General features: G+C 37.3%; 1 pseudogene; it reads left to right on the forward strand.

Moving 5' to 3' along the window:
* The first annotated feature begins 84654 nt into the window (after positions 1-84654).
* LOC114026739 lies at positions 84655-85275 on the forward strand (annotated as a pseudogene).
* Positions 85276-144179: the final 58904 nt, after the last annotated feature.

Below are 144179 nucleotides of genomic sequence, written 5' to 3' on the forward strand. Positions count from 1 at the left end.
TTTGACCAATTCTGGTACCACCTTTTAAAAGAGACATCAAGAAATTGGACTATTTCAAGGATGATTAAGCTGGAAGGTTAATGGTCAGAAGCCTGGACATGCACTGTTACCCTATCTAACCTGCTTTCTATATGCACAAAACCAGGTCATGGTAAGAATAATTAATGGAACTCTGGATCATTAACCTAGAAAAGAGAAGATTTAGGCAACATATAATAGTGATATTCAAATAGCTAAAGGACTGGCAGGTGAAATCAGGATGAACAATATTCTAGATGACTTCAGAACACAAAATCAAGACCAATGAATAAAAGTTACAAGGGAACTTTTGAAATGATTTTTAGTTTTTAGAATGAACTTTGTAGGAATGAGTTATCCTTCATTGGAAGTATTCATGCAGAGTTTGGAAGACCACATATCATATGTATTATACAAAGGGCTGGGTATGTAGAATGGATTGTTTGACTAGATGATAATGATAACTCACATTTTACAATTTCTAAAATACTTTTTGACTGAATTGCATTGAACATAATCAAACGGTCCTGTAAAACAGATACAGTAAGTATATATAAAAGGAGCTAAGTTTTGAGTCTACTAGCCCAGATACCAAGTCAGTATAGGAGGAAGTATGCCCTCAAGGTACTGGGGAAAATGCTTGTATATTTATATGTTTGTATGAAAATGTGGTATGTCCTATTTGTGAAGCAAATATTTCTTTGTAGAAATTCTTGATGTTAAGTGGTTACATGGAACTGGAGATGCTAGTCTCCCTGTCCCCTGTGCCCCTAACAAATAGGAGGAACATAGTCAGTGAACACAAGCCAATGAGAGTAGAGAAAGAGATACTCCACAAGCAGGTCAGGGTACTCTGAGGGATTGTGGGGTGTTGTAGCAGGTCTGGCCCTGAGAGAGTGGGACCAGAGCTCATCTGTTGCTGCTGCTGCTGTTGTTGTCATTCAGTCATTATTCAGTCACGTCCAACTCTTCCTGACCCCATTTGGGATTTCCGTGACAGAGATAATAGAGTGGTTGCCATTTCCTTCTCCAGCTCATTTTACAGATGAGGAAACTGAGGCAAACAGGGTGAAGTGACTTGCCCAGGGTCACATAGCTAGTAAGTGTCTGAGGCCAAATCTGAACTCAGAGAAAGAAGTCTTCCTGACTCTAGGCCTTGCATTTTATCCACTGAGCCACCTAGCTGCCCAAGCATATCTGTTACATAGTGCATTTTTATCTGCATTTTGCCTCTTCCATTAGAATGTGAGCTCTTTGAGGGCAGGGACTAAGTTTTTGCCTTTCTTTGTATCCCTAGTGTGTAATAGTGCCTGACACATAGAGAATATTTAACAAAAGGTTTTTGATTGACTTACTATGCTATTTTACAGATAACTTCTGGTTTCCCTTACAACTTTAATAAATATAGCTCTCATATTTTACATTTTCCAATTAAGGTCTCTACTTCATTCCTCACCTTTATGTGTTCATTTGCTTATTTTAAATTCAGTCCATGTTCTGGATATCAGGCATCTCTATTCACCTTAAAATTAAAGTTCACTGGTCCATATTGTGCACATTCAAAGGAAGGAAATGCTTTAGGTAATGAGTTATTTTTGTCTTCCACAGAGCTGCCGGAAGATGGAACCTTGGAAAAATGCCGATCATCAACTATAGGAATTACAACTCTGAATATCTGGATATATCATAAATTCACAATACTTAGAGTGTCTGAAAGACAGGTTTTAATTTCTTTCCCCTGGAACCATTTCACCAATGTCTGCCCTGGGCAAAAATAACTCTACCTGTTGTTTATGTAACATTGGCAGGTGGTATTACACAGGGGCAGCTATGTGGTGCAGTGAATAGAGTATGGGACCCGGAGTCAGAAAGACATGGGTTTAAATCTGGCCTGAGACACTTCCTAGCTATGTGACCCTAGGCAAGTCACTTTATCTTATTTGCCTCAGTCTCCCCATCTGTAAAATTAGCTGGAAAAGGAAATGGCAAACCACTTCAGTATCTTTGCCAAGAAAAACCCTAAAGGGGTCATGAAAAGTTGGGCACAGCTGAAAAATAACCAAACTGGAAATTATACAACCTTCTTGTTCCATTCTGATCCCTTCTCCCTTCTGAAACGGGCAGAGGTGAATCTCATTTAAACCTCAATTAATTTAACCTCCTTTCTCAAACTAGAAACCAGAAATTTAATCAGTCACACCACGTTACAAGTACCAGCTTCCTTCCAAGGGTAGTATAATGAATGTTCCTCAGGTCCAGGTGCCCCTTTCTTTTCTGTTTCATGGAGACAAAAATTATTAGTTTGAGCACAATAGCTCAGAGCCCCCAGTTAAGAAAATTCTTAATATTCAGATATGAATTTGATTCACTATAGTTATTTAAAGTTTTGTGTATTTCTAGCTAATTGCTGTACTCTTTTTATTTGTGGAAAACTCAGGATACAAGAAATATTTAGATTTTAAAAAGTGAATTGAATATATTATAGTGTCCAATATTATACATTGGAGAGGCATAGAAAGGAAAATTGAGAAAAGAGTTGACCTTTTGGGGGCAATTTCCCCCACTCTTTGTGTGTGTGTGTGTGTGTGTGTGTGTGTGTGTGTGGCAATTGGGGTTAAATGACTTGCCCAGAGTCACACAGCTAGTAAGTGTTATGTGTCTGAGGCCAGATTTGAACTCAGGTCCTCCTGACTCCAGGGTGGGTGCTCTAACTACTGTGCGACCTAGCTGCCCCAACTTCCCCCACTCTGGAAGGGGCCAGCAAAAGCTATAGCTTCAGTCCAAGTCTGAGTCCTCTGTTCCAGAGGTATTTACGTGGCCTAATGGCCCACTTTGATCTCACCCTTCTCTGTCACATTCAGTTCTCCGTTCAGTTTCTCCTTTTGGTTGTTGCCACTTCTTTCCAGCTCAGCTTGTTAAATCTCAGGTGGTCTGGGGTTGCTGGCTCCCTGCTGCTGTTGCTCTGTTCTTATAGTCCTTCCTCTTAGTCTGTTTTTCACAGACTGTGAATGCCCCTTTTAGAACATTCATGCCTGACTTAGGTCCACCTTCCAGCTATCATGATAGTCTCAATTTACTCTTGGGGATGAGAAGGAAGGCTTGTCCCTTTGACCTATAAATTTCAGGATGCCAGTCAGTTCTCAAATACTAATTAAACTTGACAGTAAGTTGTTTTTTTTTTTTTTAACTCAAAGAAGAATTAAGCCAAACTAAGAAAATTACTGCATTTCTTCTATCTACAAACTCAAAGACAATGATCAAAGAGATGATCAAAGGAGCTTCAGGTTAGCCTGCAATTCCAGGGATAATAACTCAAATAAAAGCAATAGCTTCCTTTTTTATTCATTTTGACTGTATATTTGAGGACAGGAAGCCACTAAAAGGGACTAGAATCTACTGAATATATCTGAATGATGATAGAGTACCCTACATAGCCATAAAAGCAGATTTATATGTATATATATATATGTGTGTGTATGTATATATATATATATGTGTGTATATATATATATATATATATATATATAAATCTTTCCTTTCTCCCCACAACTGATTTTTTTAAAGTAATTTTTGCCCTATCCGGTGTCTGCCTGTACTACCCCATTTGTCAAAGAAATCCTCAAATTCTAGAGTTCAGCCTCTGAATAAGTCAGCATCTCAGATGTATCATTCTACTTGCCATCTGCTTCTGAAGCATCTCCCGTTGTTCTGTCTTAGCTTTACTGCAAGGCTCACTCAGTTGGTGGCCTTTTCTTGGACTGACTGGAGAAAGAAGTGTCAGCAATTTCTGCGTCACACACTAAAAAAAAATGGAATATTTAATGCTTCATCTTGGATGAGAACACTCAGCACTTAGAAAGAAATGTTACTGTTGGCTCCATATCTAAAGTCCTCAGGGGAAAAAAATTTTTTTTTTTCCTTGATCACTGGTCAATTTGCTCCCACTTCCATTTTACTAAGATATTCACATATTCAAACAGTTTCTAACTTTGCCTTTTTATCCATGTCCACAATGCCAGAATTCGGCCCGAATGACCAAGGCTTCTGCCCACCATATGTGCGGCTTGGACTAGGGTCAGCTGAGTCCTGAATCTAGAATCAATATGGTTGATTTTTAATTCAGGCTCTGCTCTTTTCTGTATAATATTTGGGAAGGTTGTTTCACTTTTATGCACCTCATTTTCATGGCTATACAATAGGAGGTCAGACTGTCTGATATCTAATGTCCCTTCCTACCTGATTCTAGAGCAAGATGGGCTGTTAAAGACTGATAGGGCCTACAGTGTGAAGCAAGGAACCTTAGGACACCAGAAAGCAGCAAAAGACATTTGGGAGGGGAGGGTCTTCAGAATACATTAGGGGAAGAGTGGCATGGCTGGTTATAGGATTAGGGCTAGAGGGCTTGAATAGTGAATCTGCATGTTCTTTACATATTTAAAGCTTCTGAGCCTCTACAATTGACTATCCCTGAAAACAGCTCTTTCACTCTATCTGCAAAGCACATGTGAAAAGGTAAAAATGCATCCTTATAGGTCTCTGTGTCTAAGCAGTTGGGCTTGGCTATTTGTTTGAATGACGGACCCTCTGTGGGAATGAATAGATGATATAAAATACCTCCCATTAGTAGCATGCAAATTACTCACTTTGAATCTCTGTTCATATTCATGTTTAACTCATGTAATAATAATAATAATAATAACAATAACAATGACAATAACAACAACTAGCCTTCACATAATACCTACTATGTGCCAGGCACTATGATGAGTTTTTCAACAATTATTATTTCATTTGGTCCTCACAACACTCCTGGGAAGTAGGTGCTATTATTATCCCCATTTTTACAGGTGAAGAAATTGAGGCAAACACATATTAAGTACTTGCCCAGGGTCACACAGCTAGTAAGTATTGAGGCTAGATTTGAATTCAGGTCTTCCTGACTCTAGATTCAACACTATGTACTATACTACCTAGATGCCCCCAAATTTACCCCTTCATTTTTTAGGATAAATTTAAGGTAGAGGGTATAGTGGACAGAGTGCTGTATTTGGTATCAGGAAGATCTGAGTTCAATCCTACCTTTGCCATTTATTAGCTCTATAATCAAGGGTATATGTCTTAATTCCCTGTGTACTTCCCACAATTTTCTAGGAAGTTATCTAATAAGCAATAGAAGAGTTGCCGTCTTCTTGAGGCAAGGGAGTTCCCACACCAGAAATTCCCCACATGGATGAAATTGTAAAGTCTTATAGCAATATTTCCTCCTATTTGGTAGCTATCCTAAAGTTGCTAATGGATCCTATCATAATAATCACCCAATCATTCTTCTCATAAGAAATATTTTTCTTCTTTTTGTTTTTCATTTTCTAAATTATTTCTCCTACTCTTCCCCTCCAACCTTTCCCTACTAGATGGGATTTTCCTGTTCATTATACATTCTAGCCCCCAACCTCCTCATTTTCACAGCACCCCAAGGGGCTCACACTTTCCCTTTACCATCTGTGCCATTAAATCCAAATAAAAATATGCCCTAAGAAGCAAGTGATTCTGAGAAAGGAAGGAAAAAATATTGTCTAAATATAGAGGTGTTCTTTATAAGAAAATGCAAAACCACATTTCTTCTTTCCCTTTTATTTCCCTTTAATCAGTTCTATAGCAATATATATTTCAAATAATACTTTCATTTGATTTGTATGATGCTATTCTTTTTTAGACACCTAGGGTCACAAGGCAGGAATTTGGAAATCTCATGGGATTCCAGTCTAATGCCCAAACTTGATATAAGCTTCCCATCTTAGATTTAGACCTGGAAGGGACTCCCCTAGTCATCTAATTCAAATCTCATGCACATTTTATGAATGACAAAATTAATGCCCCCAGAAGAGAAATGACTTTCCCAAGACCACATAGATTGCCAGGATTTGAAATCAACTCCTCTATCTCTAGATTCAGAGTTCTACTGGACTACACTATGATTCCCAAGTGCTGTCAAGCTAAAAAATTGCTAGCTCACCCACTGTCAAATAATAACAGCACATATTGATGTAGTATTTCACATACATTATCTCCTTTATTCTTACAACAATCCTAAAAGATAGGTACTATTATAATCTCCATTTTACGAAGGAGGAAACAAAGAAATTAAGTGACTTACTCAGTGTCTAATAAGTATCTGAGGCAGGATGTGTGTTCAAGTCTCCCTGAATCCACGACCAACATTTTATCCCCTATACCACCTAGATTCCTACTACTCTGTTTAGCTGGGTTTGGAATCCTTTTTTGCAGAGGCAAGCAACAAGACACAGAAAAACTAAGGGTTTTTCCCTCCCTGGAAGCATGCTAATCAATAAATAACCACAATTATGCCAGGAGTAAATTAAGGCCAAAATGATAGCATAACTTACTTGTCCTCAATATTTCTAGTCTACTTTTTCTACATACTCTTTTCCCCCCAATCTCCTTCAGGGTTTGAGTGCCCTAATGCTTTCTTCTCTTATATCACTATCAATTGTCCTCAGAAAAGGATCTGAGATAACATTCATCTCTCATTATGAATTTACCAAATAAGATGAAACCTCAGATGAAATCATTCAAAACTTTCTACACTTTGATTTCAAAATGTTTTCTGTCTTTACCAACCAAAACACCCATTCCCAGGTACCGTGATATAGTGGAAAGAGGATGGAGAACTGGGGTCCTGAAGGGATTGGGCCAGTTAGACACTAAGACATCATTTAGCTCTGCCGCAAAGATGCTAGGATCTTTCTGTACCTCACTTTTCTCATCTGTAAAATGAGAAAGGGTGACAATTGGTTTCTCTTTCTCACATAATTGTGTGGGAATATAATTCTGCAAACTTAAAACCATTACAAATGTAAACTTTGTTTTGTAAAAATGATAATAATCCCTTGAAGATAGAGTATATCATCTCTTTTGGAAGATTTATTGTGTATTCTACTAAAGCTATTAATAGTTGTTTGAATTTCTTTCTTTGTTAATGCTTTGAGATTTTCTAAGTAAGACATCACGTCATCAGCAAATAGGGATGAGTAAACATCTCTTTTACTACATTTATGGTTTTTATTACATTTCTTTCCCTCGGTACCATTGCTAGCATTTCTACAACCGTTAAATAATACAGATAAAGGGGACAACTTTGTTTTACTCATGTGTTTATTGGGAATTTCCTAGTGTTTTCTCATTAAAATAATTCTAGCTTTTGGTTTTAGATGTAAACTTTAACCAAATTAGAAAATTATCATTCTTTGCCTATGCTTTGTAGGATATTCAGAATAAAAATGTATTCTATCTTATCAATAGTTTTGGTTTTTTTTCTGTATCTATTAACATAAATGTGAGTCTTTGGCCTTTTGCTTTTAATATGATTATGCTAGTTGCTTTAATAATTTTAAGCAATATTTTAATCTTTGATAGAAGTATCACTTGGTCATAATGAATAAAATTTTTAGATAAACTGTTGTAGTCATTTATAATACATAATTATATGCCAAAAACCTGAGAATCAGAAAAATAAGGATTTAGAAAAATTTCAAATACTCAAACTTACAGACTAGATCTTAAATAACACAATCTCCTAAAAAGCAATTGAACCAACTATAAATACACTACCCAGGAAAAAGTCTTGGTCCAGACAGATCTACAGGTGAATTGTATTAAACATCTTAAAGGCAATTAGTACCTTTTCTGTGCAACTTATTCTCAAAAACTGAGAAGAAAAAACCTCAACCTGCATTAATTCATATTCCCTGCATTAATTCATATTCTCATTGTATTGTGCTCTGTAAAGGATATATAATATACATGCTTTTTTATATTTATTTAAGCATTGTCTTCTAGATCAGTTATCTCCAAAGAGGAGCCTAAAAACCACCATTGGGTTGTGGAATGTTTGCTGAAGAACCATAAGATGATTCCAAAGGGAGTAACCAATTGTCAGGTGGGAAGATAAGTCACTTCCCAAACTGTCCCAGACAGCCATTTGTAGGACTTGTCTCCAAAACAATGACAATACTCACTTCATCCATTATCATGCAACATTTTCTTCACTTTGTCTCTTTTTGAAGCTAGCCTCCTGTAGCTGTCTAAGCTCCAAAATTCTCTCCTTCTCAGCTTTATATCAGCCTTTAAAAGCTACCTGCAACCCAGATACACAGGGCAGCCATTTAGGTAGGTACTTTACCCTCAGATCATCTCACGGCTGAGACAGGTCTCCCTCATTGGGGTGGACTTTGCACTCTACATCATCAGCTGGTGAGTGAGAACCAGGCTCCCTGCTTTTCATTTTCAGTAGGACAAACTGAGCTACACAAGACGACCAGACATGGATCAGTTGCAATCTGTAGCGCCAATTTCATTATATTATCTTGTTTTTCTCTTACCAGTTAATAAAGTTCTGGACTTAAAGTCAGGAAGATCTAGATTTGAATCCTATCTCAGACAATTATTTTGGCCAGGTGACGCATGTCAAGCCTCGATCTCAGTTTCTCGTTTCTAAAATGAGGGGTTGACTTAACTACCACAAAGATTCCTTCCCAGTCTAAATCTATGATTCTTTTTAATGTCTCTATTTTTGTGTAGGGCACCACTATCCTCCTAGTCTTTCAGGTTTTCAACCCCCTCATCCTTGACTCCTCAGTCAACCCAAACTGCTCTGTTTAAAGATACCAATGATGTGTTAATTTCTAAATTGAATGACCTTTTCTGGATCCTTATTCTTCTTGACTTTTGCAGCATTTGACACTGTTACCCACATTCTCCTCTTAAATACTTACTTTTGCTTCTCTGGTTTGCTAAAAAATAATATATCACCTATAAAAACCTCACATCTACACACTTTAAAAAATGGAAATGAATTTACTACCCTGTTTAAAAGTCTTCCAAACAAAGAATTTTAGTAGGTTTGGAGCTTACTTGTTTAAAAAAATGAAATGCAGCCCCTCATTAGTTTGCAAGAACAACTGATTGGCATGAGGAAAGATAGAAATTTATTTGCTGAATTTCAACAAAAATATTTGCATAATCGGTGGATGGAATTGAAAAATGTGAACCATGCTTTAGTAAATGTACCCAATGATGCACAGTCTTCCAATGATATATCATTGTGATGTCTCTTTTCAGCTATAATAACCATTAAAACCAAGTAATGAAATAAATTGAATTCAAAACCAGAACTTTGAATTACTGTATTATAAAATGTTAAGCAAGACTTTCAAAGTGTATGAACTATATTCAATCACATTGGTCTTGCTAACATATTTTAGTGAGAACAAAACTAATTTTATATTATTAATAAAAATATTTCATTTTATTTCATTTTAAAGTCCATTTTGTTTTAAAATGTATATAATTATTAGTACAATGATATGTATATAATTTATAATTAAATATGCAAAAATTAGGAGTACATGGTATTTTTTAAGCAATGTGGGCATTTGATCAAAAAGAATTTCACAGCTTTGTATGTAGTGTCCTTTGGTAAAAATAGTCAAGCCAAGAAGCATTAATAAGCACCTATTACATTCTAAGCACTGTGTTAAGCAGCAGTCCCTGTGCTTAATGATTTCCAGTCTAAAGAGAGAGACAACATGAAAACATATATGTATGGACAAAGTGCATATGGGGTAAGTTGAATATAATCTCAGAATAGTGTTGAGAATGTGAGAATAGAAAATGGAAAATTTTAGTTTTGCTTTGATACTATGATTAGAATTCTTGCATTTTAGATTCATCTGATGCATAGTAAATTGTGTTCCTGCCTCTAATTTTCATTCCATATGTATCTTTATTTTAGATATGTTCCTTTTATACAATAGACTTATGTGTCTTATTTTCTTATCCATTCTGCCACTTTCTTTCATTTTATTGGATTCCTTAATCCATTCACATTTAAAGTTATGATTGCTAAGTTTATATTTTCCTTAATTTATTTCTTGTATTGATTTTATTCTCTTTTCCACTTGCCAGTACCCTATACCTGTAATTAGTTTTGCTCAGACTACTTTGATGTTCATGTATTACTAGAGGTCATCCCCAACTCTGCCCCTCCTTTTCATTTTCTTGCCTTATCCCAAATTATTTTTATTTATTAAAATATTTATTTTCTCTTTCTTTTAACATATTGATCAATTCCTTCTGTTCTTTTCCTTCTTTTCTTTCCATGCCCAGTCAAATGTGTGGTTCAAAATCTTCACTAGATTCCTGTTCTCCAAACTCATTTTTAAAGTAACTTTCTTTCTAACACCTCTTCCCAAGAAGTTTTCTTTTGCTTTGTCTTCCTTATTATTTCTCTTTCTTTCCAATCAACACTGAGCTTTATTTCCTGATTCATGGACTGTGTTCCCTTTCAAGCTCCTTATTTAGTGTTTCTGCATCTCTCATATGGATAAAGCATACCATATTCGAGCACCTTCTCCTTTCCAGTTTCTATGTTAATGCCTTTGAATACATTACCCTCTCTTTATTTTTTTTTCTGTTTTACATTGCTCATAACAATATCAATTGTTGAGAAAAGCAATGCCAGATGAAAGGAGTATGGTATGGTTGGACTTAAGGTATGTAGTTGAAGTTATTCTGTGTCTAAAATTATAAGATCTACTTCTTCCTCCTACTATTATCATGATGAGTTTCTATTCCTAAATCCATATCATCCTATCTCTGGTTCCATCCCAGGCCCCTCCACCATTTTGGATAATGTATGTATTTGAGGACTCACACATCACCTCTTCTAGGGTAGAATACTAAGCTACAACCCTATCTTCCAAAAGGCGGGCTCCTAAAGTGCAGAACCCCTCCATTCCAAACAAAAGCCCATTTTAAGGTCACTTTCTTTTAATTCTGTCATATAATTCCTCTCCCAAGAGAATGCTCTTTAGTGGCACCTTTTATTTTATCTTTCTCAATTAAAACCTCCCTTTTTAATCCCCTCCATTATGTGATTTTATTCTCCCACTGTCTATAGGCCCTTGTTGAGAGACCAAATGGCATTTTCATCTCTTTATTTTTCACATATGGACTTGGCAGCAATGTATCCAAGGGTGTGCTGATAAGCATTTAACAACCAGCTTTAATGTAGAGACAACACACTTGTAAATTTACTATGTTATTAACATTTTATCTATCACTTTTTGTAAGTATAGAGCAGACAATCAACAAAACAATAAAGCGCCATGCCCTGATTTTTAGTGTTTGCTGATTTCTGAGGTGTGATTGTTCACATTAACGTAACAACTAAGAGGCAAAGTCAAGATGCTGGGGTAGAGAAGCATTCAACTGAGTTCTCCCAACATTCCCCTTCAAACAACTTTAAAATAATGTCTCAAATTGGATTCTGGAGTGGCAGAGACAGCAAAAGGTCACAGTGAGACATTTTTCCATTCTAACATATAGGAGGATGGAAAGAGAGATCTATGACATGGGGAGCTGGACAGGAGGCTGTCCTAGAGGCCATATGAATGAAACACCATTGGTTTGACTAGATGGTGATGAAAGAATTACCAGCAGCTTCAGGAGCTCTCAAGCCAGAGACAGTAAAGGGAACTAGCAACTGATCAGAAAGAGATTGCAGGATACCACCATGCTAGCACTGGATGAATGACTAAACTTTATTTGTCAACTCCTTTACCTATACCCACTTCTAGGTCATAGTTCAAGGATATAAAGGAACACTTTTAGTCAAGAGGGTATGGAAGCCCTGAGGGACAATATCACTTCTGGCCCCAAGGTATCCCTGAAGAACAACATTGATTACAATCCCAAGGAATCAAAGGCCCATCCTGGGTAAGAACAAGAGTGCATTCCAGAAATTAGTAGTCACACTTCTTCCCAGATCACACCACTTGGGAAGCACCAAAAAATCCTAACCCACCTCCCACCGCTGCCAGAGCTAGCTCTGAAAATAGCAGTAAGAAAAAGTCTGACACTTGAGACAGAGCTTCTCCACCCCACCCCTCTGCCAAGAACAGAGCCCAACATTAACATAAAGTTTCAAACCAAGAAATAGTGTGAAAAAAAGAGCAAACAACAAAAACAGAACTGACCATAAAAAGCTACTATGGTGATAGAGAAGATCAAGACACAAACTCAGAAGACAATGAATCAGAACAGCTACACGCAAGGCCTAAAAGAAAAATGTGTATTGGACAGAAACCCAACAGGAATTTCTGGAAGATTAAAAAAAATTTCAAAATCAAAGAACAGTGGTAGAAGAAAAATTAGGTAAGAATTGAGAGCAAAGAAAGAAGATAATGAAAAGAAAATCAACAACTTAGTAAAAGAGGAACAAAAAAATTGAAGAAAATAACACCTTAAAACACAGAATTGGCCAAATGGGAAAAGACGTACAAAAATTCACTGATGAAAAAAACTTCTTAAAAAATGAATTGGCCAAATGGAAAAAGACACACAAAAGCTCACTGAGGAAAATAATTCCTCAAAAATTAAATTGGGAGGGACGGCTAGGTGGCATAGTATATAGAGCACTGGCCCTGAAGTCAGGAGGGCCTGAGTTCAAATCCAGCCTCAGACACATAACACTTACTAGCTGTGTGACTCTGGGCAAGTCACTTAACCCCAATTGCCTCACCAAAAAAAAAAAAATTAAATTGGGCAAGGTGAAGCAAATGACTCCAGGATACATAAAAAAAAAAAATTAAAAAAAGCAAAAAAAACCCAGAATAAAACAAAGTCAAAAGAATGAAAAATAGAAGGACATGTGAAATATCTTATTGGAAAGACAACTGACCTGGAAAATAGATTGAGGACAGATAATTAAAGAATTATCAAATTACCTGAAAGTTATAAAAGAAAGAAAGAGCCTGGACATAGACATATACACTAAATGGCATAGCATCCAAATTCTGAAAGGAAAAGTTAAATGAATTACAGGAGAAAATAGACATCAAAACTATACTACTGAGGTACCTAAACTTTCTGATCTCAGAGCTGGATAGGTCTCACCATAAAATTAATAAGAAAGAAGTCAATGAGATTAATAGAATCTTAAGAAAGTTAGATATGATAGACAGCTAAAGAATAATGGGAATAGAAATGTTGTTGTCTTTTCTTTTTTTTCTGCCAAATTTTCTTCCACTTCAGTATTTTTGTGTTCTAAATTTGTTATTCTCTCTTTCACAGCATCTATTTCTTTAGGGAGATTTTCCATCCATTTTTTTTTCTGTATAATCTCCTATAGAATAGGGCTCATTTGGGTTTCTGATTCCATTTCCTTCATGCATGACACTCATTAGCCTCTAATTTGGGGCTTTCAGCACTTCTTATCTTCCACCTTGTCCCTTCCTCTAGTTTTTTCTCTCTGAGACTGGGCAGAATCAGTGCTACCTTTTGGAGAGTCGAAAGAGATTTGAACAGAGTCTCTGCTAGATGGTATCCCTACAGTTGGACCCTGAGTCAAAGCCTCTGAGATGATTATGATTATTGGGAGTGGAATAGTGTGTGAAGAGATACCTTAGAGGGAGAAAATTCTGTGTATTAAAATTCTCCATTATATTAGTTGAGATTTTTAATGGGGAATTGGAGAAGTAGTTGTCTTCTTATCTTCTGATTTCAGCTGTAATTACTCTGTATGTGGCACATACATCCTTTCTTTTGAGGCTTTAAGGTAGAATAAGTTTGAAATAAACAGCTATTTAACCATCTTGTTGGTCACATGATTTCCATATTCAGATGAACTCTTCATGTCCCTTCTAAGAATAATTTCTCTGATTCTGTGGTACATTTCTTGCAAAATAAATTATCTTAAACCAATGTAAGTTAACAGCATTCAATTACCAGTAGGGACATGAGAGAGGAGTGGTTCTTGTAACTCTACTAAAGACTAGAAGGGACCCTATGGCCAAAATAATGGCTCTGAGCCTCTTAATTACATCCCACCTTGCCCTCAAGTAGGAAAAGAGACACTGGTAAATGCTTACCAACTTGGTCTCTGAAAAAAAAGTATACCCAACACACTTTTAAGTTTAATCTACATAATTAACATCTTTTTTTTTTTACCATTTTCTTAAGTCTAGACATCAACAAAACAACAAATCAAACCCTGATTTGAAGTATTTGCCAATTTCTAAGGTATAAATGCTCATACTGAAATTTTGACAATTGGTTCAAACCATTCTGAGCTGTCTCCAGCACACTAATAACCAAAACCAAAACCAAAAAAAAACCCAAAAAACAAAACCAAAACAAACAAACAAAAAAACTAACTAAAGCAGATCCTCAATAACCCAAACAAGGAACAAGTAATTTTGACTTAATAATGGTGGAGTTCTTTTTAACTGATATAATGGAATATTATAATAAAGACTGATAAATATAAGGAGCACATAGAAATATGAAAAAATTATTATTTGTAATACAAAGTGAGGGGAAAAACAAAAACATGGCATACACATTAACTTTAATTATATCAGAAAAAATGAAAGAGAATGAATGGACACAGAATCCTTTTTTTATTTAATTTTTTCCATCAACAAAAATCTATTTTTTTTATCTTCTCTTCACTGAAAAACAAAAGAAACAATGAAATCCTTGTAACAGATATGTAGTAAAGCAAAACAATTCTTGCATTGTCCATGTCCAAAAATATAAACAGTTGATCCTCATTATTCACAAATTCCATGTTTGTGAATTCACCCAATTAACTAAAATGTATTTGTAATCCCAAAATCAATTCTTCAATGCTTTTGTGTCTTTTGGACATGAGCAAGGGGAGGGAGGGAATTTGTGTCTACTGACACATACATTCCCAGCCAAGTCTGAGAAAGGTGATGCTCTGCCTTCTTTCAACTCTCACAATGTAAACAAGCATCCTTTTCACAGTCTATTTAGTGCCACATTTTTCACATTTTTGTGCTTTCTGTTCTCATGCTAAAGTGCTGTGTACTATTTCTAAGGCTGTAATGTGCCTTAAAGAGAAAATACATGTGTTAGATAAGCTTTGTTCAGGCATGAGTTATACTGCTACTGGCCACAAGTTCAATGTTAATGAATTAACAATATGGTACATGCAGAAAAAGGAAGAGGAAATTAGTTGATCTATACATGAGACTACTCTGGAAAGTGTTAAACCAATGTTGTGACCAGAGACTCATATGAACTTAACCCTGTACTTCCTCTAGGAGTAATGGTTTGGGATTCACTAACTCAGTGTTTCATAGTTATGTATAGAACAGAACTACTGCAAATGATGAAAATTGGCCATACTGTATATCTCATTTTGCATCTTAAGTTCATCATCTCTCTCTAGGTGAGCATACTGTGTCATCAGTACTCTGGAATTGTGGTTGGTCATTGAATTGATTAGATTTCTTATATCTTTCAATGTTCTTTGTCTTTACAACAATGTTGTATGTAAATTGTTCTCCTGGTTCTACTCACTTCAGTCTATATCAAATTCATACAAGTTTTACTAGGTTTCTCTGAAACCATCTCTTTCATCATTTCTTATGGCATCATCCTAATAGAGACTTAGAGAGTGATTGAAAAGTTATGCTATTTATGCAGTAGGGTTTATATTGAAATATAAAGAGTTACTAGACAAGTTTAGTTATTATATTGATGTTCAATATTATAATTCCAATAATATTTAATTTTTTAAACACTAAATAACCTAACCATCCAGCAGCCATGGAATTTTCACAGTTGTAAAATACAGCTTTCCCTAAGTCTATTCTAGTACTTCAAGTGGGTGTAAAGATAGCTTTGGGTTCTGGAAGATTATGCCAACCACATAATTATTATACTAATTCTTAATACAGCCCTGGTCACAAATTATGTCTGTCATCAGATGTCCAAGTGGGCAGAATTTGGAGAAGGCCATCACCAAAATGTTAGCAATCAAAAGATTTTTTCCCCACCAAAGCAACTCATGAAACAATCCACTCAAGCATGGAAGACTGGCAACCTGTGTCACTAAATGCCCTACCTACAAGACTAGATATTCTTGTGAAGTTACAAATCCTTTGAAGATTTGAAGACATGTTGAAGAAGATGAACTGATAAGACTTAGAGACAGGTGACACAAATGGTGTTGTTTCCAGTTGAAGAATAGAGCAGATTTCTTAGTCTGAAAACAATAACAGATAATAGCCATTAGTTTGATGTACTGGGGGCAGCTAGATGACTTGGTGGATAGAACAGTGAACTTGGAGTCTGGAAAATCTAAAGTCAAATCTAGCCTTAGACATGAACTAGCTGTGTGACCCTGAGTAAGTCATTTAACCCCTTTTTTTCCTTAATCAGAAATTGCCAACTATTTCAGTATCTTTGCCATGAAAACCCCATGGACAGTATTGATGTGCAATGGTCCATGGGGTCACAAAGAGTCAGCCACAACTAAATGACTGAACAACAGCTGATTTGCTGGGCCATGCATCTAAGTAATAGAGAAACTCTTGAGAATTGTCTAGCCAGAAGACTACAACGATTTTTGGTGATTCACCTGAGCAGAAATGATATTACCAGAAGGAATCTAGGAAGTCCACTAAAGATTATAAAGTCTTTAACTAAAGACTATTGGAGCACAGGTAATATTTTCACTAATTTTACCCATCAAAGACTTGAAATTCAGAGAGGAAAGGCAATTTTAATGTGTCAACAGCTAATTGAGAAGATGGTGTTTGAACATGACATTTAGATTTCTGGACTACAGCTTAAAATGTGAAAGTAACAGGCTCCTAGCAAGAAATTGAATACCCTGAGAAAGGGCTAATAAGAATTTATTTGCCTAAAGTCTTGTAAATATAATTAATAGAGCTTTAAAAAGAAAAGAAAAAGGGAAGACGAAAATTGCCTGTGTATACCTTCCAAATGGAATACGATAGAGGCTACATTTTAGAAAGAAGAATAGCAGTGGACAGACGCGGAAAGTAACAAAAATTCAAGAAAGGAGCAGGTGCTTCAAAAAATGGTGAAGTATCAAAATACAAATTTATGAAGTGGGTCTAACAAACAAAATGAACAAAATGAATGATCCTACTTGAAAATTTGACTCCATATGTTTCTCTGAGATTTAGTGAGATGAGAATAATCATTAGAATTTGGCTCTAGAATGGCATAATTTTATTCCAAATAAGCAGGATAATTAAAAGGGGAGGTAGAATAGCATTGTATAATAAAAAGAAATACTCAGGTGAGGAATCCTAGACATCGGAGAAGGAAGCATGGTGGAGAGCTTGGGATCAGAGCAAAATAAGCAGTAACAGAGGCGATATTATTATTGGAGTATATTAGACCATATGAAGAGAAAGAAGAAATAGATGAGCAATTTGGGAAATATATCACAGAGTCATATTATTACTATACTAATTAATATAATACTATTAATTACTATAATACTATATTAATGATAGCGGTTTCAATTATCCATAATAAAAATGATAATAGCTAGCATTTATATAGCACCTACTATGTGCTAGGCACTGTGCTAAATACTTTATAAATATCTCATTTTATCTTCATTACAATCCTGAGTGGTAGATGCTATTATTATGCCCATTTTTGTAGTTGAAGAAACTGAGGCAAATAGAACTCAAGTGACTGGCCCAAGATGACACAGCTAATAAGTGTCTGAGATCGTATTTGAACTCAAGTCTTCCTGACTCCTGGCCCAACACTCTATCCACTGTACCACCCACCTGCCTCAGTATATGCTAGTCCATTATTTTCCCTGGCAAAAGAAGAAAAACTAATAATTTCTTGACTTATATTAATGATAATTGTATTACTCTTCAGAACCAATAAGGAAAATTTCTATTGGATCAGATTCTCACAAACAATTAGGAGCTAGTTACAGGGAGGTTTGAGGAGAGATAGATTTTTGGAGAAATACATATACTAAATTTAAGTTTTGAACATGTTGAGTTTATGGTGTTGATGAGATATCCAAGTGGAGATGTACAACAGGCAATTGTCAATGTAGGAATAGAGTTCCATAGAGATGTTGCAGAGGATGTGCAGATATCAATTTGAGAGTCATGAACAAATGAATGAATATGAAAAGCATTTATTAAGCATTTACTAGCAGGGCATATTTTATGCTACATCAAAGTGTTCAGTTATATCCAGAATGATATCCAGAAATATATCCAGTGATATCCAGAAATAGGATGGAAATAGTCTTCTTCAGCTTTGCCCTGATGAGAGCATATCTGAAGTATTTTGTTCACTTTGATGGGGGCCATGATTAGGCGAAAAATATCTACAGAAGGGCAACTAAAAGGATGTAAAGGGCCTTGAGTTCTCACATATGGAGATCAGTTGAAGGAAATGAGGATGTTTAATCCAGAGAAGAGACTTGGGTGTGTATGAAAGCTGTCTTCAAATATTTGGAAACTTATAATATGGAAAAGAGCTTAGTTTTATTCGGCTTGTCCTCAGAGGGTATAAGTCAGATCAACAGGTGGACATCACAGAGAGATAAATTTAGGTTTAAGATTAGGAAAACTCCTAAAAATTAGAGCCAGCTAACAATAAAATGGACTGTTTCCAGAACTAGTGGGTTTCCCCCAGTGGAGGCTCCAAGTAAAGGTTAGATAACTATGACTCAGCTACTTTTATTGTAGGAAGGATTCTTGTCCAAGTATGTTTTGGACTTGACAGTCTCTGAAATTCTGTGATTCTGAAAATATTTCTGAGGCAAAGATACCCAGGAATAAAACATACAAAAACAGCCTCTAAACCTGAATGCATAGCAAAAACAAGGGAGCACTTGCAGGTAACACTTCTCAGATTTTTTCTTTTCCTTCCCTTTTTTTCACTCAGGCCATTCTGATAAGGTATGTTGGCTCTTCTAGGTCACATTCGTGATGGAAGAGCCAGTCACAGACATTACCCCCTGCACACCTTTTAAAAACTCGTTAGTGGAGCTTTTGTAATTTCTCCCAGAGCCCTGTTTGTTTATTCTCTGACTGCTTAGGAGACCCAAGCATGTTGCTGTCTTTTTTCTTCTTTCTCTTTTTTGCTGATTTCTGTGACCTTTGAAGGTTCATGGGGTGGTTCTAAAAACCACAATTTTTCAAAATTATATGCTTCACCTTCAAGAGATACTGAAAGAAATCAGCATTTTTAATTAATAAATGTCTTCAAAAGTATTATTTTCTTTTGAGGACCCAGAAGTCTGCTCTGCAGAGTCTCCTCCTACCTCTCTCTGACCGTTCTTTCTCATTTGCTGTATCATTATACATGTCCTCATCTATTAGTGAGAATGGAAACTCCTCAAAGCCAGGGACAATTTTCACTTTTTATTTGCATATTTAGCATTTAGCATGGTGACCGGCACATACTAGGCACTTCAGAAATATTTGTTGATTAATTGGCTCATTCCTCTCTGGGCTACACTATAGACTTTCTCTACCATGTCCCAGAAATCCCTTCATCCTGGAGGTTCCCTGTAGCCCTGGAGTTTACACATTGGAAGTACCCTCCTCCCTTCTGGAGGCTCCCTCCCTCCCCCTCCCTCCCTCTTCCTCTGTTTGGATGACTTCTATCAGAACGTCAATTTAAAGAGGTTCCTCAGGCCAGCTGTGTCTCACTCTTCTCCAGGCTGCAATCTGGACTTTCTTTACTATAACTCCCTTTCATTTCCACCCCTTTTTCAGCCTCCTTTATATATTGTCTTCCCCTATTAGAATGTAAGCTCTTTGAGGGCAGGAACAAATAGTCTTTCCACTTGCATTTGTATTCTCATTGCTCACCAGAGTGCCAGGTACATATTAAGTGCTTAATAAATGTTTGTTGACTGATTGGCTGATAGAACCTAGAGCCCTATTTCATGCCCTCACCTTTTCTTTCTCTATGCTCCCTTGTTCATCTCAGCTTCTAAAATTTCAACTATTTCTACATATAACCCTCAAATATACATGCCCAGTCCTCATCTCTCTCATGAGGTATAATTCAGCAACACCAACTTCCTAATGGTCATCTCCACTGATCAGTCCCATAGCCATCTAGAACTCTACTTGCCCAAAAGAGCCCTCATTATTTTTCCCAACCCCCAAAACCCACCCTGTTTCCAAATATTCTGTCTATAAATATAATGTATAATAATATGAATAAATAATACATAATAATAGAAATAAATTGTCATCCAAGTATGGGTTGGACCATCCTTCTAGTGAGCAGGTTTCCCAAACTCAGAATCATTCTTAACTCTTTAATTTCCTTTGCCCTACCTTATCCAATCATTTCCCAATTACTGTTGAATCTACTCCACTATATCTCATATGCTTTTCACCCACAAAGCCACCATACTAGCCCAGGCCCTCATCACATTTTCTCTGGACTTTTACAATAGCCTCCTGATTGGTCTCCGACCTCCAGACTTTTTCCTCTTCAATTCATCTTCTGGTCTACACAGTTACCAAACTGATATTGCTAACACAAATCGGACCATGTCATTTTTTTCTCAAGAATCTTCAGTTGCGGGGTGGGGGCGGGGTACAGTTAGGTGGCGCAGTGGATAGATGGCTGACCCTGAAAGTCAGGAGGACCTGAGTTCAAATCCAGCCTCAGACCAAACACTTGACACTTACTCATTGTGTGACCCTGGGCAAGTCACTTAACCCCATTGCCTAAAAAGAAAAAGAAGAAGAAGAATCTTCAGTTTCTCCTATTGCCTTTAGGATAAGACATAAATTCCTCTGCCTGGCATATAAAGCCCTTCATCATATCACTTGATTCCATATTAATCCCATTCCTGAACTCTCTGTTCCAGCCAAACTGGACCACTTGTTCTCTCTCCATGAAATTCCTTCTCCCATCTCTATGACTTTGTACAGGCTGTTCCCCATGCCTGTAATTCTTTTGCCTCTCTCTGCAACATCACGTAAACTATAGCTTCTTTCAAAGGAAAACTCAGGTGCCAAACCCAACTTGGAACCCAATTGGTCCTGATTTCCTTCCCTCAATTGTTAGTACATGCTGCCATCCCCTCCTCCAGCCCTGTATTTACTTTATATGTCTTTAATGTACTTATCTGTGTATTTATTGTTTCCCTCCATTAGAATGTAAGCTACTTGAGAGCAGGACTTGTTTATGCCTGACACACAGAAGGAGACTAGGAAATCCTTTTTGACATGAGTTACATCTGAAAAGGGTCTTCCATTTAAAGCCTAATCCTTGAAAACCTTTGGAAAATTCCTGGAAAATACAAGAAGAATGTATAATAATAATTTCAGAAGTCTATACTTAGAAGATCATAGATTTTTTCTCTAAGCAAGGATTTTAGATGTCAGCTAATCCAACCATTTCATTGTAAAGAGAAATAAATGGAGGCCCAGAATGGGCAACTAATTTGCCTAAGGGCACACAGGTAGTAAGTAGCAGTCAGGATTTGAACTCAAGTCATCTGAGTTAAATCTTATGGTCTTTTCACTGCTTTCAAAGGAGGAAGTTTCTAACAATAAACAATCAAGGTTATATGCACAAATAATGGGTCCTCTGTGGTTATAACTAGATATGAATAGATTTATCTGTGCCATAAACTAAATTATGAATAGCAATGCCAATAATGATGCTATAACAAGACCTTGACTTTATGCAGCATTTTCCCTCAAACAGCTCAAAATATTTTCCCTATAACTTCCTTTGCAGCATCCTTGTTACAAAAAAAGTAGCATAAGAAATACTTTTCAACACACCCCTCCATGCCAAATTCTTCCCTAGTTGTTTAGCAGATCATTTCTGGGTACACTGCCATTGAATCTTCTCTGGGGTCAGGTCCATTAAGAAGCCTATGGATCCCCTTCTTCCTGGTCCCTAATCAGAAATTTTTTTATCCTATCACTATGCCACTCTCTGTACCTGACTAAACATTAAGAGATATCCTACACTTTCAATATCTACATATTAATTTCCTATGAGCACCTGGCTGAAATAGAAAACTTTCCCTGCTCAGTCACTCCCCTGTCAAGACTGTAATCAATTTTATGACAGTACCTACTTTGCTGAGTTGATTTGTCCTCTGTGTTCCCAATCCAGTCATTGACTCAACAGTTGTTTTTTTGTTTTTTTTTAGGAAGAAGAAAAGAAATGGTATTTAGGGAAAGATTTCCTATTTAGCTTGAATTTTCTGCTTTCAGGAAGTGAGTCTTTCTGCAGAAGGCTCACTCCCAGGCAGCAGAGACCATGCCCTAGGGCAGAGGTGGGGAAGCTGAGGCTTCAGGCCACACATGGCCCTCTAGGTCCTCAAGTATGGCCCTTTGACTGAATCCAAACTTCACAGAACAATCTTGTAGGAGACTTCATCCCCTCATCTTTAGAACTCCCTCCCTGGGGAAGAATGTTCCTGATGGATGAAAGTCGAAGAGCCCAATGTAACTAGCCTGCCACAAACCAACATGATCATGCTTTCTGAGGTCCACCCTACCATCTTCTTGCTATTTGCCCTGCTGCTACTCATGTAACCTTCTTCCCTCTCCCCTTCTTATTCCAAAGCACAGGTTTGCATTAACTATTACAAATCTCTCTCTGTCTCTGTCTCTCTGTCTCTATCTCTCTGTCTCTCTGTCTCTTTCTCTGTCTCTGTCTCTTTCTGTTTCTGTCTCTCTCTCTCTCTCTCTCTCTCTCTCTCCCTCTCCCTCCACCCCCCTTCAAAAAGAGTTCCTCAACAGATAGTCATTTTCCCTTCACTGGGGAATTCAAGCAAACGTTTCATTACCCACATGTCAGGTATTTGTATAGAGGAGGTTCTTGTTTGGATTAAGGCTGAACTAGATGTCTTCTGAGGTCCTTTATAGCTCAGTTATTCTATGCTCAAGTGATTCTGATTCTATGATTTTTCAATCTAGTCTGGGGTCAACTCTTAACAGTAAGGGGACAGTATAAGCCTACCAGGTACCTGAAAGCATTGAGTGGAAAGGGGTACCGCTGAGGCATTTGGAAGCAAAAATCATCTTGTTCACTTCACATTTTGCATCAAGAAGACAGTCATTCTCCTCAAGGAGCTTACAATCCCATAGTACATAGCCTTAAACAGAATAGACACAGTAATTATTTGGTAAATGAACGAGTTGGTTTTCACGCAGTGCTCTCAAGCCCTGCAAAAATTTTATGATTATGTCTTCTTGTCTCCATTCTGAAGTTTATATAGTACCAAGCACAGTGTCTTGCTCAGTATCCACATTTAATGAATGGTTGGTGAATGAATGTGTAATTTCTTGCACCCAAATGATTTTTTAGAAATTGCCATGCTGGATTTGTAAGAACAATACATACATTGTGTCAAGTTATATTTGCAGACACAAGGAATAGTTGATATGAGACTTTGAAAATATCTTTGTCAAGAAAATGGATCAAGGAAGGGGGGGAAATAGTAAAGACCCCACCAATACTGACAAATTCTTGTTAGCACTTACCTTCCAGGGTTGTTGTGAGGATCAAAGGAGATATTTATAAAATACTTAGCATAGTCCCTGGCACATAATAGGCATTATATAAATGCTAGCTATTGTTATCATCATTGCCAAAGCAACATTTCTTGACAAGGTTATGCTTTTCTCTTTTAGATGAGATTTTTACTCGCTATTGTCGGATTGATAGATGGTTTTTTTCTTCTTTTTCACCTTCCTCCTCTCTTTTCCCGCACTGAACTTTCTAATCTATGTAGACTGACCATTGCTAAATTTTAAAAATAGGTTTCCTGGCAAAGGCCTTTCTCCCTTGTTAACTTCCTCAACCCAATTGCCTTGGGTCTAAAACTCATTATTAGTTCTCTGATACTCTTTACCTCACTTAGAAAGCAGACTGTCATAAGCAGCCAGACGTTACTATGCATTCTTCCTGTATACCCTGAATGGTATCATTTCAAAGACTTATGAGGCATATGCTGCAATTATGGAACAAAAAAAAATGAGTGAATTACCACGGCCATTTTAACAAAAATACCTACTGCTTGTGTGCTCCCAGCTGGCTCATGTTGCACGGCAGAGCCTCTGTATCCTCATTTTCAGTACTTTGAACTGAAAAGGCTATTGATTGGCTCACCCCCATGAGGAGATGAATGTCACATTTGGATAATTCTGAAACCCCTGAAGCCAATATCAATCTGTTCTCTCTTCTTTCCAGAAAGTTTAAGGAGGTCAGCTAGAGGACCTTCTCTTTTAACCCCCCTCCTTCTATGATAAGCTTTTTAAAAATAGTTCTCTATGCAAATTCTCCTAAACAATGAATAAAACCCAAGTAAAGGTGATGTGTCAGCAGCAGTTCAGTGAATCTTTATTATCTGCAATTTTGCAGACTGGTGTAGGATATGATAAGTGCCATACAGTGCTAGGGAGCAGTCTGACAGCTATATGTTTTTTTCTCTCTCAATTTTCTATACAATTGGTTTTTACATTAATCTATGAATACTTAAGCTCTACACTCCTCCTGGTCCTTCCTAAGATATTTTACAAGAACTGATTGGTTTTGAGCTGTCCTATGATAGTGAATTTCCCTTTATTCAGCATGGCCAGATAGTTTGGACATGTATGTGTGTTAATACACACACACACACATATACACATACACATATATATACATATATATGTATGTATGTATGTATGTATATCTCTGCCAGTGTTTCCCAACTTAACCTATATTGCATACTGAAAAAAAATTGCTATGCTCTCTATTGAAGGCCTTGCTTCCCTGCAAAACCTCAGTGAGACAGCTTTCATTTGCTGAGAGGGTAGAGACTAGAAGCTGGGGATGGAATGGCACACAATGCTGACAGAGAAGCAGAAGAAGGGATAGGTTGTTTTAGTTTATAGACTTTAAAAAGTAAAGCTCTGTAGAAGTAAAAGTTTCACAGACAGATTTTTTTTCATTGACTGACAGAATAGACTATATCTATCTTAACAGTTTTCTTTTTAATTTTAATTTTTTTTAATTTTGTACTTAGGAAATAAAACAAGCAAGAAAGTTACATGGTACTTATCAATTTTCAAGGAATTTGAATCCTCCCTCCAGTTTCTCATTATAATGTAGAAGGGACTGTGGATTATAAAGACAGATAGATAGACAGATAGACAGTGGAGTATAAGCTTTGGGATATCTTCTGCAGCTGGAAAATCTTTGAATTGAGAGAAGTGATTATTAATAACCAATATCTTAAGGAGAGTCAGAAGCTCTCCCCTTCTTCTGAATTCCTCATTTTGAAAAGTTCAGTTTCTCATAGGACATTACTGATGATGAGATTACATTAACTCTCCTCTATCTTGGTTAAACCCTGCCCAACCTTACCAGGAATTTAATCCAAGGTGGGGAAGCCCATTGTGTTCTACTCAAGCTTGGATGCAGAGGATCCTCAAGGCTGCTGGTGGTCTAAGTAGAGATACTTCCTTCTGGGACAGCTAGGTGACACAGTGGGTAGAGCACCAGCATTGACCTCCTGGCAGTTCCATGAAGAGGATAATTCATTTCTCAGCTCCAAGTATTTTCTCTGGCTGTCTGCCTTGCCTGGAATGCTTTTTCCTCTTCAACTCTGCCTACTGACATCCCTGGCCTTTTTGGCTGTTGTCCTTCATCCTCCAAGAGGACCAAAATGACATCACTATGTTAGAGTCAAGTTACAGCGCATCCTACTATGACTGATAAGACCACTGTGAGCTCGGAAGGCTCTACCACAGCTCAGGCACAGATAGTCCATGTGAACATTTGGGATGGATTCTGTAAATCTGTATATCTTGCATTTCCTTTGAGCTGTTTCAATTCTGCTTTGCTCATAAAACACAGCACCCTCTCTGATATGTGCACACCATGCTGAGTGGTCCTGCGCCAGTGTATCCCATGTCACACAATCAATTCCAAAGTGTCCTTGTATCACTTCTTCTGACCACCATGTGAACGCTTGTCTGGTGTGAGTTCTCCATTAAAGTCCAAATAAAATCCCATTTTTTACAGGAAGCTTTTCCCAACTTCATTCTTGTGCCTTCCATCTGTTAATTCCTATTTATGTTTTATTTAGCTTGTTTGTATATATTTGTTTGTAGTCTCTTCTATTAGATTGTGAGCTCCATGGAGTTCCTGACATATTTTGTTATTGTTGTTGTTCATTCATTTCAGTCCTGCCCAACTCCTCATGACCCCATTTGGGGTTTTCTTGGCAAAGATATTGGAGTGGTTTGCCATTTCCTTCTCCAGTTTGTTTTACAGATGAGAAAACCCAGGCAAACAGGGTTAAGTGACTTGCCCAGGATCACATAGCTAGTAGTGTCTGAGGCCAGTCTGAACTCAGGTCTTAATGACTCCAGGTCTGGCACTCTATCCACTGTGCCATCTAGCTGCCTATGTGCTTAATAAATGTTTATTGATTTATTGAGGCAAATATATGTGTGTATATCTTAACTTCCCTCCTGTAGGATAAGAACATGTAAGAAATTGTATCTCATTAATTTTTGCTTTTCCCTCAGTGCCTAGTTCAATGCCTTTTACTTAAGAAATATTTGTTGGATTTTAAATAAAATTCTTTCACTATGCATAAGATTCACATATCTATATATCCAGCCCCAGCTTCTTCCCTGAGCTTTAATCCCCAGTTACCAATTGCCTATTGGTTATTTCAAGCTGGATGTCTGGGAGATATCTCAAACTTAACATATTCAAAATTAAATTCATTATCTTTTCCCCAGAACTTTTCCCTCCTCTATAATTCCCTAATTCAGCCAAAGGCACCACCATCCTTCTTGTATTCTCTCAGATTCATAACTTCTGCATTATCCTTGACTCCCCACCTTCCCTCATCCCACGTAACCAATCAATTGTCAAAGCTTGCCATTTCTACTTCTGCATCTCTCTCATATGACTCCTTTCCACTAACATAGCTACTGCCTTGATTCAGATTCTCATCACCTCTTGTCTAAGTCATTGCAACAATTTCCTAATTGTTTTTTTTCTATGCCAAATCTCTTCTTGCTCTAATCTATTCCCCATCCAAGGTAATTTTCCTCAATTGTAGAACCTACCATGTAACTTTCCTATTCAGTCAACTCCAATAGTTTTGTAATCTCTTTAGGATCAAATCTCAAGTCATCTTTTTTAGCTTTGAAAGTCCTGTCCAACATGGCCCCCAACATACCTTTCAGACTCATTGGACAGTACCTGACCCCAGTCTGTGGTCCAGTCAAACCTGACCATGACTTCTCTCTGCTCCTCTCACAGGGCACTGCATCTCTCCTCAAAAGCCCTGAAAGGTAGATAGCAATTATACCCCCATTTTACAAATGAAGAACTGAGGCTTTGAGACATGGTGATTTTCAGATAGTCTCATGGCTACAAAGTGTAAAAGGCAGAATTTGAACCCAGGTCTCCTGACTTTACAATCCAGGCTGCTATACATTATGCTACACTGCCTCTCAAGCTATCAGAAGCCTTAAACACAGCTACACTATCTATCTTTAGTTTCTCACTCTTCCTCCCCTGTTTGCCATTTGAATTACCCCCTACTTTTTCCTGAAGGATAACATCCAGCCCTCTATTCAAACAGACTGTTTGGGAAAATAAACTAGAGAATTTCATTCGTTCATTTAACCAACAAACATACATTGAACACCTATTATGAACAAGGTACTCTGCTAAATATTGGTAAGTACTTCTAACTTGTCTACTCTCTATAAGATATCCTAATAAATCAGGCGTTTGTGTTCTCTTCCATTTCAAATGTTCCTTAAGCTTTTTGTCTGACCCATTCTCTCCCCACACTGGATTCTCCAAGAAGGGAAGCTTCGTGAGTATAGGACTGCTTATTTTCTACCTTTAAATTTTTAGCATTTACCATAGCTGCATGCATGCACTAGGTAATTAGTGCATATTTGTTTAATTGAACTATTACAATTCATTCAATCAATAACTAGATAAAATATGTACCCCTCTCCCTGAGTATTTCTATATCCAGAAGCCATTAACAAAGAAAGTGGCTGATTTCATGGGGAGATTTTAAGATATATCAAGAAGGACCCCTATGTCACCCCTGCAACTTCCCTGTACTGTTCCCTAATGCCTGCAATCCCTTAAACAAGGGACAAAATTTTTCATTTATATAATAAGATTTAACATACAGATAACAACAGGAAAGGTAAAGATGATTTGAATTAGCACTAAAGTTACAAAGCGTTTTTCAAACTCTCAGGTGGAGGGAAGGGGAGGGGAATGAAAGGGCATTGGTTGCCTGAAGGGGAGTAAAGGATGACAAAGAAGGACAGTCATTGGAGTCCATGGTGTTGAAAGCAGATTTATATGCTTCCCAATTTTCCCTATAGACAAACTAGTCTATCACTAATTTGAGAAGAAGGTAAGGAGGGAAGGGAAAGAAAGGGAATATGTATTTATAGAGCCCCTACTGTGTGCCAGGCAATGTGGTGAGTGCTTTACAAAAGTCTAATTTGCTCTTCATAATAACTCTGAAAGGTAAGTGCCATTATTATCCCTATTTTACAGTTGAGGAAACCAAGGCAAACAGAGATTAGGTTCCTTATCAAGGGTCACACAGCTAGTAAATATCTGAGGTCAAATTTGAATTCAGGTTTTCAGACACTAGGCCCAGAGCTCTCTCTACTGTGACATCTAGCTGCCCAAACAAAGGTTTCTGTAAAATGTTCTTTGGGTTCCTTTGACCTTTGGCAAAAGTATATCTAAGAGAATAGAGAAGGGTTTAGAATTTGTTTTCAAGGGCACACCTTTCACTGACTTTGTAATCTGGGTTTTCTGTGTTCAAAACCCCAGACATCTTGTAGCACAGCCCAAGGCACTAACTCCCAAGACTCACCCAGGGACACACACACAACACAGCAAAAGACAAATAGAGTCGCAAACCACCCATAAACACAGCATATCCTCTTCCTATATATAAGAGCCATCTTCTGTGCCAAAAAAAAAAAAAAAAAAGAGCAGGTACCCTTTCTCCCAGTTAAGAAAAGTATCTGCAACCACATTTAAGGAGCAGTTTTTGAACCCTGTCCCAGAGGTTATGGATCATACTGCTTTTATCTACTATCTAAAGGCTACCTTAAGAGCGCAAGAAGCTGATGTCTTTCTTCTAGCTTTTGGCAGCAGCTACAACCTCCCTGTGCCAAGAGCTCAATTACCCTGCATTCCAGATTTTGCCAATAAATTGATTTTGTATATATTTGTGCCTATATGCTGTTTTCTGGAGAAGGAAATGACAAACCACTCCAATATTTTTGCCAAGAAAACCCCAAATGGGGTCCCAAAGAGTTAGATATGATTGAAACAAGTGAACAACAAAAACAAAAATATTTTCCATGAAAAAATGTAAGTTGCTCCAGAGCAGGACTGGTTTTTATCTTTATTTTCTGTACTCCCAGCTCCTAGTGATAAGCCTAGTACACAGTAGGCACTTAATAACTGCTGACTCAGATGTTAAGATCTTTGTTTTTCAGCTCTTTACTTCTATATTCACTAAATTCACCATTCTGTAGCTCCTGTCTACATCTAAGACTTGATTTGCAAATAGAGGAACCATATCTGTAATTTTCCAGATATGTAAAAACTTTCCATTTTGTAATGCAAGTTTATAAAAATATGCCATCACTTTTGAATCTGAAATGATTGGGGTGAAAACCTTCCATTCATTTTGGGAAGGCAGATATAGTCTATGACTTGAATTTCTAATTTTGTTTTTATCTTTGAGTACAGTTAATTCTCATTTAGCATTTCTGTTTTTGTACTTTACAAAAGGTACAAATCATATCACTACCTCTTTGGCAAATACATCAATCTGCTACACTTCCTGTACCCTTGTATTCTAACTGTCAGACACCAATATTCTACAGACTGACTTCATTTGGCTGTTACTTTATATGCCATCCCAACATGAAAGATGGATCATCTCACTCTGTGACAAGTTGTTAGGTATCAGATGTACATCTGATACCAACTACTCTTTCCCTGTGGGATTCACATTTTAGAAATATGTTTCATCTTATAGAAATGAATAAAAGCTTCAGCTTATATCCCAATGTTACCTATAGAACTATTTCCTTCAATGTTTAGGGGTGGTGGAAGTGAATCCCAAATAGAAACATAACCATACTGAGAAACTTACTCTTAGTTCTTTATTGCCACACTTACAAATCCACAAAATAAATGCATTTAGTATTTAAAGTTCAAAGAGAGTTGCTGCTGTATTTAACACTATTAAAAATCCCTGAGATGCTTTACATTTTCCTACATGCTACATTCAAAGGCTAGTTGATACCACATTAGCTATTCACTACCTTATCTGCCGTTTCTAGGGGACTGGATAGATTAGATGATAGGATCATTGGATTTAGAGATGGAAGGGATCAGAAAAATGGTCTAGTAAAATTTCCTCATTGTACAGGTGAAGAAACTAAGGGCCAAAGATATTAATGACCTACCATGAGTAGTAAGCAACATGATCTGAATAAAAAATAAAACAAGAATTTAAATGGGGCACCTGACATTTTATAAGAGTGTGGTTCACAGAAGTTAATAGTTTATCATCCAGGGGATGTTGGTTGAATATACAGGTCTAATCATGTCTAACTTGTGGAGAACAGAATTATATTTGATGGAAATATAAAATAAAATGAGAAGAGAAGAAATAGAGAAAGGAAACAATGGAAAATGAAAACTCCATTTCCATGTAAGAGTTGAAGAACAAAGATTAACATTTTTTAAGAAATAAACAAATTAAAAATAAATTAACTTTCCATTTCATCTTTTTTTTTTTAATTTGAGGATTGTTGATGTTCAGTCATTTCTCGGTTGTGTCCAATTCTTTATGACCTCATTTGGTGTTTTCTTTGCAAAGGTACTGAAGTGGTTTGCTATTTCCTTCTCCAGTTCATTTTATAGATGAGGAAATTGAAGCAAACATAGTTAAGTGACCTGCACAAGTCACACAGCTAGTAAGTGTCTGAGGCCAGATTTGAACTCTGGAAAATGAATCTTTCTGATTCTAGTCCTGAAATACGAGATGACCAAATGTTTGATGGAATTAACAGCTTGCATTTATGTAATGCTTTAGGTCTACAAAGCACCTTGCAAATATCCTCTCGTATCCTCATAACAACCCTAGGACTTATGCTATTATTAACCCCATTTTACAGATGAAGAAACTGAGACTGAAGTTAAATGACTTGCCCAGGGTCACATAGCTAGTAATTATCTGAGGACAAATTTGAACTCAAGTCCTGACTCCAAATCCAGCACTTAATCCCCTGTGAAATCAAGATGCCTTTTTATTTATTGAAATTGTGGAATTGTGCTCATTATTGCCTTTGAATGAAAAATTAAACTCACCCCTTAATTGTCTAAGGATGACCTGTGAGATATTCTTCCATTTCTCTTCATTTTTTCCTCTCATTTAAGGGGAAAAAATGCCAAGTACGATATTACTCAGTTCCAATAATAGTAACTCCTTCACTGGAAAAGGAAATCATATATAGCATTCTAAAAAGGTTAATTTACAGGAGTTTGGAGCATTGATCAGTTGCTCTCACCAAATAAATCCCCACCATTTAGCCACAAATGCTCTCTAAGTCAATACTTACATAGTAAGAGTTGGTTTTTATGGATATGTTAAAAATTGTGATTCTTTGTTTCCTTTATCCTTTCTGTTTCCAACCAATATAGAAAGGCAGAGATTTAGTAGATGGCTGGTCTTGGAGTCAGGAAGACCTGGGTTCCAGTTCTGCCTCAACATATATAATGGGTCTCAAGACCTGCCCCATCCACTTTGTTTCCCTATTGGGATCTCACATATCCTCTAAATACAATCCCACCTCTTTCAGAAAGTTTTCCTTTATCTCCATAGCTAGAAATAATCCATCCCTCCTTTACCTCTAATGGTGATTTGTTCGTATGTTTCATAGGCACCTTTCACATTCTATTGCATGCTATATTTGTGACCATGTCTTCACTTCCCCTACCAGTTCATGAGGACTTTGGAGGCAGGATTTGTGTTTGATTTTTAGTTGTATAGCCTTTAAGCTAATGTCTGTTGAACTGAAATTGAATACGTACAGATTGGTTCCAAGTAACTTTCAAGAACTGTGAAAGGAGGTTGCTCCAGTACCTTAACAAAGAATGGCTATATAAGATGTGAATATCAAAGGGTTTTGCTGCTCCTCACTAATAAATCAACCAACCTGGAGGGTTCCAAAGTAAATTTCTAAAAACCTAAGGTCATAACCTTATGTATATCCGAAACAGGTAGAGTTCCTTGGGAAGATAAGCATTTATTTCAAAAGTAAACATGTAAATTTTAAAATAAAAGTAAAAAAAGCTGCTTCCCAGAAGAGAAAGGGAATTCAGAGCTCTAATTAACATTTTAAGGGGAAGTGATAACAGATAATAATGTGTCTAATGTGCATAGCCCAAGTAAAATACAGAACAAGACCAGAGCAGTTTATCACCAAGGAATACTGTTCTTTCAGAAATTAATGAGCCTCACAACCTCTTTGGACCTCTCCCTCTCACTCTTTGTATTTTTTTCTGGGAGTTTTTCTCACTTCGATTCTCTTCGTCCCTCTTTTTCCCCTTTCGTTTCCCTCTATGCCTCATCCCTTAATTGATTATAAAATAGAACTCAAATGGCCTTGTTTTAATTTTATTTTTTTATTTATTGAATAATATCTTGTATTCCATGTTCTTCACTTAAGAAAAATTGTGATTAAAATATATTCTTTTTTCTCTGCCTTTGTATATCTATCTCTCTCTGTCTATCTCCCTCTGTGTGCCTCCATCACTGTTTCTCTGTCTCTTTCTGTCTCTTTCTGTGTCTGTTTGTCTTTTTCTCTTTTCCCTCACTAAAATAAGTAGCTATTTTAGCTGACATGATGTTAGATTGATTTTTCCCCCAGTAAAGGTCAATTATCAATAGAGGAAAAAAAACACAACTGTTCTCTAGTCAGGCTTTAAATGGTTAATTAACCTATGTACATTTGTAAATATGAAAGTTAACACTTCTGCACATTATTCCAAATAAAATCTAGTGTTAAAATCCAGTGCCAAATTCTACAGCGAAGACTGTATGACTTTCAGTCGACATCACCTCATTTGTCTCTCTTCTACCTCTTTGTAAAGTAGGAAACAATATTCATCTGCTATCTTTATGAAGAGAGATATGATTTCTTGAGGGGGTGGGCTAAGTAACATCCCCAAAGTTACAAAACAAATCTGTGGGGCACATTGAGGAATTTATAATGTTCTGCAAAAAGGCATTAAATCGCATTCTTCTTAACAAAGGTAATTTCTGGTTTCTCAAATGAGGAAATAAAAAAGCATTCATTAACCACTTACTGTGTGCAAAGCACTATGCTAAAAACTGGATATATAGAAAAGTTAGGACAGTTCCTGTACCCATAATTGCACATATTAATGGGGAAAGGCAAGCCACATAGGAGTATTCAACTGCAGAACAGAGAGAAAGACCCAATAGTCCTTAGGGAATATCAGTTAAGACAGATAATAACATGTCTTCTTTAGTTTTACATTTTTTGATAAAACCAAAACCATTTCTGATGTTGATACATTTTGCAATGAGAATTTTCCTTTATGTCTCTACACTATTTTGTTTGGTGATCTCATCAGCGCGCATGGTTTCAATTATAATCTCTATGAAGATGATTTTCAGATTTATTTCTCTGGCCCTAACCTCTCTCCCGACCTCCAGTCTCAAACCTCCAACTGCCTATTGAACATTTTGACCTGGATGTCTCATAGACATCCTTAAACTCAACATGTTCAAAACAGAACTTATTCCTTCCCCCCAGGGCCCCTTTCCAACTTCCTTATAACTGTGAAGGGTACCATCATCTTCCAAGGCACCTGAACTCACAACCTAGGTTTCATCCTCAACTCTTCACTCTCTCTCACTCCCCATTTACAACCAGTTGACAAGACATGTTGTTTCTACCTTTACAACATCTTTTGAATATACCACTTCTCTTTTCTGACACTACAACCTCTCTGGTCCAGGCCTTCATCACCTTATAAAGCCTGGCTGGGCTCCTTGCCTGAAGTATCTCTCCACTCTAGTCCATCCTTCATTCAGCTGTCAGACTGATCTTCCTTAAAGCACAAGTTGGATCAAGTCACCGCCCCCCACACACACACCCCTTCTATTTGATCAACTTCAGTGGCTTTATGTTCAGGATCAAAACCAAAATCCTCTATTCGTCTTTTAAGCTCTTTATAACCTGGCCCCTTCCTGCCTTTCTAGTCTTCTTACATCCTTCCTCCTTTCAAATGTACCATCTGGTCCAGGGACACTGGCTCCTTGCTGTTCCTCACACTGGACACTCTATCTCCCAACTCCCAGTATTTTTACTTGTGTCCATCATGCCTGGAACTCTCTCTCTCCCTCTCATCTCTGCCTTATGACTCTCTTCAGTAAGGAATAACATTTCAGCTAAAATCTCACCTTCTGCAAGAAGGCAATTATTGACAATTTGTTGCTTATTTACAATTTATCATATATATATATAAATATATACACATAATACACATATGTATATATACACACACATATATATATAGATACATACATAGATATATATTTTATATATCATACTTGTTTTCATGTTGTCTCCACCATTAGAGAGTGAACTCCTTGAGAGCAAGATTGTCTTATCTCTCTTTGTATTCCCAGCACTTAGCATAGTAACCAGCACATAGTAGGTGCTTAATAAATGTTTTTTGGCTGACTCTTCTGAGGAGTAGAAGCTACAACACTAGCAGACAGTGATGCCAAGTCAGGTGTCTACAAAGGCAGTTGGTCAGTGATTGGTGTTGGTGGTAGCAGTGATGGCAGGCCCCATATCCACACGGGTCTCTTCCCTCCAAATGGCTGCAGGCGGTGGGCTGGAAGCAGGGCCAGTGGCCTAGGGGGACCTACCAATTTCAGGACTCTTGGGCTCAGGGTTCTGGATTCTTTCACTGAAGTTTCAGGGGAGGTGATGGTTAAGGCGATAGCAGTGGATTGACCAGCCTGGCACATGCCACTCGGGGTCATTTCTAATTAAACTACCCTAACTTGCCTCCTCATCAGTGGGAGTTAGCTGGTAATTAGTCCTGATAGAGGTGCAGATGGCAGTTTGTCTCCACACCAGTGCTCTTCCTTTCATTTTCAAAGTAACGTTTGGCACATAGTAAGCACTTAATAAAAAAATTTTTTTGACAACTTTAATTTTATTTTTAAAAATGAAATGTTATTGAATCTATTACTGAAAGAAAAATTAGAAATTATCTTGTCCAACCTATTTCATTTGTAGATAATAATAACACCAACCAGAAGAACTGGAATTTGTACAGAGCTTTATTTACATTGAGCCTCACATCCACTTGTAGGCACTACAGATATTTTTATGCCTATTTTACACATAGGTAAACTGAGGCTTAGAGAAGTTAAGTGACTTGCCCAGGGTCACACAGATAGTAAGTAAAGATCTATAATTCAAACCCTTGTCCTTTTTACTCTATTATACTGCATTGCTTTGGCCTTAAAGAATAATTGATTTGTTTTAATTGCATACTGTAGGCCAGGTCTATCTGTCTGGCATAGCTCCAAAGTTCCTACTAACCAGCTAAAGCTCCAGGGAGTATGTGCAAAAGTAAGGCTGTGTGCATAGAATAATGCAAAGCTGAACCCAATCAATGTGAGCCATGAAATATAAACTCAGCAGCTATAGGACTGAGAGATGAGAAGAATGACTACATACCATCCTATTTCATCCCCTCTTTTTATAGATGTGGAAAGTGAGGCTTGAACCAAATTGCACAGGCAATAAGTAGCAGAGACATGATTTGAAACCAGGCCTCCTAACTCAGAATCTATTGCTCTTTTCACTATGCTTTATTATATGCACTTGTTTCAAAAGCCCTACTGTGCCTGTCTATGTAGCCAACCCTCCACAGACTTAGAAAACTGGGATAGATTGACTTAGGAACAGAGGGTTTACGATTTGTAGTGAGGCTACTCACACCGATGAAATCACAAATCTTTGAATTACAATATTTGGTTCTGTTGGTTTCTGCCTCTTTTTCCTTAGAGTTGGCATGATCCAAGCAGCACATAGATCACCCTATTTTCCTCCACTTTTCATGGGGAGAAGATTGCTTTGAGGATTTAGGATACAGCTGATAAACCTAACATTTTTAAGTGCTTTGGGGTTTGCCAATGAGAAAGGAAAAAATACTCATGTTCTTCAATTAGTTAAAAAAAAAGAAAAATTTAATAAAACCATAATAAGCTTGGCTAACAGTACTGATACTGGTGAATATTTCAATCTTAGTTGTCATGTCTCTCAAAAGATTGTCTGTCAATACAAAATGGCACCATAATTCACAATAATTCCATAGTTATTAAGAGCTACTGTCATTTCAGTACAATCATACAGAAAATGGCTCCTTCTTGACTATTATATGAAGGTCAAAGGGCAAAGATCACTAGCATGGGTATTAGAAGATTTGCACTTTAGTCTTGCCTTTGTAATCTCTATCTTTTCTACCTTATCTGTCACAATGACCAAATTCATATCTTAAAACCCAGACCTTATGAAAAGACCTAAACATGAGGCAGATAAGTGGTAGGCACAGTGGGTAAGAGTTCTGGACGTCAGGAAGACCATGTTTAAATTCTGCCCCAGACACATACTAATTGGACAAGTCACTTAATTTCTCTCTTGGTTTCCCCAACTGTAAAATGGGAATAATAATAATAGTACTTATCTCACAGGGTTGTAATGAAAATCAAACAAGATAACATGTAAAGTGCTATGCAAGTATTCAAGTGCTATATAAATGTTAGTATTTATTATTATCATTATTAGCTTAATCACCCATGAGCACCTCTACCTCAAAATTTTTCAATAGCTTTCTGGTGCCTTTAGGATAAAATACAAGAATCCTCAACCTGGCATTTGAGACTCTACATCACTTGCCTTTCACTTACCTTCACATTATTCTCTTTCTTGCATTCTCTGTTCCAGGCACACTAGTTTACAAGATTTTTCCCGTTAATGACATTCCAACTCCCTCTACCTTTGCACAGATGGTCCCCCATGTCTGGCATCCACTCCCTCCTCACCTTTGCAGAGTAGAATTCCTACCTTCCTTTAACACACAGCTGAGGTATCACCTCCTACATGAGGCCTTTCTTGATTCCCCCAGATATTAGAATTGTCTGTCTCCTAAAATGACGTTATATTATTTTATGAATACTTCTTATTTGCTGACCTGAACATGTTATATTTTGCAAGTAGAATATAATCACCTTGAAAGCAGGAAGGATTTATTTAATTTTTTTATTTACATTTAAACCAAGTAGCACAGTGGTTTGAACATAGTAGTCCCTTAAGAAATGTTTAATCAATTCAGCAACCCACTCAACCTCTTGGAAACATTCAGGAAATATGAAGGAGACATGAGGTTGGTATTGTTGTTGCTATTATTATTGTTGTTGTCATTCAGTCATTTCAGTTATATCTGACCCTTCATGGTCCCATTTGGGGTTTTCTTGACAGAGATTCTGGAGTAGTTTGCCATTTCCTTCTCCATCTCATTTTATAGATGAGAAAACTGAGGCAAAGAGGGTTAAGTGACTTTCCCAGGGTCACACGGCTAATAAATGTCTATGGTAGGATTTGAACTCAGGTCTTCCTGACTCCAAGCCTGGTGTTCTATCCACTGAGCCACCTAGCCACCTGGACCTGAGGATAACCCACTGGAAAAAAAAAAGAAGAAAGAAAGCTATTAAGGGTCAATGAGATGGATGAATGGAATGACTGATCAAGTCAGTGAAGGGTTAATTCAATTTTTTAAAAACACTTTCTCCAGCAATATCTTGGATCAGCCATGCAGTGGTCTGATCCAGTTTTTATGATGGCCCCAAATTCTAGACCAAACATGCCATGGACTGCTATCTCTTCTGTCTAGACATGGGGTATTCACTACACTCCAGGAAAAAACAAAGACCTCCAACAGCAGCACTTCTCCAAATAAAGTCTTCAAATCACAATGCCTCTTCATCTCTCCCACATGCACAGAGTTAGCTGGTTGGCAGCTATAGAGAACTTCAGTGGAACATTTTTTCAACTTGGTACCAGAAGTCACAAGCACATTTTGCCATCTGGATTTAAGCTGAATATAATTTATCCATGTCTGGGTTAATCAGAGTTTAAAAATCTTGCAGTTGATGGACTAGATATAAAGATTCACCCTTTCAGAAATACAGGCCAGGCTAGCTCAAGAACAATTGGAAAACACATTTCCATGTACTTATTCCTATGCTGGCTTTGTTGATATCTGAGAGATGGCCTTCTAAACTATTCACATGACTCATGACACAGACTATCCTTGGGAATATACAGAATTATTATTTTGTCAGGTGTTCAGTTATCATTTATACATTTAATGAGAATAGTATGTCTCTCAGAATACTATTATTCATGGAAGAAGTGAATGTGAAATCTTGTTCTACAATGGGGGTAAAAAAAGGAAGAGGTAGGGGGAGTTTGGACATAGTATTATAAAAAGAAGACAGATGTTTGATTCAAAGGATGTAGGCTTTAGTATCATTTTTGTCATTTATAACCAATGGGACCTTGGATTGTTGTTATTGTTCACTTGTGTATGATTCTTCATGACCCCATTTGTTATTTTCTTGGCAAAGATACTGGAGTGGTTTGCCATTTCCCTCTCCAGCTCATTTTGCAGGTGAAGCAACTGAGGCAAAACACGGTTAAGTGATCTGCCCAGGATCACACGGCTAGTAATAGTCTGAGTCCAGATTTGAACTCAGAAAGATGAGTCTTCCTGACTAGGCCTGGCGCTCTATCCACTGTGTTACCTAGATGCCCCTGGGACCTTGCGTACAAATAATTTAATCCTTCTGAACTTCAGTTTTCTCATCTTTAAAATGAAGGTGAAACATATGGTGAAGTGAATAGAAAGTTGGCCAAGATTTCTCACTTTGAGCTCCTTGTATACCTGAAAACTTAGATCTAGCTCCCTAAACTAGTATACTATCAGTTGCCAAATCATTAGGTTACTGTGAAGATCTAATGAGATAACACATGGAAAACACCTTTGCAATTATAAATCACTATATAAATATTAGCTACTATTGCTATTTGATATCAGTAGATAAGAATTTGACTTTACTTAATCAAGAAGCTTTTATTAAACACATGTATTTCAGAAGTATCCCATACCATGAAGCTTTCTTCATTCTCTAAAATAAAGCCATGTCCTCAATAATTTGTCATTGGACTATGTAACAGGGTACTAATATATACTTGTTGATTGGTTGACCATTTGATTGCCCCTTTTCCCCTTTTTCTTTTCTTCCCTAGAACATAAAATGTGGGCTCTCTGATGCTGTTTTGGGGTTCTTGTAGACTCACTGCAACAAAGATGAGCCAAAACAAATGATCCCCTGGCAATCAGACAGCAGAAGGAAGAGACAGAACAGAGGAAATTTTGAAAAAAGCATGATGTCATTTGTTTTTCTTTAAATGAAGTAATTTATTTGCAACAATTACAGCTGTACAAATATATCAGTAATGTGCATTTTCAGAGGCCTCATACAACCTTTTTTGTGTGTGTCTCCAGCTTAAACAGGGAACATTTGAATGCTGTGTGGTTTGCTTCACATCAGGAAAGTGAATAAACAAAGAAATTCAAGGCTAAACTCAGCTCACACTGCAACATTTTGCCTGATTTAGAGTCAGATTTCCACTATAAAATAAATCAAGACAATTTTAACTTACAACTCTTACTTGTAATACCTTGTAAAAACACTGGCAATTTGGATCCATGTTTCAGATTACTGAGTAAACCAAAGCTGGGAAATTTGAACTCATCTAACATCATCTAACATTTTACTCAGTTCACATGGCATGTACAAAGGGTTGTACCAGAAATGACTGAATCCACTAGAAGAAATTTATAAATTATCTTTGAATCAATAACTAGCTATTTAGGTTTAACAAGTTACAGCCACTCTTAATTATCCAGTGGTAGGCCATCTAATTCAATGTCTTCCAATACTTTTCTTCCTCTCTCCTTAACCCTCCCAGGTGTCAGTCTCCTCACTCTTTTTCAGTCCCAATAGCCATACAACTGTCAATGCCTGTCTATCCTGCCTTCATGATGTCTCTCTTGGATGCCTTCTTTTCTTCTCTGCAATTGCCACCACCCTTTGGTAAGCCTTTATGTCCTCAAACCTGGACTATCGCAGTAACCTGCTGATTGTCCCTGCTTCGAGTCTATCCCAACTCAATTGAGCTGTTAAATTGATCTTTCTAATGTACAGGTCTGACCGTGTCACTCTCTATTCAATAAAATCCATTGGCTCCTTCTTTTGTCCAAGATCAAATATGTAACATAGTGTTCAAAGCCGTATTATAAATTAGGCCCTTCCTACCTTTCCAGCCTCCTTACACCTACTCTACTCAAGTGCTCTATGATTCTAGCCTCTTTTGTTGTTCCCAAATCACTAACTATCCCACATACCTAGAATGCTTTCCTTCACCTTTGCCTCCTGGTTCTCTGGCCTCCTACAAGTCTCAGGTAAAATCATAGCTTTTACATTTTTTTTTTTTTAGGCAATTGGGGTTAAGTGACTTGCCCAGGGTCACATAGCTAGTAAGTGCCAAGTGTTTGGTCTGAGACCGGATTTGAACTCAGGTCCTCCTGACTTCAGGGCCAGTGCTCTATCCACTGTGCCACCTAACTGCCCTGAAATCATAGCTTTTACAAGATTTTTCTATCCCTCTTAATACTAGTGCTTTCCCTCTATTGGCTATCTCCAATTTATCCTGTATGTATGTTGTCTGTATAGAATTGTTTTGCATGTTATTTCTCCCATGAGACTGTGAACTCCTTGAGGGCAGGAACTATTTTTACCTTTCTTTCTGTCTCTAGTGCTTAACATAGTGCCTGGAATTTTAGGAAGTGCTTCATAAATACTTGTTGACTTGTCTTGATTTTTACTGGAGCCACCCATTTACAACTTTCATTTCAGTGTCTAATAGTCCACATCAAAGAACCAGGTTTTGAGTTGTGGGAAGGGAAGGGAATAAAAGTCAAGTCAACCAAGTTTATTTCAGTAGAAGAAATAAAATCTAATAGAGGGATATGCCATATGTATGAATAACTATAAAAACAAACTGATAGAGGCATAGAATCTTTGAGTTGGAAGGGATCTCTGAGCCAGACTTGTATTAAAATTCTCTTTACTCAACATGTAGTCATTTATACTTTGTATTAATACCTCTTGTGGGGAACAAGTCCTTAATTCCCATGGCAGACCGTTCCACTTTTGGAGAGCTCTAATTATTGTTTTGTTTTGTTTTGTTTTCTTACATTGAGCCAAAAATCTGTTTTGCTGAAATGTGGACCTACTGCTCCTAATTCTCTCTTTTCAGGTCAAGCAGAGCAAACCCAGCAAAAAACTTCAACAACTAAAAAGAGCTAATTTGATCCTCCTAAGTCTTCTTTTCTTCAAGTTGTCCATCCCTAGTTACTTAAACTGATTTTTCTATGCCATGATCTATGATCCTTCACAACCCTGGGTATCTTCCTTTGGTGTATCTCTAGTAGAGTTTCTAAAATAAGGTACCTAAATCGGAACACAATACTCCAGATGCACTTTGACCAGAGCACAGTTCAGTAGGACAATTATTTCCCTACTTCAGGATGATGCGTCTTCCTTAACACAGCCTATGGTCTCATTTACTATTGAAATGCATGATAAAAGGAGCCAAGATGACGGATAGAAGCCAAAAAGTTGCCTGAGCTCTCCCCAATTTCCCTTGGAAACTATGTTAATCAAGCCTCTACCTGGATTCTGGAGTGCAGGACCCACAAAAAGATGAAAAGAAACATTTTTTCAGCTTGAGATAACTTAGAATGACTTGAGGAAAAGTCTCTTTCATTTGAACGAAAGGGGAGCACAGCTCAGCACAGATGGTGTCTAAGCAAGCTAGTGGGAGGCTCTTAGCCACAGCACAGATCAGCAACCAAGGCCCCTCGGTCCTGGCTCAGGAGGCCAGAAGTGAGGCTTCCAGCCTCAACACAGAAGGCAAATTGCCAGGCCTGGAGCCCTGGCACAACAGACACAACTAGGCTGAGCTACCCCCAGAGCAGTGGGCAAGTCTCAGGCAGCTGAGGTCCCAAAATGGAAAGTCAGTGACCAGATCCCTGACCCCCAGTATAGGAAACTTAGGATAGTGCCCCCTGTACCCCAGGATAAGAGCTCACCTTTTGCTGTGGAATAGCCTGAAAAAATGAGTAAGAAACAGAAGAGAGCCCTGAGCATAGAAAGCTACTGTGGTGACAAGGAAGATTAAAACACAAACTCAGAAGAGGACAACATCAAAATACCTACATGTGAAGCCTCAAAGGTGAATGTGAAGTGGTCTCAAGCCCAAAAAGTCCTCTTGGAAGAGCTCAAAAAGGATCTTAAAAATCAAGTAAGAGGAGCAGCTAGATGGTACAGTAGATAGAGCACTGGCCCTGGATTCAGAAAGACCTGAGTCCAAATCTGGCCTCAGACACTTGACACTTACTAGCTGTATAACCCTGAGCAAGTCACTTCACCCCATTGCTTTGCAAAAAGAAAAAAAAAATCAAGTAAGAGAGATAGAAGAAAAATTGGGAAAAGAAATGAGAGTTATGAAGGAGAATTATGAAAAAAGAGTCAACAGCCTGGAAAAGGAAGCACAAAAATTGACTAAAGAAAACAACCCCTTAAAAAATAGAGTTGGGTAAATGGGGGAAAAAATCCATTGAAGCAAACAACTCCTTTAAAAGTAGAATTGACCAAGTGGAAAGCTAACTGAAGAAAACAAATCCTTAAAAATTAGAATTGGGCAAGTGGAAGCTAGTGACTCTATGAGATGTCAAGAATCAGTGAAACAAAATCAAAAGAATGAAAAAAAAAATAGAAGAAAATGTAAAATGCCTAACCTGAAAATAACAAAATACTAACCTCGAAAACAGATCCAGGAGAAATAATTTAAGAATTAATGGGCTACCTGAAAGCCATGATAAATAATAATAATAATAATAATAATAATAATAGTAATAATAATAAGAGCTAGACAACATCTTTCAAGAAATTATCGAGGAAAACTGCCCTGAGGTCCTAAAACCAGAGGATACAATAGTCATAGAAAAAATCTACCAATCACCTGAAAGAGATCCCTTAATGAAAACTCCAAGGAATATTGCAGCCAAATTCTAGAACTATCAGGTCAAGGAAAAAATACTGCAAGCAGCTAGAAAGAAACAATTCAAATATCAAGGAGCCAAGAGTCAAGGTTATACAGGACTAGTTGCTTCTACATTAAAGGATCAGAGGGCTTGGGATATGATATTCAGGAAGGCAAAGGAGTTTGGATTACAATCAAGAATCAACTACCCACCAAAACTGAACATAATCTTTCAGGGGAAAAGCTGGACATTCAAGGAAATAGGAAACTTTTAAACTTTTCTGAAGAAAAGACCAGTGCTGAGCAGAAAATTTGATCTACAAAAACAAGATTCAAGAGAATCATTTAAAGGTAAACAGGAAAGAAAAAAACAACACGTTATTCAATAAGATTTAAACTGTTTTCCCTACGTGGGAAGATGATAGTTATAATTCTTGAGAACTGTATCTATATTAGGGCAGTTAGAAGGAATATATATAGAAAGAGGGTATGAGTATAAGTTGACTTTGATATAATGATATAAAAAAATTAAAGGGGATTATACTGGGAGAAAAAGAAAGGGAGAGGTGGAACTGGGTAAATTACATCACACGAAGAGGTGCAAAAGACTTGTTACAGTAGACAGAAAGAAGGGAATGGTTAGCATTGTTTGAACCTTACTTTCATTGCATTTGGCTCAAAGAGGGAATATCATACATTCTCAGTTGGGTATAAAGATGTATTTTATCCTATAGGGAAGTAAGAGAGAAAATGAGAAAGAAAAGGAAAATGTGGTGCTGATAGGGGAAATAAAAGGGGAAAGAGGCTGATGGAAGGGAAGGCAGATTGAGGGAGGTGGTGGTCAGAAGCAAAACTCTGGTGAGGAGGGTCAGGAGAAAGAAAAGTATAAAGAGGGGAAAAACAGGATGGAGGAAAATACACAGTTAGTAATCATAACTATGAAAGTGAATAGGATGAACTCGCCCATAACATGGAAATGGATAGCAAAGTGGATTAAAAACCAGAATCCTAAAATATGTTTTTTACAGGGAAACATATTTGAAGCAGAGAGATACACACAGAGTAAAGGTAAAAGGCTGGAGAAGAATATATTTAGCTTCAGTTGAATTTTTAAAAAAAAGCAAGGGTAACAATCTTGATCTCAAAAAAAATTTAAATTTTAAATTAAATTAAAAGAGATAAGGAAAGAAACTACATACTAAGTAACAGTATCCAAAGCAACAAGTAGTATAGTATCCAAATTCTTAGAGAAGAAGTTAAATGAGTTACAGGAAGAAATAGACAGCAAAACTATACTAGTGGGGGATTTCAACCTCCACCTCTCAGCAATAGATAAATCTAACCACAAATAAACAAGAAAGAAGTTAAGTAGGTGAATAGAATTTTAGAAAAGTTATATATGATAGACATCTAGAGAAAATTGAATGGGGATAGAAAGGAATATACTTTTTTCTCAGTGCTACACACCTACACCAACAAATTCACTATGTATTAAGGCATAAAAACCTCACAATGAAATTCAGAAAGGCAGAAATATTAAATGCATCCTTTTCAGATCATGATGCAATAAAAATTATGTGTAATAAAAGGCCATAGAAAGATAGACTAAAAACTAATTGGAAACTAAATAATCTAATCCTAAAGAACGAGTGAGTCAAACAACAAATCATAAAAACAATCAATAATTTCATCCAAGAGAACGGCAATAATGAGACAACATGCCAAAACTTACTGTTTGCAGCCAAAACAATTCTTAGGGGAAACTTTATATCTTTAAATGCTTACATGAATAAAACAGAGAAAGAAGAGATCAATGAATTGAACTAAAAAAGCTAAAAAAAGAACAAATTAAATGTGTCATAAGAATCACAAAAGAGATACAAACAATGCAGGGGTGGGGCATGTGAGATGGTGGGGGGTGGAGAGACACTATCCCTTTGAACTTCACTAATGTAAGCATAAAATAGCACCCTTTAGTGATCAGACAGCAGAAGAAAATAGTAGAGTAACAAAGTAACCGTTGAGGTTATTTGGGAGAATCAGGAAATTTTTCACAGAGGGGATGGCATTTGAACTGAGCCTTAGAGGGTGGGTACAATTTCAGCTGATGGAGGTGGGGCAAGGACAAACTGGCCATAGACTCAAAATCAGGAAATTGTGTAATATGTACAGGGGTGGTAAGGAATCCAATTTCCTTGGAGTATAGAGTGAAGAGGAGATTAGCATAGGATAAGGAGCTCACATTTTTGCAGTGTCCACCACTGGCTGCCCTTCTCTAAGGATAGAAAATCAGATAAGTTTAACTAATACCAATCAGGTAGGCATCTCTTGGCTGGATCTGATCCTAGCTTCCTTGTCTCTTGCTCCTCCAATTCTGCATATGGGCTCTGGAGTAGCATAAACTGTGAACTGAAAAAGATCCTCATGTCTATCATCACAAACCACAACGACAATTCAAGGGAGGAAAGACCTAAGACCAAATGTCAATGTCTATCACAGCTGTACCACTTCTCACAAGACTGGCCTCTCTTTTGTATTCATTCTATACATATTTAGCATGTGTCTTTTTGTACCATCATATACAGACTGGTTTGATGCAGTTAACTACTGGCCTCTTTTTCATTATCTTGGTAGAAGTACTGATACAATCGGCTGCCACTCTTCTGTGTATCAGAAGCACCTTTAGAGAAGTCTTCAGTGCTTTGCACTGGGGACTCAGGGTACCACAAAGTAGTACCACATTCTCCCAATGATAATGGACTAAGGCTAAAAAGAAGCAGTGACAACAGATGTTTAAGGACCTTGCCTGCCATGCTAAGATATTTAAATTATACTTAATCATCAATACTCAATCATCAATCAATACTTAATCATCAATCATCAATAATCATCAATCCTATTGAAGGATTATGAACAGAGAAATGATAATGACCAGGTCTACAGATAAATTAGATTAACCTAGCAATGGTATGAAAGATGGATTGAAGGAACAAGCGAAGGTAAGAAGGTTGATTAAAATGCTGTTGTACCATTTTTGCGGTTGTAAATTTTATATCTACTATACTAATAATCAGTTCTTATAAACAATAGGTAGAAAAGACACTGAAAAATATATTGATATAAACTTTAGGTTATCCGTATAAATTATTATTATGCATGCCTCCATAAGTTCCTTCCCCCACTCCCTCCACATACACCCAAAGCCACTACTCAACTAGTCTGTCACTGGTGCCTGAAATTCTACCATTAATTGTATCTCTTTGAGTTAAGGAATTAACCCATATTAAAATTTAAATACATCTAGTGCATTAAGCAATTATCAATTATTACTGCTTCAGAATGAGTTTTTTTATTGATCAATAAAGAAACTTTTATTAAGTGCTTACAATGTGCCAGGCACTGTGTCAAGGGATGGGATGGAACTGGAAAGAAGTTGTTAAAAAGGGAGGTCCAAAGCATAGGATATTTGGTGCCTTGGAGGAAGGGATAATGCATAAGGAAGAGGAACCTCCCTGAAAGGAAAGTGAAGGGGATGAAACGATTTACCTGCTTCATAGTTTTCTTAGGGCAGACCCTGGAGGGATGCCTCCTACCTCTCCCTCTCATACCTCCCTTCATGTACTTTTTTCCTTGAACAAGTTTAGGCTGAAGAGAAAAACATGATTTCCACCATGAAAAACCTGAAAGGCTAGCACTGTAGAAAAATTCTCTGTGTCTGTTTAAAAATGGCACAAAAAATCCTCAGAAGACAACTCAAAGGATACTGGGAAACATTCCAAAGAGCCCAGGAGCACTGATGGAGGCCCAACTTCAGACCCCATCTGCAGGTACACCTGAACACCCCCAAGGAAACCACACATTGTAGCACTGAGTTTCTAAAGTTGACCACTCTAGGTATGAGCACAGATAGAGTAAAAATAACTAACATTTATGTATGGTAGTGCTATAAAGCTTGCAAAGTATGTCACAGACGTATTTTGTTTATGCCTCACAAGAATTCTGTGAAGTATTACAGGCATTCATGTTCCTGTTTTGCAGAACAGGAGACTAAGGCTCTGAGAGGTTAAGTGAGTTGCCTGTGAAGACTCAGCTAGTGTGGATTTGAAGCCAATTCTTCTGAGGCCAAGTCTAGAACTCTACCCACTTAGACACATTTTCTCTATTGTCCTTTCTCTGAATCAGTGGGGAAATCCCTCTGAGGCTTCTGAGTCTACTCTGTAATACATGGGTGGCTCATTGTTCCTTTTATATGTCTTCCAATATACTTTGCTTTTAAGTGACTAATGGACAAATCAGAAGCAATAATAAGATTATTTTGTCCACAACCTCCTCCATTTTGTACCCCTAGCTTAGTACTTTGCCCACAGTAGGGGCTTAATAAATGCTCACTGGGTCGAATTGGTTTTCTATGGGCCATTCTTACAGCCAGGAATAGGAGAATTAGAGTATTTCAATATTCCAATGGATCTGTGATCTCATCAATGTGGGTAGTCTCCGAAAAATCACAAGACATCTCTGCCTTGTCAACTGATATGACTCTTGTTCATCTCCTCCTGTATGTTCATCTAGGTCACGAACGCACCAAAGGAGCACGTTGATTATCCATCTGCTAGTTCTTTCTCTTGCTGCATGACAAGACCATCTCCTTTTCTGGGAATATATCTCTGTTAATATCTGTTACACCACTTTTGCATATATTTTGACTTTGTTTAAATTTATATCCACCAGTACTTCTCCATTGTCCTTTTAGTGACTTGCAGTTTTCATTCACCAGTTGTTGTGGTATTCCATAATTCAGTTGTATCCCTGGAAGAATATTGATATTTTATAAGATTCATTCCTCATTCTTTCAGGAAGAAATATAGGGTCATCCAAAGAAATGTGAAATTTCCCAAAATACAGTCCTTCCCAATCTCTTCCTCCTAGTTAATCATAATCATGATAATAACAAAATTTGATTTATATACTATGTTATGCTTACAAAGCAATCTCCCGTGGCTTATTGCATAAGATAAAAATCTCACATTTATGCCGTGCTTCTAATATATTATCTCATTTATTCCTTGTATGACACTCTAATTATTAACCTCATTTTATAAATGAGGAAACTTAGGTTGAGAAAGATTAAATGTTTTGCCCTGGGTCACACAGCTAGTAACTGAGACAGGCTTTGAACTCAGGCTTCCCTAATTCTGCCACAAGTATTCACATCCCTGTGAAATACAGTATAAGTGTAAGAAGAGGTGGGGGCCGGGGGGTGGGTTGGGTAGGAGGTAGGGATGGGACTGACCAATGAGCTTAGTCCTTATGAACATGCATAGCCTGCCCTGATGATACAATCCCCCATGGACTTCAGAGCATGTCCAGTTATTGTTTCTTGTCTGCTTACCACTGAAGAAGAAGATCTTTTTGCCTGGTTGCTTAGCTAGAAATAAAGAATGCCTTCTAAAGATTGTCTTTTCGTGACTAGGATAATCTTCTCTAGACCTCATAATGCCTTCTCTCTCCCACAGCCTGAGACAGAAGGAAGCCTTCTGTTGCAGAAAGAGGTACTACCAGGTATCAGCTTATTCTTCTCACCTGTCTTGGCTGTCACTAAAATTTGGCATGGACTACAGCTCCTGGACCTCTGATTCCTAGATCTCCTGACTTTTTGAAGCCCACAAGGTCTCGGCTTAGTCTGAAACTCTTTTACCTAAGAGCAGGAAGAAAAAAAAAAAGAGAGAGAAGAAGACAGCTATGCTGAACAGAAAGCTACTGCTAGATAGTCTGGTGGAGAGAATAGGCTATTCTCTACGCAAGAGCAGGGCCATGTGCTGGTAGTTTGGCTCAGGCTCCTTCTGAGAAGACCCAAGATCCCTCCCCCTACCCAGAGCCTCAACCTACTCACTGGACACCTGAGAAGGAATAAGAGTCAGGTTGTCCCCAGGGAGTCTTTACATGAACTCCCAATAGCTCCAGGTTCCAGCTCTCCCCATAGTCAAAAGGCTCCTTTTCTTCTATGGTGATTCCACTGAGTCTGGAGGAAAGAGAGAGGCTGGTGACTTTGTGCAGCTCTGCCTCACTCAAATCCAATTCAAGCTGGTGACATCATTGTCCTCTTCTAGAAGGAAGGAGGAACAACCATCAGACCAGAAGCAATCCATGTGGGGATTTCATCAACAGAGCGGCATGTGCTCGTTCAAGAAGCCTGGGCTCAATGGCCAGGACCCTCACCCTCTGTTTACATAAGTATTAGGAGAGGCTATAAGAATCAGACTAATAATAATAGCTAGTATTTACGTGGCACTGATCCTCAAAGCAACCTTTTATTATTATCTATTATCTCACTTTTACAGTTGAGGAAACTGAAACTGAGTGAGATTAAGAGACTTATCTAGGGTTATACTGCTAGTAGGTGTCTGAGGCTAGATTTGAACTCTGGATCTTCTTGATTTCAAGTACAGCACTTTATCCAGCAGACCACCTAGCTGCTAACAAAAATAATAGTAGCTAACATTTGTATTTGTATAACATTTGTAGTAAAGTTTGTAAAGTTTTTTACATATAATATCAAGGGAGATGATATGTGTAAAGTGCTTTGTAAACCTTACAACATTAAATAAAGGCTAGATATTATTAATCCATATAATTATGCCCAATTTACAGAAAAGGAAAGAGGATAAGAGAGATGACTTGCCATTAAGTGACCAAGCCATGACTTTCTGGTCTTATATTTTGTTTTTTGGAGGAAATCGGGGTTAAGTGACTTGCCCAGGGTTAAACAGCTAGTAAGTATTGGAGGTCACATTTGAACTAAGGTCCTCCTGACTCCAGCACCCGTGCTCTAGCCACTATGCCACCTAGCTGTTCCTCCTCTGGTCTTACAACTAACTTTTAGATCAGTGTTCTTTCCACTGCATCAAAAACGTTTTCTTTGAGAACCTCCTTTCTGAGGACCTTGAATTGTGTCTATGTCCTTGTCATCTCACAGAGCAATTTTGCTTCCCTAGATGTAAGCCTCACAGGAGCTGCTGCTCCCCTTGCCCCCTAGACAGTGGGCTATGAAAGTGTTAAGGAGTGGGTTAGCTCCCCTTTGGATCCTGAAACTGTGAAAAGAATGACAAATTCACTAAAATAACAGAGCAGCTGGTTTGATGCACTCCCTCCCACGCTGACCTCCCTGCCAACCCACTCCTCCTTACCATCCAAAACCTTTCTGCCTTACCATTGTGCAATAGTTGGGGAAGTTTAGAGGCAAAGGAGATTATTTTTTCAAAGTTTTGCACATATCTAATCCATATATACTGCCTAACAACATCTGTGTTGGGTTCGTCACCAGAGTGGGTGCCTCAGGAATGATAATGTGATGACGAATTTATAGTCATTAACAATAACAACCCCTTCAGCAAGGGAAAGATACTTAGACAGTTCCTCCCTTTTAGACTCTGAGGCCAGAAGCAGCAGGTAGCTGTGCATAGGAACAAGAAGACTTCTGAACCTAGAAAAGGTTTGTGGTAAACAGAATGAGGGGATAGGATGGGCAGTGGATTTAGAGGACCTGGGCTCAAATCCCAGCTCATGAGACCTTGGGCAAGTTATTTATTGTATGTGGATCTCAATTTTCCAATCTACAAAATCAAAAGGTTGGGCAAAATGATCTGGAATCCCTTTTTAGTTTGAAATCCTATCATCTTGTGGTGTTATTTTCTACTTAGCCCTGGTTTAAAAAAACAAAACAAAACAAAACAAAACAGAAACAGTTGGGGTTAGTGTAAGTATATTAGCAACAGTTCAGTCTTAGGCAGGAAGGTACAAACATATATATATATGAGTTAATCTTTCTTACAAAATTTCTTTTAAAATCTCTCCATATTACATCTTTTCTTAAAATATTTATGTGGCATTTGAAATTAGAAACTAACACTTAGTTACTAACTTATGCTGTTATTTTTATTTAAAGTTTGCTTTGCAAAGAAAAAAAATCATTGGTTTGATTACATGCAGATTCAGCTATTTGTACTTAGGCAAAGTTTACTTATTAGGCTTATGCCACAAAAACCAAGACACTACAATTCACCTGGGGGAATCTACAAGAATTGCAGGTCTAGATCTTTAGGAAAAGAGATGACCTTGAATTTCCAAGTCTACTGAGATTAAGAAAAAAAAAAAAAAGCTATGCTTACGCACATATGCATATGTATGTATACACAAATATACACAGACACACAGAAAGTTGATTAAACTGAAGAAGGGTGGATCAGACATATCCATTATTGCACACAGTAAGCCCTCCATACTTGTTGAAATAAACGAACAAATCATCTTCTTATGGAGTTTACTTCTCACTCATCTAATCCCTTACATAAAAAGTAACTGAATTGGTTTGCCAAGATATAGATTCATAAACTCCTAGGATATTCAAGCTGGGAAAAGGTTGTCATGACCAAAGGGAGAAGACATTTGAACTAAGGAGTGAAATCAATTCCAAACCAAAAATTCATCGGATGTACTATTTATGTAAACAATTTACCACTGTAACAAAAGTGTACAAAGAAATCTACTGGGCACTGTATGTTTAAAACTCATGTCAAACTCTGCCTTTGCCCTCTAGGTGTTCAGACCATAAAGAAAAGACACATATACAAAGTTGTATCCAGAATTATGAATGAGAAGCTTCCCCTACTCCTCCAGCAACAGTTATCAGTAATATAAAACCATTTGCATTTAGAAGATGGAGAATACTCCTGTAGGGAGCTGTTGAAGAAAAGTTGGCATTCTCCTGATTCAACTTTCTAGAGTGCTCAGTCTCTAGGAAGTCATCCTCTCTCCTTCTCCTTTCCCCTTCAATCCCCATCCTAACCGCAGGGAAAAGGATCTGAAGTGAAGAAAGGGATAAATTGATGAAGCATTGTGAGATTAGTATGGTAGCTGAGCATATCCCCATCGGATAAAAACTGTAAACTCATTGGGTGCAGGGACTGGTTTTTGCCTGTTTTTGTATCTGCAGCACTTAACACAGTGCCTGATATATGGTAGACACTTAACAAATGTGTATTCATTAATTAATTAAGAGAGCAAAAAGATTGTGCTTATATCTTAAGAAATAGGATAGGCAAAGTTGAGATAGGTACAAGGGATGTCAACTAAGAGATGACAAATAAGAGAAATGAAGATGTTGGAATTTCTTAGCTTGGTAATTAGTTATAGCAGCAATGGCTTAAAGCTGTAAAAGACATTTAGAGGTCTTCCAGTCCAGCCCCTTCCTCCCACAAGAGGAAGAGGAAATAAGGGGCCCAGAAAAGTTAAGCAACTTGACCAAGGTCACAAAGGAAGAGCTAGGATTTAACCTAGGGACTTTTGAATCCAGCTCAAGACACCACTCATTCCACTCCACTATGCTGACTGCCCTTTAAAAGAAAAAGTTGACTCTCTTAAAAAATATACCAATAACCAAAATTGATAAAAGAGGAAATTAATAATTAAAGTAGACTAATCTCAAGGGGAGAAAATAAGACAAAACATCAAAGAATGACTGTGCGTTCCCTCCTCCTAAAAACAGGACAAAACAAAACAAAATCTGCATCTGGCCCAGACATATTCATATATTTTTAAACTTTCTAAGGATGAATAACCCACTAAATTACAGAGGTAATAAACAAAGAGGAAGATGGGCCATGTATCTGGTGGTTCCCTATACCCAGAACACATTCTTTCCTAACCTCCACCTTTTACAATCTCTAGCTTTTTTCAAAGCTCATCTCAGGTTCCACTTTCTATGACACTTTCTCTGCTTCCTCCAGTTGTTAGTTTTCTCTTATTCTCAAAATTACCTTATATTTACTTACCTGTGTACAAACTATAGGGTTGAAGGGGGCAAGAGATAAGGGTGACGATGTAAGCACCCAAAACTGAGGGTTAGATAAGAATAGATGGTTAATCTTATGTTGAGATAAAGATACAAAAAAAGGCGAAGTCCTTTTAGGGTTATGGGCAAGGACTAAGGAGGGATAGGAGAAGGAATACTCCATGCTTCCTTCAAAATTCTCAAAAGACATTACGAAAGAACCCCAGTTTCCTTGGAATTAGCATGGTTTCCTAGAACATATATCCATAAGCCAGGTGGGTCGGATTCGTATTTTCTTTTCTGGTCAGTTCCTACTGTAGCTTCTGAGTGGTTCATAATGAAGAATCTACATGTTCATAGTGGTAATAGAAATACTGCTGAGATAATAGTGCTTTTGTGTAATTAAGCATCAGAGCTCTTCCATCATAAAGATACAAGTGTTATGCATCCTTTTCAAGATCCTGGCACACTGCTGATAATGGGCAATCCATCAATAATCACTTCCAGACACACTGGGGCTGCTTTATGAGGACATGGATAATTCCTTTATGAGGCAGAGAATTAATAGAGATGAGCATGGAGTTGTTGATTACCATCACCCAAAGAGTTATTACCATTTTTATGTCTTTTTCTATCATCCCTGAAACAGTAAACGTTAATCAGCTTGAATATTGATATCGTATGTGGTTATATTGACCTGTTCTTCAAATATAGGTCACCCTCCTCCATCCCCTGAAAACTACATACAACTATCATTTGAGTTAATGAGCCAGATCCTCCCAGTGTCAAATCTATTCCATCCTTACAAGCTAATGATGGCCCATGATGAAAAATGCTATCTGCCTTTAGAAAAAGAAATGATAAACTTTGAATGCAGATTGAAGTATTTTTAAACTTTTCTTTATTTTGATTGCTTATTTTGTCTGTGTTTTCTTTTGCAATGTGGTTAAAATGAAAATATGTTTTGCATGACTTCACATGTATAATAGGTATCAAATTGCTTACCTTCTCAAGGAGAGGGGAGGGACAAGGGCAAGAAAGATAATTTGGAGCTCAAAAATTTTTAAAATGATTATTTTTTACATGTAATTGGAGAGTATTTAATAAATTAAATAAAAACTTTTTAAAAAAATAAGTTAATCACCTATGAAGCCCTAATTCATTCATGTTTCCATGGTGACAAGGAGTAACACATTTGATGACACAAAGACATTTAAATAAGGTACCTCACAGGATTGTCATGAGAATCAAAAGAGACCCATAAAAATGCTTTGTTAACCTTGAAGTGCTCAATAAAGGTTAGTTTCTATCATCATCATCATCATCATCATTGTTACTATTATTATTGTTATTATTAGTGTTAAGCAGTGTGGAATAGGTAATTTCCAAAGGAACTTAAATGGAAATTGGGTATCATGTGATTCTGGCTCTTTGTGGAGTGGAGTGACATTATAGGCCAATACCTGGTTATCCTTCTCCCTTCCAAGTATAGAGCTAGACAATTCTGACATTTAGATTCAATTCAGAGTCCATTTTAAAGCAGATTGGCAAAAGGTAAAATATGACTGCACATGTTCCATTACCTTTGTGTGTTTTTGCACATCATGAAAACAATGGAATGAATGTATCTAGTCATCAAGGAGATAGGTACTGGTGTACCCTGCCCAACATAATTGGTTCTGTATAAAAAAAAGACATGTTGTACTGGGGCATTTAATTTCACAAGAATTGTGATATGCATGTGATGTCAGCCAAATAATAGTGATAGCTGACATTTACATAGAATTTTAAGGCTTGCAAACATCATCTCACTGCAGTCTCACGACAATCCTGTATGTATTATCCCCATTTTACAGATGGGAAAATAGGTCACCAGAGGGTCAAGTAGCTTCCCAGGGTTGCCCACCTAGTATGAGAAGGGGGATTCAAACTCAAGTCTTCCCCATCTTCAAATTCAAACTAACTACTACTCCACTCATTGTGACTTATGTTATAGCAAGATTTAATGACTTTACAGGGGAGTTTAATAATGTTATTATTATTACTATAAACATTACTTGGGGCACCCTTAGCTGAGTATGTGTTTATTATGGATGACTAGGGCTTTGGATAATAAGTGGAAAGAAACTGCGCCACCTTTCTCTGAAACTCCAGGAGAGCTGTAATAGCTTATTCTTGAAAGTAAACTACAGTCCTTGTGCAAGTTAGACAATCACTCTTCCAGGTAACTAAGATGCTATTTGGCAGAGCTTTATGATATATGATAACAATTCCAAGACCTGGAGCAAGCAGTAAGTAGCATCAACTGGGACAGGAAGAGTGAAATAGGACTTCAAATCAACTTTGTAATAAACAATGTGGAAAATAAAAAAAAAAAGAAGTAATTGAGATAATTTAGTTGGAAGGGGGAGGGAGAAGCATTTACTTTAGTGGACTAGGGTATAGAATCTCAGAGTTGGAAGGGACTATGGAGGTAATCTAGCCCAACCTACAGGATTTAGAATTCCATGCTCTTTTCCAAGGAGAGGCTTCCTTCTTACTCTCCCTCATCTCCCAAAAAGCACTGGAGCAAATGTAGAACTAGGATTATTATTTACCCTGCTGGGAGGAAGTGTGGCTGCTTACGGAGTGAATTAGAGAGTAAATCTAGATCTATCATCCATTTTTTACTTCCACCCTCCTCAACGTTCCCACCCTAAAGTTCTGACCAAACATCACCCTTTTCTTCTGTGCCCTCTGGAATATCTGTACCATAGACAACAAACTTTCTTTTCTTTTCCTGCTCTTTCTGTCTTCTAGACATTACTGAAACCTGCCCACCCACCCATCCCAGTGACATAGCCTCCCTGGCTACCCTTTCCAGTACTGGCTGCAACTTCATTCATTTCCCTCAGCTCACTGGTTGAGGCAGGAAAATTGAAATATATCTTGCTCCCCATGGCCACATCCAGGTTGTCTCTCTAACTCTATCACTCATTATGGATAGAGTGAATGGAATATCTCCTTTAAAGTTTATGCTATCATCTGCACTACCCAATCAAAATCCTGGTAGCTTTGTCTACAGACCTCCAGGTCACTCCCCTTCCTTCCTCAATGAGTCTAGTACAGGGCTTACAATTTTTCTCTCCTCTCCAACTCCAGTCCTCACACTTGAAGACTACAACTTCAATACTGATTCTTCTTAAAATACCCCAACCACTCAGTTCCTCAACCTATTCTCTTCCCATGGCCTTTTCCATTTTAACTCAGGCATACATAAACATGTTCATACCCTTTATCTTGCTATCACCCACAAATAAATAACCTCCATGTTGAAAAATCTCTAACTCCCCTATCTGACCAGAATCTATTTCAAACTCTTCCCCCTTCCATACCTTACCTAATTCTATTTTTCATCTACAACATGACTTCCAGTCTCTTGACCCTGTAATTCTCTCCTATGCCATCTCCCCTGCACTAGCAGCTCTAAGCTCTTTTCCCCATTTAGACCCGTTGGTGATCCAATTCAACTCTACACTGTCCTTTTCTCTTGCATTCCCCTTATCATTTTACTGATTAGGCTCTGCCAACCCTGTTATCTCCTGCCATCTTCCAGTTTCACCTTTATGCATGTGCTGTTGAACGAAGGTGGAGAAAATCATGGAACCCCTCTGACTGGATCCACTACAAACTTATGCTTCATAACCTAACTGGGCCCTTGCTGCAGTTGGGCAGACCTGGTATATCCTTATTAATGCACTGTCCCACTCTCCACAGTGACTTGAGGAAAGGGGCTATCTTTTGCTTCTTTTTATATTATCTCAACCTGTCTGATTAGGCACTTCTCTCCTCTCCTTCTACTGTGCAGATAGAGTAAATGTCTTAAATTGATCCTCCTTCTACATTTTTTTTTTGCCTGCCAAGCTAATTACAGCTCTGTTATTTGGTAAATTCTGGCCATGTCTGGTATAGTGGCTTGCCATTACTGAACATACATGGTCTGTTCTCAGAAGGTAGTGACGGGTATTATAATATTATCATCAGGCAGAGTCACTGACCAATGTGATCAATATCATTTTATAATCAATCTTTGTTTTTCTCTACATTACATGGTTTATGTGTTAGATTCTTATAGGATCAGGTTTCTTTTAAAGCTCCTATCTTATTTTTCTCCAATAAGATTTTAATTACCAATAGTATTTCTTAGTAACCTTCATCTCCTTCAGTGACATTAGAGGTGTTAATTGATGTCTTGTATCAAGGTGAAGAAAAAATCAAAGGAAATATCGGATAGAATAATATTCCCCAGTACTAAAAGAGAACAGTCTAGGGAACAATTAGTGGTACTATTATCTTATCTGCTATTTTTTTTAAGTTTCACACCTCTATTGTTTACCTTAAAATAGACACTTCTGTTGGAGCATTCACACTCCCAAGTGTTCTCCTCTCCCCCACCCTTTCCAAATCCCCATAGCTAATGTCTACCCCTTATTCATGGCTTGGAGTCAATTGTGCTCTGATATTTTGTCAATACTAATGCTTGTTTGGCCATGTATTACAGATCAGCTTCACAGGCAATGTCATTTTTTTAATGGCCCTTGTGTTGAGTTACTATTTGAGGAAGTTCCCTTCTAACTAGACATTAAAAGGGTCTGACCACAAGCCTCTTTAGAAAATGTGATATGGGGCAGCTAGGTGGCCCTGGAGTCAGGAGGACCCAAGTTCAAATGCGGCCTCAGACACATAACACTAGCTGTGTGACTTTGGGCAAGTCACTTAACCCCAATTGCCTCACACACACAAAAAAAAGCCACTATAAATAGAAAATGTGATATGCTCAAACTGTGAATTCCTGTACTAAAGGCTCATCCTCGCCACCATCATCACCACCATCAAAATCAGCAGCCGCAGCTGCAGCCGTAGCGGCAGCATCATCATAGCTAGCACTTATATGTCACTTTAAAGTTTGTAAAGTCCTTTACAAATATTTTCTTATTTTATCCTCACAACAATCCTGGGAGGTAGGGAGTTATTATTTTCATCCCCATTTTACAGATGAGGACAATGAGGCGACAGAGTGATTTACCCAGGGTTACACAGTTGGTAACAACAATAACTGACATTGCTATTGATAGCTCTTTAGAGTTTCCAAAGCATTTTATACATATGATTTCATTTGGACCACAGAATAGCTCTGTGAAGAAAATAATGGTCATTAATATCATCCCCTTCTTATAGGTGAAGAAATTGAGGTTCAGAGAATTTAACTGATTTGATTTCAGTGGACATACAACTATTAAATGTCTGAGGAGAGAGTTGAACTCTGATCTACCCAGGCTCTGTGTCTAGCACTCTTTTCCCTACACTACATTGCCTAGAATAGCCCTCTTCCCCAGTGTCACTACACTGTGACAAGCACAGACTCCAAGCAAGAAACTTCAGGACTTATGGTGCAAGAAACAGAGATAAAGAACAGGGGCAAAAGATTGATAGATGGAGGTAGGCCAATCTAAATTAAGTAGGCCAGCGTCTCATTATCTCATTAACTAGGCTTACTGATTGCCACGTTGCCTGTTTAGATGAGATTGTTCTGTTTTGGGGTAAGTTGATTGACTGTTTTGACAAACTCTTTCAAGTTGCATAAACGTCCCTGTATTTCAGCATTAAACAAAGAAGTGAGCTTGGTGATATTGTATATGTGTAGGCAGCTAGGTGCTACAGTGGATAGAGGACCAGGCTTGGAGTCAGGAAGATCTGAGTTCAAATCTGACCTCAGACACTATCTATGTGACCCTGGGCAAGTCACTTAATCCTGTTTGCCTCAGTTTTCTCATCTGTAAAACAGGGACACACTAGTGAAGTAAATGGCAAATTACCATAGTATTTAAAAAAAAAAAAAACATGGACAAAAGTCTGTGAGGTCATGTAGAGTGGGCAGGACTAAACTACAACAGTGCTGCATATTGCAGTGAAAGGGGTCAGAGTATCAAAGTTCAAGTCCTCACTGCTTTTGACCTGTGAGAACTTGGGAAAATTTTGGGAGAGATTAAATACCCATGCTAGGCCCCAGTTTCCTCACCTGTAAAATGAAGAGATTGGACCAGATAACCTTTGAGGTCCTTTCAATTTGTCTTCCCTACTATATCTGCCAACTATAATGAGAATTCTAAGCCCTTAAAGGGAAGAGGGTGGATCAGAAAGAGTGACCTTGAAGACAAATGTCTTCACAATATTGCCTAGGACCAGCCCTAGACATCTACAGTGAAGGGGAAGGATGAGACAAAGGAAAAGCCACAGGCTAGGGAGGCATAGAGCCTGGGTTCCAATACTACTTGTGCCATTTTAAGTTCTCTGTGCCTCAGTTTCCTCATCTGTAAAATAAGGGGGCAACTCTATATGGTCTCTGAAGACCCTTCCAGCTTCAGATCTATGATAATGATAAAATGACCATGCTTACACTCTCCATTTGACTAGAAGACTTCTTCCCTTCAACCTTCTCCACCATTGTGCCTGTGCTGTTTGGTAAGTTGATTTTTTGAGTAGATTTTGTTTTTTATTTTCTAAGTGAAGCTTATTAATACTGTTTATAAATCTCTGGGCTTTGGGGCTATTTTGTATTCACATTTATAACACTGGTTTTCATTTCCTTGACTAATGCTTGTCTTGGTGATTTCAAGCTGGTTTGCTAGTTTTTCTAGATCAATTAGCATCTCCTTTATCCTCTCAGGTCTTGGCAACACTTCTCACCATTCCCTTAAGAATTTAATTAATGCATTTTCAGCTTCTCCCAGGTTATTAATGGAAATGACTGCTTTAAAACAGCTCTAAGACTGAGCCCCAATGAGTCCTACTAGATTGTATCCTGACCCTGTCAAGAGCTCACTGTTGTATATAGCCTGCTGCCCATGACGACTTTTGGCTTCCTGTCAGTTTGTCTTGGAACCACTTCAGTGGGAAGAAGAGAACTGGGCAGGGCAGGAAGCTGCTTTGATGTCTACACCCCTCCCTAGGGGGAGGAGAGGAGGGCAGTAGTGGAGGGTAGTTTCTCTTTCTTTTAGGTGGCATGTCCACAGCTTGTATATTCCAAGAGATGGAGGAAGGAGGAAAAGGAACAAATTATCTTTTCTTTCCTCCCAAGCCAGACCTTACTGCACAAGGAATAAGTAGACTGAGTATTTTGATTTAAGGTCCTATCCCTAATCAAAATTTCCATCTCCCTCAGGATACATTGCAATGCAACAAACATATATTAATAAATATTTGCCTTAATGTAGTGTTGTATAACAAATAGTGTAGATGAGTGAAATTAGAGTCTTTCCTAAAGTGCAAATGGACTGATAGCTAACCTTCCCACCTTCTTTAATGGTGTTTGCTTATTAGCTTTTTTGTTATTGATCCAAAGGAATCTCTGAATGAAGTTTCCATTTGCACTGGCAGATTAAGTGTAATTTTCCAGAAGTAAATGTAAGCTTGCTTGATCGCAGGGAGAAGGGAGAAAAAATGTGTTTCCTTCCCCTCCTCCACCAAACACCACTAGGCAAAATTACAAAATTAAGTTTGTTTCTGGTACTTTCCCACCTCCCTTTCCCCATTTGATCAGGGCTTCTTGAGGGAAAGGACTGTCTTTCGCCTCTTTTTGTATCCCTAGCACTTAGCACAGGCCTGGCACATAGGAGATGCTTAATAAATGTTTATTGACTGATTGATTGATTAATTGATGATTGATTTCTGGCCTTCTATGTACTTCGACAAGTCCCTCTTTCTCACTCCTCTCCCCTACCTAGGACTTCAAGGTAATGCTGCCCCAAAGCACACAAGAGTCCCTCCCTGCTCTTTCTCTCCCCTGGTGCCTCTCCTTCAAACCCATCAAAACTTCTATCTCCTTATTGTAGAAACAATAGATTCCAGTTAGTGTAAATTAAAGCAGATGACCACTCTTCCCACGAGACAAGTTCTAGAGATTATAACTAAGAAAATTCCATTTATTATCCCATCATAAATATGGAGAAATGATTGGTCCCACATGAGCAAATCTCTTCATTTTTTTTTTCCTCTTTCCTTCTCCTCCCAACAGGAGGATAGAGCTGCACTGGGAAAGATGAAGGTTCCTTTTCCAACTAGTCCTGACATCTCAACTGAGGGGAAAAGACAGTCAATGAAGTCATGAACCTTAGCAAAATGTCAAAGTAGTAAATTTCCTCCTAGTTAGATAGTGAATACCTTGAGAGACTTTTGCCTTTGTTATTTCCCTAAAGCTTAATACCTCACCTGGCAGATAGTATGTACTTAATAAATGTTTGTTAACTCGACTTATTGACTTGACTTTTTCATCTCCAGTCTCCTCTCCTCCCGCTTTATCTATATTCCTGCCCCCTCCCTGCCCCACACACCCAGTGCTTTCAAATTGTCTTTAATATGTTGTCCAGGGTCAGTCACCCAGCCATGATCCAGCTTCAACATTACTCCTTTCTCTTCTGGGAAGGCTCCAATTGAAATATACTTATTGAGTGTTCAACCACTTTTTAGAGATTGCCTGATTAAAGTAATTCACACTAAGGTGTGAATGAGGTTTAATCAATCTACCCAGAGGGTATTTGCATTTTAAAAAGAGAGCTTGTTTCCCAAAAGATTCCTTAACCCTAATTGTGTCAGAAGCTGATTTGTGACAAAATCAAAGATGGCTCTTTGTTCAAGCTTTTCAAATCAGTGAAAACTGTAGATTCAGCTTTGGATTTGCAAGTCATACATCCTCAAGAGAGCAGTTCAAGGAACCCAATAAAAACACAATCAAATAAACATTTATTAAGCACCTACTTTGTGCCAGGTTGTGATGGGAGCTGAGGTACAAAGAGAAAAATCTGAGTCCCTTCCCTGAGAGAGCTTACAATCTATTAAAGGAGATAATAGGTATATACAAAACATACATAAAGGAAGTATAAGGTAACATTTGTTGGCAGTAGCATCTGGGTGCCAAGAAAAGATCTTGAGCAGAAGGGAACACTTCAGTTGACTCTTGAAGGACATTCTAAGGAATGGAGGTGAAGAGGTAGTGTGTTTCATGGAATAGCAGAAAACCTTTATCATAGGTTTGAGGAGGGAATGGAAAAAAGGAAAGTTACAGATAGTGGCATAAGAACCTAGAGCACCTCTAGAGAGTTGTTATGTGCAACAAGAAGAAAAGATAAACAAAGACATTGCATTACATATGTAGTCATAGGCATGCATGTTAGTGGGAATAATGCCCAGGATTAAATACAAATATTGTATTAGGCTGGGGGGGAAGGGGAGGTAGGCAGGAAGTATGGTACAAAATGTGCTTTCCACCACAGCTCAACAATCTAATTTTCAGACCAGACTCCTGGCTTTCCTACCTTCTCCATGACATTTTCATTCTTGGTTTATGCTATTACGTTGACTTACAATGTCCTCTCCTTTGTCTTCATCTAGGTATGTCATTGTTCCTTTACTTCAATCTTTTGGGGCTCAGCTCTTCTGGTTTTGTCTCCTTTTGTAATCTTTTCTGATCATTCCAACCCCATAATTAGAGCTGTCCAAAGAGGAATGAAAACCTCAAGAGGTAATGAATGTTCATTCCTGGTGGTCTGGGGAAAAAATACTAGATTTGTAGTCAGAAAGTCTGGATTTGGATCATGACTCTGATATTTCCTATCTTTATGACCTTGAGTAAGTCAACTAATGAATAAATGAAAAATAACTTACTAAACACATGCTATGTGTAAAACACTATGGGATACACATAGAGAAGTGAAAATCCTAGTTCTTAAGTGGCTCATGTTCTAATGAGGGTGGGGGGGAACAGGGAGGGGTGCCTGTTACAACAAAATCGGTTTCAGATGTGAATCTGCTCATTCTCTCTCTCTCTCTCTCTCTCTCTCTCTCTCTCTCTCTCTCTCTCTGTGTGTGTGTGTGTGTGTGTGTGTGTGTGTGTGTGTGTTTCCTCATCCATAAAATGGCAGAGTTGGACTAACTGACCACTATGTCCCTTCCAGCTATAAATTTGTTTCTTAAGGATGTTATCAAAGGTCAATTTCTCTCAGGTACTGGTTAAATCTCTGAGGTTCCTTCCAATTATGAGATCCTGTGATTCTTTAGCGTCTTTCTTCTCTGACTCCCATCATGCTCTAGACAATTCATTGCATGCTGGGTTCCCCCACTTATCGTCTGTATCGCAATTTCACATTTTGTTACACCAGCTTCACTGAACTTAATTGAGTCTACTACAAGAATACCAGGGGCAGCTAGGGGGCACAGTTGATAGAGTGCCAGGTCTGAAGTCAGAAGACTCATCTTCATGAGTTCAAATCTTACTTCAGACATTTACTAGCTGTGTGACCCTGGACAAGTCACTTAACTCTGTTTGCCTCAGCTCCTCATCTGTCAAATGAGCTGCAGAAGGAAATGATGAACCACTCCACTATCTTTGCCAAGAAAACCCCAAATAGCATCACAAAGAGTCAGACATAACAGAAATCATTGAACAACAACAAGAAGAAAACCATGATAAATGCACAAAATGGTACAAGGTGCTGCTGTCTCCTAAGGACATTCCATCTATTGGGGGCACCAGAAGATGAATTTTAAAAAGAAGAATACAAGGTAGCTTACTAATAGTTTTTCATAAACTCCCCACGATCAAAGATCAGATTGGGTCTTAAGATGCGGTCCATTGTTGTTTTTGTTGTTTGTTCACTCCACACTGGTTAGCACTGTGACTTTTTACATAATAAATTCATACCTATTGATTCATCAATGTAGAGAAAAGTGTATCTGTGTAGAGACAAAGCATAATCCCAAAATCTCAGGACTAACAATCACCTGAGGTCATTTAGGCCAACCCATATCTGAATAAAAATCCCCTATAACATAGCCAATAAGTGGCCACTCAGCCTTTCATGAAGATCTCCAAGGAAGGGGAGCCCCATACCATTAAAGATGATTTATCCCATGTTTATTTAGCTCTAATTATTAGGAAGTGTCTTTTTTTCTTACATAATACTTAAATTTGTCTCTTTATGACTCCTACAAATTGTTCCTAGCTCTGCTATCTTGGTTCAAGATGAACAAGCCCAGTCCCTCTTCCATAATGTTCACCTTACCCTCTCCTCTCCAGACTAACCATCCCTAATTCACAAGATCAAAATTTAGAGACATATCCTATTCTCTCATTTTACAGATGAGGAAACTAAGTCAAGGAAGTTAAATTACTTACCTAGGGACATATAACTAGTAAGTATCCCAGACAAGAGTTGAACTCAGGTCCTTTTTACTCCAAATCTAGTGTCTTCTCCACTAAACTATGCTACAATCTAACTGATTCTTAAAAAGGATAATTTCAAGGCCCTTTACCATCTAGACTCCATTAGATTTTTTTTTTAGCACTGTCATGCCAAAATATATTCTAAGAATTCAAGTTTATTCATTTTTATTCAACTTGCTTTTAGCCCTACAAAAGCTATCCTGCCATTCTAGCTTCTCTGAAAAGGAAAGGACACATATCCACAAATTTGGGATACTAAAGAAAGCACACTCATCATGACTTAGGAAAGAGAATTAATAAATGAAAGAAGGCACTTATTTGTAAAAGACTTTGAGCTTTCATATATGAAAGACCCTACAGCGTAAGTACAAAGTATTATTGTCTTATTTTAATTAAATTAAAATTTAAATGGCCCTTTGGCCAGTACATCAAAGCAATTTGAAACTCCAGGCTTCCATTACCACTCCAGTACAGATTGGGAAGAAGCCTTAATCATTTTTGTCCTCTCTGACCTTTGAAAATTTCAGGGCTTCTCCCTTTGATTGCTCTGTCTTTATCAGATGTTGGCATATCAGAAATAATTTCCAATAACAGTCAAGCCGACCAAATTCATTTAAACAATCCTCTAAAGAGGACATGATTTAGAAAGGATTACTTAAGGAAAGGCCATTTTTAAATGAAAAGAATAATAAAAGAGCTTTGAAATGCTGGGATCCAATCAATGGCTCTCTTCCCACAGAAATCAAGGGTTGCTTTGGTTCAAATCTAAGTTTCTGGTATACCTTTATAAGTCCTTTTACCTTTGTGTTATTCAACTCTAGAATAATACAGAGAGTTGTCTGACATACAGGATAGAGATAGAGTGAAGTTCACTGAAGAAAAGGAACCCGCTAATCTTTCCTTCATCATTCCTAAAATTATTTCCTTGATTAGAAAACCCTGAAATTTACTCCTTCCCTTTTAACAGTTAAAATGCATATACTATCTGGAAAGGGTAACCTATCAAACAATTATCAACAATTCTCATTTTAATTTGAATTTTAAAATTGTGATACAAAGGGAAAGGAAAATTGGTCTATTTAAAATTTGAGGATAGCAGATTTCACTAGGTTCAGAAAAAGAATATGTATGATCTCATGGCTTAAAATGATATGAAGGGAAAATTGGGGGGAGGGGGAGGCCAAAATAGGAAAGGCAGAGACTCACCTGAGTCCTCCCAAATTTCCCTCCAAACAACATTTAATAGCACCACAAGTCAAATTCTGAAGCAGCAGAACCAACAAAAGTATGACATGAAACAATTTTTCAGCCCCAGGCAATTTAGAAAGCTGACAGGAAAGGTCAGTCTCACTGGGGCAAGAGTTGAGGATAGTCCAGCACAGGCTCTGGGAGAATACACATCATCTGGCAAGCCAGCAGCATTCCTTAGGGGCAACTGAATTGGTGGCTTAGGCTTTTGAAATTCTCAGCCACCAGATAGTAAGGTCTTTGGAGAACTGATCAGGACATTAAAGGGTATTTTTTGCTGGCACTAGGAGCCACACTCTGTTGCATTAACCATACATGGTTCTGTGTCATAGTCCCAGAGCAAAGAGAAGCATTAGTAGGAACAGGGACCCTGAACACAGTTTCAGGGCAGAAAAGAATGTTTGTAGTCACTCACAGACCAGAGCACAGGCCAGGAGAGCAGTGACCACACCTCTCCTTAGATCATACCACCTTGGAAGAACTGAAAACTTACAGAACCCCAGAACTAGTTCTGAAAATAGCAGCATGAAAAAAACCTGAAGCTTAAGACAGTGCCCCTTACACTCCAGAAACAGAGCCCAACTTTGACATCAAATTAAATGTCAAGAAATAGGCTGGAAAAATGAGCAAACAGCAGGAAAACAAAACAAAACAAAACCTGACCAGGGAAAGTTACTATGGAGACTGGGAAAATAAAAGCACAAACTCAGAAGAAGACAACAATACCAAAACAGCCACATGCAAAGCCTCATAGGAAAATGGGAACTGGTCTCAAGTCCAAAAAGAAGTCCTGGAAGAGCTCAAAAAGGGTTTTAAAAATCAAGTAAGAGAGGTAGAGGAAAAACTAGGAGAAGAAAAGACAGTGATTCAAGAAAATCATGAAAAAAGAGTGAACAACTTGGGAAAAGAAGCATAAAAAATACAAAAGAAAATAACATGTTAAAAAAAAAACAATAGGCCAAATGGTAAAGAAGGCACAAAAATAGACTGAAGAGCAAACACATTAAAAGGCATAATTAACCAAATGGGGGAAAAGGATGTATAAAAATTCACTAAAGAAAAGAACTCATTAAAAAGCAAAACTGGGCAAATTGGAGAAAGATTTTTTACAAAATTTTACTGAACAAAAGAATTCCTTCATAAGTAGTTGACCAAATGGAAAAGGAGGTATGAAAGCCCCCTGGAGAAAAGAATTTCTCAAAAATTAGACTGGGCAAGTGGAAGCTAATAAATGACTTTATGAGACATTAAGAAGGAATAAAACAAAATCAAAAGAATGAAAAAATGGAAAGAAATGTGAAATATCTCATTGAAAAAAAAATTGACCTAGAAAATAGATCCAGGAGAGATAATTTAAGAATTATTAGACTACCTAAAAGCCATGATTAAAAAAAAGAACCCAGACATCATCTTTCAAAAAATTATCAAATTGTCCTCATATCCTAGAACCAGACGGTAAAATAGAAATTGAAAGAATCCACCGATCACTTCCTAAAAGAAATCCCAAAATGAAAACTCCCAAGTATATTATAGACACATTCCAGACCTCCCAAGTCAAAGAGAAAATACTGCAAGCAGCCAGAAAGAAATAATTCAAAAATTATGGGGTCACAGTTGGATAACCCAAGGTTTAGTACCTTCCACATTAAAGGATTAGATGGCTTGGAATATGATATTCCAGAGGACAGAGGAGCAAGGATTACAACCAAGAATCATCCACCCAGCAAAATTGAGTATAATCCTTGGGGGATAAGGGGGGGGACAGGGCATGGAATGGGCATTTAATAAAATAGAGGACTTTCAAACATTTCTCACAAAAAGACTGGAGTTGAACAGAAAATTTGATTTTCAAATACAAGACAAGAGAATCATAAAAAGGTAAACAAGAAAGAGAAATCATAAGGGATTCAATAAAGTTAAACTGTTTACATCCCTACATGGGAAGATGATACTGTGAATGTGAATGGAATGATTTCACCCATAAAAGAGAAGCAGATAACAGAGTAAATTACATGATTTAGACATAAAGAGTAATACCACAAGCAAATTAGGGGAACATGGAATGGTTTACCTGTCAGATCTATGGGTAAAGAAAGAATTTATGACTAATCAAGAGATATAGAGCATTATAAAATGTAAAATGGATAATTTTGATTACATTAAATTAAAAAGATTTTACATAAACAAAACCAATGTAGCCAAGATTAGAAGGAAAGCAGAAAACTGGGGGAAATTTTTTACAGCAAATTTCTCTGATAAAGGCCTCATTTCTCAAATATATAGAGAACTGAGTCAAATTTGTAAGAGTGAATCACTCCCAAATTCATTAATGGTCAAAAGATATAAACAGGCAGTTTTCAGATGAAGAAATCAAAACTATCTACACTCATTAAAAAAAATGCTCTAAATCACTATTGATTAGAGAAATGCAAATTAAACAGGTCTAAGGTACTGCCTTACACCTATCAGACTGGCTAACCTGACAGAAAAGGAAAATGACAAATGTTGGAGGGAATGTGGGAAAATTGGGGCACTTACACATTGTTAGTGAAGTTGTGAACTGATCCAGTCACTCTGGAAAGTGATTTGGAACTATGCCCAAAGGACTATCAAACTGTGCATACCTTTTGACCCAGCAATACCACTACTAGGTCTATATCCTAAAGAGGTTAAAAAAAAAAGGAAAGGGACCTATATGCATAAATTTATTTATAGCAGGTCTTTTTGTGGTGACAAAGACTCAAAAATTGAGGGGATGCTCATCAATTGAGGAATGGCTAAACAGCTTGGAGTATATGATTGTGATGGAATACTACTGTGCCATAAGAAATGATGAGCAAGAGGTGCTCAGAAAAACCTGGACTTACATGAATTGATGGAAAATAAAGTAAGCAGAACCAAGAGAACACTGTACACAGTAACAGTAATATTGTACAATGATCAATTCTGAATGACTTAGCCAGTCTCAGCAATACAATTATATATGACAATTCCAAAGGACTTATAAGAAAAATGCTATCCACCTTCAGGGAAAGAACTCATGGAGCCTGAATGCAAAAGGAAGCTTATTTTCTTTTACTTTATTTTTCTTGGAAATTTTGGTTTTTGTTGTCACTGTATTTGGGGTTTTTTTGTCTATTTTCTTTCACAACATGATTAATATGGAAAAACTTTTCATATGATCATCCATGTATAACCTATATCAAATTGCTTGTCTGCTCAAGGAGGGAGAGAAGAGGGAAGGGGGAATAGAATTTGAAACTCAAAATTTTAAAACAAGTTTAAAAAAATGTTTTTATGTGTAATTGGTAGAATTAAATATTATAAATATTTTTAAAATTCCAAAAAAAGAAGTAATGTAAAAAAATTATACAGAGGAAGTCATGCCTGGATAGATGGGAAGCTATCAAAAATGAAATTACAAAGACACAAATACAAACAATTTCAATGAGGACAAAAAAATCTTCTAAAGAGACTGATGTAGATCACAAGGATTTATCAATCACTAAGAGTTTTAAAAGACAGTATACAGAAGGTTTAAGGAGGGGCAGGTGATGGAAGTTTCCAGAAATTGTAGTTTATTCAATGTTCTTACCCTTATGTGTTGCTCTGGGTAAGCTAGTCTTCTTTTCTATGTCTTAGTTTGAGACTCTCTGAAATGGAAAAGATGTCCATTGCATAAGAATACCAAAGAGAAAACACTAGCCATGATTTAAGAAGGAGAATTAATAAATGACATGAGGCACTTAATTGTAAAGTACTTTGAGCTCTTTATATGGAAGACACTACATTATAATGACATGGTCATGTAAAGGCAATACCAGAAGTGAAAAACCTGAGAAAGAACTGGCCAAAGAGAATAAAAGGCAACTTAGCCCAGAAGAGAAAGACTGATACTTGGGGCAGATGGAATACGTTTAAATATTTAAGTAGAGAAGACTAAAGTACTTAACTCATTTTTTCTCTGTTTTCTCTGTCATGGAGAATAATCTCTAGACTATGGAGGAGGAGAAAACACCCAATACAGAGTTTTGTTTAAATAAGACAAGTAAAGAGATATTAAGATGCACTCTGCTGCCCTTGTTGAATTCAAGTCTCCTGACCCAGATGAATTAAATCCCAAAATTTGGAAAGAGTCTATAGACATGATCTCTGAGCCATTATCTGTGATCTTTGAAAGATCTTGGATTAGGGAAAATGCCTCAGGATACAAGAAAAGTACCAATTTCAGAAAAGGAAAGAATGTATAATCTTCAAACTATCAGCCTTTAACAAACATTTGAAAAGGTCCTATGCTATTCTTCTATGTAAAATAAAATAGAAAGATATGGAATAGACAATAATACAGTTAGGTAGATTTGGAACTGGTTGAATGACTGGATGCAAAGAATAATCACCTAATGTCAAATAGAAACCAGGTTTCCAGTGGAGTATCACAAAGATCTGTGCTTGGCCCTGTGTGTTCTGAAATACATATACACATATACATATATATATGTATATGTGTATATGTTTGTGTGCATGTGTACGTGTGTGCGTGTATTTCACCACTGACTTCAGTAAAAGCAGAGATAGCAAGCCTATCAAATATGTAGATGACACAAACCTAGAACGTGTAGCTAACACACTGGATGAGATAATCCAGATCCAAAAAGGTCCTGACAAATAGAATATCAGACTGAACTAATAAGATATAATTTATTATATTTTAATTCAAGAAGTCAATATCATAAGTATGAGATGGGAAAGTGGTTAAACAGCAATGAGTGTAAAAACCATTTTAAGGATTGATTTAACTGCAATTTTAATGTAAGTCCAGAATGCAAAGTCAAAGATTTTAATGCAATTTTAGGCTTCACTAAGAGTGGCATGATATCTGGGACTTCAGGACAGTGATAGTCTTACTGTTACCTATGCTGGTTGGATCAGATCTGGAGAATTGTTTTCAGTTTTGTGTGCCTTATTTTGGGGATGACATTTAGCCCTGATCTCCCTGCTGACCTCTAGATTCACATCTCCAACTGCCTGGATATATCAAATTGGATAGTCAAAAATTGAAATTATCTTTCCTCCCAGCCCCTCCTCCCTTCCAAACTTTCTTTTTATTCTCCAGGGCACTGCCATCCTTCCAGTCACGAACTAGATGTCTTTATCTCACTCATTCTCCCCTGCCCCCCATAAATATAGGCTTACCTCATTTTATTGCACTTTGTAGACATTGCATTTTTTACAAATTGAAGGTTTATGGCAACCCTACATCAAGTATGTCTATGGGCATTATTTTTCCAACAGCTTGTGCTCACATTGTGTCTCTGTGTCACGTTTTGGTAATTCTCTCAATATTTCAAATTTGGCATGTCATCTCCTGTCTCAATATATTCACATTAGCCACTACCCCCTGCCTCCCACATGGACAGAGAGAAGTGGATAGAGAGTAGGATGTGGAGTCAGAAGTACCTGACGTCTCATTCTTCCTCAAACACTAGTTATGTGACTAGGCAAGTCATTTAACCCCTCTCAGCCTCAGTTTCCTCAGTTGTAAAATAAAGATAATGATAGTACCTACCTCATAGGATTGGTGTGAGAATCAAATGAGTTAACATATGTAAATTGCTTTGAAAACATTAAAATAACACAAATCCAATCCATTATCTTCCTTCTAAGGCTTAGCTTTGGGGCCACTTCCTCCATAAGGCACTCTTCCCAGCTACCAATTCTATCTTAATCCTTAAATATTCCTAGAGTTCCCATTAATCTTTCCTTTATCCTCTTCACTCTTCATCTCCCTTTATTACATATACATATATGTGTGGATATATTTGTATTTATATGTATACATGTACATACACATTGTATTTCCCCATGCCCAGAATGTAAGCTCCTTAAGGACAGAGACTATTTCATTTTATTTAGTAAATTGCATATGGTAGGTCTTTAATAGAGATTTGTTGAATTGAATTGAATTCCTTTCATGTAGAACTTGTATGAGAGAAAAGAATAATTGGTGAATATGCAGCACTTGTGTAAAATACCTGACATTATACATTGGTTCCCAAAGTGGACGATACAGCTCCCTGGGAGGTATTGGAACAATACAGCACGCTGAAACATAAGGAAAGAAAAGAAGTTAAGAAAATTTTGAAAAACCATTCATTCATGTTTTATTTATTGTGTAACAGAGTTAAAGTCATAATGATTACATTATTTTTCCAAATAAACATGCAAAATGCAAGCTATAACTGTTCAGTAGTCAAGTCTGCCAAAAGGTCTTAACAAGCATGTGTTGGCAGGTGAGCTTGCCACACGTCGTTGAGAAGTCCAGCATTCGTCGGCAGGGATATGTGCATGTAATGATTTGTTTACAATATGATACTATAGGGTTACATGGTGCAATATTGCATCATCAAATTTTCAATGCAGAAAAAAACACAAATTTACAATAAATTATTAAATTTAAGATAAGTCATTTAAAAATATTTTTTGAAATGGTGCAAATTAAAAAAAAAAACATTAAAAAGTTAAAGAAAGTAGATTTCCAGGGGGGTGCTGAGTAATTGTTTTTTGAAAAAGGTGAGGTAGGTCAAATAAGTTTGAGAACTTCTGCTATAGAAGGTTCAATTAATGTTTCATTATTTGAATAAGAACCAAAACTATTGCCAAATCTGAAGATGTATAATGAGAAGAAGTATAATGGTGGGTAGAGAACTGGGCTTTGGAATATGTAAGAGCTGAATTCAAGTATGGCCTCTGATATATACTAGCTCTGTGTGTGACCCCAGGCAAATTGCTTCGCCTCTCAATGTCATATACATTCTCTAACTAGAATTTTTAGAGTAGTTATTGATCTGCATTGGAAGAGGGACTTTTCTCTCTCTATCTCTATGCCAGTGAAATCACAGATTCAGAAAAAAAAAAGACAATTATGATGTTCTCCCTATCCTTTTCTCCTTTGAGGAAAGGGGGAGGGGTAGAACAAATATGGAGAAGAATTGCACTGATTTATTTCAAGAATATGAGTATTCTTTGTTTTTATACAAGGACTCTTAAACTGATTACTAGAAGAGAGAGATGTGCTCCAAAGTTTGCATAATATTCTATCATATATCCTGTCCATACATTGAAACTTAAGATCATATTTCACTAACATTTGCTAAGTAAGACTCAGCTATCTGAAGAAAATACCATTCCACATCTTCTGACTTCCTTTTTTTTTTTAATGTGTCTAGGTCTACTACATACAGGTAATATATTACCTTGAACTAGGATCACTGAAAAATAAGGGTCTCAGTTGAGTGATCTCTCGGTATAGCAGAACTGTGTGATGAGAAACCTTTGGACTTTTTTTTCTCCTACTTCTATAACATTAGACATGACTAACAAGGATGAGTGATTTTTTTCAAAAATCCCATATTCACTTCTGCGTAGTTTTATATGTTACAGACCATGACTAAAATCTAGTTCTCTTCAGTAAAATTCAAAAAGCATTTAAGCACCTATACTAAAAGTGTATTTTAAGTGCTGGGGATTTAAAGAAAAATGTATAAAACAACCTCCATATTCAAGAAACTTATATTTACCTGAAGAGGCATAATACATAAAGAGCTATGATTTGAGGAAGTAGAGGGATCAGGTAAAGCTTCCTGCAGGAGAAGATGCATGACCTCAGCCTTGAGAAAAACTAAGGATTTGAAGATGCAGCCAGTCAGGCAACAAGCATTTATTAAGTACCTACTCTGTGCCAGGTACTATGCTAAGTGCTGGGGATATAAAAAAGGCCAAAAAAAAAAAACCCAATAATTGCTCCCAAGGTACTCATAGTCTAATGGGACAGACAACATGCAGACAACTATGTTCAAACTTGATATATAAAGGGAAAAATGGGTATAGTCTCAGAAGGAAGTCACTAAGATTAATAAGGACTGGGAAAGGCTTTATGCAGCAGGTGAAATTTTAGCTGATGAATAACTGACAAGAGATTGAGAAGTGGTCAGAAAGGGAGGAGGAGAATCAGGAGAGAGCAGTGTCATGGAAATTAAGAAAGAAGGGAATATCAAGGAGAAGAGGGTAATCCAAAGTGCTGAAGGCGGCAAAGAGGTCAGGAAGGATGAGGACTGAGAAAGGACGTTAGCATTGGCAAAAAACCACTGGTAACTTTGGAGACAGCAGTAAGGGAAGGAAGATGATGCAGAGAATGTGGGGAAAGGAAGTGGAGACATTGATGACCTTCTTAGGAGTGTAACCAGGAGAGATATGAGAAGATGACTTGGGGAGATGGATAGATCAAGTGAAGACTTTTTGAGAATGGGTAAGATGTAGGCTTGTTTGTTGGACATATGAAAACAGCCAGGAGACAGAGATTAAAGAAAAGTTAGAGTGGAGATGATATATGGGGCAATCTAGATAAAATGGAATGGAATCACTTATGCAGGTAGAGGGATTTACTTTAGGAAGGAGAAGGGGTACCTCTTCATGTGAAATAGGGGTGAAGAAGTAAATAGTAGTGAAAAGTAGCTGAGTGATATGACATGAGGAGGAGAGAAGAGGGAGCTCTTGGCAAATGGCTCCAATTTTTCAATGAATTTGAGACAAGTTCTCTGCTGAGAGGGTGGAGTTAGAAGGTAGATGAGGAAGGAGTACATTCCAGGCATAAGGAGACTACCAGTGCAAAGACAAAAGAAATAAGAGATAGTGAGCTGGCTAGTTTGACTTAAATACAGAGTACCTGAAGAAGAATAATGTACAGGGAGCCTAGAAAGTTGGCTCAAGCCAGATTGTGAAGAACTTTAACTACCAAACTGAAGAGCTGATATTTTATTCAAGAGGCAGTAGGAGAGACACTAAGAAGTCTTGAGCAGGGGAGTGACATATCCAGACCTCTGCTTAATTTTCACAGCCAAATGAGCTTTCCATAAAGATGAGGTCAATCTGTGTCAAAGAAAAACTTTCTACTATGAAAATTTTCTTTTAACCTGTAGACAGAATGCAGTAAATGCCTCTGAGTGCCAAGAACAATAATTAATACCTTTGTTATTCCATTATTGGAGGAATATGTGATTTTAACAGTGTTGGCTCTCCTTCCACCTACTTGGAAGGAGAACTCTTTGTGCCTTAGTTTCAGTCTATGAATTTTGAGGGCCAAAATGTTATCATCCTGCAGCTAACCTGGTGATAAGTTTCCCAGTAATTAGCTTGGCTGGTCTTTGGACTAGGAGTGAAGGTGGGAGGGGGGTGGAAATAAGAAGTATAAGCATTTCACAATATCCTCATGGACTGTCAATATGGAAATTCTTCAACCATTTGGTAGTCTAATATTACAAAGTCCCCAACCCTTATGCAAGGACATTGTAAAGCAGATGGCTCATCCATTGTTATAATAGGAAGTAACAAGGAGGCTTGCTGTCCTTGGATAAGAGACCCTGCAGTTTTGTCTAAAAAGACTTCTTTCACAATTGTAGAAGTATGTGGTCTCTTCCTCTTGTCTCCTGCCCTAGGACTGGGAACATTTTCTTATTCTAATAACAGGTCTTGCACTTGGATTCCAAATACTCCTCTGTTCTCCCTTGGCTGACCCCCCTCTTTCTCTTTCTCTATTCTCTTCTCCTTAAGTCTTCTAAACCCTCTAGATTCCTTCCATCAAAGTCTTGGACATGATTATCCCTAAAGTCTCTTCTAGTCTAGGCTTCTATCATTCTTATGATTTAATCCCTCTTTTGCTTTGTTTGACTTCATCCTTTAGGGAATGGGTTCTTTTACTTGTCAGTTAACTTAAAAAAAACTTGACAATCGCATTTCAATACAATTAGTTTTCTTTGTAATTCTACATATTTTATTTTATGCATTTAAAAAGGTGAGTCTGAGAAGTCCATAGACTTCACCAGACTGCCAAATGTTACCATGATCCAAAAAAAGTGTTAAGAATCTCTATCTGAGGTTATGTTCATGAAACAATGCTGTTCACTAGTAGTTGGGAGTTGGGGAGCTTGTTTCCTACCAGTCTCTTTCTCAACAGTCTTACACAAGCCACAACGTTGCTTTATCTCAAGTTGTTTCATCCTTAGAATGAGGATAATGCTACATTCTCCTGCCTCCGTCACCAGGTTGCATCAAGGATTGAAGTAGATTTGGTAAAAGGACTTTGGAAAGTATAAAGCAAGCTAGAAATGCAAAGTATTATTAATATCAGTTCCTTCATTCTTGCATTTTTCTTGGTTGAGAGGAATTAGAAACCACTGGGCCCTAATTATGATATCTCAGTATCCTGCAGGCGTTTTTCACTGCTCTTCATTTTTAGCACCATTCCCCATTGGGCCTGGCCTACTAATTTTTCTTAGTTCCCAGAATTTGCTTTCTTAAAATTGAAATTCTCAGGCAACTCTCTGTGGTATTAACCCTCAAGTCAGCAAGTCCAGGACAATTAGTTGCTGATGGTTGCATAATATTATTACTCTTTACATTTCTTAAATTGATCTTTCGATAAACAAGGTAATCATTGAAATCTCACTCTGTTGCTTCTTCCTGGATTGGACAAGACCCTGGTTTCTCAAAGGCTATGACAGTAGAATGAAAGCCCTGTGGTCCTACCAAACTAGGGAAGTTTCAAGTTTGGAATCAGAGATGGATTATGTCTATTGTTTGAGGAAAAACAATATAATTCAGAGAGGTTCATTTCCAGAAGGCTGGTCATAGAGTGGTCTGGTGGAAGGAGCACTGGCATAGATCTGAAAAAGCCTTTGGTTATATCCTAACTCTGACACTTAAAAAATGTGGGACTCTGGGCAAACCACTTGATCTCTCTGAGTCTCAGTTTCTTCCTCTGTCAAATAAAGTATGTATTACCTACTGTTGTTTTCCTTCATTTTTGAAGAGGACCAATGACATCATGGGGAAATGTCTTGACTCATTCATGAATTAGATTTAAGTGAGGCAGAGATGCACAGTCATCAGCCTCACTTTCTCTTTCATCGAAGTCCAATGGCAAAATAAAGGTCAAGATGACTGGTGATGAACCAGAATGCAATAGGTGGTTAGAGGAAAGTTCTACATAAGTTTTTGAAGCACTGTATAAATATCAATCAATCAACATGTATTTATTAAGTGCTTTCTATGTGCTAGGCACTATGCCAGGGGCTGGGTATGCAAGTACAAAGAAAAAAACAATTCTTATTCACAAGGAGCTTACAATCTAATGGGAGAAATAACAATTATATAAATATATAAACCATAAACATAAAGTTAATGAACACAAATGTGTACAAATTAGTTAAGTGCAAGATAATTTGAGGAGGATGGCACTAACATTTAGGAGGATAAGGAAAGCTTCATGCAGACAATGGTGCTTGAACTGCATCTTAAATGAATAGAGATACTCTATAAAACAAATGTAAGGAGAATGGGCATTCCAATCATGGAGAATGGCCAGTGTAACATAATCGGAACAGGAGACAGAATGTCCTGTGTGAGGAATAGTCAGCTTGGTTGGGATTGTAGAATATGGAAGGAGAATTCATGTCCAATAAAGCTGGAAATATTGAGCCAAGGTTTGTAGGGCTTCCAAAGCTAAGCAGAGGAGGTTATATTTTATCCTAGAAGCTATAGGAAGACATTGGAGTTGATTAAGTGGGAAGGGTCACCATGGTCAGATGTGTAATTAAGGAAAATTACTTTGGCAGCAGTGTGGAGGATTAACTAGAGTGAGGAGGGACTTGACACAAGTAGACCAATTAGGAGACTGTTCAATAATCTGAGAAAGAGGTTATAAGGCCCTGTACTGGTGGTAGCTGTATGAGGGAAGGGAAAGAAGGGGTCAGACGAGAAAGTCAAGAAAAGAGCAACAGCAGGATTTTGAAACTGAACAGATATGTGGGATGAAGAAGAATGAGGAGTCCAGTATAATGCTGAGGTTACAAAACCGAAAAGGCAACTCAGAAAATTATCTGCTAAGGCATGGAGGTTATGACTTTCTTGTTCATTTCCTGCCTTGTAACCTCTTCTTAGGGATTTAATTACCATCTCTATGCTTATAATTCTCAAATCTGCATGAAACTCTCTCCTGACCTCTAATGTCACATTTCCAACTGCCTCTCAGACATCTCAAACTGAATGTCCAACAGACATCTTAAACTTAACATGCCCAAAACCAAACTCATTATCTTTCCCCCTTTACCCTCCTCCCCTTCCCCCCCACCACCTTCCCTATTACTGTAGAAGGCAACACCATCTTCTCAGTCCCCCAGGGTCATGGCTTACAGGGGACTCCTCACTATCTCTCACTGCTCCCCCATATCTAATCTGTTGCCAATGCCTGTCTATTTCACCTATGCAACATTGCTTCTGCGACACTGCCATAACTCTCGTGCATGCCCTCATCCCTTCATGCTTGGACTATAGCAATCACCTGCTGGTATGTCTGCCTGCCTCAGGTCTCTCCCCACTTCAACCCATTCTTCATTCAGCCAGCAAAGTGATTTTCCTAATGCACAGGTCTGATCAAGTGACTCCAGTAGCTTGTCTCTAGGAACAAATACAAAAAGTTCTGCTTAGCATTCAAAGCCTTTCCTAACCAAGCTCCCCCTACCTTCCTAATCTTCTTACACCTTATTTCTCAACACATACTCTTTGATCCACTGGTCTCCTAGCTATTCCACAAACAAAACATTCCAACTCTCAACTCAGGGAAATTTCTCTGGCTGTCTCCTGTGCCTGAATACATTCTTTCCTCAATTTTGCCTACTATTTTCTCTGGCTTTCTTGAAATCTCAACTAAAACCCCATATTTTACAGGAAGCCTTTCCCAATCACTCTTAATTTATTTCTTATTTTTAGTGTATATAGTTTGCTTTGTGTATATTTGTTTGCATATTTTCTCTCTCATTAGATTGTTTGCTCCTTGAGGGCAGAGATTGACTTTTGCCTCTTTTTATATCCCCAGACTTAGCAGTGCCTGGTAGGAGCTTAATAAATGTGTGTGTGGTGTATTTATTTATTTATTCATTCATTCATTCATTCATGTATTTATTTATTCAATTATTTATTTGCTTATTAATTTATTAATCTATTTATTGATTTATCTGTCTATTCATTCATTCATTTATTTATTTATTTGTTTGTTTATTTATTTATTTGTGGGGTGGCTAGGTGGTGCAGTGGATAGAGTACTGGACCTGAAGTCAGGAAGACTCATCTTCCTGAATTCAAAACTGGTCTCAGTTACTTACCAGCTGTATGTCCCTGGGTAAGTCACTTAACCCTGTTTGCCTCATTTCCTCATCTGTTGTTGTTGTTCATCCTTCATTCTCGAAGAGGACAAATGACTCAGACAGACATTTTTGTGATGATAAATTAGGACATCTTTTGTCTTCATCTGTAAACTGAGCTGGAGAAGGAAATGGCAAATCAGTCCAGTATCTTTGCCAAAACAACCAAATGGGGTCATGAAGAGTTGGACAGGACTGAAATGATTGAACAACAATGAAATGTGTATATACATATGTATATGTACATATATATATGTATGTGTTTATGTATATATTAATATGTGTGCATGTATGACTACATATACATAAATACATATACATAAACACACACATATATATATATATTTCATGTACACTTGTTTGCATGTTCTCTTTCTCATTAGAATGTTAGCTCCGTGATGCCAGGAACTTCTGTTTGTATGTATCCTCAGGACTCAGTATGTGCTTGGTACAGTAAGTACTCAACAAATGCTTATTGATCACCTGTGACAAAGTTTTGGCTGCGCAGTTTTAATAGCAGGTGTCACTTTCTTTAGATCCACCTGAATGCTTTGACTATTCATGATACAACCTGCATCATCTCACCAGTAAGGCATCCTTATCAATACTCAATCCCTAACCCTTCCAAGAAGCTCTCGTAGTGCCTATATGTCCATTGCTATCTTTCCTCAATTCCACACTTATCCAGAGTTACTAGGAAGTTCACACTTCCCTGACAACTGATGACACAACATTTCACTAGGGTTCAAAGATGTCCTTAGATATTCTACAGTACTTTTCTTTCTACTAAAAGGGCAGCTAGATGGCGTGGTGAATAAAGTCCTGGACTCAAGTCCAGGAAGACCTGAATTCAAATCCCATTTCAGACATTTACTAGATGTGTGACACTGCTCAAGTTACTTAGCTACTGTCTGCCTTAGATTCCTCAATAATAATATTGGGTATAATAATAGTTACTACTTCCCAGGGTTGTGGTGAGGAAAAATGAGATTCTATTTTTAAAACACTTAGCATAGTACCTGGCACAAAGTGCTTGTCTCCTCCCTTCCTTCCTGGTAACATGACCATAACCACCTTAGGTAAGGACCTCAGTATGCATCACTTGTGTGATTGATAAATCTAGTCTCTATCACTAGTCCTACTATGTGTAAAGTGTGGTATTAGAGGGAATTTAGGATCATAGATTCAGTCCCCTAATTGGACTTGCTGCTTCCAGTCTCTTCTCCCTCCAATCTCTCCTTCACAAATATGACAAAAACAATCTTCCAAAAGCACAAATCTGACCTTATTTCTCTGCTTAAGAATCTTTACTAGGTACTTATTGTTCCTAGAATTAAAATGTACACTCCTCAGGGTGACATTTAAAGCCCTCTGCAAGCTTACCTTTCCAGCTTTATTTCATATTGGTCCCCTTCACACATTCTATTTCAGTGAAATTGGCCTAATTCCATTCCATTTACCCCTTCATGCCTTTGGATGGGAAGTCACCTGTACCTGAGGGTACTCTCCCACCCCCTCATCTCTCAGAATCAAGTATTCCTTCCAGGCTTAGCTCATTCGTCACCTCCTCTGGGATGCCTTTCCTGACTATCCTGGTTGTTAATATGCTTCCTTTCTCGAAAGTCATGGCTATATTTATCTGTTGATTTGTTGTAGGCCCTCACAACACAATATGGTAAAAGGCATGCTGGATTTTGATTTGAAGGAGCTGGCTTTGAATCCTGACTTACTTAATTGTTTTACAATAGGCAAGTCACAAATTACCTGGGTTTCAGTTCCTAATTTGTAAAATAAGGGGATTGAAACTGGATAGTCTTCAAGTCTCTTTCAGCACTAAATCTATGATCCTAAATTCCCTCTGGGCAGGGACCATTTTTTATTTTGTCTTTATATTCCCTTTGTATCTCTAATACCACACTTTGCACATAGTAGGACTAGTGATAGGGACTAGATTTATGATTTCACTGGTATAGGAAACTATACAGGTGAAATAGTTTCCAGACAAGAAAACTCTCTTTAGCAATAGATGTTGGTACCTCATCTGCAATTTATAATTTTAGAAATTGCCTAGGTCACTGAGAAGTCAAGTGATTGCCCAGGGTCATACAGTTATAATGCATCAGAGATGGGATTTGAACCCAGGATGATCTATTCCTAGCTCTGACACCAGCTCACTAGCCACTTCAACATGCTATCTCTCATATGTGCATATATTTGCATCCTGAAAGTACCTAATAAATGTATGTGATTGGACTTTCAAGATCTGACAAATCATACCATTATCATCATCAGACCTGATATTGGTATCATGCTTCACAAATTATACACATAATTCTATTTGATATTTACAACAAATTGGCCCTGCCATCTACTTGCTGTGTAACTTTGGGTAAGTCACTCAATCAGTTAATTTGGCTGAGTTGCTGGATCCATTGGATGTTGGGGTTGACTAATAGATTAATGACAATTGGGAGGGACTCTGTGATATACTTGGCCTTGTTTTCATCAATTTTTTTGTCAATAACTTGGAAGAAAGTATAGAAGTCATAGATGGGAGAGATGACTAATGCCTTGGAGAACAGAATAGAGATAAATTTGAAGTCTCTGGGTCTTAATTTCCTAATCTATAAAATAATAGCAGAACATTCATATACCATGTTGATTTGTAAAGTACTTTACCACCTTTTTTCTCATTTGATACTAATAAAAACCTGTGAGAAAGGTGTTATTAGTAATCCTATTTTATAGATGAGGAAACTCAAGAGAGGTACATTAACTGGGGTCACATAACTAAATGTCTGAGGTGTGATTTTCTAATTCCAAATCCAATATTTTATCTCTAAGTACTCTTCAGCTACTTTAAGTCCTATGTTCCCTGTGAAGATTTAATTCAATTTAATTCAATTTGATTCAGTAAACATTTATTAAGTGTTTATTATATGTCAAGTACCAAAAAGGTTCCTGTCCTCAAGGAGCTTACAATCTAATGGGGGAGACAACATGCAAACAAATATGTACAAACAAAGTATATACAAGATAATTAAGAAACAGTTAACTGAGGGAAAGCTCTGGAATTAAGAGGGGTCAGGAAGATGGTAACTCAAGTACTGTCCTCATTTAATAGATGAAAAAACTCTCAACCAAGAGAAGTGAAATGACTTACCAATTTCATAGATGGCAAAGTTGACACAAATCCATTGTTCTTTCTAACTACATCGTAGCTGTCTACCTACAAGGTGAAAGAACTTACAGATATGAATGAAAAGCCATTGTCAATAATCCTCAAGGATTCATAGAAAGAGGAACCAAAAGACTGATCAGAGGCAAAGAGTATTTTTTTTTTCAAAAGGGAATCAAAGGGTAGATTCAGGAAACTCTAAAGATGCAAGCTCCACAATCAGACCAAATAAAATTCTAAAACAAATTATTAAACAGTTCTCCTGTGTGTACTTTTAAATGGAAGTGTTAATTACTAGGAGTCAGTATAAATTTTCCACAAAGAAGTCCATGCAACATGATTTTACTGTTCCCTCCAAATCCCTGTTGACAGCTTCTACTACTCTACATGACTTTGCAAGGCTTTCTTTCACTTTCCTCTATGCTTTCAACACTTGTCTTACAGTTTTCCTTATATCTCTTCACTTGCAATCATCCTTAGATACTTCCATATTCATGCTGACAACACTTTGAACATCTTGGCTGGCCTCTTTGTTCTTTTAACTTCTCAACTCTTATGAATTCCATCTTCATTTTATTTTAGCCACTACCAGAGTGTCATAACCTTAGACTTCACAATCACTCAAAACTGCTTCAGATCCCCCCCAGCTAGAACTGATTCATTCTTCCTTGAAACTCTCGTGCCATTGTTTGATTTAAATGTCCTTAGTTATATTCTACTATAACTTGTATTACAATCATTATTAAATATTTCCTTGAGGGCAGAGATTATGCTTTTTCTTTTACTTTTATATGCCCCAGCATCTAATACAATGCCTTGCATGATTTAGTACCTTAATAAGCACACTTTGAATTGAAGTGAATTGAAATAAAATGACCAAATAGCAATGTCTCCCAGATAAAGGGTACAGCTTCCAGTGCAACTACTGCAGCCTTCATCCAGGGAGTCCATCCTTATAAAAATGCATCTTGGCAACGGCCTCTTCAGCTATTATAGCCTCTGCCTTCTCAGGAGTCATAGCTAAGAAAGTCAATTCTATCCCGCCAAATCTTGGTGATCAATATTACATCATATTCATTTGTGTTAAAAATTCAAGTTCCCACCATCAAAGTCCTTGTAACTATCAAATGATTAAGGATCAGAAATTTATATAGTTTCATAAGAGTGAGATTGATTGATTTATTCAATAAAGTCACCTGTTCCACAAGTAAATGATAAGATGCCCTGATACATTAATGAGATGGGAATAAATCTAAAGCTATCAATCATAGGCTTTATACTAAGTATGAAAAGTATTTGGATCTGCATTGAGGTTGTACAGGGTCCAAATGGGCTGAGGAAACTTGGTCATATCTTAGGGCTCCTCAATAACTTATCAAGCTAATCTAGTATCTCAGTGTTTCAAGAAATTGGATCAAGTATGACATAAATCAAAAAACCCTGAGGAGTTACTTGGGAGTGGAGAGGTGAGCATCGTCTTCTTGGCCTGATCTCCTTGCTTCCTCCCCAACTTTTTGGCCAGGGAATGTCTTTGTGATCTTCAAAAGATATGGAAGATTTAGGACTTCCCATTTTCCCAATGGTGTCCTGGGAAGGGATATGGGTTTGTCCCTTGATTGTATTGAGAATCAAAGTCAGATTGGATGTATATTCATGATTTGCCTGGGTACTTTTGTAAAGAAACCACGACATTAGAATTTAAAGAATGAATTTTCCAAGCAGAGGTTGGGATGACCACTTGTCAAGGGTGTCATAAAGGAATTCATGCTCTGTATGAGATATTAGACCTCTATACTGTTGGAATCTCTTCCAAACCTAAAATACAATGTGCCACTGACTAATAAAGACATATGCAATGTCTTTTCATTTTTACTTAGTGATCTGCTGTTACTGGATGGATAAAGGAAACAAAATACCTCTTGCTGCAACACAATGCAAATATGCATTTGAGATTTTATCTTCTCATCATCCAGATATGGTTTCCAGGAACCCTTTTTCAAAAAACAGAAACTGCCTGAAAATAAAGATATACATAAAGAATCATAGAATCCCTACATTTAGAGATAGAGGCCCTTTAAAATTATTTACCCAAATTCCTTTAGTTTTAAAAGTGAAAGAACTGAGTCCCAGTTAGGTTGAGTGGCTAGTGTGGACTAGTTAGTATCTGCTAACAGTTCAGAGGTATCTGGGTCTGCTGTCGAGGGATACGTAAGGTTTTGGCTGTTTCAATCAGTTAATCTTGCTGAGTTACTGGATCCAATGAATGCTGGGATTGATTAATAGACTAATGATTACTGGGAGGCACTCCCTGATGTCTTTGACCTTGTTTTAATCAACAATTTTGTAAATAACTTGGATGAAAGTACAGAGGTCATAGATAGGAGAGATGGCTAATGCATTGGAGAACATAAAAATCTGGATAGGCTTAAATGAAGGGTTTAAACTAAATAAATTTAATAGAGGTAAATTTAAATTCCTTGGGTTAAAAAAATAATAGTACAAGTAATGAAGCCATTAATCATTTAGCAAACAAGCATTTATTAAGCACTTATTACGTGCTAGACACTGGGCTAGGTATTGGTATTTAAAACATGTTTCAAGTCCATGTTTTCTAAGAGCTTATATTCTATTAGAAGATACAATATAGGCAGCTCGTGCCGACCATGGGGTCCTACCGGGACAACTGGCACAAGCGCCTCAAGACCGGGGACAGACACAAACTGTACCACAAGAAAGCACAAGTATTAGCTGGGCTGCCCGCCGGCCAACACCAAGTTCTGGCCCCTCCGCATCCACACCATCCAAATCTGAGGAGGCAACAAAAAGTACCGGGCGCTGAGACTGGACGTGGGCAGCTTCTCCTGGGGCTCCGAGTGCTGTACCCGAAAAACAAGGATTATTAATGTGGTCTACAATGCATCCAACAACGAGCTGGTCTGGACCAAGACACTGGTGAAGAATTGCATCGTGCTCATCGATAGCAACCCGAGCCGCCAGTGGTATGAGTCCCACTATGCCTTGCCCTCGGGCCGGAAAGCGAAGCTGACTCCTGAGGAGGAAGAAATGTTAAATAAAAAGTGGTCAAAGAAGATCCAGAAGAAATATGAGGAGCGAAAGAAGAATGTCAAGATCAGCTCACTTCTGGAGGAACAGTTCCAGCAGGGCAGCTCCTTGCCTGCATCGCATCGAGGCCAAGCCAGTGTGGCCGAGCACAGGGCTACATGCTCGAAAGCAAAGAGCTTGAGTTCTGCCTAGGAAAGATCAAAGCCCGAAAGGGCAAATAAACCCTAACTTGGACATTCTCTAATGGAATAGATTGGCAGATTGTTAAAAAAAAAGATACAATATATAAACATATAAATAAATACAAAATAAATATGAAGTAATGGGAATGGGTAGTTCTAGTAGCTAAAAGAACCATAAAGGCCGCATGTAGGAAGTTGACACTCCAGCTCAATTTTTAAGTAAACTAGGCATTCTGAGAGTCAGAGGTGAAGAAGGAAAACTTTCCAGGGATGGGGCACAATCTGTTCAAAGGTATGGAGACTGGAGATGGAATATCATGTTAGGAATAGCAAAAAAAAAAAAAAAAAAAGTTTGGTTAGACCATAGATTATGTGAAAGGGAGTAATGTGTAAAAGACCTAGAAAGTTAGTCTGGAGCCAAGTTGTGAAGGGATTTAAATGTCAAAAAAGAGTAGTTTATTTTTGATTCTTAAGATAATAGGGAGTCACTGGAATTTATTGAATGGGTGAGTGGCATGGTCAGATTTGCACTTTATGAAAATCAGTTTGGCAACTGTATGAAGGCGGTAGATGGGGAAGAGTAAGACGAGGTGAGGAGACCAATTTGGGGGCTGATGCAATAATCCAGGTGGGAAGTCAGGAGGGTCTGAACTAAGGGAGTGACTTTGAGAGTGGAGAGAAGGCTGTAGCAGCAGAGAAAGAAATTCACTGTATTTTTCCTTTCTTGACATGAATGAAGACATTTCAAAATGAAACTTCATTTCAAGTGGGAACAAAGTCACATCTAAGCCCTTTTTTTATCCTAGCTCTTGAGCAACACCAAACCAAAAAACAGTCTACCCTGTGTCTGACTCTAAAAGGTCAATTACAGATTAGTGGATTAGAACCTGTCTGTCCCCTATCCTGAAACACACTAAGGAAGAACTCTCAGTATTGTTACTAGAATGGAGAGTTCTGAAATGGAATATGAAAAAAAAAAAAGCCTAGAAGGGTGGGTTGGAACCATGTTTTGGTCGGCTTTGAGCATCAGGCTGAAAATATTGTTGTTATTTTAATGTTTTTAATTCAAGAAGCAATAAGGAGTCACTAAAGATTTTTGAGTATGGGAGCCATGGTGGTGCATACATTACAGAGAGGGAATACTAGAAACAATGAGACCCAGTAGGAGGGTATTATAAGAGTGCAGATGGGAAGTAAGGAGCACATGAACTAGGGCAGAAGCTATATCAATGAAGAGAAAGAGAGTGATTCAAGGGTTAGTATGGAAATAGAATAAATGCTTAACAGCTCAATGTAGAAGGAAGGAGGGAAAAAATCAGGAGAGGAAAGAATCCAGAATGACTCCAACATTGAAACCTGAAAAATGGAATATTATTTGTACCTTAAACAGAAAAAAAGAGAAATTTAGAGGAAGGATTAAGTTTGAAGGAAAATATAATGAGTTCCATTTTGGACATACTGAATTTGAAATGCCTTTAGGACATTCAGGATGAGATGTCTTATAGACAGTTGGTAATGGAGGAATGAAGCTCAGGAGGAGACTGGTGTTAGATATATAGATTTCAAAGTTATCTGCATGGAGATGATAATCCTATAGGAGTTGATGAGATCACTAAGGGAAGAGTATAGAGATAAACAAGAAAAGAGAGCCAGAGATTTGGGGTTGCCAACAGGGGAAGAAGATAATGAGCCAGCAAAGGAAATATGGGAGAAATAGTCAAACAGGTAGAAGGGGAACAAGGAGAGCAATGTTGGGAAAGCCATTGAGGAGAAAGTGGTCAGAATGAAGGAGGTAGTAGACAGTTTCAAAATCAGCAAAGATTAAAGTGAAGACTAAAAAAGGGCTATTGATTTCAGTATCTAAGAGTTTGCTACCATCTTGGAGTTTAAGTAATGGTGTATGGAGTCAGAAGCCAGTTTGCAGGGGACTGAAAAGGAAGTAGGAGGTGAGGAAATGTAGACAATGAGTATAGATGACCCTTTTTATAAGTTTGTCTATGAAAGAGAAATATACGAATATTATATATATATATAATATATACATATATATACATACATACATATGTATTTATGCATATGTGCATCTGTGTGCAAATGTATGAAGATAGCAATTCAGTCCCCCCAAATCTTCTCCAGGCCAAACCTACCTTTCTTTCAATTAATCATTAGATATCATTGTCTCTAATACCTTAAAAACATAATTCAGATGATTAAGTGTTACCTTTGTCTTCTTCACAAATACCTAATGATTTTAAGTTAGCCAGTTCCTCTTCTCCCTAACCTGAGGAGTGTCTGATGCAAAACTAGTTAAAAGTTCCTTTTATTTCATCTTCTCTCTGGAGATAACAACATCTGTTTGAGAAGTGACTTGGTAAAGAATTTACAACAAAAAATGTGTCACTAGAATATTAAAACAACATGGATGATTAAAATATCACACCTTGCCTGGATGTTGTTGTTGTTTTTTTTTTTTTGGCAAGCTGAATGTAGAACTGAAAATGAAATATTAGCACATGTGTTTCATATGCATGCATTTTCAGGGAAGAAAACTTTGGAGAAAATGCTTTTTGTTTTGTTATCACTTAAATTTGTGGGTTGTTATGATTATATATATATATTTTTTTTTCACTTCACATGCCTTATCTTACTTCTTCCTTCAAGAATTTCTCAGATTCCATAGATTTAGAATGTCCAGCAATTCAAGAGTGGTACTATATGTGAGATTCATTACAATAATACTTTTTAAAATGTGCATTAATGTACAAGACAGTATGCTAGTCACTGGAGATAAAAAGACAAAAACAAAATATTCCCTGCCCTCAAGGAACTTATGTTCTACCTGGGAGATAAAATGTTCAAACATGTAAAGAAATACAATATATTTAGATCTTATTAGGATATAACTTTTCAGGAATTGTATATGTCAGAGATGAGAAGGGAATGAATTTCTCACATAAGAGACTTGATAAATGTAGTCTAATTTAAAATCTGTTCCAACACAGGATCATGATGAATGTCATTTTTTTCTACTCTAAGATACTCAAATAGATCTGTGATCTCATTGATTTGGAAATTCCTTCTAATGGTGCAGGTTGCAACTCATGATATCTATCCATTTTGAGTAATTCTTGTCCATGACCTCCAATAGCTCACTACAGAGATTCCAACCAATGCAATAGAGTCCTTTCTTGCTTTCTCCTGAGATCGTGATGGTACCAGTTGAATACTCTGGGTGTCCACTTGTCATTCCTTGCCCTTGCCACATGATCATTCTATCTCTTTCTATTATAAAATTCTTCAGTAATATATTTTACTCCTGTTCTTCTAAGTTGCTCTTGTCTGAGTAGTGCACCTACTATTAACCTTTCCGTTGCTACCCTATTTTGATTCCTTGAAGACTGATGTGTTCTCTCTTTCACAATCATAGAGCACCGTTGGTAGAAAGTTGATATTAGAAAGGTAAATTTTACTTTCATTAGAAGCTTGGAATCATTAAAGAAACTTTGCAAAATTCCATTTTCCTATTCCTATTCACCACTGGGCAAGCATATTGCTAAGATACACATACCAAAGGACAAGCTTTGTAAGCTGTCCATCCAAACACATATTGAAATCTGAACAATAAATATTCTTTAATCTACTTGGTCTATCCTGTGTGTATAGAGGAGCTAAACTCATTTAAGCAACTGCAGGTCTCTTCCAGGAATGTCAATGCTCTGGGGCTTGATTCAATTAGCATAATGTCATCTACATAGAAGTGCCTATGGGACTTCACCATCCACAGGAAAACTCTTCTCAATTTTGTGCTGAAATCTCCTTTATCACAGTGGTGAACACTTTTAGTGAGCTGGCATCTCCCTGTTTTATACCTCACTTGATGTTTCTAATCAAAAAGTTGTTGAACAGAGTTTTATATATATATATACATATACATATGTATATATATATATATATTTAAGGAATATTGAATTGTTTGGATGCATAATGGGAGGTTATTCATTGGAAAAGAGATTATAAGTGTTTTATCCTACTGAACCAAAAATCACTTTTTGAGATCAACAAGCAATAAACACAGTAGGATCTCATATTCTCTACATTTTTTCATTAATTATAAAATGTTATATGTGTTCCCTTGTTCCTTACTAATACCTTCATTGTTAATGCCTTTGATTTGTGTATAGATGATTGTCATGAAGATTTTGGATAGAAGGGAGAATGTACATAGAGGTCAATAGTTATAGATGCTAAAAAAAAAACTCCTATCATTAACTAAATTCCACATTTATCTTCTTCTCAAATAACTAGTCATTTTAAGATAGCCACTTCTCCCTCCCCCCTCCTATTTTAGGCAGACAGGTAGGGAGGTTTTTATCAAAGAAAGCTTATGAGTATCTAATACTAAATTAAGTTAAAAGTTCCTTTTATTTCATCTTTTTTTTGGAGGTAACAGCATCTACCTGAAAAAATGACTAAGTACCAAACTTAACCGAAGTTATTGACCTTAATCAATTGTTATTGGGGTTCCTTATTCACCTTTTTTTCAGTATTCATAAAGTCTGCGATTTTTTCCACCCTTTTGAATACCTTGAATACCTTGTATACCAGTCTCTCAACCTCCCCAAAATTATGTTGTTTCCAGAATTGATCTTCTTTGTGTACAATCCAATCTGGCTCCTTTCCCTTCTTTATTCTCTTTACCTCCCCTGGGTGTCTGGGACTGGGATAGCAGGGTTCAGTTGTGATGGCTGGACTCTCTTTGATGGAGAAAACAGCTCATTATAATGATTTTTATAAATCTTTTTCATTTTTCTTCTACTATAGTCTTCCTTCCATTTTTATCCTTAAATGCCCTTGGGATGACTTAATTTAGTTGGATATCTTATCAGCTTTCTTTAAACTGGTTTGATCTTCTATTATCTCTCTCTGCTTTATGAAATGCTACTGCTCATAATTGTCGATCATCCTTCTCCATATGATTTTATAAAATGAGTTCATATTCTAACACAGTGTTGACTTTAGGAGTCATCTCTTTCTTTTTGTCAAGTAATCTAGATATCTTCTAACTTAGTGTACTCTTTTCACCATTTGTTGTAACAATTAATTTACAGTGGTTAAACTCCTGAGAGTATTATAGTAGTTATCAATGTCATTTATATTTTCCATTTTAGTTGTCAATTACTTGTTTAAATGGTTCAGGATTTGGTTGTTTGACTTATACCATATTATAATGGTACAATTATAAGGGTGTGTGTGTGTGTGTGTATATCTATATCTATATCTATATATCTATATATCTATATATATATATGTATTATACTGGTTGTTGTTGTTGTTCAGTTGTTTCAATCATGTCCAATTTTTCATGACCCCATTTGGCCTTTTGTTGGCAAATATACTGGAGTGGTTTGCCATTTCCTTCTCCAGCTCATTTTATGGATGAGAAACTGAGGCAAACAGGGGTAAGTGAGTTGCCTAGGGTCCCATAGCTAGTAAGTGTCTGAGGCCATATTTGAACTCAAGAAGCTGAATCTTCATGATTCCAAATCCAGTGCTCTATCCACTGTACCACCTAGCTGCCCCTAATTATAATGGTATATAATACTATAATATAATAATACCATGTATTTTCCTCATTATTACTCTTCTTTTGTTTTTAAATTCTGGTCTTAGCTCTTATAAACTGTTGGGAGGTCACTCAAGGATCTCCTAAATCAATCTTTCTCTACCTGTTAAAATATAATCAATTTCATTCTTTATGGTGTTATTTGATTTAGCCATACATAGAACTTGCCAATTGTTTTCTCAAAGAAAGTTTTTTTTTTTTACCAATACTAGAAAGTAAGGTTTAAGTCTAATCTACAAATCTTTGCTTTTTCTAATTCCTTCTTCCTGAACCATGCTTTCCTTATATTTCTTTCCAATCTTACCTTTCTCCACAATTTTTCCTAATCCTTGAGTGGGTTTTTCTGATCTTGAGTAGAAACCATTTCTCATGTTGCCCTTCTTTCCTATTCTATATTGATTAGGTTTTCTTCAATCTAGTGGTCTTAATGCTGTTACAGAGAGCAGTATTACAGAAGCCAAGGGAGGACAAAATGACCAGAAAGAAGGGAGCTGAAAGTATCAAAAGTTTGCAGCAGTTAAACACAACAAAGACTGAACCAAAGTCATTGGCTTTAAATGTTTAAAAATCACTGCTGACCTTAGAGAGTTTGTAGTTTATTTCAGAACTATTTAAAAAACACCTCTGATAATCTAAAAATGTTGGGGCAGTTAGGTGGTGCAGTGGATGGAGCACCGGCCCTGAAGTCAGGAGGACCTGAGTTCAAATTTGGCCTCAGACCAAACACTTGACACTTACTAGCTGTGTGACCCTGGGCAAGTCACTTAACCCCAACTGCCTAAAAAAAAAATAAAAAAAAAAATAAAAAAAAAATTAAAATGTTCATTAATTCACTACTATGGCTTGGAAGGAAAAATAAACCACTTTTTATCCCATAAAGCTAAAAGCAATATTGGTTTATTACTACAGAGATCAAACATTTCTTTTTTAGTAGACAGTTGGTAAGGCTTATCCCTCAGTCTCAGGTCAAACAATGTCTGTCTCAGCCTTCTTTAATTGATTCTGCTGTTGCTAAAACCAGGTTTGATGTGCATTCCGCATCATAATTGGGCCAGATTTATTTTCATCTAAATAGATAGTAGTATTTTTAAGAGACATATTTACCATCAAAATAGGAAGGCTAAGGAAATGGGCATATAAATTATATGTCTGGAAAAAAAACTTCTACTCTATTTAAAGGCATATTTACAGTATTTACTCAGAGCAAGTTTAAAATTTGTTTTTATAGGCCAATGTCAAGGATGTCATGCTGTCCAGTTCCTCTTGGCACCCCCTAGCCCCTAAGACCAGCAAGATGTTGAGGCAGTGAGCCTTCCATGATGGAGGTTTTGGTGTTGGTGAGGCAGTCTGATCTGCTGACAGTACAGGCCATTATGGTGGCCATGGTTACTATGGTAACATCTTATTTCATGAGAAATAAGCAAAAAAAAAAAAAAGAAAAAAAAGGCAGTTTGTTTAGAGGAAAAAAAGAATCGTTCTTTAAATCAACCAGTTTGAGATACCAAGCTATGTTTGTACTCCATTCTCATCTTGAATTTGACTTTGATTTGAGTGAGGGAGAGCTGTGCAAGGTCACCAACCTCACTTTCTCCTCCAGAGTCATCTGGGTCCAGTGGCAAGATATAGATCAGGAGGACTAGAGATGGCCCCATACAGTGGGAGATCTTGGCCTTTTTAAGCTAAGGTCTTCTCAAGTTCTCACTTTAAGTGAGGCAAGGCCCATTCAGTGAATAGGCCTTTTCAAGGGATGACCCCTTTAATCAAATCAATCAAAACTAAAAAAAATCAAACAGGGTTGTTCACCAAAAAAGAAACAAGTTTCTATTTACATTCACTCTGAGCAAGGAGGGCCCAGAAAATAACCATTAAGTGGTGCTTGGGCAGGGACCTATTGTTGTCCGATCTACGAGCTCCAGAGTGAATTGGGTTTAAGGCTTGGTCTTTGAGAGAGAGATCTAGCCAGTAAACCCCAAGTTAAGTAGGCAATTTTGGGTAGAACATCCTCAGGTGAGAAGCAAGGAGAGGGGAGGGAAGGGAAAGGAAAAGGAGGGACAAAGAGAGGAAAGAGGGGAGGAGAAGGGAGAGGGGAGGGGAGAGGAGAGGGGGAGGGGAGAGGAGAGGGGGAGGGGAGAGGAGAGGGGGAGGGGAAAGGGGAGGAAAAGAGAAGGGATCCCAAGCCAAGGACCAAAGGACATGCTTGAAGGCACCCCCATAGTCCAGAGCAGGCTGACAACAGAAGCCAAAAGGCAAACAAGAAAGTTAATCAAGAGTTTGATGAACCTTGTGTTAAAAAAGGCTTCAGATTACACATAGAATCCACATATACAATTTGACTGCATAGATGCAGAGAGTGTACTGGTTTACACTGGAGCCCCAACCTGTAATAGGCTATACATCCTGGCATAAATTACATGATAAAACATTCTGAGAAGTCCAAGTGGTTCAAAATAATTTGTTTTTGACCTTTTGATGCAAGCCTTACTCTAGTCTGGGGGAAAGAGAATATAGTTTGATACTTGGGCAGACCTATGATAATATCAAGATGGGTGCTTCTTCTAGGTGTGCTGATCACAGCCCACCACACCTCATCCTGTGCAACTCTTGTCCATGTCTTCCCTGTAAATCCTCCACAGAGAGACCATGCATTATACTGGAGTCTTCCTCTAAATCTCTCAACATCATACCAATACCACTGACCCAGGCAGGCTCTCTGTCTGTTATATATGACATGACTATCATCCATCTTTCTTACAATATCCTTTATACTGCCTCTCCTATGTGATTTATTCTTAAAAAATCATCAATAAACTCATTTCTTGACTTATAATGATAGGGAGGTGATAAAGCCCATTGGGATTAATTAATCAGATAATGGCATAAACAGATCTATCCCTTAGGAAAATCATTTTTAGCAGCAGTATGGACAATGAATTAAAGTACAAAAAGACCTGTTGTACAGAGGCCAATTTGGAGGTTATTAGGAGTCTAGGTGAGTGGTGATGTCAGCCTAAACTGAGTGGTATCTGTATGTGTAGAGAGAAGCCATGGAGTTAGAAGTAACAAGATTTGGCCACTGATTAAATTAATGAGGTGAATGAGAGTGAGGAGTCAGGGATGACTATGGATGGGCCCCACGTTATAGAGGGTTTTAAATGCTAGGTTGTGGAGTTAATATTTTACCCTAGAGGTATGGGAACTACTGAAGATTTTGAGCAGGGGAAAGTTGTGGTCAGAACTTTGCCTTAGGAAGAGTAATTTGGCAGATGTTTAGCAGATGAACTAGAGATGGAAGAGGCTGGAAGTAGGGAAACTAATTAGGTGAGAGGTAATAGATTTAAAAGAGGAGTGCCTAGGTGAGTGAAGAGGAGGGGATAGATTTAAGAAATGATGTGGAGGTAGAAAACTCTTCAATTTATTGGAGATGGGGGCACAGTGAAGAGGAAGAGAGGAAGGAATTAGGCATGGGTTGAATAACTGGGTGACTGGAAAAAGAACATGCAAATAGACAAAAAAAGAAATCATTTTAGTGCAGAAATTGTGGGGCTTACTAGCTTCAGATTATTTGCCCTTCCAAGATAAAAACATTCATAGATTTTTTTGAGTTATCCCAAGATAACTAGTCACTTATTGAAGTCTAATGTAGTCCAAAGTGCCATTAATTCAGAAGCCCCGAGTTTAAATCCCAGTTGTGCTACTTACACATGTGACCTTAGCCAAATCACTTCATCTTTTGGGGCCCCAGTTTTCTCATCTGACAAATAAGATGTTTTAGCTACAGGATCTGTAAGTTTCTTTCCAGTTCTAATAGCTAACATCTTATGGTCCTATAAAACTGTGGGAGATGAGAAAATGAGGAAACTAGAAAAAAAAAGTCAATTTTTCCTAATGAAGTTTAATAGGCTAGAGGCAATTTATTCATCCAGCCTGAGGCTGGCCAGATATCTTTCCATTACCACCAGTCAAAGTGTTTTGAAAGTTCTTTGTCCTGGGTGGGAAATTGACTTCTAGGAATGCAACATAGGAGGTAGAAGGATATCACCAAAATTTAGAAAAGTATGTTATGTCATAAAATAAAGGTGCTTATAATGTATCTCTCCCAGGTCCCTCAGGCCCTAGCCCAGATGCAAAAATTCTTACAAATCCTCATAGTGTCAGCAGAAAGACAAAAGAAGTCCACCAAAAGCAAGAAAAAGAACAACTCCTACAGCTTTCTTTACAGGCTTGACCAAATATGGCAACATTCCATTCCAGGCTAATTTGCAGTCCTGTACATAAAGAAATCATTCATAATTTATGGCATTCAACTCCCAGAGACTGACATGAGTGGGAATCTTTTTAATTATATTTTTATCTATTGAATAAATAGTAGAAGCCCCAGAAAGTTAAATTGCTTTTGGTTAAGATATCCAAAGATTCAAGCTAGTGCTTCTCTTTTTACCATGAAAACAACCAGTTATTCAGAATGTCCTCAGATCAGATTGATTTGGGATAATGTAAATACTAACAGAAAGGAAAAATGAAAAGAAATATCCTAATACGAGGGTACCCACCTGAAATGGTTATAATAATATAACTAACATTGAGATATTACTTGAAAATCACCTTTAAAGTATAGATAGATAGATATGTATATGTTTGTGTATATCTGTATATTTGTTTGTATATATACACATACATGTACATACATATATATGTATATAAAATCACACATCCATATATATTTGGATATGTGATATATACATCTACACATATATACATATAAAAAGTATATTATATAGTGTTAAAGTATAAAGTGCATTATATATAGTGTAAAAGTATATTAAATATACTTTTAAAGGGTAATATATGTATTATATATGTGTCTGTGTGTGTGTGTATATGTGTGTATGTGTAAAATCACAATTGAGTCTTACAACTACCTGTGAAGTAGTCACTACATGTGTTATGATACCTATTTTACAGATGAGGAAAGTGAAGCTCAGAAACAATGAGATGCCCAGTCCCACAGCTAGTGTCAGACACTGACTCTAAGCCTATATCTTATTGTCTCCAATTTTGTATTCTATCTACCCCACACCACCATGCTGCCCCTCAATAGTGCTTTCTCCTTGGAAGATATAGATGATACAGAAAGCAAGATGCAACTGTTCAGACAAATGAAAACTGTAAATCATACTTCATGGGCCATTTTCACAATGTCAGGCAATTAAACAATATTAGGTTTTGATTTCTGTGGAAAATTGCCCTTTAAATAGTGTCACCTTTCAATGATTATTCCCCTGGTAGGGTGATAGCACCTACAAAGAGGCAAATAAGAAAATATAAATCAAAACTGAACATTTCCTCATACATCTGATTATCCTTCTACCACAAAGCAGAGACTTAAAAAAAATCTTTATTCTTTTTCAAAGCTTTATGAGTAAGAAGGAGATGTTCAAAGAATGCAAATATTCAGGATGGTAAAAATGTTAATAATGGTAAATCACATTTGCTACAAAGTACCTCCCTCAGAATGACCTTTGCATTTGTTTGGGTCCTACCCTGGAATATGCACATGTCTTACTTTCAGATTTTAATAGACTTTCATGTCAAGACCACTTGAACCATTGTTATCAGCTAAATGTAAATCAATGAGACCTGGCTCCAAAATAAAGAGACTCAAGTCCCTGATCCAGCTGCATACTAAATTAATATTTAGTGGATATTGTGATGTAGAACTTAGGCTCCTTGAAGGTAGAGACTGTTTTTCCTTTAGTCTTTGAATTCCTCAAGCCTAGCAAAGGCTTTTAGTGAGTAGGTTGCTTATTAATATCCATTCAGTTTAATGGAATTTAAAATACCATTCAAGATGGCATTAGTCTGAGCTTCAACTGCTTTGGTTTTCCATGCAGGAATAATCACTGATTTATTTGTTTGCTTTCAGTTTTTTGGTTGCATATTTAGTCACCAGATGTCATTCTTATCTTGATCTCACGCAACAGGAAAGATCTGTAACCAGGCCTGTCCTATGTATGCCCACAGAGTTACCAGCTCATCAGGCAGAAGTGCTAAGGAAGTCCCCAAGCCCTCTATGGAACTCAGAGAATGAATTACTTCCTATTCCTTGATTCCATCTGTCCATGGGAGTCTACACTAACTCACTATCCAGGGCATGAGTTCTTATATTTTGTGTCATGGACCCCTTTGACAATATGGTGAAGTCTATGGACTCCTTTGCAGAATAATATTTTTAAATCACATAAAATAAAATATATAAAATTGAAAAGGAAACCAATTATATTGAAGCAAGTTTTCCCCATTCTAGTACTTACTAGATTATACTGACTTTGGCATAATAGAGTCATTTCCCACATAAACAGATAGAAAATATTGAACTATAGAGTAATTTTATTCTTAGAATAGAATTATTTAATCAAATAAACAATATATAGTAAAAATATCTGCCAGGGAAGTGCAGGTAGTGAGAAAGTGAGCCAGTACTCAAACTCTGGTGCTCTGACTCCCAATCCAACCTTCTACTCCTTCACTTAGCATATGGCTAGAGTCACCCTGAGCCCAACTTAGTGCAACCCTGAAGAAGAAGGTGGAGGGATTAGACATATTACTAGCTAGATATAAATGTACTTATATCTATAGGTATAAACATAAATCATATATAGAACAATATATGGCTATACACATAAGTATAGATGTTGGTCTATATACAGGATATAGACTGAGATATATCAATCAAACAAGCATTTGTCAATTGCCTACTATGTACTAAGTACAATGCTCAGCAGGATTTTCCCAGTGATACAAGTATTTGCAAACAGCCATCATCAGGAAATCCTAGTATTACAGAAGGTCAGACTCAGAGGGGCAATCTAGCCCAATTCCCTCACCTTATAGAGAAGGAAATTCTTGGCCATAAAAATGAAGTTCAATTCAGTAAGCATTTATTAAGCACCAGACACTGAGCTAAGCTCTAGGGATACAAAAAGAGGCAAAAGACTTGCTCAGGATTACAACAGTTAGGTCTCCTTCCACCCTAGAGTGAAGTTATTCTTCGACTATTTGGGATAATTTGCATTGAGGGAAAAAGCATTTTCCCCTATCCTCAAGACATCCCTCTCTCCTGATTTTGGGTGCAAGAATCCTAGAACAATAGGTGTCAGAGTCCCATCTCTGACACATGGTGGCTATATAACTCTGGGCAAATATCTTGGTGTCTCAGTACTCTATAACTCTCTAAGACTATAACCTGTAGAGACAATGCTGACCTGCACTGGTAAACCATTGAGAGTTTGTTTTCTCCTCCCATGATAGCCCATCCATTAACTTTAACCATCCTCCTTCCTTTGCTTTACTAGCACATCTCCTGACCAAAAAGAATGGTGTAATGATAGAATTTTGTAACTAGGAAGGAACCTAGAGATCATCTGGCCCTCTAATTTTACATATCGAGAGTTAAGCTCAGGTCATGAGCTCATAGAATTAGAACTTGAAGGGACCTTAAAGGTCATCTAGTTTAACTGACAACTTAGTAGCACTTAAAGGATAAGTGATTTGCCCTCACAAGAGTAATAAGTAGAAGAGCGAGAATCTGAACTCAGATGCCATCCGAGATCATATGGCCAGGTAGTGTTAGGAACAAGACTAGAATCCAGATCTCTTGACCCTTTCCAATACAACACAATGGTTTAGAATAAGTTGATATTTTTATGAATGCCTACTTAGACTAGTTGATCTGTATTTTGATGTTACTATGAGTTAAACTCTTTATTCATCAAAAGCAAATTGAAAAACAACCTACACACACAGTTTCCTCTTTATTTTGGTTCCTAGGCAGTCACTTGAACATTTTCCTCTAGTGTTGCCTCCCTTCTAGTCTATTTTATATATCTATATCTATCTATCTATCTATCTATCTATCTATCTATCTATCTATCTATCTATATGTATATATATATACACACACATATATGTTTGTGTATACAAATACACACTCATATACGTACATATGTATATATGTGTGTATATACATATGTGTGTATATGAGTATATACATATATTTATATGTATATGTGTCTATCTAGATCTATCTTAATATATGTATGTATTTTACATATATGTATACTACATATGTGTGTATATATCTGTTTATATCAATCTTTATCTATCTATCATGTATCTCTCTAAATGTTCTCACCCCTATAAGTATGTAAGCTTCTTGACCTGGGATTATTTTGTGCCTTTCTTCATATCTCCAGTGGTTTGAATAGTACCTGGCATATAGTAAGCACTTATTAAATACTTGTTGATTGAATGGATGATTGCTGAAATGACAAAGACAATAAAACAATCTTTGCCCTCAAGAAACTTGCATTCTGTCAGATATAATATAGCATACATATAAATAAGGATATAGATATAAATATAGGGGTAGATATAGAATCAGTTAACGAGCATTTATTAAGTGTTTACTATGTTCTAAGTATCATGCAAAGCACTGGGGATACAGACAAAAATTAAGCAGTGTTTGCCATCAAGAAGCTTACAGTCTATCAAATATGGATATAACTATAGATACATATATAGAGTTAGAAAAACACTCTCTGCAAAATACTACCCCAAAGCCTCATCATAGTATAGTGGTATATGATAGTGATGGAATATTACTGTGCTATAAGAAATGATAAGCTCAATGATCTTAGAAAAACAGGGATAGACTAATACAAAATAACAAAGAGCAAAATGGGCAGAACCAAGAGAATGTTGTATACAGTAACAGCAATATTGTTATATGTACAACTTTGAGCGAATAAGTAATTTTGACCATTATAAATACCCAAATTAACTACAAAGGACATATGAAGGAAGACACCATCTGTATCCAGAGAAAGGACTGATAAATAGAAGTATGTATAGAATGATTATACACACATACACACACCCACACACATACACGTATTTGTGCCTAATGATAGCCGTCTCTAGGGCAGAGGGGACGGGAAAAATTACATGATATTATATATTTAAAAGGAATAGCAAGTTGCACAGAATAAAATTAAATAAATAAATGAACAAATAAATTAAAATAAACCATAGTACAGTGGGGATCATGTGTTCTTAAAAGTTACGCCAAGAAGACCCAACCCTGTCAGGTCCTACCCAGCTGGAAAGATTTCATGTCTTTCATCTAACTACATGTCTATCTGTCATTTAAGGACCAGCCCAGCTAAGTTGTGACAAGCTTATCACCAGACTGACCTCAGAATGATTCATCTTTTAGCCACAACAGCTCTTGAAGACTTTCTGCTAAGTCATAGAGGAGTTGCAATCTTTATCAATGGAGGGAGTACCTATAATGACTAATCACAGATCCTTGTGGGATTGAAGTTTAAATACACAGATACAAAGACAGGGTAAATATAATTATGAGTGTGGTGTCACACTCAATTCAAATTTGAGTAAAACCCACTTGAACTCGTCCAAGGATCTTCTCTAAAGTCACATCATCTGCCTTGTTATGAATTTCACTTTTCTTTCTCTCTCTCTCTCTTTTTTTTTTTTTTAAACATCACAGAGTAATGACTAAATCGCTGCAGAGGGAAATGGTATTTGGCTAAAAAAAATGTTGGTACATAAAGAGACACTTTCTCCAACCAGCATACTTCATCCAAACTCTGAGCTGGGAAATAGGGCACAAATCTTGCAATTAATTGATGTATTCCACAGGCCTATATAGAATAGAAAAGTTGCTTGTTGCTAACCCAAGAGGAGACACATAGCAAAAAAATATGGAATGCATGTATCTCTTTATAAAAATTCTGTTATATTATGTCCTGTGGAAAAAATGTCTTTTGTGCCCAATATATATCAGATAATGACATGTAATGAAATGCCCACATCCTCTGGAGGTGGAGAAAGCTATTACACTGTACTGAAAGCCATAATGTATCAAGGAACTGAAAAAGTAAAAGACTCCCTTCAATGCCATCATTTTCTTCACAGATCTCTGGAAGCATTTCTTTGCTGTAAAATATACCCATTAACACTAATATTATCTACAGTAATTTGGAAGACTTTAAAATAAACTTTAGTACAAATTGTTACAAGTTTTCTAAACTGTACCAGTTATATGACAGCCCCTACTCTGACTGAGGATCCAGACAGCCAGCATTTCATAATTCTTTGAATTTTTCATAACATAATATCAAAGAGTTGATTTGACAGTAAAATTTCATTGAAAGTATACAGTTAGGAAGAAGCGTGGATGCTTGGATGATGATATTCTCTTTCTTGTTATTGATTCTGATAGGCACATTAATGCATTGTTGGTGAAACTGTGAAACAGTGCATCCATTTTGGAAAGCTATGTGGAATTATGAAAATAAAGTGACTAAAATGTCCATATTCTTTGACCCCCACATTCTACTACTAAGCATATCCTCAAAAGAGGTCATTAACCTTCTTCAAATACACCAAATAACCTGTCTTCAAATACACCAAAATATTTATGGCAGCACTTTTGTGGTAGGATAGAATGGGATAAAGAACAAATGCCGATGTATTGGGGACTTGCTAAACATTGTGATTTTGAGTATATTATATAATCCTGTGCAGAAAAAAATGGCAAATATGTTAAATATAGAGAATTATGGAAAGACTTACATAATCTAATGGAAAATGAGGTAAGCAGGGCAAAAACATTACACACACACACACACACACACACACAATCATAGCAATGTAAATGGAAAGAACAACCACCAATCAAATGTGACTGTTGTAAAATTACAAAGAACAAGCATGGTTCCAAAGGAGAGACATGAGAAGACATTGCTACACACTTATTTGGTGAGGTGCGAGGTCCATGGGAGGTTCATTGCATGTATTTTCAGATGTTTTCAATATATTATTAGTGATGCTGATTTTTTTTGTCTCCTTTTTATTTTATTTAAAAAATATTGTTATGTGGGATGGCTCTCTACAATGGGAAATCAAATATTGGGAGAAATTCTAGCAAAGCAAAAAACAAAAGATACCAGTAAAATATATTTTGACAACTCTTAGTTATGGTGATAAATGCTCAGTTAGGACATACTTATAAGCCAATCTTCCTAATGTATGAGACGAATACATAGTTCAATAAAAGTCATAAGAAGAGAAAAAATGGTAATATTTTTCTTCATTTAACAAGCTGGTTGAACTCTCTGGAGGCCTCAGCTCTTGAGGAATCATTCTTCAATTATTTCCTTGCACCTCCTTCTGCACCATGCCAAAGACCCCAGTGGAAATCATTCCAAAGCCAAAGAAACTAAAACCTAAAAACTTGGGGAAATATATGACCACCGTATTTTCTAGTCCACCAGGTCTTTATGGCCCCAGTTCTCCTGAGTGTTTCTGAATCTTAGAAAATCAAGGCTCCCCTCTCCCCTTCCATGACCACAAGTTTTTCAGCCCCTGAAAAGCTTGTTTGATGATATACTTAACATCTACAGATATACATCATAAGCATCAAAAGGAAAACCAGCACTCCGGTATATCAATAGTTATTTTTCCATCATCACAGATAATCATCCCATAATACTACTAAAGAAAACCCACAAACATGTTACATGTAGTAGACATAGTATGACACAAAACATCACTTGACAGACCTGTTCAATGACTAGATGTCTAAATTAAATGCAAGACATATCATAACACATGCACACATCATGATAGCTTATTGATAATGCACAAGCAAATAACCATATACAGCAAAAGATGCAAAAATAGCAATAATACTATCAATAGGCCTATATTGTTACAATGCATGCAGAATCTTTAGTGTGTAAATAAGCAAGCAGCAAAACAATGCATAGCTAACAGATATAGCTATAGTACATGGATGATACCGGCTCATAGCAATAAGGAACAATATTATTATAAAACAAAGCATAATGTAGAATCATTCATTAACTCATTTATCAGCATATGAACATGTACAATTACTTTCAAAACATGTATTATAGGGTCAAGCATTAGTATTAACATTTGGCTACATGTGTGATCAATGCTTCTCCTGTGTTGTGATCATTCCTCCTACAACATTATAATTTAGCTTGGTCACAGTTCAGATGATTCTAGCTCTTTTGTGAGCTACTGACCTTTGTGCACTGAAACCTGAGCCAGCTGATGGCATGGGCTGATCACCAATATCTTTAGGCCTATAAACCTGAAATCCCAAACTACCTGATCTTGTGATCAGGCCCATGAGCTTTCTAGGTTCTATGGATTGTCCCTGTACTACAGGTCTCTATAACTGAAACTCTTCTAGGCAGAAAAAGTGCTGTGTCTGAGTTCAGTGAAGCTGCCCCCCTCTTGTCTGATCCAAGGTCCTCCTCACTTCAAAGTAAGGTTTTTTGTTTACAGTGAATAGCATCTTATTCATTTGAAGCATCCCTTCCTAAGCTATTATCTGGATCAGACAGTCTTTCTGCAACTAGTAGGCATCTTTTCTCCTCAGAGTCTTCTTAGCTAAGTGTCCATCATTTCTTTCCTTCTTCTGCATCAAGGAGTCCAAGGAAGTCTCCTATAGACAATAACTCATTGCAATGTCTTGTTTTTATAGTGCCCCCAGAACTCTTTGGGATAGCTAAGTGATACAGTGGATAGAGTGCTAGGCCCACAACATTTACTAGCACTGAGACCAGGGAAAGTCACTTAACTTTGTTTACCTCAATTCTTCATCTGTAAAATGAGTAAGAGAAGGAAATAGCAAACCACTGCAATATTTTTGCCAAGAAAACCCCAAATGGGGTCACAAAGAGTTAAATATGACTGAAAAGCAACTGACCATCACCACCGATGAAACTCTTTGGGGGCACGGAATAGCTTTTCATAGGTCTGATGATTTCTAAGTTCCTTGAATACTGAGGTTTCTCAGCAAGAATGTCATCTTGATGAAGTTCCTGACATTGCTCATCATACCATTATTAGCAACTTAGCAATTTACCATGACTATCTCTGAGTTAGAGCTCTTCAGAGATAGTCATGGAAAGTTGCTAAGCTTCTTTGAAGCAATATATTAGCCAAGAGATGTACTGGGTTTTTATGTATTTGCATTCTGTGCATTGACAAGGGCTCTAAAATTGCCATAGGATGATATGTCTTGGGTAGCACTAGTTGATTTCTGATATCCCGGTGTGAGATCAATTAGCAAACAGGTAGGTGTGATTCTCACTCAAATACCAGAATATATGACAGTGAAGTTGTAAACTAAACTTGTACTAGAAATGCCACATGTTGACTCCATTGAGATTTGTTTTTATGTCTCAGTTTTCTTAACATGTTCATCAACGTGAGATTGAAATACTCAGGCTTTGTTTCTCTTTGGGGAGGGTATGGTATACATCTAGACTTCTTGACACTTTCCAAAGCAAATGCTTCCTTAAGGAGCTTGTTCTCAAAGACTTTGCCATGGCCAGGATGTATACTGGCAGGGAACTGCTGTGCTGAGAAATATTTTTCCTATCAAACTTTAGCAACTAAGAAATTTTCTGGTTCCTAATTTAGTACATCTGTACATACCTGATGAAATAAGTAGTAATCATTATGATAAAGCTTATGCTTTCATTATCTTCTTCCAGAGGTAAAAGTCAATGCAGAAAAGTTCCAAAGGTTTACTAGTACTTATATTTTCCAAATATGCAACATGAGTTGGTAGTATTTTTAATACATAGTACATAAGTCTAAAACTTCATTGTGACATCTGCTGCCATCTTGAGCCAGTGAAATCTATTTCACACTAATTCTACTTCTCTTTCAATCCATATGTCCAAAGCTATCTTGAAATGCTTTTATTGCCATAGGATGATATGTTTTGGGTAGCACTAGCTGATTTCTGATACCAGGATCAATTATATCACTCCATTGTATGGTTCCAACTTCTCCCATGGCCTCAACAAAAAAGGTGATCCTCTACATCCAGTTTCTCCTCACTGCAATCTATTCCCTGGCCTGCAGGCAGTATGTTTTGCAGCCCTACTATACGCAAATCTCTCAGCAATACCGACTATGTGAAGTTCTCTTAGGGTAGGCCTATGCAACATACCACCCATGGGCCCACCAAAGGATTTTCAGCAACCCACGAAAAATGTAGACGATGTAAAACAGGCCTGCACAACATACTGCCTGCAGGCTGTTTTGGCAGGCTGCAAACAGCAAGCAGGCCTGCTCTACGTAGATGCAAAACTGACATTCTTAAGGCACAGGTCTGACCATATCAGTTTTCTGCTTGAGAGTGGCTTTCTACTATCTCTAAGATTAAAATTAGGAATAAAATCCTACTCTATTTGATATTTAAAGTCCTTCCCCATCTGGCTCCAACTTATCTTTCCAGACTGATTTTATATTACTCCCTCCTCATGCACTATACATTCTAGCAAAAGTGGCCTATTTGCTTTTCCTCATAAATGAAATTCTATCTCTTACCTTAATAACTTCTCACAGGCTGTCCTCCATGCCTAGTATTCTCACCTCCTGGATTCTACCTTGCAGAATCTATAGCTCCCTAATAGGCTTATGATATATGAAGTCATTCACTTGTGCAGAGTTAGTCTGAGTGACCACAAGTTTAAAACCTTGCTTAAATTTTGGGTATGTGCAAAACTATTTGGTAGTGGCTAAGAAATAGAGTGGTGGATCAGTCAAATAAGTTAGGTACACAAGACAGTAATGAATGACTATAGTAATCTACTGTTTGATAAACCCAAAGACTCCAGCTTCTGGGATAAGAACTCACTATTTGACAAAAACTGCTGGGAAAACTGAAAAACAGTATGGCAGAAACTAGGCATAGACTAACATCTCACACCCTATACCAAGATAAGGTCAGAATGAGTACATGATTTAGACATAAAGGGTGACATCATAAACAAATTAGAAGAGCAAGGAAGAGTTTACCTCTAAGATCTATGGAAAAGGGGGCAGCTAGGTGGCACAGTGGATAGAGCACCAACCCTGAAGTCAGGAAGACCTGAGTTCAAATCCGGCCTCAGACCAAAAACACTTGACACTTATTAGCTGTGTGATCGTGGGCAAGTCACTTAACCCCAATTGCCTAAAAAGGAAAAAAAACTGTTAAAAAAAAAAGAACTATGGAAAAGGGAAGAATTTATGACCAAACAAGAGAAAGAGAACATTATGAAATCCAAAATGGATAATTTTGATTACATTAAATTAAAAAGTTTTTGCTCAAACAAAACCAATGCAACCAAGATTAGAAGGAAAGCAGAAAGTGGAAAAACAATCTGTACAGCAAATGTCTCTGATAAAGGTGTCATTTCTAAAATATATATTAAACTGAATCAAATTTATAAGAATACAAATCATTCCCCAATTGATAAACGGTCAAAAGATATGAATAGATAGTTTTCAGATAAAAAAATTAAAGCTATCTATAGTCATATGAAAATATGCTCTAAATCACTATTGATTAGGGAAATGCAAATTAAAACAACTCTGAGGTACCACCTCACAACTATCAGATTGGTTAATATGACAGAAAAGGAAAATGATAAATGTTGGAGAAGATATGGGAAAATTGGAACACTAATGCATTGTTGGTAGAGTTGTGAACTGATCCAACCATTCTGGAGAACAATTTGGAACTATGCCTAAACGGGTATAAAACTTTGCATATCATTAAAAAAGAGAAAAGGATCCACACGTACAAAAATATTTATAGCATCTTTTTTTGTGGTGACAAATAATTGGAAATTGTGGGGATGCCCATCAATTGGAGAATGACTGAGTAAGTTGTGGTATATGAATGTAATGGAATGTTATTGTTCTATAAGAAATGATGAGCAGGTGGATTTCAGAAAAACCTGGAAAGATTTATATGAACTGATGCTGAATGAAGTGAGCAGAACCAGGAGAATATTATACACAGTAATAGTAACATTGTGCGATGATTAACTGTGATAGACTTAGCTCTTCTCAGCAATACAATGATCCAAGAAAATTTCAAAAGACTCATGATGAAAAATGCTATCCACATCCAGAAAAAGAACTATAGAGTCTGAATGCAGATCAAAACATACTATTTTTGCTTTCTTTTTTGTTTTTCCTTTCTTGTGATTTTTTTCCCTTTTATTCTGATTTTTCTTTTACAACATGACTAGTATGGAAATATGTTTAACATGATTGCACATATATAATTTTTTAGACTTTTAGGGGTTTTTTAGGTTTAAAAAATATGCAGGATACACTTTTAAATTTAATCTCCATTATTAATATTTTTCTCCATCACTTTCTCAATTTTAGATTATCAACAAAATAAATAACAAGGAAATAGGAAAATATATTGATATATCAATTATGTCAATAAAATAAAAATAATAAAAAAATCAGGTGTATGAGTGTAGCCAGCCATCAGAAAATGGTGATCTAGACCCAGAAATACTCTACTATGTGCTCATTAACCCCATCCTTCTATGATACTGCAAAGGGAGAGGAGCTGAGGTGACACAAATACTATCTCCTCATTAGCTGTATATCAATCAATATACTTTTGCCCTTATATGGAATTTGTTTACTCCTGTCTATAAAAGAAATTTGAAATTGATGTTGGCTGCACTCCAACTGCTTGCTGCCTTGCTAATAAACTCCTTTGTCTTATTTCCTGAGTTTGTCTTACTGACCAGGGTGAGACCTGAACTAAGAGTTCTTTTAACAATTTGGCGAGCCAGTCAGGAGTCACTCACTCACATGGCTATCCCTGTGGCACTCAGACCTTTGTCTGTCATGGGTCAAAGTGGACTCTCTGAGTGGTCAGTCAGCTGTGAAGTAGTCAAAGAATTAAGCTCCCTAAACTCAGGTCCTGGGCCAAAAAATTGATTTTTTCTTATTTGTGTACAAAGAAAAGGAGCAGCACAACATGGAAAGGACAGGGTAGTGGTCAGTACTGGTCTTACCCAATACAAGCTTGCCAAAGAACAGAAAGGTCAAGGGGATACCAGTATCATTATGGGGCTGGTATAAAGTAAACCTTTTGCTGACTCCCCATTAGGCAAGCTGTTTAAAACTTGGGTTGACAGAAAAACTGCCAGTTCAACTGAGACGGTCTAAAACTCAAGTAGTAAAGCTCAGCAGGGATTGGACTTAGAATAGAGATAATTGTAGGAAGCCAATTTGGCCAGATAACTATGGGACCTTTGATTGTTGTTACTTGTATATGCTAAACACCAGACATGAAGATCTAGAGCCTAGGCAAAACGGATTGTAGGTATTGTTGGGCAGAACTTTCAAACCAAAACTGCCCCTCATTACCATACCCGTAAAATCTGGATTTGTCAGAAATGAAGTCCATAGCACCCTTAAGAACAACTTTTGTAGTCAATAGTCAGAGAAGGAGGAACTAAAAAAAAAAAAAGTAAATCTAAGGAAGTGAAAAATTTTGGCTGTCTCCTCTGTTTCTTATCCTCTCTCCCAGACATGAAGGGGGCAATGTAGGAGGATAGCAGAGGAGAAAATGGCCAAAAAGGAAGATTTACAAAAAAGGCAAGGGCTGTTGTGTTTTACAGTAACAGGGAGAGGCACTTTACCAGAGTTTACAGGAAATGTGAGGGGGAAAATGCCTCCAGCAAAGGGCAACATCCTCCAGATTATGAACAAAGGGCTTCTATGAAGAACCAGCTGCCACATGGACCACCAACCCCACCTGGCCCACCACCACCACACTTTGTCCCCACCTGGCAAGCTGGAGCCAAGCTAAATATATCTGTGGTATGGAATTATTTGAGGAAACCAAGACTTAATGGTATTTAGTATTTAGAATTCCAAAAGTGACAAAATGAATGATTTTCTATGAAAGGTAATTCAGAAATGCATTCAAGTGGATTTCTGTCAAGTGTCAATAAATTTTATTTCACGTTTCAAATGCATGATATTGTGTATGTTATTGTGTTTCTAAAATTTTTCTTGTATTGTGAGTTTGGGGAAACCATTGTATCAGAAATGCTGGAAATTGCAAGGATCTCTACCAGTTAGAGAATGGCTGAAAAAGTTGTGGTATATGATTGGGATGGAATCCTACTGTGCTATAAGAAATTATTAGCTCGATGATCTTAGAAATAAATATGGATAGACTTGCATAAAATAATGAAGAGTGAAATGAGCAGAACCAATAGAATGTTGTATGCAGTAACAGCAATGTTGTTTTAAGAGCAACTTTGAACAAATAAGTCATTTTGAGTATTATAAATATCTAAATTAGCTACAAAGGACATATAAAGGAAGTTGCTATCTGCATCCACAGAAAGAACTGATAAATAGAAGTATATAGAGAATGATTTTACACACACACACACACACACACACACACACACACACAGACATACTTATCTAATGGTAGCCATCTTCAGGGAAGAGGGAGGAGAGGGAGAAAAAAAGAAATTTACATGATAGCTTTAATATATATTTAAAAGGAATAGCAAGTTGTACATAATAGATTTGCAGTTTCAGGTGCAATCATCTATCTTTATAATACTATGTTATGGAAATGCTTGTTTTATTCCATAAATTAAAAAAAATAAATAAATAAAATGATACCTAGAGACTATTACAGTTATATCATTAGAAAAACAATTTTTTTTTAATCTGGATGCTGTTAGATTATGAATTGAGATGTTAAAGAATGTGGTCAAAATGTTTTAAAACTGTTAAATTGGGTATATTTTGTTTTAAAATCGATAATAATAACAACTTGTTTTTTTGAGGCTAAAGGTAGCAAAGACCTCTTAAGTTATTCTCAATTTAAGATGATTTTTATGACTTTCTATTCAAGCAGGGTCATCAGATCCTATCAGTAAAATGTGAAAATAATGAAATTTGAGAAACTAGGACCACTCCCAGTCAAAGTGGAGGGACTCACAAGTTTGCATATAGTAAAGAGTGAGTTTTATCTGAGATTATTTGACCATCATTTATGAAAAATTATGAAATCATACCTATTAGTGAATAGTACGTATTGAAGTTACATCTTTGAGCCAGCTTATTATCAATAGACATATAATTTAAAGATTTCATTTTTGCCTTAGTGGTTAATAGGCAAAACAGATTTGAAGCTTACTATGGCCAGCATTTTTCTGGGGTTTTGAGTGAACTATCATGTATTCACTGAATGTGTGAACGTCTAGATTGTGATTATTCTTAATTTATTAATGAATAATAAATGAGATGCCTTGATCCATACATAGCTATTTGAGAGATGCACAGGAGGTGCTTGCCCGACTCCTGAAGATCATGGACACTGCCAAAGGACTTAACACCCCTAAAGCCTCAGCTATACTGGGTTTCTTTATCCATCCCATTGTAATTTTGCCTGTTTTATTAGCTTGTATGTGTTATAGCTCTGTTAACCTATTCTGTAAGCTGCATACCATTTCTGCTTGGACTGATACTGATTGGGAACCAGGGCCATTGTACTGGAAATTCTCTGGTCATGATTTGCCCACAATATTTATGCAAAATTTCATCAAGTGGTCTCTAGCTGCCTTTCTTGTTAACAGTTTAACTCCCCGTAAAAGAAAACTGACAAAAATTGGAAGTGAGCAACCCTACCATCTGAATACCAGCAGATTGACTTTATTGAACTGCCCAAGTTTATGGGCTACAGATATGTTTTGGTGTGCAGAAAACAAGTAAGCCATTTGGTAGAGGCTTTTGTAGATCCTGCTGAATAGTTATACTGCCACCAAGGTGGCCAAGCACATATATACATAATTCCCATGTGAAACCTGCCATGATTGACCTCAGTTCAGCAGGGGACACAATCCCTGATCAGTCCCTGAGACACAGTTAGACTAAAAAGAGATCCCCAGCACCAATCAGTGGTCCTTGGTTGCCTGTTTCTTTGACCCTGACAATCAAGATCCTATACATCACCTGTAACCTATCACACATTTGTTTTCCACCCTTTCTGCCCTGTTTTGAACATGTAGGGAAGGGGGATCAGAGAACCCCAGTACTTACATCCATTTGATCCAAAATGCCAGCCACACCTTTAATTGAATATGTACCCGTGACCCTTTAACCCTGGCAAAGGGATAGATACCCCTGGCAGGGGTGGGGCAGGATGGCCATGACTTGTGTGATTATTTGTTTGCCAACAATGCAGGAAACTATAAGCACAAAGCTAATTGTACTGCCATAGGAGTGGAAGGAAAATTCCTTTATATTCAACTGGAAAAAAATTAGTAACATTTTCCAGTTTTCACCCTGATTACAGCTATGTTATACTGTGAGGCCACCCCTACCATGATATTAAGAGAACAGGACAAATGGCCAAATAATGGGATGGCAGAGAAAATGTAACTATAGCATGTCCCTATATGAGAATGTGACTATTCATGGAGACCAGGGATATGTAGATACTGTTTTCTTCCCAGGGGACCAGACATACACTGATGGACTTTTAGGATAGCCCCTCTGAGATTTTATTTTTTTGTATAATAATAAAGCATCTTAGTGGCTCCCCCCAAATTGGCAGGGGTGCTACAGGATGGGCAGAGTTCTTTTTAGTCTCCAGACCATACCCATCCTACCTACAAGCACACAGAAGCAAGTATGCAGATATTCTGGTATCTGCTTCATATCCCCTTTAGTAGGAGAACCTGAGTGTACCCCCAGTGCCTTCTGCCCATTTATGGAGCTGCTAGCAGTCTAGCCCTTTTGAAAACATATCTTTTTGGCTTTAAGGCCAGCTTTCTATCATATTCATCATATTGTTTCCCTAATTCCTTCAACTGTTTCTGTGCTTTGAAAATTACTTTGTATTTATTTTTATTTTGTGTATTTAAAAAATTCAATTATCTGTGCAACTGCTATTTCTGCCAGGGGTATGTAAGATTCTGGAAGATAGGAATTAATTTGATTTTTTTTTTATATCCAGTACCTAGCAAATGGTGCCAAGCATGCAATAGTAGGCACTTAAATAATTGTTTAATTGAATCAAATTGGGGATTAATTTTTTTTTCTTCTTCCATGAGGATCAGTAGGAATTGGTTAACTGAAGTCAAGAAAGTAACAGGAAGTTTGTGGAAGAGTAGGGAAATGGTGTGCAATTGATAATTCCTTTATCCCATCAATCTGCAGTTTCAATGATGTAGATCAAAACCCATCTACATTTTCTTATCCCAGAGGACTCTTGTCCATATCCTCTTATAAATCCCTCACTGAAGCTTCACACAACATATTGAGAACATTTCTCTAATTTTTTAAGTAGAATTGTACTGGGGTATTTTATCTTTATATAACCTATTTTCCCTAATATGTTCCTCTTCCCCCTCCTCCTCCTGTCAGAGAGTCACCCCTCATAATAAAGAATAAAAAATATGGAAGAAAACAGTTCATCAGAGCTAATCCACATATCAAAAACATCTGACAGCTGCAATGTTCCACACCATAGTCCTCCATCTCTGGAAAGAAGAAAGAAAAAAAGGGAGGCTCTTTTTCATATCTCTTCTTTGGGGCCAAGTTTGTTCATTATATTTCATGGCATTCTGTTTTGATTATTTTGTGGTTATTTTTTCCATTTACATCGTCATAGTCAGTGTGTATATTATTTTCTCTTGGATCTCTTGAAATTGAGTGGATCCCTGTGGAGTATTATCATCTGTTATCAGCTATCTCTTGCTTTCTCTATGTGATTGATTCTCTTTCTTTACCATAATGCTTCTCTCTGATGATATACTTTGCATTGCTAGTTCTTTATTGATAATATACATCCTGAAGCCTACTCATTCTTACCATGAGACTCACCATTGTTTTATGGGTGAACTTGAATGTTAATTTTTTTGAGCATCTATGAAACAGACATTAGAGTTTATTCAAAGTTAAAATATAAATAAGTTCAAAAAGGGTTATAACTTATTTTCCAATGATAGAACCATGAGTTTTTGGCTTTTTTTTTAAGAAACTAGTCTTATTAAGGGGAAATCCCTTTACCCTTGATGTTAAGCTCATTAAGGAAAATTATCCCCTGGTGTCACTGTCAGAAACTCAATTATGGGCTCAGAGGACCTGGTCTGATCTATTCTTCTAAAACAGAACTGGAAACAACAAAGAAGTAAGAGGCAAAATGTTATGCTTCCATTAGTTTGGAATTTTAAGACTGGTGTGTATAAACTATAAACACAATCTAGCACAATATTTCAGACAAGATTGCCATAGTCCACAGTTAGCATAGGTTGATTACCTTATCTACTTCAGCATGGGATAGTGGATACCTAGGCATGGCCTTGAAATTAAGAGATCTTGAGTTTGAGTCCTACTTCTGACATATACTCTGAACTCTGAGACTATAAACTAGTTACTTAAATTGTCAGTGCCCCTAGGCAGATCTCTATGGCTATATGCTATGGAGAAATAGCTTATCTGCATCAATGGAGGGAGTTTCCACATTGGGAGTTCCTCCTACTAATATATAACCACAGTTCTGGACTCCTCCTTCCCCCCAGCAGAAAGAAGAGAAGAGAAAATGTGTCCACTTAGACTAAACACATAACCCCCAAAATATTTCCTGATGATTAAAGTAACTCTTCACCTTTCTATTGCTTCATCCAATGCATGGCACATTGTAAGCACTTAATAAATGCTTGATTGATTGTTTCTAAAAAATGCATATCAACCTACCCCACCTCAAAGACTTTGTAAACTGGTTGGGATGAGTAACTTTCTTGGCTTATTTATAGGCAAACTAATGTAGGCAAACTACATTACATGTAGTAATCTAGCCAAGACACGCTACTCTTCCAAATCACCCATGAATTAACCTGAACTTTTTTCCAACTTATTTTCAGCATCTATCAATGTTTGCAGTAATAAGTTCCATAAATAGGAGTGATGAAGTTTCCATCACACTGGGATCAGCAGCCTAATAATCAAACCCTTCTCCTGACTTAATGATATTAATAGCTGACCTATATATGGTACTTTAAGGTTTACAAAGAACCTTACATAAACTATCTCACCTGATCCTCACAACCTCCCAGTAGCATAATCCAAGTATAACTATCATGTTTTATTGATGAGAAATCTGAGGCTCATAGAGAAATCAAGACATTGCTTGTCTGATACATTCCATAGCTAGTAAGCATCAGAGCCAGTAACTCAAACCCAAGACTTCTGCCTCCAGATTCCATGATCTTTCTACAGTACTGCCTTCTGAAGGCAAAGAAATCAATTATACTTAATTGTTCTGGTATATTTTCTGGCAGTTCTGTTACATAATTTTATTAGAGAAAAAATAACATTGTCATGTCCAAAGTCATTTTTAGTGTGTGTGTGTGTGTGTGTGTGTGTGGCAATTGGGGTTAACTGACTTGCCCGGGGTCATACAGCTAGTAAGTGTCAAGTGTCTGAGGCTGAATTTGAACTCCTCCACTTTTACTTCTTATAATAAACTTGGAGTGATGATAAAAATGTACACACACACTCATGACGTATACTCCTATGTGTCCCTGGATACCCCAACATGCTGATTTAACTACATTACAGTTCACTCACTGTTCAGCTTAAGATTTAGATATTATTTCTTCTTCATTGAAAAAAAAAGACTTAATGGACAATGGTAAATATCACAGAAAATAAGGAACCTTAATGTCAGGTTTACCATACTGCTGGCTGGGGTATTAATTGAGCAGGACAATTAAGGTACCATTGGAAAAAGGTAGATGATTGCAACCAGAATGATGAGTATTAAAGGATACTTTCACAGCCATTCCTGGGAAGGTAGAAACTGAGCAGGTAAAAAGTGACTATGGGATAACAGTTACTTATTTTTAATTTCTAAAAGAATGGAAAATTATAAGAGAGATATACTTACTCTTAGTTTTATATTCTTTGTCCATCATTAAGATCATCATTATAATCAGTGAGATGATATTGAGCACCCACTTTAGAATAAATGATTATACAAATTTTGTATCATTAAAATAAAGTACAATATCTCCCAACAAAAATGGTGGATATAAATAAACAGTTTTCAGAAGACTAAATATAGAAAATCAATACAAAAAGATGCTTCAAATCACTAATAAGAAGAGAAATACAAGTGAAAACAAATCTGAGGTTTAATCTCATATCCAGAAAAATTGTCAAAGATGATAAAAGATGGAAATAATGTCAGGGGGCTTAGGAAAACAAGCACATTAATTAGTAGAGCTATGAATTGACTTGACCATTCTGGAAAACAATTTGGAACTATGCTGGCAAAGTGACTAAATTATCCGTGCCCTCTGAAGAAGCAGTATCACTAGTGACTGGACATTTACACCAATGACAACAAAGGGAAAAGGAAATCACCCATTTGGACCAAATTATTCAGCACACTACTTGGAAAACAGCAAAAATGCTGGAAGCAAAGGAGATGCCTAACATTTGAAGAATGGCTGAACAAATTAAGGTGTTTTAATGTGATAGATTATTATTGGATCATAAAAATGACAAAATATGAAGGATTCAGAGAAACCTGGGAAGAATTATGCAAACTAGTACAAGACAAAATGAACAGAGCCAAGAGAACAATTTACACAATAACCATGATAATATAAAGAGAAATAACTTTGAAAGAATTCAGAACTCTGATCATCATAGTAAACAATAATCATTTCAAAAGACTGATGATGAAAAATGCCTCCTGACTCAACAGAGAATGAAAAACACATTTTTCACATGGCTCTTTTGTTGATAAAAGAAAGTGGCTTGAGCTGAGTAAAAAAATGTTATGTAGAGGGGTTTAGACCTGTTAGAAGGCCAGAGATTAAATTTGGGGAAGAGAAATTTGGGAGAAATTGAGGAATATTTGAAGGAGAGCGATCTTCATGTCCATATCCTACTAATAGATTCTATGAGAGAAGGTTGTAGGAAATGGATCTGGATGAAGGAAGACTAAGTAATAGGGCCAGAAGCGTAAGAGTTAAAGGAAGCTGACAAAGTAAGATCATCAATGTAGAACTTCAGAGGGAAACTTCAAGGTTTTTCAGTTCAACTCTCAAATCTTACAGATGAGGAAACTAAGGCTCAGTGAGTAGCGATCTATCCAAGATCTTAGAGGTAGTAATGGTCAGGAATCAACCCAGGTTCTCTAACTCCAAATCCATACACTTTCCCCTGTACCACTCTATTTTCCCAAAATCCTGTATAGGATCTCTATAGATAAACACCAGAATAGCTACATCCACTCCATATTACTCTGCCCATTAATATCCTAAACTTAAATAAGGGCTCTATACAGCAAATTAGTAGATGACATGACACATAATAGATGCATATTATTCCAGAAGATTCCAGAGTCATGGAAAATCCTGTTTTATCCAAAAGAGTAAAGAAAGCTCTATTTGATAGGCAACCTAAGCTAACTGGGAGTTGCCATAGGTCACCTACAATTTTCCAATTTTTTTTTTAATATTTACTAAATGTCCAAGCCGTACTAAATGAAATTTAATCTTACTTTGATGATTTAGAAGCCACATTAGGATTTTAAAAGTGCCTTGGAGCCATTGTGAAGAAGTTCAGTTATTCCTATATAAAATTGAAAAAAACATGCTATTTGTACCATATGATCCTTTATATCTGGAGAAAATGAGAGTTTATTGGACAAATTTCAACTAAAGTACATAGCTGGCTAATGCAGAAGCAGGGATTAGTCTGGTGTCAAACTAACAAGCTACTATTGACTGAAATAATACAAAGCAAAAATATCCCCAAGCTCTTATTCCAAACTGCCATATGTTGAGGTATAAATAAGAAAAAAGCACACAGAGCAAATTGTTGGATAAAGAACACTGGTAGGATAGATTGGCAGGTGACATTTGGTGAAACATCTAGAAAGTTAGTTCAAATGGACAAGAGAGCTATGGAGTTGTTGAGATTTAGGAAAGAAAATTAGGTATGGCTTTCATGTTACAAACACATGATAATAGGTTGCAAGGTTTTTAATGAGATGCTTAGAGTGAAGTTTAAATACCAACAAGTAGTTAAAAAAAAAAAAACAAGGCTAAGAACATCAAGTGATATGGAAAACAGGATGAATTTTGCAATGAATTGCATTGAATGAATGATATTTCTAATTCTGCCAATTAAGTGGTTGTTATCAATGTTCCAAGTGCGGGTTGATCTACCTCTCTGAAGAGAAAGAAAAGAGATTTGAAGAATACCACTTTATTTTTTCTAGTTATCTGGAACAATGAAGTATGTGTGTGTATTTAAGAACAATTAAAAAAAAAAACAAAAACAGAAACTGAGATTCAATGGGGAGGGGGGAGAGTGACCTGAAATAGAGAAAGGGAAAGTTTACCCTAATCAGGAATTGGGGAAGAGTAATAAAGTCACATTGAGGAGGATGGAAAGGAAAAGAACAAATGTTCACTTGGAACTAATAAACAAATCTGAGACTTTTCCTGAAGAGAGGGCTGGGTGCTCTGAGGAAGAAGCACCTGCTTGAATCCCAAGTAATGATCCAGTACAGCCACTCTATGATCATTTGAAGTAAGTCATTATTAAACAAGGGACAGAAGAAATAAAACACAACAGTATTTAATGATTCCATACTCAGCGGCAAAAAAGCAACCATCTGCAGAGTACCATGCTCAATTCTGGACACCACAATTTAAGAAGGCCATTGGAAAGTGTTTAGAGAGGGGCACCCGGGATGGCGAAGGGCCTTCAGCCCTTGTTATATGAGTATCAGTCGAAGTTGGGGATGTTTAACCTGGGGAAGAGGAAACTTGGTGGGACCATGATAGCTATCTTTGAATACCCAAAGGACCGTTGTGGGGAAAAGACTTGATTTGTCAGAGGCAAAAGTGTGGATATTTCAAAAAGGCATATATATGCTTGATCTTGGGGGAAAAAAAGACACCAGCTACAACTTGCTAACAATTAAAGTTAGGGAAAAAGTAGTGAGGCCCTCCTCACTGGAGATCTTACAGAAGTGGCATCTCTCAGATTTATGATAGTGTGGATTCCTTCTGGGTATGGGTTGAACTATATGAAAGAGAAGGTGGAAAGGGAACTAGTATTTATTAAGCATCCACTGTATGGGAAGCACTGTGCTAAGTGCTTCACAAATATTGTCTATACAGCAACTGGGAACCCTTCCCACCTTCAAATTCTGTGATTCTATGATGTCTTTTCTTGAGCTTCAGAAATTACAGTGAGTTTTTTTCAATGCCCTAGCTATCAACGGTCCTGTCTTCTACGTGTTTGGAACCTCAAAAGCAGCCTCTCTCCTTACTGAGTGACAGGAGATGTTGTTAAAGTGGTGTCAGTTCCCCATAGTTCTTCCTTTCATTCTGAGAAGCTGAAAATGATTCAAGCATAAAGAGTGTGCAGCTGTGTTGGGAAAAGAGCTAGTCACGCCTCAGCAATTTATGGACAATTTTCTGTTAATAAGAGAATGGAGAGTGGTTCAATCATTCCGCAATCCAAACATTTGTTCTTAAGAATGGGGAAAAGACTATGACAATAACTTCACTCTGTTTCTGAAATGGCATTAATTCAATGTTGTGTATCTTTGAAGAGAATTTTTAGATGGCTTTAAATGGCTGAAAGGTAAGCTTTATTGAATAATATGCATGGAATGTTGGACTAGAGTAGAGGTAGCTGTGAAACCTTCTGAGAAGAGATTGTTTTCTTCCTCAAGAGTCTTGCCACAATAGTGGAGACAGGAAAAACCTCCAAATCTCATTCTGAGAGAAGAATGGCACTATGAATAGAATACTGAACATGGCATCAGAAGGCCTGATCTCAGCTCTACCACTACTAACCAACCACATGACCTTGAGCAAATCATTTAACCTATCTCAGTTACGGATTATTCCACTTCTAGTTCCTCTCCAGTATTCCAATGACTCTGTGATCTCAGCAATGTAGGTTTTCCCTTCAACAATGCAAATCATAATCTATAAATACCTTCACTTCCTCATTACTTTGGGCCAAAGGTTAAGAGTAGAACAGGCCCAGCTTCTAATTGTTTTTGCTGAATCAAGTCAAGTTAGAGGTTAGCAACACTATCTGATGATTAAACATTTTTTTCATATACACACATAGGTATATATGTGTATATACATGTATATGTATATGTATATGTATATGTATATGTATATTGTTGTTCATCCTTCATTCTTGAAGAGGACCGATGACATCACGAGGGTGACTTCCTAACTTGCAATGAACTGGATTTAAGTGACACAGAGCTGTGCAAAGTCATCAGCCTCACTCTCTCTTCCAGAGTCAGCAGAGTACTGTGGCAAGACATAGGTCAGGCTAACTGGTGATGGCCCAGATGCAGTGAGAGGTAAGGTCTTTTTAAGTTGAGGTCTTTCCCAGGTCTCAGTATGTCTGAGACAATAACATTCAGTGATTAAAGGCTAGGTGAGAATTGAGGCAAAAGAGGGCCTAATTTGCTTCACAAAAGAATCAGTCTGGGAGTGAAGACCCTAAGAGTTTCTGTCCAGAACAGAAACAATTGCTATTTACCCTCACTCTGAGCCATCAAAACCCAAACAATGAGCAAGTGAAGTTTGGGCTACATAGACACACAAACACATGTAAGTATGTATGTGTATGCAAACATTTATACACATGGTGGGAAGGCATCTTGATCTGTATTCACCTTTACATTGAAGTCACCAAGAATCAAAGTATATGTTGATTACTTTTGGAGGCTGTTATGTAGAACTTGAGTGAATTTTTCTACCTCTGTTCTCTTCAACAGATATTAGTGCATAAACTGCAGGAATCCCTTGCTAAACTTTATGCCAATATTAATTTACATATACATTGCAATGCATTACAGTAAAGTTGGCCAAATGTTTGATGAAATTATTTTTTCTTATCTTTGATTCTATAATGAACTGAACTCAACCAACTTCTCATATTTATCTCTCCAATGAAAGTCTATAAGTCATCCTTCTGCTTAACTGTGACTTCCTTTGTCTTTCTGTCAGTCAGTCAATAAACATTTTCTAAGCACCTATGGGACTGGTAGGTGGCACAGTGGATAGAGCACCAGACCTGGAGTCAGGAAGACTTAAGGTCAAATCCAGCCTCAGACACTTACTAGCTGTGTGACCCTAGGCAAGTCATTTAACCTTGTTTGTTTCAGTTTCCTCATCTGTAAAATGAGCTGGAGAAGGAAAAGGCAAACCACTCCAATATCTTTGCCAAGAAAACCCCAAATGGGATCACAAAGAGTCAGACACGACTGAAACAACTGAACAACACCATTAACAATCCAAGGTGGAGGGGGCACTGTCTCAAGCTTCAGATTTTTTTGCACTCCTGTTTTCAGAGCTAGTTTTGGGGATCTGTAAGGCGTCCAAGGTGGTATGATCAGAGAGGTTTAGTCATAACTCTCCTGACCTGTGCTCTGGCCTTTATCTAGGAAGGGACCTAGTTCCCCTGCAGTTGCTAGCTCTCTTCTTGGCCCTGGAACTGTGATCAAGTCCTCTTTTGTCCTGTAGTTGCAAGTGCTGATGCTCCTTTCTGCCTTGGAATTGAAAGCATGTCCCCTGCTCCCTTGTGAGGCTACAAGCACCCTTCTCCACTCTGGACCTGTTACCAGGGCCTTTGCTCCCCCTAGCTGCAGGTGTTAGAATACCTGTTGGCCCAGAAATTGTGACTAGGACTCCTGGTGTCTTACTAAATGCCAGGTACTGTGCTAATCACTGGGGACACAATAAGAGGCAAAAGACTGTCCCTGCCCTCAAGGAGTTCACAATCTAGTAGGGGAGATTACTAGTGAACAATTATGTACAAAAAAAGCTTAAAAACAGGATAAATATGAAAAAGGGAAAACACTAACATTAAGAGGAGTTGGGAAAGGCTTCCTGTAGAAGATGAGATTTTAGTTGGGGCTTAAAGGAAGCCAGGGAAGGCAGTAGGTAGAGATGAGGAGAGAGGGAATTCTAAACATGAGAGACAGGTGGAGAAATTCCTGGAGCCAAGACATGAAGTCTCTTGTTCATTGACTTGTTTTGGTCTTATTGATAGAAAGAATAGCAAAATTGTTATCATTTAGTTTCTCTAGTAACATGGGCACCCACTTCTCATTGGACAAGGAGCTCACATTTAAAGTATCAACAGCTAACGGTATTTCTAGATGACCTAAAACTGCACATGTTCTATTTTTCAGCCAGTCTGACAATCGCTGGAGTCCCATTGAGGGCCACTTTGTCTTTTTCTTTGTTTCATGGGCTGCCCTGGCCAACCACTTGATTGCTAAGGGGTCACCCTAAGTGTGATGAATTGCTACATACTTAGGTAGACTAGACCTCAAAATGCAGACATGGGCATGTTTATTTCCATGAAAGAAGCATTTCCAAGATGACACTCGTGCTCCACTAAGCTTGCCCGTCAAGAACCAAGAATCACCCCTCTTATCTCAGATTAGATTAAGAAAAGAGAATGCTGGAGAATTGTTGGGAAACTTGAATTATGGTCTGCTCCACCTGGTGGAAAGGGGGAGGCAGCAGCCGCTGTGGGGCCCCACACACCCTGTCCCAGCAGCTCCCCAACCCCAGCATCTGCAGCTGTGTGTGTGTGTGTGTGTGTGTGTGTGTGTGTGTGTGCATGCACGTGGCCAGTATTCCACCAGGAGCTACCACCAATGGCAAGGTCCTGGCAGCAACCACCCCTCTGCTGCACCCCTCAAAGCCCAGTCAGGTAGTATCTCCAAGGTGGCCCTTCTTGGCAGGCATCCCCCAGCTGCTGTCTGCTAGAGTCTGGGTGCCCCTAGCAGTGCTCTCTGTGTGGCAGGACGAGGAGAGGGAGACAGCTAGCCTCTGCTGTTGGTAAACCTACCCTTCTCTGTTCCAGTTGCAGAAATGTATTAGCTGTGTAATTTATGGCAAGTCATTTTATCTCTGTTTGATCCAGTTTCTTTACTTGTAAAGAGAAAGGTAATAATGGTTGTTGTGAGATCAAAATGATATAATAATTATAAAGTGCTTAACAGAAAGACTAGCATATGCTAAGCATTACATTATTATTATTATTTCTCTAATGTAATTGTTTCATATTTAATAACTTTAAAGTAGTTTTAAAATACCAAAGTTAATAAGACCAATGATTTTTATGCATGATAATTTGGAAATGCAATTGATGTCATCTGAACTTTTGTTTTATGTTTTAAATACATGACATTGTTTGTGTTATTATTGCATTTCTAAATTGTATTTCTAAATTTTTGTATGTTGTAAAATTTGAGAGACCATTATAAAACAGAAATACTGTTAGAGCTGGTTTTTTTTTGTCTGGATTTTGTTATATATGAATTGGACTTTTAAAAGGTTGTGATAAAAATTAGATATTTGAAAACTTAAATATTTAATGAGGTATATTTAATTATAAACAAGTAATAATAATATTTGCTATGATAGCAGATTTTCATTTGAAAATGTTGGCTATTATGAAAATATATAAGTAAGGTGGTTTAAAGATATAGCTTCAACATATTAATGATGAGTCAACTGTTAGGTATTTGCTATATGTTTGAAGCTCCAGACTATGGGTATTTTTAATTTATAAGTAAAGGATTAATGAAATATTAACTGTTAGGGAAACATCAGGGAAAATATTCAAGCTCTAAGTTGTGGCTAGTGAAATTTTGCTATTCTAGGTAAAAATTCCTAGGTAAGTTTACTGTTTATTTGAGCATTGATTACCAGTATAGTTGTTTGAATTGTCATAAAGCCAATAGTAGAAAATGGCATGTATAGCAGTCTGAAGACTGCTAATGTGTATATTTGTACCTGGAAAAGGTTGTGGAAATGACCTAGGACACGTCTTAGGTAGTAGGTTCCTCCTGACTCTGTTTCCCTATTATGCTATTTCCTTTCTGGAAAAGGAAAATTCTCCATCTGGTTAATTCCAAACCTTGCCTTTAACACTCTGTGACTATATGATTGGCTGTCAGATATGATTCATGCCTGGAATCAAACAGAGATAAGGGAATTTTTTTTTCCCAACAGAGGCAAGGGAGTTTTGGGGGGTTTTTTTCCCCCTCTGTTATGATATAACTATGTCCTTTTTCCTTTTATAGTAAATTTCTATAATCAGAAAGTTTTGTAAATATAACACTAAATCTATTAAGTAATAGACTGATAATGGAATATCTCTGTTATTATAACAGGATTCAAGTATGACATCTTACAGTTTTAACCTATATTTATGGTTAACTTATAATATAGGGATGATATCCTCCAAAGGGGCAAATGATTAGACAAGGTAATAAAACAAAGATTTAATGTAAAAATTTTCTAATTAAATGGAATAGTAAATTTTTAGAAAAAGCAACAGGATTAAATTATTTTATCTAAAGAACTATACACAGATGCATGATTGGCTTCCAAATTTATCAGTCATGGAAATTCAGACTTTAAGTATCTCTTGGTAATAAATTCTAAGGTTTTAATAATTAAGGATTAATTGGATTTTACACATAAATTATATTGATTATGGTATAGAAAGTGAAAATATTTTACCATTTTTAAGTATCTGTCTGATAATTTTAAAAGGCAGAAGAACAGGCCATAAATGAGCTTCCTAAGAAAAAGCACTAGAATCAGACAGATTTCCAAGTGAATTCTAACAAACATTTTATCAGGTACAGGATTTAGATAAGGATAGAAACAGCAAATGATATATAAACAGAAATTCTCTAAAGTTTCAAAATTGGAGAACCAAATTTAAGTGATTGTATTAGATTAGTCCAGAACCTCGAGATTTGGAACCAGAGGAGCAGAGGCCCCTTTAGAGTTGTCCTGAGAATAAAGCATATTGTTCAAGAAAATATATGTAGGGATAACTACACGATAACTACATGAAACATTTGGGACTATCCTTTCTGCGTGATCTGGCCCACTAAGCAGCTCTTGCTTCCTGGTCTGTTCTGGCTCTGTCTCTACAGGCTAAGAGAGTGTTCAGTTAGCTAGTGCTTCTGTTATATGGGACTTGAATTTGATATTAGTATTTAAATTTTCTTGGTTACTTTGGTGACATGTAAATTTCCATTCTTAGAACTAGTCCCCTGTGAGCCCTTTAAGTAATTTGATCTGTATCTGACTTTGTAATTATGGGAACTGTGAGAAAAAACTTTATTGCATTGTTTAAACCTGGACCATCTGAAGAAAGCCTCTGCTCCTGAGTGGACAAAATCAGAAGCAATGAGACAGCTGTCCCAAGATTCCAGATGAGAAGCTAGATCTACTCTCCTAGTTTTTTTCATGTCTCCCTTTTTGCCATGTATCCAACCACCAAGGTCCTGATTCAGGTGTGTTTTGGCATTTTCTCACTTTGACATTCTTGCCCCACCCCTCCTCCCACTCAAAGAATGGTTAGTAATTACACCTGGGACACACTTCCCCAGTAGGTCCTCTCAAGGAACTAACCTCCTGGGCAATATCCAGTGACATATACCCTACCTATAAGGGTAGGGGTCCTTTCAGATCCCCTTCCTTTGGCTAAAAGGGGGAAATGTCAAAATATTTTGGAGGTACCTTGCTTTTCAGAGCTAAAGCCTAACAAGCAGGCTGTACCCTGAGCTTGGTATAACAATAATCCTTTGCACTCTGGATTATATCACCCTCTGGCAAAGCATATTGCTTGAACTAGCACCAGGTGTTTACTGAGGGATTTGGTTCCCCCAATTTCCAGGGCCATCCATCCCATGTTCAAAGTCCCTGTTCCTCGTAACTGACAGGTACTGTACTCCTGTGTCTGTCACAGAGCTCTGGTTCTATACTTGGCAGGGTGGTCATGACCCTCAGGACTTGAGACAATGACTGTTCCCACAGGACCCAAGAATGCCTATATTGTCTCAAGAAATGCTAGCCATGAGAACTATCTCAAGATCTAAGGATGATTGTGTTGTGGTCCACCTCTTTCATGTACATACGTGGCCCTAGCCTTAGCAGCCTTAAGCCCTCCTTCTTGTGGGGAGGAGTGGGGGGGAGAGAGGAGAGGGAGGCTTCCCTATGCATATGTCATTTTCCTCACTCTGAAATTAATTAAACTTCTGTTTGTGGCCTGACTCTTCTGTCTCTAGCCTTCTCTGTTTATTTGGCTCCAGCCACCCACAGGTTAGAGACTGGTTCTGGTCCTAGCATGATGAGGTATCAGAGTAGGACTTTGTAGAAATTTAAATCCAATGACACATAAGTCATGAATTACAGTTTTTATCTTACCCACATCACAGGTTTGTTGTGATGAAAAGACTTTGTAAATTGTTCAACACTATGCCCTTTCACCCAGCAAAAAGAGTAGGTTTTTATCCAAAAGAAATCAAAGATGGAAAGATTCATATATACATAAATATTTATAGCAGAACTTTTTGTTGTAGCAAAGAACTGAAACAAAGTAGGTGCTTATTGACTAGAAAATAGCAATCAGTCAAGCAACTGTGTGCTAAGAGCTGGGAATACAAATACAAGCAAAAAAAAAATGACAGTCCCTGTCCTCAAGGAGCTTATTTTCTAGTGGAGGAAGATAACATATAAAAGAGAGCTGAAAAGTAGGGGCAGGGAAAAAGTCTCAGATACATGGTGACAAAGTCAGTATAGCCTGGAGGGGAATGAATGATGGTTACACTGGGTATCTCTCCAAATTGAAGGCCCCAGAAGAAACTGAGCAGTGGGTGAAGGCATCCAGAATAGAGAGATGTTACAGGTGAGAAGGCCTTAGGCACTAAGGGAAGTTCCCAAGGGAGAAGGAAGCTGAGTCATGATGCTGAAACCCACAGAATCAGAAGCACAGCTGGGAGGAGAACTAGTAGCCTCATATACAAAAGAGATCAGAGAAAGAGGAAAAAAGATGCATCTATATGTAAATAGTTAAGGCAGAATTTTTTGTTGTAGCACAGAACTGGAAACAAATTGGGTGTCCATCAATTACAGAATGGCTAAATAAATTATAATATACGAATGTAATGGAATATTAGTGTACTGTGGATGGATTCAAAGAAAACTGGGAGAATTCTATTAACTGATGCCATGTGAAATAAGCAGACCAGAAGGACAATTAATATACTACAACATTGTAAAGAGAATCAACTGTGAAATGATTAAGAACTATGATCAACACAATGACCATATGATGCCAGAAGACTGAGGATTACTCATGTTTCCAACCTCTTGCCAGAAGGCTTGATGTGAAACAAGAGGTACAAAATGAGACACATTTGCAGACACAGCCAATATGTGAATTTATTTTTATTTCTATAATCACTTGTTACAGGGAATGATTTTCTTTTTCTATTTTTTAGAAGGGGGGGTGAGGAAGAGAGCGGTGTAGTGAATGATAGTAGCAAAAAAAAAGTAAGAAATTCAAGAAAAGAGTCAATGAATGATTTAAAAATTTGTAGAAAAGAGCAGAAGGAAGTTCACAAGGAGACAGATAAGCAGGGAAATCTTGGAACTATTTTATTAAATTTGAATTATTTTTAATATACAAGATAAATTAAAATATATAAAATAAAAGTATATAAGATTAACTAATATTAATAATTAATAATGATTAATTAATAATAAGATATAAGATTAAACAAAACAAATTGAGATACCCAAAGTTCCATTTCAGTATTTCATGTATGATCTCCTTTATTTTGTTTTTCTTTGTACGTTGAAATATTCATGTTTATTAAGTCAAAAATAAAAAAAGGAAAGCTTAAAATATATACAGCTATATATTATTATACAAAAACTACTGCTACCCCATTGCTGTTGCTCTTCCTCCTCTTCTGTATACTACTACTACTACTACTACTACTACTACTACTACTACTACTATTACTACTACTACTATACCATTGACTTGTCAACTGAGCAAAAATGATTCACCTTTGGATACAGTCAATGAAATAGCTAAAATCTAAGAAAGCAATCCAAAAACATTTGATAGCAACAGTCACATGAACTCAACTAATACTATATTGAATGACAAGTATTAAGGAAATGGTTGAGTCATGCACATTTGTTTATAGAAAATGGAAGAAAAGGAAAGAAATAGCAATTCAAGATCAGGACATTGACAGTGGTATAGGAAGGTTGCCTTTAATGAGTGTAGACTTATGGATTGATGTAGACTATGTAGTGAAGTGGTAGAAATTGGGGAATATTGTAAATTGTTTTATATATATGTTTGTGTATATATATACACATACATACGTAAGATAGTTAGAAAAATATGATTAGATGGCTAAGGTTAAATACTAGAAACTCGCTATATTTTATATTAAGCTGTACTGCAACCAGAGTACCAGACAGGTCATCTGCTTGAAATTATAGACAGAATTGTTGCCCACAATAAAATAAACATAAAACATTGATCAATAGAAATTTGAGTGGCACTTTAATAGATTTTCCCACATTAAATACTCACAATCTCCAAAATATATGGAATGAAAAGTTTTCAAAATAAAGAGACCTAGGAGAAGAAAGTCATGTGAGAACAGAACAAGGTACATGTTGTCCTGTTTCCAACTATAGTTGTTCCAAAGATATTATTGGTAAGTTTATAGAGGATGAACATATATACTGATATTCAGTTACAAAAAGCAACAATTTTTTCTCTACATATGTAACAGTGTAAAGAATATTAATTATAAAAAGATGATGTCAAAATAAGATATCCTTCAACTGCTTCTATTTGAATTCCATAAAATTATGAAAAGAATGAATCAAGAGGGGTGATGATGATGATCATAATTCTTTATAAATTAACAAGGCAAACATCCATTCTACAAGAACAAATATAAAAATGGTATTGAAAATTCAATAAATGAAGAGTTTTAGAAACAGAACATCCTCACAGATACAACCATTACCCACGATCACCTGGGCATAAATAACATTGACCAACAAAAATGTATGTTGCCATACTGAACACTTATACTATTTAAACTAAATGAAAGTTCTCAAAATGTAAAGACCAACAAAAAAATTCTAGAATGTATGGGAACAGGAAAAGTACATGTCATCATCATTGTCCCATGTACAAGTGAAGAAGTCCTGAAGCGATATTTTTCAGTGATTCTGCACTGAAGAGCCTGCATTCTGATATGTTCATTCAATTAACAAACACACGCACACACACACACACACACATGCACATGTACGTACACACACATCCATATACACACAAATTTTATCCACCTGAACGATAATTTACCAAACAAAATATGGAAGACTAATAACATGATATAGATTTGTCCCAGGACATGCTATTTGAGCACCATTGAACCTGAAGACCAGAAGAACGAACTGCAAAGATTTATATATTTGTGTAAGCTAGTACTTTTAAAAAAATTATTAGCCTAGTCTGGACCTAATTATCATCAGTAGCTGTCACCCCTTGCAACCTGACTGACTAGCTTAGGCCAGGTTTCTGTTTCTTTTTCATTACTTTTCAAAAGACACAATCTAGCAGTTCTCATGTGCAAGGATTCCCACTCACCCAGGTACACATCAACAGAATACATGTGCCTTGTTTTAGTTTTAAAGAGTGAGATAAATAGTCCATAAACATTTATTAAGTACCTACTATGTGCCAGACATTGTGCTAAGCCCTGGAGATACAAAGAAATGCAAAAGACAATCCCTGCCCCTAGGAGCATACAATCTAACGGGGGAGATGACATGCAAACAATTATGTACAAACAAACTACATATAGGATAAACTGGGGATAATCAATAGAGGAAAGGGTCTAGCATAAAGAAAGATAGGGAAAAGTTTCTGGTAGAAGGTAGGGTTTTAGCTGGGACTTGAAGGAAGTCAGAGAAGCTGGGAGCCAGAGATGAGGAGGGAGAGAATTATAGGTAAGAGGGACAGCCAGTGAAAATGCCCAAGTTCAGGAGATTAAGTGTCTTGTGTGAGCAATAGCAAGGAAGTGAATGACACTGACCAATCTCGGAATACGTGGGAGGGGGAGAGAGGAAGATAGAAGATTGGAATTGGGGAGGGGGTTATTAAGGGCTCTGAATGACAGAAGATTTTATATCTGGTCCTGAAGGTGATAGAGAGACACTGAAATTTATTGAGTAGGGAGTTGACATAGTCAGACCTGTGCTTTAAGATCACTTTGACAGCTAAGTAGAGGATGTATCAAAGTGAGAAGAGACCTGTGGCAGACGGAGAGACCCAACCAGCGAGCTATGCATGAGCCGATGAAGGCCTCCACCAGGGTAATGGCAATGTCAGAGGAAAGGGGGTAGTATTCAAGAGATGCTATAAAGGTTAAATAGATAGGCCTTGGAAAAGATTGGATATGGGGAGGAATGGGGAGAGAGAATAGGAAAGGAATGCTTGAGACAATATCATTTAGACTTTTGGGAACACAAAGTTTTATAAGAATATGCTGTCTGTGGAATAATGTAGCATTCCTCTTCCCCCCCCCCACCCCAATAACCTCTTACAGTGAAAGCCTATCAGATCAACAGCATGAGGGGAATCATTAATACTGGGAAGTAACTCCCCCACCTCCCTAGGCTGCCTCCATAGAAATGATATTGTCTAAGAGCACAATTCAAGCTGAGCTAGCCGTACAACCAGTTATTCTCTGAGGTAGACTTGCACTTTTGCTCATGCTCATTCTCTGTTGTGACTAGCTCTGTTTATGTAATGATGCAGTAGACTTGGCTTTAGCTAAGTGCTTGGGAGATGTTTATATTCCCTAATAGATGCTTTCACAATCTCTGAAATTCTGAAGCCCCATGTCATTTCTCTGTTGTCAGCTGTGACACCCTTATAAAGTCAATTAAGCTTTTGGGACCTCAGTTTTCTCATCTTCAAGGGGAAGATAGCTCTTTCTGCACTAAAACACTGTAATGATTATGATTTTTGCTATGACTGTAAGTCATCTACTTAAGTGAAAAAAAAAATGTCAGGCTGGGGACTGTTGTTGGCAGGGAGAAATAAAAGAAAGAGCCAGGGTAGGAAGTACCCTGGAGGGGCCAAGGAGGGGCCAAGTCAAATATCTAGTTTAGGCGATGGATTAAGTCAGGAGGCCAGGATCAGATCAGAAGACAAACGATGTGTCATCGAAGCTGTGCTTTCCCCTAGGTCCTACAGGTTGAAACAAAGAAGTGATTACACCTGACTAGACAAAGCATGATGGGGGTGGAAAACGAGGGGAGAAACTGCTCACATAATTCAAAGAAAAGATGAGAGACAGCAAGATTTTCAAATTTTCCCCAGGAAAATACTTTTTTTGTGATCACAGCCAGACCTTCTGTCACAAAGAAGACCACCTGCAGTTGTTGGATTTGAGCCCTCCCAGATAGGCAAGGCCCAGGGAACAAATCGTCACTGCAGTGTTGGAGCTAGTAATGATGGCCAAGGGGGCTGACTTTCTATTTCTGTAGCTACTAGCCCAATCACGAAGGACAGAGAGAGATGGAGAAATAGAGGAGAGAGAGACACAGAGAGACAGAGACAGAGAAACAGAGAGACAGACTCTGAAGAAATTAAAATTTAAGAAGGAAAATATTCAAGCTGAGAATTTACACCTTAACTAAGCTGTGTGAGTGTGTGTGTGTGTGAGTGTGTGTGAATATATGTAACAAAGTAATATAGCTTCTAAGACAAAGAAGGAAAGACACTGAAAATCAACTTTTAACAAATGTTCTAGATGAAGAAGGTGCTGCTGCATTTTTAAAGACACAAGCTCTAGATGCTTGAATTTTGGAAGCAATTAGGAGCCCTGATCCTTCCCTTGTCATTTAACACCTAAACTGGTTTAGTTTATATTCCTGACACTTCATGCTTCCTGGAAACAGAAAATAGATATGTTTTGTGAACTGACTGGGAAAGTTTTGCCGTCACTGAAATTCTTCAGCCTGGCTTTAAAGCTTAGGTGGTATGAGGCATTGACTTAATGTTAATATGATCTTATTACTGGGTTAATGTTTATTGGCTAAAAGATTCTGGTCAATGACTCAGTTTTCCTGGGACCAGAGTTAGAACAGTGTAGGCATCTCTTCTCCTAGGTGCTTAAGCATATCCAGAAGGAAGAGAAACTTGTTTGCAAGAGAAGGTATCCTAGAAGAGCTGAATTTGAAGTCTTTATGATCTCGGTTTTTATCTCAGCATTTCTACTTACTACCTGTATTTTATTGTTGTTCAGTCATGTCTGACTCTTCACACAACCCTATTTGGGATTTTCTTGGCAAAGGCATGGTTTGCCATTTCCTTCTCCAGCTCATTTTACAGATGAGGAAACTAAAGCAAACAGAGGTAAGTGACTTGTCCAGGGTCATATAGCTAGTAAATATCTATGACCAGATTTGAACTCAGGAAGATGAGTTGTCCTGACTCCAAACCCAGCACTCTATCCTCTATGCCACCTAACTGCCCTACTGCCTGTATAATATGGGGCAAGTCATTTCCCATCTCTTGTGAATCAGTTCCCTCTTTTGTAAAATGAGAGAATGGGACTAAAGAATTGTCAAGGTGTTTTTAGTCCTAAATCTATGATCTTCTGAACTAGATTTCATATTTAACTATATAGATATGCAATAGCTGTGTGATTCTGGGCAAGTCACTTAAAATCTCAAGGCTCCAGACAATTTTCTATTAGTATAAGTTACTGAGAAAGTGTCCATCACATTAGTAGAGAAAATTCCTCACTGGAAGAAATATATACCTACATACTAAGTAGACTGGTTGGAATATGCTTTGATGAAGGGAGTTTCCATTTTGGGAGTCCTTGCTCTCTCTTCTTCTTCCCCAACCCCATGAAATTACAAATTATTTTCAAATTTTGGTAACCTTCAATTGACAAAAAATAGAATTAATTATAATACTGTAAGTTAGGGGAGATGCGTTAATTCTTTGGGGCCACCAGAGGATCTTTTCATACTTCAGAAGAAAGAGAAGTAATAATCAAACATCTAAAGCAGATTTATCATCCCATCCATTTTTACTCACATTCTTATGCACTTAAGTAAAGTGATTAACTGATAAGTTAAATAAGATATGAATTTATTCTTTTTTTCATTTCCTCATTCAATAAACATTGGTTGATCACTAGTCCTCTATATAAATTAAAAATAAAACAACTTGGTAATAGAGGCTAGAATACTTTTAAGGGAAGTAGTAACTTCTTAATAGTGATGTCAATCAGTTTGCATACAATGGCACCATTCTTTCTCAGAAGGACGAGAAGAGTATATAATTAACCCAGATTTCCATGTAGCTCTTCCAGCCAGATAGTGCTACTCAATGATGTAGTGAGGCTATGGCTAGCATACGTGCTTACTCATTCAAGACCCCAGTAATTTGGTGTAAATTCTAAATAAAATGAAAGTAATTGTGTAACAAAATACATAGATAATAGATAGAAGGATGGATGGAAAGATAGAAGGAGAGATGGATAGATACACAGATAGAAGAGATAGATGATGGATAGATAGAATAATGGTCAGAGAGAGATAGAGAGCGATGTTTGGTGAATTGATGGATAGACAAATTGAGAGAGATGGCTGGATGGATAGATAGATGGATAGATGATAGAGAAACAGAAGGAATAATAGACGTGTGCTTTTAATGAATTTGTAAAGATCACTTAAGTTTCTTTTCTTTATGAGAATGCAGTCTCAGATTCTAAAAGAAGTCAAAGAAATATGGATTAAATTTTTTTAATTTTTAATATTTGTTTTATATACAATTTACATACAATTTTTCTTGTCTACTTGTGTGTGTATATATATATATATACATATATATATATATATATACACACACACACATAAAACAGGTTGTTTATAGAGACTATAACAACTGTTCAAATACAGGCTTGAGATTTTAAGTTTTCAAAGCAGAATACCTGGTCTCCTGCCAAAATCTGACTTGTTGAAAAAATTCCACAGTGACACGTAAGCATCTTAAACAGTTGTGATAATAATCACGTATCTATGTGTATATATAGGCAGCATGGTGTGGTGCAGAGGTGTCAAACACATTGCTGCCACTGCAGGCAGCCCCCACAATACTCCTGAGTAAGTCCCGAACTAGATTAAAATGTAATTGGGAAATATTTAACAAAAAAAATAAAAATACCACAAAACATAGATAATATTACATTTTCAAACTAAGTCAATATGTGGCCAGCAGGGATCACTGGGTACAGGTCAGTGTCCCCTTTTCTATTTGAGTTTGAAACTTATGGATAGAGAATTGGCAATGAGTTGGTTCAAGTTTTACCTCAGCCTGGTACTGGTTGTGTGATCCTGGAGAAATCCTTTAGCTTCTCAATGGCCGGGACAACTTCCCAAGGTTCATGGTTGCAGAAAATGTGTAGTTCTGCACAGGTAGAGGGAATTTCTCACCAAGATCTCTGTATACCAATGAAATCATAAGTTGTATGTGTATGTAGCTATATACACACAAATATATATACATATGTATATATACATATAAAATATATACATACACATATAGTTATTGTTCAGTTCTTTCAGTCGTGTCTGACTCTTTGTGACTATATTTGCGGGTTTTCTTGACAAAGATACTCCCAAAGATACTAAAGTTGACATTTCCTTATCCAACTCATTTTACACATGAGGAAACTGGGGCAAACACGGTTAAGTGACTTGTACAGGGTCACACAGCTAGCAAGTATCTGAGAACAGATTTCAGCTCAGGAAGATTTAGTCTTCCTGACTCCAGGCCCAGTGCTGTATCCATCGTGCCACCTAGCTGCCCCATTGGTTAACTAAAGGTTACCTTAATTTAAAAAGAATTTGTGATTTCATGGGAGTAGAGAAGAAGCAAGAATGGGAATTCCAGAATGTGTGTATGTATGTATGTATGTATGTATGTATGTATGCTTATGTATGTATGTATGTATATGAATACCTAACTACAAAGGAACCAGAAAGATGGGTTAGATGGGTTCAAGTCTCACCTTTGACACTTACTAATTAGCTATCTAACTATATGACCCTGGGAAAGTCACTCAACAACTCTGTCTCAGGAAACTCCTTAGGACTAATCTATTAAGTCAAGATTTCAGACTGTGATCTACCCAGGACGGTGGGCAGAAAGGAGTTTCCACATAGTTTCCACATTCCCTTCCCCCAAAGCCACCCTCCTCACTCCCAGTTTACAGCTCAAAAGTACCTTCTTTTCTCACAACAATCCTTTGGGATTCATAACACAAGTAGTATTGTCCTCCTTTTACTGATGAGAAAACAGGTTAAGGGTCTTGCCAACTAACAAATCATCAGTCCCCAGGAGCAGAACTCTAACCCAGATCTTCTGATTAAGTCTAATGCTCCCATTTGGATTAGAACTTCCAACCTAAATGTTTTGATTTCCAAGTCTACCCCTCAGTTCCCTGCTCTGGACTAAAAGTTTCTAGCTGCTACTAAGGGCCTATGTTCTACCCTGCAAGGAAAGGCAGGACAAGGGAAACATTCTCACTCTTTCCTTTTTCCTATTACTGCTGCAATCGCTGTGTTCTTCTTGTTTGAGTAGACAGGGTTGCATCAATTGTCCCTAAAAATAGGGCCTTTATATCAAACTACTCCATTTGCAGATAGATGCCTTTTGAAGGCCCTTAAGAAGCCTGGGATTAAAGGGCTCTAACTTCAGATATAGCAAAGAAACAAGCCCAGCTCAACAAAAAGTAGCTGTGCCTCTTTCTTTGCTGATTACTCAGAGCCAAACCATCTCATAACTACTTTCTAATGAGTTTCACTGTTTCTCTTCCTGTGTTTAGCACAATTGTGGGTAATTGTACATTTTCTTTACTAATAGAGCTCTTTCAGTGCTCTATTGGCATATTGGCAAAAGACTAGTCCCCACAAATGGACTGTGATTAACATAGATACTAAATTGTTTACTTGGATTTTTTGTTAAAGAGTTTATGAGCCCCTTAAGGATCTCATCTATTGTTACAGGGGTTCTTAACCTGAAGTCCACAGACCCCCACCCTCCCGCCTGAGGGCATTCTAGATTTCAGGGGATACAGGAATTTGAATGGGGTGAAGGGAATTACATCTTTATTGCAATATAATTTGTTTCCTTTGTAATCCTATGTATTTTATTTTATGCATGCCAAAAAAACCCCACTATTATTCTGAGAAGGGGTCCATGACCCACAAAAATATTAAAAGGATTTGAATTTTAGAGTGCTTCTAAAGTCAAGTTATATCAATGGATGCAGTGCATTTGCACATTCTGTCTTAGACATAGCAGGATGATTATTTTTACTTCAAAATAAGATCATAATACATGGCTCTACTTATTTGTATTTAAATCACATTTGCACAAATACAAAAATTATAACAAATTATAATAAAATTATAGAAACTGTCTCTAAAATATTGTCAGTTGATGCAGTTGAGTTATCTGGACCTTCTATTGTTTGAACAGCCTTCTAAATTATTTAGGCAATGGGAGATTCTCACTGTTTGAGGGTGGATTCCACTCTCTTCCATTCCAGCTATGAAGGACCCAGCTTTATCACATTCTGGTATAGGAAGAAAAGCACAGAGATCAATAAAAGTATTGGCCAGGTGGTTGAAAATCACTGTATAAAGACCCAGGGAACTGAGGGATGTCTGTATGACTGATCCTCCTTGTCCACTGCTGTCCTGGACTATGCCTCTAAACTGGCCCTGTAGCCCAGAAACTAATTACATCCAGAGTCATTTCACTGCAGGGGGAGGAGTTAAAGGGCAGGAGGGAGATTTGGGGAGGGGTGTGAGGACAGAGCATTTTCTCTCTGCCAGGTAAGTTTGACTCTAGCTGCTGTTGGAAATCCCACCATGGCATTACCTTTTCCCTACTCTTGTGCAAGAGAAGCAGTTATTCTCCTAGGTGAGCAAAGAAAACCTAAGCACCCTTTCTTTCTAAAGTCTGCACTTGTTTGGAGCAGGCTCAGAGAGTTGAAGTCCTGATGATTGCCACCTCCTCCCTCCACATCTCACCTCCACCTTCTCTTTCTATCACCTGTCTGTAAACACAATGCATCTTTTCAAGGGTGCGACATTTCATCCTTTAATGCTACAGGTTTAGTCATTTAGCTCCTTATTTAGAATGCATAAATACTCCCATTATCGATGTATGAATAAGTGAAAAAGGAAATGCATATTACTGGACTGGCCTATTTAGTAAAAGGGCTTTGAATTACCAATAATAGAGAAATTCATGATAAGTGAAGGACAGGAGGCTTCTAATTAACATGGATAATTCATCACGGATAATTTGGCCTTTCTATGCATTCACACTGCTTCTTTCATCGAAATTGGGTAGGAGTTAGCCCCTGAGTACCTGCAGCATTTAGAACACCATACTAGGTCACATAGAAAGATGCCCTTGTAGGACTTATATTAAAAGACAGATAATTTTGACCATGTGTCATTAGCCAAAGAATGCTTAGTCCCTGTTCTCTTTGTCTTATGAAATTTCCTTGTAATACATGTTCTAAATGGGTTCTTATTCTTCCCTAGAGCTCTCATCTACTAGGCAATGCCTTTAGCAAAGATCAGAATCCTGCTGTCCAAGGGTTGACCTTCCCTTCTAGCGAACTATTTTATGCAGGGACGCAGAGAGAAGAGAAGACATGGTGGTGGAAGAAGTGCAAGAAGGGGGACAAGCAGGAAAAGTGTCTGGGTTTTTAAATTTTGTAAAAATTTAATTTAATTTTTCAATTAACAAGTATTTATCTTCTTTCCCTCCCACCTCTGAGTGAAAAGGGGAAAAGAAAAAAAAAACTTATTAACAAATATGCCTAGTTAAACAAAACAAATTCCTACATAGCCTATGTCCAAAAATGTATATCTCAGAAGGTAGGTAACAAGTTTCATCCTTAATCTTCTGGAATCCTCTATATGATGGGGGTTGGCTCATGCCCAGATCACCTAAAACGGAGTCACCCATATAGGAGATACCAGGGACCTGGGCATTCTCAAGTCTTTCAAAGTTGTTTGTTTTTACAGTGCTGCTTATATAAAGTATTCTTCTGGTTCTGCTCATTTCACTCTGTATCAATTCTTATACATTTTCCCAGGTTTCTCTGAACTCAACCCTTTCACCATTTTTAGTATATAATTATATTCCATTACAGTCATATGTCCTAATTTATGCAGACATTGCCCAGTAGAGAGGTATCATCTCTTGTGAAGTTCTTTCCCAACACAAAACTATCTAGCATGGATACCCACACATTATCTATATCTATATCTATATCTATCTATCTAAATCTATTTTTACATATGGGTCCTTTTCTTATTCTCTTTTATTTCTTTGGGATAAAGACCTAGTAGGAATATCACTATGTCTAAGGGAATGTAGCTTAGTGGGTAAGAAAAGCATTCTCCAGATGATTGTGAAGTTCCATCCCATCTAGGTGCTTCTATTTTCCCAAAGGTCTAAAGAGTAATTAATCAATCAACAAGTAATTCTTAAGCACTTAGTATGTGCCAGGCACTGTGCTGGGCTCTGAAGATACAAAGAAAGGTGAAAATACAAAAGCAATGCCTGTCCTCCACAACCAGGATCCTAAGGATCCTAATGAGGATCATGACCTTGATCATGACATTTAGCATTTATGAAGTGCTTTAAGGTTTACAAAGTACTTTGCATGTGTTATCTCATTTGTACACAACAGGGTTACTTACCTATTGAGGCCACAATATATAAATAATATTCCCATGGTAAGATAATCTTAGAGCTCACTTTCACACTCAAGTGGTTGGGGGGTGGGAGGGTCTGGGAAGGCCCCTTGCAAAAGACAGAATTTGAGCTTAGCCTTGAAAGAAACCAGAGATGTCGGGAAGCAGAGGTTTCATAAGTACCATTACGTTATCAAAGGAAAGATAATTTTGAAATTACCTTGACTGTGTGGACCTAATGAAGCCCACAGCCCTGCTTTCACAAGGAGGTCCCAAGTGGAAAACTCAAAAGTGAGAATTTTTCTTTCAATTAATACTTTGCAGTAAGTTCTTTGGCTATTAGACTAACTGCTGTAGTGCGGAATCCAGTCTATCATAAATAACGCGTTGGACTCTGCTCCAATAGGTTACCTTGTTAGGATCAGCATGACCTCATTAAGAAAACTTCTCACCTGTGTCCCATGGTATTTGTTGTTGTTTAGTCATTTTTCAGTCTTGTCTGACTCTTGGTGATCCCATTTGTGGTTTTCTTGGCAAAGATACTGGAGTGGTTTGCCATTTCCTTCTTCAGCTCATTTTACATTTGAGGAAACTGAGGCAAACAGGGTGAAGTGACTTGCCTAGGGTCACAAAGCTAGTAAGTATCTGAGGCCAGATTTGGACTCAGGAAAAGGAGTCTTCCTGACTCCAGACCCAGCACTCTATCCACTATTCTACCTAGCTGCCCCCTGTCCCAGTGTATAGACCCTTAAAATGTAAGCCCAGAAGCATTTCCTTTGTAATGAACACACCACAGTGACCCTGATTCTTACTTATAGACTTAACAAGATAATTCCCTGTACATGTTTCTTTCCGAATTCCGAGAGAGAAATTTCTCCCATCCCCCTTCCCCATATATTCAAACAATACTGTTGCCACACTTGGGGTTATCAGAAAACTGTGTCAAAATATATAAGGCATCAAATATCACTTCCATATTGAACCCTTCCTCCCCTCTAAGCCTTTCAAGAGTCAAGGCGACATGAACCAAAGAAAAGAAATCATAGTCCTAATATAATTATCAAAATATTTCCAAGCTCTAAAAACAAATACAAATGACTCATTTTGCCATGGTAGTTTAGGTGTGGTGAGACCCAGAAGCTGAGAGGAATAAGGTCCTGTGTCAAGGTCCTTTCCATTGTCATCAGTCTCTAAAAACTAATAATCCACCAGATGGTGACCAAGGTTTCGAGGCTGATCCTTTTTTCTCTCAGGTCAGCACAGTAGGAAGGAGAGTATTAGAAAAGCTTTCAGAGAAAATAAGGCCTTTTTTTCTGTGAGTAAAAACCCACTGTTTTTTCTGTACGTGAAAACTGGGAGATATTATCTACAGTTGGTATAGATGTTGGCATGCTGTCTTTGTGGAGTATATTCTACAAGGATATGATATATGTATATTTGTATATGTATTATAAATGTACGCACAGATAAAACACATATACATACATATTACATGTGTATATGTACACACATAACAGACATATACGCATATACATACATGTATGTTATATACATATAAAATCACAATTTTTTTTTGATGAAGAGTATGATGGAAGAATTCACCAAAAAGAAGAAAAAAACAAACAAACAACCTACCCCACTATTGGGTTAGCTGGAAAAAGAATGTTTAACATTAGGAGCTATATCCAGAGAGAGAAAGGTCAGGAGCAGATACATGGAGGTGGATGGAGAGAATGAGGATTCCCTAAAGCATGAAATGAAAAGAAGAGGTCATAACCGTTGTCAGAACCCTCTGAGGAGTTTGGAAGCATAGCTGAGCCCACTAGCCATCCACAGGGGCTTCTTCTGAATTCCGCAACACTTGTTTTCATCTACTCAATTCACATATATACAGAACGCATTGTGAAAGCCCAGTTGCAGACCAAGTAATTGTCCCACATTCTTGCAATTTCCTTCTCGGTGTGGTTTTTCTGACACTCACCCCTAGCAACTGAACCAGTAAATATGCAATATATCTTGCCATTCAACAAACAAGGGAGAAAAATTTCCTTTTTTTGGAAGGAAAAAGTGGGAGAAAAGTAGGAAAAAAAAGTAGGAAAAAGTGAGGAATTATGAACCTCTGAATTTTAAGTATATTCTCAAGGAGTGGAAATTTAAGTACCTAACAATCAATCAATTGCTATTTACTGATTGCTTATTATTTGCCCAGCTCAGACATAGCGAGGGCCTGAAAACAGTTTGTGTCATTGTTCCTCCCCTCAAAAGAAGTTTAAAATCTGAAGACAACACACGGAAAAAGGCATGAAATATAAAATACCAACTCTAACTGTTCAGAGGCAGCAAAGAGGAGTGAATAGAGATCTGACCTTCGGGTTAGGGAGAACTGAGTTCCAGTCCTGCCTCTAACACGCAAGTCATTTAACTTTTCAGTGCTTTAGACAACTCTCTAAGTTAGTAACTTGCAGAGCAAATGCCAATCTTCATTAATACAGAGCATTCCTCACTGGGTACTCCCTATGTGATGAAATAATTTTGTTATTGTTGTTCATTTGTTTCAGTGGTGTCTGACTCTTCCTGACCCTATTTGGGGTGTTCTTGGCAAAGATACTGGAGTGGTTTGCCATTTCCTTCTCTAGCTCATTTTATACATGAGGAAACTGAGGCAAACAAGGGTAAGTGACTTGTCCAGGGTCACATAGCTACTAAATCTCTGAAGCCAGATTTGAATCTTCCTGATTCAAGTCCAATCCTCTATTCACATCTAAAACAAACAAACAAACAAACAAACAAGAAACACAGAAAACCTATCTCTAAATGTGATCAGAGTTCAGAGAAAGATGACCATAGATTTGAGTAGTCACCAAATCTTTTTGATTTTCTTATAGTAGATGACCCTTGGACTAGGCCTTGAAAGTTGGATAGGATTTAGACAAGCAGTGAAGAGAGGAGAACATTTTAGGCAGACAGAAACAGCATACACAAAGGTCTGGAGGTAGGAATTATCCTAGCACATGAAGAGGGTAATGAGAAGATCTATCTGTCCAGAGAAGACATAAATGCTATAGAATAATAGAAAATGATGTTAGAAATGAGTTTCAAGAGAGGGGAGAAGGTTGGCCTTGGAGTTGGAAGACCTTGGCCAAAGTCTTGCCTCAAACATGTAATAGCTCTGTAGTCATGGACAATTTACTTACCCTTTCAGTACCCCAGCCTACTTTCTAGGACTCTAAGTTAACATGCCAATCTGCAGTGCAGAAAATTTGCATACTCAGAGCTCCTTTCATGAATTAAATTTTTAAAAAAGTTTGGAGATATAGAAGGGGAACAGAATATGGATGGTCCAGAAGACCAGGCAGAAGAATTTGGAATTGAAAAAGCAGTTTCAGGGAGCCACTGTATGTGAACTAACATTAGGGAGATGATATTTTTCATAAATTAGAATTGAAAGTAGGTAGAAGATTAATCTTATAGCCTTTAGTAAGCAGATTGGGGAGAAGGTCCAGCAGGACGGTGCTGGAGATAGCTCAGACTGGCACTCCAGAGAATCTTGTCAAATTTCCAGAGTGAGCATTTGCTCCTTGGAATCAGCAAACTTGGGGCTTGGTTTCTTGTTTGGTGATTGTCAATACTTAGAAAAGTGATGGAAAAATGTTAATAATACAGATTAAATTTAAAAGATGTCATGAATATGCTGCCCCCATCCCCCAATCTGGTTGTTAAATATTTACCAGCATATCTATGAGGTCGACTGTCTAACAACTGGAAGCAGAGAAACAGAATGCTGTTAGAATAATTCAGGTCTAGACCAAAGTGGCAGCAACAGGAAAGGGAGGGGAGGGGACAGACAGAACACATTTTGAAGGAAAAATGTGTCAGGACTTGGCACCTGATGAAATACGAAACCAAGGAAAACATTGAAGATGACATGGAGATATCTAGCCTGTGAGACTAGAATAATGGGAAATAGGATAGTTGGGAAGGGGAGCCATTTTGAGAGAGTCCAATAATGAGTTCAGTTTTGGTTGGGTTGAGCTTGAGTGTGTATTATCTGATCTCTCCAGATGGTAGAGGGGAGGCTAAGTATTAAACAATACTGGTAAATCACATTGGGAAGGCAGTCTAAGGCAAGGCCCACATTTTCTAATTTTGATACAGAAGGATGCTCTCATTTCCTTCCCAGACAAGGGAAAGACTTTTTTTTTTTTTGCAAATTCTGCTTATTCTTTAGGTAGTTGACTGTATTGTCAGCTACCTCATTAAATGTGGGTAGTGCTGGGGATTAGGCACCAGGAGCCCTGTGTTCTGTATTTCCAGCTCTGCTTTTATGACTTTAGATAACAATATTTTTAACTCTTAACCTAATTTCCCTAGTTTCTCTCCCTGGAGAAAATTCCACAGATGTCCAAACAACATTTATCTATATTTTTGATATTCTAAATGTTTTGTGGATGGGGAAGGGGTTAGGGGGAAAAGGTAGGAGGTTTGGGGGAGAAAAGCGAGCACCATTCATAAACACCAGAAAATGGAAACCTGCTTTTTAAAAACATGCACATAATCATGCTAATTTCCCAACTGGATACAACCAAATTCCCAAGAAGTAATTAAAAACTTCCTGTAAAATATCTTACCCATTCTTGCTTTCTGAAGAAAAGGGGAAAAAGGCTCCCTTAGAAAGGGCCAGGATTTTTAAATTTATATTTTTGGAGCATTCTAATAATGCATACAAAATTAATTTTAGCTGCTTAACAGCAGAGAAAGGACTAGTTGGTAGAAGCAAAGAATTGACAAGGCTAGCAGCAATCATAAGATCAGAGAGCTAAAGCCAGAAGGAACCCTAGAGGTCATAATTTTACAAATGAGGAAACTGAGGTTCAGAGAATTAATTAACCTGCTCAAGGTCACCTAAGCAGTAATTGGTAGAGGTGAGATTTGAGTCTACAACCTGTGATGTCAAATTCCCTTCCCTCTATAAAACATCAGGGCAAGCCTTTGAAAACACACACACACACACACATGCATATATACACCTCTCACACATCAGGTTTGGAAGTCAAATAGAAGACACTTTCCTATTATCCTGTTGTGCTTATCATGGGAAGTCTTTGTTCCATTAGAAGCCTGCTAATTGCTGTCTTCCTAACAAAGGAAAACAGCACTATTAAAGGTCTCCGTGAATTGCTTCTTTCTCCTCAGAAAGGCAGTGGTTTTAATTGAACACACACACACACACACATATACACATATATACACATATGTATATATATATATATTATTCCGAGAAGCAGTAAAGATAGATAATCAATTTGAAGTCTGAGTATGTTAATGGATATTCTTCACTAATTTGAAGTAAAAATGGAAGCCTAATAAATATAAAACTGGTTATTGAAAAATATATGCAGAGAGAGTGGCCCTCCCCTCTCAGCTTCACTTGCCGCTCCTTGCCCTGAATAAGAGGGCTCTGGCAGAGGCAGAAAGCAAGCCATTTCATCTGTGGCTTTATCCTTGCTGTCCTTTAGAAAACAGATTTACAGGCTCAAAACCAACATGCACTAAGTCACTCAGCCTATTTTCTCTGAATTACCATTGTGCTGTTACTGTTTGCCTCACAGTAACTGTAGCCACTGACAGTAACAGATACTGGGAGCCACGTTCTTCTCTGCGCCTCCAAAAAAGCAGGAGCTTCATTAATACCTCTTCTTTAGCTATTTCTTAATCCAATTTTTTTTTCATGTCAGAACCAGGAATTTGTGTGACCTGGTTCTTGGTAGATTTCCATATTAAACAAAAAAAAAAATTGTCAAGGCCTGGCTAAGCCTCAGTAGCATTGATTTCAGAAGCTCACAAAGGTGGCTGGCTCCAGTCAGGGGGTCTGGCCAAATTGAAGTAAAGTCAGGCCTCCTGTGTCCTTAGCAAGTAGGCCACTAACTCACTCTTCCACAGCAAGCAGAGGGAATACATTCACTTTCATCTTGGGACCATAGGTTTTGAGTTGGTATTTTTTTAGAAAGGTTTTTTTTTTAAATTTATTTTGTTTGTAGAGACAACTTAGAGCAGTTCATTGTATATTAGACCTAGAGTCAAGAAGACTTGTGTTCAGATCCCTGTTCAGAAACTTATTGTGTGATCCCGGGCAATTCATTAACATCTCTGGTTCTCAGTTTCCTCACCTGAAGAAATAGGGATAATAAAAGTACCTACTTCACTGGGTTATTGTGAGAATCAAAAGAGATAATATAGGTAAAATGTTTTATTCCCCTTAAACCAATATATATATATATTGGATCTTAACCTGGGGTCCATGAACTTGTTTTTTAAAAAAATCTATATAGACATATGTATATGTATATGTAAATGTGTGTATACACCAATGTGTATTATATATCAATATATCCAATATAATTGATTTCCATCATAAACCTATGCCTTTTATTTTATGCATTTAATAATAATAATAATAGCTAGCATTTATATAGTACTTTAAAGTTTGCAATGCACTTTACAAAAATCTCATTTCATCCTCACAATACCTGGAGGATAGGTGGTATTATTATCCCCATTTTACAGATAAGGAAACTGAGGCATATAGAGATTAAGGAACTTGACTACAGTCACACAGCTAGTATTTAAGACAAGATTTGAATTCAGAATTTCCTGACTCCAGGTCCTAC

This window comes from Vombatus ursinus, unplaced genomic scaffold (genome assembly GCF_900497805.2).
Source record: "Vombatus ursinus unplaced genomic scaffold, bare-nosed wombat genome assembly UNPS02014841.1, whole genome shotgun sequence".
Classification (NCBI taxonomy): Eukaryota; Metazoa; Chordata; class Mammalia; order Diprotodontia; family Vombatidae; genus Vombatus; species Vombatus ursinus.